The sequence below is a fragment of the Amblyomma americanum genome, chromosome 10 (assembly GCF_052857255.1).
Source record: "Amblyomma americanum isolate KBUSLIRL-KWMA chromosome 10, ASM5285725v1, whole genome shotgun sequence".
Lineage (NCBI taxonomy): Eukaryota > Metazoa > Arthropoda > Arachnida > Ixodida > Ixodidae > Amblyomma > Amblyomma americanum.
This window is the reverse complement of record NC_135506.1, coordinates 37,302,313-37,446,491: the sequence shown is the minus strand read 5'-3', so window position 1 is coordinate 37,446,491 and position 144,179 is coordinate 37,302,313. Positions and strand designations below refer to the sequence as shown.

Genomic DNA, 144,179 nt, shown 5'->3' with positions numbered 1-144,179 from the left:
CACCAGGCTCAAGCAAGTGTTGCAATAGTTAACTGCGCTTCAGGTCATTCAGCCAGCCCTGAATAAACAAAAACACTGAATGGTGCAAATATGTGAAAAGAGGGCAGCACTTCCGATGGAGCGTCACCTCCAAAGGCTACTGTCTTTAGTAAATTGCGCTCAGATCAGAAGGGGTGCGGCGGCGCCTACGTAGACGCATGCAGACAGACAGACAGAAAAACTTTAATGCTGCAAGTGAGTTTTATACCCTGCTGGGTCCCTGGACCACTGCGCGGTTCCGCACTGCATCATGTTGGTCATGTCAGGACATGACGTCGGCAGCCCGAGCACCGCAGCAAGTTGCGATGTCGGGTCTGCAGATGTGAGCAGGACCTCCCAGTCCTGCCAGCTCGAGATGGCGTGTTGTCCCTGCGGGGTAGGGTCAGCAGGGCAGCCGAAAAGGATGTGGGAAGGTGTGGCGTGAGGGTAACCACATAGAGAGCATGCAGGGCAAGTGCCACATTAGTGGGAGAACGGCTGAGGGGATGACAAAGAGCGGGTCTGGAGGCGTCTGAAGAGGATCTGTTGGGAGTGCGTAAGAGAGGGGTGGGGACAGGGGTAAGTCTGACGGTCTAAACGGGGTATTGGCGTGAGCTCCGCAAAGGTGTGCTCCCGCTCCCTCCAGAATCCTGGATCGAGACGGTCCTGAGCCCGGCAAATCAGACGTCGGACCAATTTATCGGCAGCCTCGTTTCCAGGGTTCCCAGGGTGAACCGGCCCCCTCTGGAGCTCTACCCTGCGTGGTAAATTTTGTGTGGGGGTGTTCAACAATTGCCAGGCAGGGGTATGAGTCCAGCCCCTGGCAAAATTGGACAGAGCCGTTTTGGAGTCGTTGAAGATGTATTGGCCGTCCGAATGTGCAAGGGCTAGGGCGATGGCGGTCTCCGCTGCCGCCTTGGGCGTAGTGCCCGAGAGAAGACGGTGAGTTAGGGGGTTGGGTAGGGTTTGATTGTAGGCAACTGCTACCGCTTCATGCGCTGTATAAGCGACGTCTACCTAAACGGCATCGTGGGCTTGCCCCTAATACTTATGGACCATGCAGACCCATGCAGACCCATGCAGACCCATGCAGATGTAAAATTTCCAGCTCCGTGGCAACGGGTTCTTTCACGCCGCAGCGCGCACCGGCTGCGTTCACAAATTTCGCGGGAGCGCATACACCTTCTAACAAGTAAGCAGTCTTAAGTGTCTCTGCTGACATCTTACGTACATGTGAATATTTGAATTTTTCGAAAAGCGAACCCAATATTCTCGTTTTCGATTTTCTGAGCGAATCAAACAGTGCAAGATAAATATTATTTGAAGTGGATCGAATCCGTTCAAATGTTTTCTGGTAGTTTTTCAAGTACCGGCATGTTTTTTTTTTTTAATAAGAGGAACCTTGTAAGCTTACGTTTGATATAACGTTAAGAAATTGGAGGGATGTATTAACTTTACGGCATATCGACGGAAGATAGCCTCAGAAAGATTGTCTCCCATTGATATTACATCAGACTGCCATTTAAAATTATTGCCGAAACACGGTCAAGAATAAATAAACCATTTGCTGACAGGAGATTCACAACGTGAGGCTCAAACTTATCACACTCTGTAAACACTGTATGTCAGGAATGAAAACACAGTAATTAGGAGGAAAAAACTTTTATTGCTCTATTAAGCAGAGGTGTTAGCGGCTTCCGGATGTCTTCATCCCTTGGGCTGAAGTCCCGGTTGATCCGGTGGTTGGTTACCTTGTTCCATCTCGCATGCGTGCTGCACTAATCCTCTTTGGACAGACAGCTCGCTGCTGGTGAGCAGGCCCTCCCACTGTTCCGCATTGGGCTCCTTTAACTTATGGAAGGAGAAATTGTTCTTGCATTCCCATGTGATGTAGTGTAACGTAGGGGTTGCCCCGCACCACGTGCATGTGTCCGCGTATTGGTTCGGATACATTTTGTGGAGTGTGTGTAAGTTGTGGAAGGTTCCTGTCTGCAGTCTTCGCCAGGCGACTGCTTCGTGTTGTGTTAAGAGCGGGTGTAACAAATTCGCCACCTGTTTGCATATAGCCTCAAGACAACGAAGGACGTCTTCTCTTCAGATTTGTTAGCGTCAGAACAGTTTCATCAGTGCTTGAAAATAAACATTCGCTGGCGTTAGATTTGTACTCTTGGCAGAAATTTATTCTACTTTTAATCAGACTCCGAATGTAAATATTGAATTATTCTGCAGTGCAATTTATATCCTGCAAGGTAAATAAGTATTCCAAAGTAGCTTCTTTTCTTTTGAATTTACGCAAAAAAAACAACTAATTGTGTGAAAAAACACAATTATTTTATTTTATTCAGTGTTCTATACATGTTACTAAAAATTAAAAACAGTTAAGAATGTACAGAAAGAAGACAACGCATCTTTTTTTGTGTGTGGCTCCAGCGGCCAAGGTTAGCTAGGTTATCTAATGTCCTAAAGAAAAGGAAGTCTGATATCACACCGGGCGGCCAGTGACTTTATTTTCTGAGGAAAATGCCTGCAGCTAGAAGCAGGCACGTAGCTAGAAGCCAGAAATTCTTGCTCCGATTCTCAATTTCTCTTCCATAAAACAAACGTTGAAGGCGCAAGTCCGAGATGTTCTCTGAAGCACCGAGATCCGTGATCTGCCCTTCGATGCAAGAAACAAAAAAAAAAAAGGAATAACAATGCCTCGCTGCCTTAACAGCAGTTTCAAGCGGGGGTTTCTAACACTTAGGGGTCGTTTGGTCTTAACGCTTCCATTGAAATTAAACGCGTGCTAGCGATGAGACGCTCGAAATTTTTATCATACGGCTGGCTAAAACTACATTTGTTCTGAGTTATCTGCGTTGCAAGTAGAGGTAGACAGGTACTTCTCAAGCCAGCACTTCTGGCGTCCCCGCCATGCTTCCAGCAACTTCTACTGGTGCCGAATAAAGGCTTTAATGAGTGATTTGGTTCGGACAGAACCGCAGTGTCAGGGGCGTAACTAAGGCGGTACAAAAAGGGTTATGAGAACTCCCGGGGATCTATCAACGCAAAATATAGAATGACCGTCTGCATATATGAAAATTACCTCACTACGATATCGCGTCAAACCTTTAAGCGGAGCTGCAGTGTCCTCTCCAATTTTTCGGTTGTTCATTGTGTATGCGCGAAATGAAAACATTGAACAGCACACACCCGCCGCGGTGGCTCAGTGGTTAGGGTGCTCGACTACTGATCCGGAGTTCCCGGGTTCGAACCCGACCGCGGCGGCTGCGTTTTTATGGAGGAAAAACGCTAAGGCGCCCGTGTGCTGTGCGATTTCAGTGCACGTTAAAGATCCCCAGGTGGTCGAAATTATTCCGGAGCCCTCCACTACGGCACCTCATTCTTCCTCTCTTCTTTCTCTCCCTCCTTTATCCCTTCCCTTACGGCGCGGTTCAGGTGTCCAACGATATATGAGACAGATACTGCGCCATTTCCTTTCCCCAAAAACCAATTATTATTATTATTATTGAACAGCACACATGCATTTCAGATGTGGGGTAACCTAGGCGCAGCAGGTTGTGGTTTTGTTTAGTTTGCTTTATGACAGTTTAACGTCCGAAAGCGACACAGGCTGTGAGGGAGGCCGTAGTGAAGGGTTCTGGAAATTTCGACCACCAGGTGTTCTTTAACGTGCACTGACATCGCACTGTGCATGGGCCTCTAGCATTTCGCCTCCGTCGAAATTAGACCGCCGCCGTTGATAGCACGCCGAATACTATGGTTCTCGTCCGATCACCCGCAGTTTTTAACAGAACCCATTTATCGTGAGGATTCAAAGGCCGCTTAATAGCAAAAACTGAGAACTTTTTTTCCAGCTAAAGAACTTGTTGCTTAGCAGCGGTTTGAGAGAAAACACTCCCGAGCTAACTAAGAGGCAACCTTATGTATATGATGAACAGCGCATGTCGGGATAACAGTGCTTCTGCTTCTGAAGTGCGCTCTTGGCAGTTCTGAAATAAATACATTGCCGGAACATTCACTCTTTTGAAAAATCAAAGTTCTTTTTCCCCTCGGAGGCCCATTTCATCCTGTAGCTTTGCATAGCGTTGTCCGCGGTCTGCACTAATAATTATCCTACGTCTGCATGTTAGCACCTTAATAAAGAAGTTTCAGTTACAATTAGAAAAACAGAGTACCAGATAAGGACCTTTCGGCGCAATATGCACGAACCACTGGCACTGCCGGCAATCACAATAATCTTTTAGGTTCCGCTAGAACAGCAGATATGGTATGGACTGTATAGACAGCTAAAATGATGTATTCAAAAATAGCCTGCCGGCATTTTGTTGACAAATGTTCTGCCGGAAGCGTAAGGGAGAGCTGCAGCTCATTCCTTCCTCCCGCTTTAAGGCTTACTGTTTTAAAGACTGGCAATAATAACGCCATGGCTCAGGAAATGACGCGAATCAAAACACCACGGATTCTCACTGGCCACCTCACACAGTGAAGTGTTGATCTATCTTTATGCAGACAAGGTAATCTCTTAAGCATGGTGCGTCGAACCCAGTTCTCAGAAGATATAATTTTCCCTTGCGAGAAAACCTGTGGTATAAAGCTGCCACTCATGTCTTTTTCTTTTTGCGGGATGAGAGATATAGGAGGGGATGCGGTTCTTTCAGTTCTGCAATAGTTTCACCGAGGTTTTCACAATATAGTAAGCTTAATTGCCTCATTCATAAGCATTCGCAATAAGCTGTGGTTCATTATCAGAACTTTCTCAGCAAATGCTAATCCTGCTTTAATTTCTGCAGAAATAATATGATTTCCTTTCTAAGAAAGGTTTGCATGCATGCATCTTGCACTTTATGACTCCACACACGACGAGCTTAACGATAGGAATACTTATGGTAACAACGAATCAGGCATGTTCATTTATCGACAGGGCCATGCGAATATAGTAGTGAGAATATAGTAATAAACATATCGGTAGAGTATTATTAGCGCCACGATGAAGCGGAGAGCATCAACACTTCTCTGAATGAAATATTGAGGAAGGCAAACAATGTAAGTGATACATATTATTCTTTGGGCGTTTCTCCAGGATTGATATTCATCTTGCTACATGATTTGAAATTCACCGTGCTTCCTTCAAAAATAAAACCGAAATTACGTGTACTTACCTCCGGGATTCCATACCTGTATCATAGAGGGGGAGTGGGGGAAGGTGCATTGTGGGTGTCGTTGTATTTCCGCCCAATGAAAAGCGGAACGAAATAAGAAAAACTTCAATATCTTCCGTGTCTGCTTTGTTCTCTTTTATTCGTCTAGAACTCATTTCTTCCTTACTTTGACAGGGGATGTACTGTTAGTGCTGCAGCTGTTCTTCATTTATTCACCACCTGTTACCCCCCCCCCCCCCCCCCTTACCCCTCAGCAGAACCCTGGATGACTTCGCCCGAGCAGGCCTCTGCAAAACCTCTTTTATCAGACGCTTCTCGGATGGAGTTAGTGCAGCGTGATCGCGTCAGTTATTGATAAATCCGGGGCAGCATCAGCGATTCTCCTAGCTAAGAATAAATCTGCTTTTTTTGCTCAGGGCGCAGATCCCGCCATCGAATCGCGTTAGTCCTAAGACTGCCTTCCGAGTTACATGCCCCAGCGAACGCAATCTCTTTGCTTGCGCTAACTGGTTCTTAATATGAAGAAAAGCGCACAGGTGCGAAAACACAAGTACACTAAGCAACAACGGCTCTTGACGGCTGCTGCTGACGGCGAGCAGAAGTAGAGTGGTATGAGTTTTGCACATCTTTTGAGAGAATTGTGCTCTTCTTTCAGGTGCACTTGAAACTGCGAATATGAACCATAAACAAAAAAAGCAAGGACCAAGAACATCTTGAATGAAATTATAAGGGAATTTCTGGACTGACTTGTACGTATCACCTCCTTTTCTAAGGAATAAACTCAGCGAAATGTTTCGCTGCCTGAAGCGGCAGAATAAGCAATAAATCACCAACTTTGCATTCTACTACTTATGATATTATTTTCCCGATACCGCATTTTGGTGTCATTGCTGGACAGGTCGTCACATAGTGCATGACTGGTGGTGTACGACAACCAGATTAGTTATGTGTCCAAAAACGTGATCTTCCTACTTGAAGACCGTACGCTCTCGATTAATGGCAGCTCTGCAGACGGACTAGAATGAGCCGGATTTTATACAGTTCTACATTTGTCCGCTTGAAAAAGATAACCTGTAGGTATATGTTCACTTCGGCGCTTTTATGCTGATTATGCTTTTTTTTAACGTTTGCATACACGTTAATTTGCTTGTCTTATCAGCGGAAGATTCTTTTGGTACGTATGTTGGGGAACTGTGACATTAAGCTGGCAACTCGAAGACATTCTACATGAAATCGGTATTTTTTTGGTTGCTTGTTGAAGCGCTTTTTTGTTCGCAACAATTACGTCCGCGAAACCTGCTCATACGGGGCAACCACCAAAAAGTTGGATAGTTACAGCAGGTGCGTCATAAAGGACGGCTGTATGGACAGGTTATTCTTGTACTGGCGGTGGCAAGTAGGTGAGAACCCAGAAGAGCCGATTTCATTGGCAGTTCAAAACATTGTATTCTTTTATCTGTGATCTTTAATACAGCGACCACTGAATGCTGTCATTTCTGTGCATGTTGTTGGTAAGCTTTGAATCCATGATGTGTAATATTGTTTCCCATGCAAGAAATTGTGTTGCAATAAAACTTATGGTTCGCTTGTAAAAACTTTTCTTTTTCTGGCACATAAGAGTGGAGGTGAAAATTCGGCAGCATGGCTCAAAATAAAGGCTAGCGACCAGTAAACCACAACTGTGATCGCCGAACAGAAAATATATATTACCGCATACGGCACACATGCATATAATGCGATAGCCAAAATATGGAATCATGCGAAATGAGATTGTACAATAGCAATCCATTGCACTTTATTAATCTAGGAACACATGGGTTAGCTGTATTCAGCTATGCATGCCTTTTCTACATAAAATTGCAGCACTCCTCTTTCCTAATTTTCTTTCTTGTCCGCCACGTTTTATACCAATTTTCAGCCTGATTTCAACAGCTAATCGCAATGATGTACCGAGCTGGAACCACTATTCTGATTAATCCTGCATTAAATTGGAACTGCCATTGCATTTTTTCCTGCAGAATTTGATGACAACCAACCTACCCAGCCGAGCAGTTTTGGCCATCTCCACATTTTTTATACCTCCTGAGCTAGGCGCATGCACTTTGTAGAGGGAGCTGCGGCATTAAGCGCACAGAATAAAATTCGCATGCCACCCTTTCACTCGACCACTATATCTGCTTGCAACATGCGCGTAGTATAGAGAATTGGCCTAAAGCCCCACATGTAACGAAAAGGCGGACACATTGATCTAATGTGTCTTTAAAGATGTGAAGTTTTCTAAAACTTGCCGGTCCACAAACGAAGAATTTGATGCTACACCTTAAATTTAAGGCCTCTACGCTCGATCCGTGACGTCACACCAGTTTGCCCTCCTCCGCTCGCTCGCTGCTGGGCAGACATATGCTGGGAGTATTCAGCGCGTTATATTGCTATACAAGCAGCAGTTGCCGCTTTAATGAGCTTAAAACCTTATTCCGACTATTACCTACGATGCTTTAAGCTGAACGTATGCTTTCTTTATACAGGTTCTTTTAGCTTATTCACTTACTTCTTGTTTGCTTTCTGCTCTAGGGGCAAAGAGAGTGCTGTATTAGATTGCTGCTTTTTGTAATTTCTGAATTTCTGAACAAGAAAAGCGAGTCCTCAATCTTCGATTTGTTTTATAAGTGAAAAAGATTACAGCCACCTTAAAAATCATGTTTAAAATATGTGTAAACAACACAACATATTCATATGGGGCAGGCGGTCATGAGATGAAACGATGTAATGGGACCTCCTTTATGAATGAAAGAACATTAGCGGTAATAGGCAAAAGCGCATAAGTTGAAAGAAGTTAGATGAAACCGAAATAACATCACAATCTAAAGCCAGGAATATTATATATTACAGGACTTTTTTCGCTATTATTATTACTTACAAAAGTAATGTTAGAGGTTGAAATGCAATTATGAACTCTTTCAAATTCGTTAGTGTTTAATTATTTTGACGGTACTACATTCCCAATTATCTTCCTCAGTGCCTGGCAATCAGTGCACATCAGCACCATAATATTCTCTCTTGGATGACAACAAGCAGGAGGTTGTTTCTTAAGAAGTATATTACAACACCTATGACACTAAATAAAATATAGAAGATCAGTATTTGTCACATCTCGGCGGACACCTGAACCACTCCGTAAGGGAAGGATGAAAGAGGGACTGAGAAAATAAAAGAAAGAGGTGCCGTAGTGGAGGGCTCCGGAATAATTTCGACCACCTGGGGATCTTTAAAGAGCATTGACATCACACAGCACACGGGCGCCTTTGCGTTTCCCCTACTTATTTGCCATTAAATTATGTGATACAAAAAACATTTACCTAAAGATTGATGCGGAACATGAGATAAACAGAGGTTTCAAGTAATAAATGCGCTAACGCTCACAAGCTTGGGAAAAAATTTCTACGAATCACTAAAACCTTGGTACGCGTTCCAGCGTTGTGTAAAGTGGGACGGCTACTTTATGTCCAGTGAATTCGGTTCTGTTGTCTATACGAAAAGAACACACGCACGAACGCAGTGCTACGTCTGTCTGTTCACTGGTCTTAACTGGGATTTTCAACCTCAGGCTGCTTCGACATCGTCAATGAGTGCATCAACATTGATAGCCGTTAAGAGCATTAACCTTCTTATTTCCCAATCGGACAACAAATAGTGAATCGAAAAGCGTCACTGATCAAGGTAAAGCAGTCTTCAGGTAGCAGCACAATGACCTAGAAAGACCGTCAGCCCAACCAAGCATCCCATAAGGCGCGGTTCAGGTGTCCACCGAGATGTGAGACAAATACTGCGGCAATTCTTTTCCTCAAAAACCAACGTTCAATTTCCTCTTTCTTCTTTTCTTCTTTCCTTTCCTCCTTTATCTCTTTCTTTAGGGCGGGGTTCGGGTGCTTACCAAGATGTGACATTTACTGCGCAATTTTCAGAACATACACATGGTTCACCAAAAATTATTGTGAATTAGTCCAGCTAATCGAGACTATACTAAGCGAAAGCAAGATTGAGATCTCCACTGACCCATGGAGCCGGTTGTGCGCCCATGGAGCCAGTTGTGCGCCTTTCCTATTGTGAAAATGAACGGGTCTTTGCAAAGTTGTCAATGCCAATGAACTCTATGAACCCCGTCGGCACTTTGTTTTGTTTCGTTTTTGAGGAAAGGAAATGGAACAGTAACCGTCTCACATATCGCGGAGGAGATCCGAACCGTGCCGTAAAGGAAGGAATAAAGGAGGGAGGGAAAGAGGAATAATAATAAATGTTTTTTTTTGGGGGGGGGAGAAAGTAAATGGTGCAGGATCTGTCTAATATACCGACGGACACCTGGACCGCGCCCTAATGGAAGGGATAAAGGAGGGAGCGAAAGAAGAAAGGCAGAAAGAGGTGCCGTAGTGGAGGGCTCCGGAATAATTTCGACCGCCTTGGAATCTTTAACGTGCACTGACATCGCAGAGCACTGCACTGACGTGCACTGACATCGCTGTGATGTTGTGACAACGTATCAATTTGCTGTCACGAAGTGACAATGCAAAACGCTCCCTAAGGGTTGAGCAATAAAGTCAGCCCACGGGCGTGACCTGACGTCTTTTAGGAGACCTACGGACAACTCAGGTTGTTCTACGCTTTCCACATGGGAATAAAATGGAGACATAGGAGAGCAATTTCACTGGGTCTACGGACCTTCGCTTCCCTTGCTTGAGCAATCTCTCCTGAGACATACCTTCCTATACCCTTGTCATACAGGGGGCACGATGAGACTAAACCCTTGAGGCAGGCATGTTTCTCGGTCAATGAGGAAATAAAAATCAAGAAAGAAAAAAAGAACACCAAAATCTTGTTACTTCACCCTGGGTAAGGTATGTAATAAAATCTCTGACATTACCGCTCATAAATATATTTTGCCCCTCTTGAAAATAAAAAGGAAACACAACGGAGAAAAAAAAGGAAGAGATATTTTGTTAGCAGTATGGTCAGCTATACGCTTACATAACTATTTACAGTCATATGTAGGAAGGCCATCCCCTACTCATGAGGAATCGTTTATCTACCTGCAGGGAGAAAAAAAAATGGAGACAGTGAGACACAGGTACACGCGCTGGACTCCAAAAGTAATCGAACCAAACAGGGCACTTAGTAAGAAAAAAAAATCAGTATTACAGTTCATATTATTGCTTCTTTCTCTTTAGATTTTATAAGCACCGCAGGAGACGGATCACTCAAGACAAACATCCCGAAGCCCAGGCTGATGACCGATTCAAGAAAGCATCTCGACATCATACAGAGGGAATTGTTGGAAAAAATATGTAAATCAAGAAATTTGTTAAACATATACGTCAAGATTAAAGCAGTTAAGATGTTTGTATCTCACATGAAAATCCTAGAATAATTAGCATTCATTGTCAATAAAAGCCGCTGAGCCGCGCCCCCTCTAGGCTGTGGCTTCGCCGGTAATAGTAGACTCCCCCCCCTTTTTGTATTTTTTTCTGCAATGCAAAATATTTCTTTTATCTTTTTTTATTTTACTAATACTTTGACCCCGTTGTAGCATATTGCTGGTGCGGGCTGGGCACTAATGCTTTCATTTTTCTTTTTTAATCCCACGCTAACTTCTGTCAGCACGTGGCACGATTGTGGCTCAGCTTTAGCCATGCGGCAGGCCTGTGCAATTTCCTTTTCATTCTTCCTTCAACCGCAACAACGCATGCAGTCTCGCCTTCAATGAGAGTGCGGCTGACAGTGTGACCTACCACGGTGGCTCAGGGGATAGGACGCTCGGCTACTGAACCGGAGTACTCGGGTTCGAACCCGACCGCGGCGTTCGCGTATTGGATGGAGGCGAAACGCCATAGGCGCTCGCGTAATGTGCGCGTTAAAACCTCAGGTGGTCGAAATTTCCGGAGCCCTTCACTGCGGTGTCCCTCATAGCCTGAGTCGCTTTGGGACGTTAAACCATCCTACACCCTTCTTCTCTGTGCCTTTAACACTCGACTCGTTAGCTGCATAGGTGTATTAGCTACCATTCCTCATGCATCCATATTGAAACCCTGAAATGATTTCCATGGCCATATTTTTGTAGCCTTTGTCAGTATTCGAGTGATAACTGAAAACTCTGCGTGGACCCTATAATTTAGAAAAAAAAAACTTCTTAACGGTTTTACTAATGCTGAATGTGGCAAAAATGAAAATTGGATTTTGAGGGAAGAAAATGGCGCAGTATCTGTCTCACCTATCGACGGACACCTGAACCGCGCCGTAAGGGACGGTATATACTTCTTAAAGGTTTTACTAATGCTGAATCTGGTAAAAAATGAAAATTGGATTTTGAGGAAAGGAAATGGCGCAGTATCTGTCTCACCCATCGACGGACACCTGAACCGCGCCGTAAGGGACGGTATAAAGTAGGGAGTGAAAGAAAGGAAGAAAGAGGTACCATAGTGGAGGGCTCCGGAATAATTTTGACCACCTGCGGATCTCTAACGTGCACTGTCATCTCACAGCACACGGGCGCTCTAGCTATTGGTCACCATCCAAACGCCGCGGTCGGGTTCGATCCCGGGAACTCCGGGTCAGTAGCCGAGTGGCCTAACCACTGAGCTACCGCGGCGGTAAGAAAGCGAAATCTGTCGTGCATCGGGCATGTAGCCACGGCTTGGCGTCTGCAACGTTGAGCGCTTTCCGCACACTGCATAAGAAGAGTACCCACCCTGCCGCCCTGGCAGGGCGAACCGAAAATCCAAACCGCCGAACCGAAAGGTCAAATGTCAAGTGGTGCGAAACCATAGTGGACCACATGTGGTAAGTCCTATAGACACACTTGACCTCTGGCTGACTTGGCCAACCGGCAAAGCACGAAGAAATCTGATTTACCTAGCGCCGTGAATCTTCCGCTTCTATTAAGTTGGTTTCTAAGGCATGGAAATGGTGTAGTATCTGTCTCACTTACCGGCTAACACCTTAAATGCGCCGTAAGGAAAGAGATAAAGGAGGGACTGAGAAAAGAAAGCAAGAAAGATGCTCCCTAGTGGAGGGGTCCGGAATATTTTCGACCATCTGGAGAAGTTTAACATGCACTGACATCGCACAGCACACGGGCTCCTCGGCCTCTCACCTCTATCAAAACGCGGCCGCCGCGGTCGGGTTCCAACCCGGGAACTGTGGATCAGTATCCGAGCGTCTAACCACTGAGCCGAGCGCCCTAACCACCTCTTCCTTTCTTCGTTCAGTCCCTTCTTTAACCCTTCTCTTACAGCATGGTTCAGGTGTCCGCCGATATGTGAGACAGATAATGGGTCATTTCCTTTCTCCATAAACCAAAAACCAATCGCACAATTTTAATGGCATATTTGTGGTGAATTTGTGCCCAAATTTCCACAAAATTTTGTAGCGTTTGTATCTTTACATTTTTCTATTACTCTCGCATGATTTTAAAAAAATTCTCATCCGGGCGTGCGCGACAGAGAGAGAGAGAAAAAAGTTTTATTTAGAATAGGGTAATTCTCAGGAGCCGGGTATTCGGAGCCCCTAGTCCGGGCCTCAGCTGGCGGCAGGTGACTTGCGGACTAACTGCGGATGCGGACTAACTGTTGCGCCTAGGCCTCCTATTGCTGTCCCCATTATTGCCTCTCTCTCACCGCTGTCTCCGCTGTTTCGAAATAAATGGTTGTTTTTCTATTTTTCTCTTGAAGACCGCGAAAAACAAAAGATCTAACGAACAGTGCTCGAACCGTTCATTTCCGCCAATATTTTCGAGTGCCCCTACTAGCAGTAAAGTAACATTCCCTAGACAAGACGCAAAAAGAACGATGTAAGTCCTCTCGCAATCTTTTTCATTACACGAGCTATAGACATACTTCATTCGAAGGTTCAGGTGGAAAAAACCCCGAGAAGAAATTTGTTCCGAGAATACTTTCAGCGCCTGAGGCCCACATATCTCAGTGCTAAAATTGCTACACCACGTCTTCAAGATCGACATATTAGTCTGCCTGGCAGTCGTTTTCATACTAAAATAGAGCACTTGCCATCCGTTAGCAGAATTAAGGATTTAAATACATAATGATGTTTCACATTTTACCTAATTGTTTGTCGCGGATTCGATAAATCTTGAAAGAAAACTCAAGCACAAGTAGCGATTTGCCATTAAGAAATGGCAGCCTTTTTTATTTGAGCTCAGTCATTGTTTGTCAGTTCTCTGTACAGCGCGCACATTATTTATCTTTTTGCTTACTCTATTTCCTTTTGTACTGCTCCTTCTTTGCTATTTTAATTTAGGTGCCATTGAATCACATAAATTGAATCTTGTTTACGGTAGGGATTGCGAAAACTCTTATTGCAGTTTAAGCTGTACGCGCACACTCGGTGCACCTTTCAGCACAAAAAGCAACAATTATAAAAAAGACAGCCCTTTTCGTCGATCTAAATGGTAAATAAGGCCGAGCGTGAAGGGTTAAACTAGGCTGTATATAAGTACAAATACCCATTTTATGTTGGCCTTTAGATTTTGTGCCCTCAACGCGTCCGGAGTGCATTGCGGTGTTCTTTTGTTCACTCATACAAAGTGAGTATATTGCGCACCATGAATGCTGCTGATGTTTGGTGCAGCCATCCGCGGCACAAAGCTTTTCTCCCAGCTTTCACGAATTCCCCTTTCATTATTGCGTTTTGGTATGCAGGTGTGTGTTTTGGCGGTGTTGATGAAGAGCTTGGGGAAAATCTCTTTCTTGTGTTAATGACTTTCAAACGCACCAATGTCTGGCTGATGTAAAGTTCCAGGGACTTTCCCCCAGAGGCTGTGCCAGAAAAACAGGCCCTAAATCTTTCAAATCATGAAACTGTGAAAAGAAGCGAAGAAAGAACCTCTGCTTATTGCCGAGTAAACGATTGTTCAGTTTTTAAAGAAGTCATTTCTTAAATCAAGTCAGCATCTGTTCTGCACATACCCCTGTGGTAAAATTTTGCGTGCATATTTTTAGCAGCTTTATCTATTGTAGTGAAACAGCTGCTCTCTGTTAAAACCACGCGGAGAGGAACGTGCCGATAAGCTCTTACCAATTAATACAACACGAGCAACAGTCTTGGATTGTGCAAGGATTAACAAAGTTATCGACCATGTGTCTTTTATCGATTACCTCACCGTACATGTCCTTAGAGATTACAAGCATGTCAGGGTAGGAGATGTGTAAAGAACAAATGTGTCCGCGACTGCTGTGTACTCAACGTCTTAATAAACTTCAACTTCAATTTGGCGCACAAGGTGGCCCTGGAAGAACTAAGATGATTATGATATCTCGAAACATGAAATTTTACAATGAAGCAAGTGAGCAGACACGCTACCGCAATGCACTGAATGTCAACCTTCCCTGGGGATACTGGCCCCGTTAGAGTTAGTGTGACCTCGGGCTACGCGACAAATTGGTAGTACCATCCGCTTCCTTTTTTTTTGTCCCCACTGCCCCCAAGGCAAACGTGCGGGGTTTCCAGTTCCGCGAGCTGTTTTTAGTTGAACCGAAAAAAAACGACTGCGCTCTTGTTCCGTCCAGCCAGTGCACCCTCTAACCAATTGCAAACCGGTTGGAATAGATTATAACACTGCGATATAGCGTAAACATTATCTGCTTACTCTGCGATAGGAAAGCAAGAGCATTAGTAGCGGTAGAAAATCTATTTTAATTTCTTAAAATATTTTTTTTTTCAGTGGCTCAAGGAGAGGAAAAAACAATGAATAGTTATTCTAAACATTACTGGCAGCAGAACAAAATTTCACGCCGGAGCTGTTACGACGAGACTTTCTCCGGTCAGTTTCAGTTTTCAGTTTATTTGTTTTATTCTGATTTACAGTAACCGGAGCAAAGGCAAAAGGAAATAAGCCTGTCAAAGACCTCTGCTCCGTAAATGGCTGCAAAACAATAAAAACGTGGAGAATGCTTACGTTCTTTCCGGCTACGGTGGCCCACCCGAAGAATTGCTCATATCTTCTTGAAAAGATTGACAAAATTCTTTAAAGCAACAATATTTCCTTGCCAGAGCCAAAACATTCACTTGGTCATAGGCGTGCTCAGGTCTTACCATAGGAGATTGTCAGTGTTCATGGTTGCACCTGAGAAAGCGTTATGGGCAGCAGTACACAAGGAAGAACTCATTTTACCCCTCTCTCTTCCATGCCTATGAGAGAGGCAGCTTCCTCCTTGCCATCTCCTCTGTGCGCAAGCCTAAACGCGTGACCTAGTTTTTGTGACTTAGCTAATTTCTGCTATATGCCTTAAATTAACATGTGATTTTATAAATTACCCAAGCGCACTTTGAAGTGAGAGGTATCAGTTTATCAAAAACATTCTGTTGACTACAATCTTCCTTGCTTGGTCACTACTTTGAAGACAAAGTTTAGCGAGTTAGTTCAAATGCATGGTAGGTATAAGCGCAAGAAAGGATAAAGGGCAAATGACGAGCGCTATAAGGATAAGAATAATGATGAAGGATGAGCGCTATGCCTAATAAGTACCATGCTTGGTCACTACTGCATAGTACTTTTAAGAAAGCATAGGTTTACGTAAACACTTTAGCCGCAGGCGTACGCCATTACTCTGCTTGCATCGCAGTGACGTGAACTTTGCAGCGCCAAGTTGTTTACTTTCTAAGGCAGATACTTTACTTTAGGTGGATACTCAGTGCTGGGCACAGCAGCACACTAGTCCATTACCTCACGATCGCCAAGTGCTCGTCTTGTCTAAGCACTACCTCCGGGTCGAAGTCTTTTTTCCAGTAGACCACTTTATTGTTTTCTTTGCCGAGCTTCCACTTCATTGCCTGACGTCACACAGTGACGGAGGCGAAGTCCACGGCTTCTAGTGCTGAAATATCGTTGCACAAACTTGAGCATTAGGCAATGAATTCAGGCCTTTCATTACTGGTGCGTCATATAGCGTACATTTTGAAACGTTATTGCTAGTAACATATAACATAGTAACATAGTAATGCTAGTAACAAAGCGTCCAGATGGTTCGGAAGCCGCGACATTTTCTCCAAACGATGAGTACGGCGGCTCATTAAGACCACATCGACGGCGTTTTGATGAATCTTAATGCCAAAAAAGCTCATGCACTGATGTTTAGGCATATCGTGAACTTGTCTCCCTGACAAAATCTCTCGCACTCCATTACAGCGTTCGGCATAGCTCAAAGCAGCGATCTTGTAAGTTATAACCTACTACCTTCAAACCCAAATGAACATTGAGACCCTAACGCTGGCGGAAAAAACAAAAGCGGAGCCAATACACTCACGAACCTATCTTCTCCTGTTCTAACCTTTTGTTCTTCATACATCAGCGCGGGCATCATAAAAATTATAGCGTTCGTAGTTCAACCAATAGGAATCCTCGAGTTGTAAGGTGATGTTCTACACCACCAAAAGCGGCGCTAAACGGACATGAACCATTAACAGCTGCGCTGTAAACAAAAACATATTACCTTGCGTGGAATACAGGCAATCCATAAACGTTTGTAAGTCACCCTAACTTGTGTTACAACACTCATAAGCCATGGCCTTTTGCGTATACATGAATGAATTTTAAGTATTGGTATGGTATGGGTATTTATATGACATTAGTGTGGGTATCTATAAGTACGAATTTACACCACATGCGGGAGCGTTAACCGCGAAGAACGAGCCCAACACGTTTCCCGCACTGTTTCTCGTAGTACCAGACTATTTTCTTGTTTTTACTTGATTTCTCGTAAGCAGTGCAAGAAAGGAATGCAAAGAACACCATGCCGGCATGATACAGTCATTTCTGTCGAGTTTTATTGTAATCTTAGTATCCTCCAAGTAGCTGATCTTGCTCGAAGGGAGCGCATGGGACGGCGAAAAATAGAGAAAAAATTAAGAATCAAATAACGTTGCAGTGAAAGTGCTGTGAAACTCGCCATGAATAAGAAAGCTATACATCGCCATACACGTATACCATAACAAGGAATGTCATTATTGGGAAACTCGGGCCCTGAACGGTTCACGCGTTTGAAATGAACCTGTTAATAATTTGTGCTCAGCGATATTTTTGATCAAACACCCTTTCGAATGTATACGGTCCTTCATTCTCAGAAGAGATATTTGCTTTATAAATAGGTTTTGGTCCTGAGAGGAACACCTCTGTTATGGTGAATGCTGATGAAAAATCAAATTTTATTTGCCAAGGGTACAAACAAGTTATCAGGTCGACAAAATCAGATTAATCTTGAAAACTGGCGCTTATTTTTTTCTTAATCGAGCAGAATATCTGTTCGCTTTAAGTTTTATTCCTACCGTACATCAAGTAGCGACCTCCGTGGTCGAAATCTAACTACTGACCTCATATACACTGTGAGAATGCGCTCAATCCTGAGCAACTGTTGTACCTAAGACCACATGTAAACAAAAACACTCGCGATTGCTACCAGTTACGGGCCACGCAAATTAATTTTTCCCAGTAGCTCAAATAAATTAATGTGAACTACGCCTTATTCGTTCACCAGCGACTCAAAGACCTGCAGATGTCAAAATGGAAGGGCATCATTTGGAGCAGCTTGTTGGTTGCGACGAGTAGTAGCCTATTTTCTAGTAATTTTTAACGGCGCTCTAAGGTCTAAGTAGTGTACACGCTCGCCCTTAATACTGGTTCAGGCTGCCTTGTTAGCTGAGAAAACGTTGCGAAAAGAGAACACAGCGCTGGTTGTGACGAGCCAATAACGAAGCAGGTTATTCGGCTGAGTCAAACTAGCAAAGTATTCCACGGTGAGGAAATCTCTCGCATGTAAGCTGGAGTGAAGTGGGTCCAGTGTTCTACTAAGGAATGAAAACTTCCTGTTTGATGTGCCGTGTATGGAACAAAAAAAAACGTCAACCAAGGGCACTTAGACGTTCTTCTATTACATAATAATAATAATAATTGGTTTTGGGGGAAAGGAAATGGCGCAGTATCTGTCTCATATATCGTTGGACACCTGAACCGCGCCGTCAAGGAAGGGATAAAGGAGGGAGTGAAAGAAGAAAGGAAGAAGAGGTGCTGTAGTGGAGGGCTCCGAAATAATTTCGACCACCTGGGGATCTTTAACGTGCACTGACATCGCACAGCACACGGGCGCCTTAGCGTTTTTCCTCCATAAAAACGCAGCCGCCGCGGTCGGGTTCGAACCCGGGAACTCCGGATCAGTAGTCGAGCGCCCTAACCACTGAGCCACCGCGGCGGGTACTATTACATTGCAAGCGAACATTCTCGCTAGAGGGCTGTTATGAATTTACTTTTTTTACCATTGTGACAGCAACACCCGAATGCACTTGCGGACCATACTAACAAAGGAGAAAACGGCACGGTTTCACCTACACTGATCGTTTTGCACTATTTCGCGGCGCTTGTGCGAACGGCCGTAGCATTCCATGAACCGGCTCTGTGGAGCCTGTATATAATGCGACCGCCTGATAAAAGCTTGAAAACAGACAGACTTGATCTATTTTCTGTGCCTCTGCACAGGTTCAGAAGCTTTTTCTTCCTCTCCGAGTGTTCAATTCGCTACTACGGCACATCGCACACATTCACAACACAAGGACCAATCCAGTATCGTTCGACTGAGCGAATACAGAAACTCTAGCAGGATGCATGGTGAGACCGGGGCCTCCAGAAGCCTGTTGCTTCCTTTTTATTTTTTTTCCTCGCAAAGCAAGGACCCCTTTGGCAAGCCATCATTCATAGAAAAGTCGGTCACATTTGCACCATTTCTTGGGCGCCTGCCCAGGCTTCTGTCAAGGTATCGGGGTGCAGGTGCAGTCTGGCGCGTGCACATTTGAAGAAGCGTACCTTGACAATGACTCTCTTGTCTTCGGAGTTTGAACAGGATATCGCGACTTTTCCCACTATTGTTTGCTATTGATCTGTTCGTTCCCTCCCAGGGCGTTTTTTGTTTTTCCTGCGAGGCGCAGAATTTAAGGAACGAAAGTGCAGTGGTGCGCAAGTTGCACAGGCAGCTCAATCCTTAGAGGTACCCTACTTTCACATTCAGGATCAAGAGCTGACTGGACTGAAGCAAGCATGTAGGGACAAAATATTTATCCTAAAGGGGCATTTGTCACTTTCTTAAAACAAAGGATCCAGGTCGAAATATTCTCACAACTGCAGAAAGAAAGCCAGCAAAGTCTTTGTACTCTGTCTAGCCATAAACTACAACAACCGCCCAATATAGTACAGAACAGAGAGCAGAATGTATTTTATCGCCGTCTTTCATACTTTCGAACGAAATTGAAGGGATGTGGTTAACTTATAGTGACGTTCACTGAGACCGAATGCCAATACAATTGTAAGGTGAATCGACGACAATCACTTTTTTACAACTATAAACAGCAGTCAACCAGAACAAAGAAAAATGATCACTGCATAAAAATAAAATGTAATATAAATAAAAAGAGATTAAAAACTAAAGTCTAAACTGCTTTAGGTTTGCCACACACGCAACCCAGGTATTAAAACTTCTTCAGCGTAGGGAAAACAAGGGAAAACACACCAGATTTTGAACAGCTGGACTGCTGCTAGAACGAAACAGAAATTACCAGCGGCAGGCCACTCGGCGTATGAAAGTGGAAGGCAGCTGGGTTCACACAACGGGTGATTGTGCGGTCAACAGCCACGGCTTGACGGCGAATTTCAGGTTCTGAAACTACTAGCTATTTTTCGCCCAGTGACTAGAGCTGTCCTATCTTTGGCATACCTTCGGTCATGCCCTTCCTGTGACGCCTCGATTGCGGCCTCTTTTTGTGGCCCATGAGAAATTACGCAAGTGGGCTTTGCCGCATGTCGTAGTTCATCAAAACGAGACTACAGGGCTGCTGCTAGAATAGCTGTGAAGGCGACTGGCTGAATGCTAAGGGTGTAGGCGCAGCGGTCTTTTAGTGCAAATAGCACTAATAGTGGGCACTCGCCGCATTTAGCCGTTGTGAGTGGAAGAATTTGGGTGAGAACTTCGCCGTCACTCGGATTCGAACCCAGGCCATCTGCGTGCCAGGCAGCCATGCAAGTGAAAACGGACGAACACGGGTAAAAATTTAGTCGTGGTGCAGACGAACTCATTTGCCGCAAGAATTAGTCCATTTCCAGACTATTAGAATGGCTCAACCGTTAGACCAGCACCAAATCATCCCCTACGGTATAATTATTCGTCAGAGGCGAGGAACATTCAGGTTGCAACCATTCGTATAAAAAGAGCAACTTCTGTTCCCGCAGTGGGAATCGAACCTCTGCCTCGTCGGATGGGTAACCGTCGAGCTGTCTACTATACACGGTTGAAACCAGTGAACATTGCGATTACTCTGTCTATATATTATATGAAGCACGCAGGAGGCAAATGTAGCCTTGTCACGGTTTATCCAGTTTATTGCTGGATAGATATCTTGGTGTTTTATTGTAATGCGCCTCAGGAGCAGGCACTGATTGGCCTGATAGAAAAAGACAACGCGCTTATAACTGCCTTCCCTGCGCTATGTGACCAAGCCGTTTGTTAATTGACGCACTCTAATTCCCAGCCGGTGCTCTCTTCTTTTTTCCACTGTTCCTACGATAATGAGGACTCGAAATGGTGTCGTGCGCCTCTCTGTTAATCTCCTTGGTACCGACGATTCATTAACTATTCCTCGCAATAAGCGCAGGCTGCCTCATCCCAGAGTGGAATTAGCCTCATCCCGCAGTTACTGTTTCTGCTCACCAAGCGTCGCCTCAGCGGACTAGCTTTCATTGTTAGTTTTTCGCTGGGCTTTATCTGCGCTGGCAATAACGTAAGAACTAACTCATAATGTTGGGCGTATTGGTCGATATCCTCATCCATAATCTCAAAAAAAAAAAAACCACGGCGAGGACACTGTAGGCCATATAAGTGGTACTGAAATAACAACTGTGCACTGTACTCCGCGAAAAAGATGATAAAGGCGGGATTGAGTGCTAAGTGTATAGCCACAGAGCTTTGTGAGAAATTTGTTTTATTAGCGGCAACCAGTATGCTGGTAACCATAAAAAAAAGAAATCTTTGAAGCTCCGCGACCTTCATGATGTCAGCGTGAGGCGTTCTAAGTTTGATATGGTTTCCTGACATGAGGGATGCAGATATCCGCCTAGACCTGTTGAGTAGTTGACAAACATGGCACGTTTCTGCGCTTTATCCACCCTAATCGTCAGCTTACCTGTACGCCAACAGCAGAACAAATTCCTTCTCCATTTCTCTCCAGATAAAGTTGCCCTGTGGCAGCTATGCCCTTTTTATCCCTGAAAACTTTATCTCTTTCCACCACTGAAAATTCTACCGCCCCCTTCTACGCTTGCCTTCTCTTTTAATATAGTCCGGTACCGTTAACAACCATCGGTTATCTTGTCTACGCTATACACGACCTGCCACGCCAATGCCTTCCACTCAATTTAGACCAGAGTGTGATTACCGCTATTATCTGACGCACTGTTCTCTCTTCATCTGTTTTAATATACACGTCTCTTTGCTTTCAATAGCTTGCTGCACTGTCCGCAATTAAAATTAAACCCTCTTCTTTCACATCCACGTGTCTTTCTCAGGGGGCTGTCGGAAACATACAGCTTTAATAGATCTTCCCCTTGAGTCATACTGTGAACTCCCATTCACGATAAATGTGTATCTGCAGAATCTGTTCCACCCCGTTCTTATTCTGCTAATAACTTCCCTCTGGTGGGTCGTAACAGCGATCACTAGCCACCAGCCATATATGTACATGCTCTCGCTTATCCACCGATCAAGAACTGTGGTTCCCTTCAGAGGTGGTTGATAATTACTTTAGTTTTCAGAATAACATTTTTTAGAGCCATCATATGTTTTCTTGTTCAGGTCTTCGATCATGCTTCGCAGTTCGTCTCCGGAACGCGTGAGCTTGAACTACAATAAGTTCTACTGTTAGATCCTATAAGCATGAAAGCATATATTCTTTGCCACAAACACAGAGCTGAAGGAGTTCACTCCTAAGCAGCGTTGTGGAGCTCTCTTGCGTATTTTGCATTCCTAAACTTTGGAGAGCCCAGAACACAAGTTTCCCCCGCCTTTCAGCCATTAGGGGCACTAAAAATTGAAAACGAGCCACGCTGCAAGTCTGAGATACAGACACTTTGGGGTGTGTACCTGTCAGAAAGGTTCTACATGCAAACGACCTTTTTTGCCTGGTAACTGGAAAGTGTGGAATCAGATTATTTAGCAGTTATATGTGGAGAAACGCTTGCAACAAAGTTTTATTTCGGTTGCTTCATATTCGCTATATTCGTGGGTAGAACTCCGGTAGGGGACGGTGTGCTGAAAACTATACGGGGCTGAATGATAGGCCTGTGTCGAAAGAGTGTGCGCCACTTCCCACATGACTAAGATGATGGATGCCACCACGACGCTTCGTGGTATTGGTGGTGAAAATTTTACTGAAGAAAAAATGTTCAGCATTTTAGGGCTGTGGCCTCCCACAAGGCTTTACCCGTGATCAAAATGGTGGCGATCTTTTCCCGACCAGGTTCCTCGGATCGCAGTGTGGCCTCGCAGTTCTGCCAGGTGTCGCGTGTTGCGGGTCTAATGGGTGGGGGATCTGCCGGGCAGACCTGAAGGATGTGGGTAAGGGTGACGCTAGCGAGTGCACTGAGAGCGCTGGCTGTAGATCTGAGACGATAATGAGAGAGAAGAGAGGGGGAATGGAGTGTGTGAGTCTGGAGTCTCCTCAAGATGGCCTCCTCCCTGTGGCTTAGGTATGCTTAGTGCAAGCATTGTATCCGAGGGCCTTCGTATCGCAAGGAGCATTACAACGCATAACACCAACGCAAGTGTGGGTTGTGATCCAAGTGACATATTTAAAGCTACAGCGCATCTGATCTCAGAACTTTGCTCTTTATTATGCCTGGTTACTGTGCTGCTGGTCACGTGCGCGCTGAAGAAAATAAGGCTTCTACTACCATGTATAAGGGGACTATGGTAGGGCCAACCCTTGAGCAATCAAGGATGGAAACAGATTTTATGAAGGATAAAGGTTTCCTCTCAGTATTGTGCAATTGTTACTAGTTTGGTCCTCAGCCTCTATATTGCCCGATTCCTCAACGTAGATATCGCTGTCTTGCTCATCTTTGATGATTTGAGGTTCCGTACAAGCGCGTGGTGAACAAATCTATGTCACGCAACTATTTCACTCCAGTGCACTGAGAACCGGATAGCGTATCAGTCATTAATCGATCCTTTTCTCGGTGCTTATACCGGATCACGTTATAAGTGCGCAGTAAGAATATGACCGAACTTGTCGAAACCTCCATGGCCTTCAACGGGCACTTCACCGTGGGCGTTGCACACATGTCTGCGTTGACCTTGGCCTCTTGCCATTCCCGGCAGAGATTGCCATCAGCATCGATTCGCTTTCACTCTGCCACCTCGTGCGAGACCGGCAAGAGTCTGTAGCTGTTAGAGGCTGCGGCGGTAATGGATTTTCCTCGTGTGTAAACAAAGCACTGCTGTGAATAAACCCAGACCTATATTTGCGTCTAGCCACAGTTCTGCGAAAAAAGGGATTACCGTGGCCTCCTCTTGAAACACTCCCAGTGCAGCCTAGTTGGAACAGGCTGAAAGGAAGTACTCGCCGCTAAAAAAAAAAGACGCAAAGTGCGTGTGGGTAAAATCAGGTTCTCGGCCGACTGACATATTGTTTTTGTGCTGCAGGAATAGTTAAAAATTCAGCATAATGGCAGAAGGCCTACTGAAATTTGGAATGTCAGAAAAGAAGACGCATTTGCTTCCTGTGCGCACGTTGCACATGTGTCATGCTTTTTCCACAATATACGACTAATAAAGGTTCATTTTGCCCATTTTTACGGTGACAGCTACTAAGCACCCGTGCCTGAGTTCGATATCTTAGTAGTATGTCATAACCACTTAAATGAACAAGAAAAGAAAACCTCAGGATGCTTGCAAACTTTTCCAGAAGAGGACTTGTCTTCGTCTGGGACCAGACGAAGACAAGTCCACTTGTCGAAATGTTGGCAAGCACCCTGGAGTTTTCGCCTTACTTGTTCACTTAGTGGCTATCAAGAGCCACCTGGCCAATTTCTCTTTACCATGTAGTAGTATGTAATAGTCTGTCACAGACAGTCGTAGTCGTGAACATTTTCTTGCCCCCGATTTGTATAACTCCTTTGGCCCTTAAAGGGTCACTGAAGACCAATAGAAGCCAGCTCGCATTTGTGGGCTAACGCGTTGTAAACGCAGCGACCATTCTCTCCGAGAACAGAGCTTTTTTTTAAGCTAGAAAAGAGCACGAAGTTAAATACAGACGTCGCTAATACCAACCAGTTTCTCTACCTATATACGTGCGTTGATATTAATTTTCAAGTGTTGTTCGCAGTGGCTGCGATTCACCGCTATTCAACTGCCGCGGTGGCTGAGTGGTTATGGCGCTCGGCTGCTGGCCCCAAAGACGCGGGTTCGATCCCTGCCCCGACGGTCGAATTTCAATGGAGGCGAAGTTCTAGAGGCCCGTGTGCTGTGCGATGTCAGTGCACGTTAAAGAATTCCAGGTGGTCGAAATTTCTGGAGCCCTTCACTACGGCGTCTCTCATAGCCTGAGTCGCTTTGGGACGTTAAACCACCATAAACCAAACCAAAACAAATCGCCGCTATTCACTCCAAAACGGTTGCAACTCGTTCCTTTCGGTATAGGCGTCACGAGTTAAACAGACCGGTCAGTATATTTTAAAGTCCAATTTGCTCGGTATTAAATGAATCTTTTCCAGCCGGAAATACGTTTGACCAACAAAAAAGTGCCACACGATTAATTTCCACTGATAATAAATGGATGGCCGGTGACCAATAAAAGAAGGAAAATACGAAAAATTCAAAAAGAACTTCAGTGCACGTTGGTAAGCGGAACTTTGTATGCGCACGGATTCACACTGCTTTGACCAAATTTGTTTCGTGTTAAACTGTTTCCAAGTTCGGTTCTTAACACTCCTCCGAAACAATAGAGCCTGCAAGGCGTTAAAGTTTATCGTCTGTGCAGAGCTAATGTGTTTTATAGAGGCCTTGATGCGCCGTTCTTCGAGAGTACAATTTCTGCAGCGCTTGCGTTTTCTTTCCACTTAGGAGCCGGTGTGGGCCCTCGGGGGCTGCCAAGGCTCCTTAATTACTTTAAATGAATATTTGCCTCGAACGCAAACAGTACTTGTTCCACGATACGTGATCGATCGCCACTTATCTGGATTAGTATCTGGCTATAAAAAAAGCCGGTGTGGCGTGCGGCCGGAGTGGCCATGAACGGTTCTTTTCTGAGATGCGTTCAGAATTGTGGCTCTCATTGGCTGGCGGAAGGTATAACTTCTCCGTAAGGGCCAGTAGAATGTACAACGAAGTGTAAGAGTTGAATGATTGACCAAAAAGAAGGAAAGGGTGCCAGAATAAATAAGGTTTTCTGCAATCGAATTGCCAAATAATTGAAGTCATGATATTAGTAAATCGCATCGACCAAAAATAAGTCTGGAATGACGTCTCGGCGCCCACACGGGAGCCTTGTGAACAAGCCTTGATCACTGCAGTGATCAAGGCTTCCGTATGGAAGCCGAAACGTCTTCGTTTTGAACAACAACCTTTTGGTCGGCGTTCCTTTTTCTTCATACATGAATCTTCTACCCGACCAGACGAGTTTTCCTCAGACTTTAGATTTCAGGGTACCTCAATCTGGTGATTCTATAAAACTGTGTAATCTCTCGTAACACACAAGACAATCTGTCTGTGAAGCCCTCGGTACGACTTCCAGCACATTATCTTCTTTTTCACAGCATAGAAGTGATGATCGGCATTTCTTTCACCAATGCACTGGAACAATACTTTTGAAAAACAGTGTAGTCGCTTAGTATCAGGGATATCGTTAAAGCACCCCAACGATTATGCATACTTGCTTTTTAAGTGGTTACGCAAAAAAGAAATATTTATTTCAGCGATGGGAAGCAGAAAAAATGGAACTTGCAAATATTAAGCTCGCAGCCTATGCACTCGCCTTTCAGAGCTTTGTTCAATTCTTTTTTCTAAAAATATCTAATTCATTGGCATCCATGGCGCACTGCTTAATATTTAGGTGGTGTCTGAATAACCGTTTGAGAATAAAACTGCTAAAGCTGCATTAAAGCTGCAGGCAAAGTACATGCTAACACCGAGATTCTAGTCTAAAGTCAGGTTAGGCAACCTTTTTAACTGCAGGACTTAGAACCACCTCCGCCAAGTGTAGAAAAATAAGAAATGTGGTGCGTTAAACGGAGGATTAGAGCTGACGCCCTGCTGATTGGCCAGGTGCGCAGCGCTGCAGAGCTAGCAATCAAGCAGATGGCTGATGACTATCCGTAAGTCCCTGCAATATAACTGCCTGGATTAGTGTGAACTGCTTTTTGTAGGTATTGCATCAACCTGAAATCCGAACAGGGAAAACTTATCGGAGATATTGAACTACGACATTTCGCGTGGGGCAAACAGTGATAAAAGGTGTCCTACCGTAAAAATCTGTTCTCGGTTACTCTTAGAACCAGTTCTATACTATGAACTGCGGAGAAAGTACTCCGCACAAAGTGTGATGGAAAGTACTACCTGAAAGTCTCAATGCTTCACAACCCTTTAGAAGTTTTAAAACATGGTAGACTCAACAAGCGCATGTTTTACGATGGCGAACCACAAACTGAGCGGATTCATGGGCATTTCAACATGTGCTGGCGTATATTCAACTAAATTTTAGGCATCGTAGCTGTTGAACGAACGTACATAACCACCGATTTCAAAAACAAGTTTTTCGATTTTTCCTTGTGTCCGGGTAAATGTTGAAACATCTTAATCATTGGACATTTTCCAGCACGTGAGCCAAACTTCTGAATGAAGCAAAAATAGTTCGCAAACCTTTTGTACAGAAAATTATCGTGGCCTGTAAGTCTCAGAAAAGTGGAACAACAATTGCTCCTTTACTGTCTGGAAGATATATAAATAAAACTTCAAAGCAAGCATCGTTATAAGGTGTCATCCTAACGTCGGAGAAGGTCACCGTCAGACACCAGCTGTCAGCCACCACCCACGACCAGGAGCCAGCCCACCTCTGAAATTTTGAACTATGAGGCCACACCCAATAATAAAGTTTTGCACCACCACATTTACGTCGAGAAATCGTGTGCAGAAGCAACGCAAAGGTGCCAGTGATGGAGAGCACCGCACTTTCCCTCTCCTTTCAAAGCATGCCTCGTTAGAACGTTGTATTAAAGAAGGTGTGCTGTGCTCAGCGTTTTTAAACCATGAAAGAAGAAACAGTGATAGCATGCGTCTTCAAAGCAATGGGAACAAAAACAGGCTTAGCACGGCGCCATAAATTCGCCCACGCCGAAAGTGCTCCGCTTGAGTAAACGCTTTCGGAAGCTCATGCTGACGTGTAATTTTCTTCGAGAATTTTTTTTGTCTTCAACTCACTTGTGGCGCAAGATCTTCGTGAGCGCACTGCTCTTGAAGGAAGATTTTAGACCAGTAATATTGTACTTCAACTGCAGTATTCAGCAATTCTATTCCTAGTTCTTAAAGAAAAGTTACTAACGGAATGGTGCTCCGGCTCGCGTAATGTCAGACAATGCCCTCGGATTAGAGATTGAGAATCAGCAGAGGAAATGAGCACGTGAATTGTGGGTCAGTAACGAGCATTATTGAGCAGTAAAGCGCAGGTAAATTGTGGTATTTCCTGAATTCCCGAAGATACTCCCGAGTGACGCATCTGCGTGGCGCTTGTTGCGAACTTTGCTGCTTGCGTATTTTTTCTTTTCATCCTTTATGTAAAGGTAGCAACAAGAACAACAATAAAAAGACCGTGGTAATTTACTTCAAACAGTCGAAATTCTTCAGCACACCGCAATGTCTTAAGGCTTCAAAAGTGGTGGCTGCATTCTGGTAGTATATCGTGTCAGAGAAGAGTTAAGAAAACGGGTTCGTGTTCTTGGGCACGAGCTACCTGTAACCATACTATAGTGCTCGTTCAGCACCGAATGCATGCATTGTTTTCTGTCAAGAGCTGCAGTCAAAATTGTGTACAGCTACATGGTACCAAGCTTCACGGTTGAACCGAAGCAGTTTCTTCACGGCGTGGTTCTTAACTTGCTTTTGTCAAGAGAAGCCATTTGTCCCACCCAGTCAAAGAACGGGTTACAGAGAAAACTAACAGGCGAACTCGTCACTGCGCGAACATTTCAAACGCAAGTGTCTTTAAATAAGACGCGACCATATGTACGCAGTCGAAGAGCGTGCAGCAGGGACATCGTACGGTAGAATATCGTAGAGCCTTGGGCGCTTCTGGAATGAATGTCTTGTTGCAGCATTTCATTTTCATCATCATCATTATCATTTATTGGCCCTTAAAGACCCCTGGGAGGGGCATTACATAAAGGGGGGGAGGAACATCGAACACAACAACGTAGGTCACTGTCAAACATTGTCACAACCAGTGATTAGCAGGATATATACAATACCTTTAAATAAGCATTAAAAATGTGTGATAACAGCAAGAGTAAAGTAAACAGAGGCAAACAGTAGCAGGCAAGAATTTATAAACAACATGTTTTCAAATAGGATGTCAGCAGCTGCCGGAATTTATATGGATCACGTTCTATTACAATATGGTCTGGTAATGAATTCAATTTTTCAAATGCAAGAGGCAGGAATGACTTGGTAAATGCGTTTGAAGGGCCGTGCAGACGTAGAATGCTCATGGAGTTGAGGAGACGGCGTAATGTTCGGAAAAGTGAAAGCAGTAAGTAAGGGGCACTTTTTTGCTCTCGGTGTCCGATCTCATCTTGCGCTTTGCGTAGCGTCATCCTTGGCCTCCACGAACTTATTTAATCTATAGCCGATTACTGCCACATTATTAGGTAATTTAATTAAAAAATACCAAAAGCTTCTGGCGCAAAATGTACGTACCAGCGCCGCAGGCAGTAATCAGGATGTTCATTTTGGCTTCCCTAGTATAGCAGCTCATTCGCGGAACACTGAGACAGAGTGATGTAGCCAGAAATAACCTGCCGACATTGTGTGCACAAGTCGTCTACCTGAAGTGATAGGGAGAGTTGCATCCCTTTCCTTAGTCCGTATTAATTAATTAATTAATTAAATATTACTTTTCCTGGCCAGCAGAGCTGTAGGACCAAATTTTTGCAGAGCTCTCTTTTAGAGAACAGCGACGAAAGAAACACAGCAGCTCTGGAAATGGTCGCTTTCAGTTCTGCAGTCGTTTCAATTAAGCTTCACAATATAGCGAGCTTAATTCCCATATCCTGAATGCTTCCGTAGCGCGCTACCACTCGTCCTGAAAATGTGGCAAAGGTGACTCCTCGTTTACTGTCTACAGAAGCACTGTGAGAACATTCCTGGGAAATGTCTACTCCCATCCCAATAACGCTTGAATAAAATAAAACGATTAACTGAGTGATGGCAATGCCTATGGTAACGAGGAATCAGGTATGTTCAATTATCTATATTGGTGCTGGTGCTTGCTGAAGAAATGAGAGTTTAATACATATGCAACATTCTTGCACATAAATTTTGAATATTAGAGAACTGCAACGAGCGTATATGGCAGTATTGAAGATAATGGTCCATTCTTCCGACATCTAGCAAAATCTTCATTTCGAGTGTTTCCATCAGTCACATCGACTGCCATAAAAAAATAACGGGGAACGCTTAGATAATATAAAAAAATGCAAGCCTGCTGACGGGAGATCTGCGGATATATTTATTGTTGTATTGAAATTTTACAATATAAGAAAGAAAATGCATTCATAAACTCTTGCCCATCAAAAATGCATTCCACCAAAATTGTTGAGTATGAATAATAAAAGGGGCCAAGGGGTCATTAGCACAACATAAAATTGGGAAGTGTAAAAACTCTTCTCAGTGTTAGTTTATGAGGAGGATTTATAAACATTAATCGCTCTGTATTAGTCGAGCGAACAACTGCATCTGGCAACATGATTTGAGGTTTGCACTGCTGCTACCAGAAATAAAGTCATCATGTAATTAGCTCCCACATGCAACACCGGTAGTTTACCTGTGGGAGTGAGAAAGGCCGTGCATTGTGGCTATAGTTGTTATTTTGGCGACCAATGGGCAGGGCTAAAAACAGTATTATTGTAGATCCACTTTTTCTGCTCCTTCTTTTTCGGCGTATCTGTACATACGTTATTGCCCCCTTAGATTAGTTTGACATCATTGTACCGCTAAGTAAACAGCTGTTAAGCCTTCATTCGCGAGTTATTCTTTCCGCTTTTTTCCTCTCACCACGTTGAGCTTACACTGAAAAACCACTTTCGTAAGAGGCTTTGCTCTCAGCTAGCTTAACGTGATTGCAACAAATGTTGCGTAAACGGTAGAATTAAGGAGTCTTGTAAGTAGGTGTCAAAACAAATTAGGTTGAAGAACCTACCATGGAATCCTGCGTAAGATCCCGTTGGACCATTTATACGGCGCTTTGGATTATCTGTGCCTGTAAACTCAATCCATTGGCCTGCGCGAACTAGTTGCGCAATATCGAAAGCAGCATCGAGTGAAGCAAGTACAGGCGGATTGTGCAAAAGCAGCTTCATGCTTTATTAATCTGTGGCCCAACTACTGCCTGCCACTGACGGCATGCGGAGCTAGAGTCGTAAGAGTTTTGTGCTTTTTTATTTGAGCCCTCCTCTCTTCTTTCTGAAATATTTGAAGGTATGAACACTAACATTGATAAAAGAAAACAGATACTCAGAAGGGTGACTTCGCGAGAAAATGGTCGGAGAATCCTTTGGACCAACTGCCGGAGATATTTCTTTGCTGAAAAAACTTTCAGATTAGTTTCTTTTTTTGCCAGAAGCGCTCCGATAAACATCATATCACCAAACTCCCACATTACAGCGTGGGATATTTTTCTCGCTATAGAATGTCTGTAGGTATCTCTTCACAACAGAATGTCACTAAAGACTTCTATTACAGATGTATGAAAAGACGTCATGTTCAAACGCGAGGAACGGAGGTTCTCGCTTACAATCAGTTCTACTGCATGATTTCAATAGGCCAATTTTTTTTTCGTGCAGTTGTCCGGTTGCAACAGATCCCTGGAGCTTACAACATTTATTCTGTGTTTCATGCGAATTGAGCGCTGTTTAATCTTCTCGTGCAGGTTAATATGCTTGTCTCGTTAGCGACAGTTCCTAAGAAGACTTGTTTTCTAGTGGTTTCATATAAATTGCCACTGCAATGACGTTGTTGCAATACTTTCTCGCTCTCAACCGACACGACTACGTTCCTGGTTCGTAAAGTATAGAACTAACGGTCGGGTTGTCACCAAACGGATGGAGCGTCAACAAAGGCGGTTGAATTAGCAAATCCTTAGTGCAGTGTATGGAGCCATGTCATAATGAGCTGGAAGAGTATATCCATCGACATTTTTCATTATCGTTATAATCTACATCTAATGTCGAACAATGCGACCTATCAGCCATGTCATTTTTATGCTATTTATTCATTTGCTATGAATAAAAGTGATAATATTCAACACCCATAATTCTGTTTCTCTTTAAAACAATGTTCCGTCAAACCCAGGTTTCGCCCGCAAAATCTTATTTGTGGACAGAGGATGCTTAATGCGCCCTGAATAGCCAACAGTTCCGCTTGTGTCGACTATCAGGCACATGAGCAAGCGTATGCGAATGTTGCAATTTGTGGCAATAATTCAGGAAAAACGAGAGCCGTGGTCCCGTGTTTTCCACTCACACTAGCGTCGACATACGCCACGTGCCGCTGTAGTGAGGTTTCAGTCGTAGACGAGATGGCATCCGCCTCCACACCAGACTCACTCAGGTACCCAGCGGATCGTGAGTGTATGCGGGTCATTGGCTGATTGTCTGTAACTTGCTGGCAAAGCCCCAGTAATGGTGACGGGCAGGAAACGATAAGCAACACAGAGCCATCTTCTATATACTTCGCAGAGCAGCGCCTTCAGGGATATTGCGGCATTTTATGCACCTTCCTTGGCGCCGCTGGTGAATCAGTTCGACAAGCGTATTTGTTTGCGCCTCGGCCTGGAGGCCGTGGAGTGACGCAAATTGTTTGACGCCAGTAATAACACGCATTGTTGATCGATTGATATACTCCAAGAGATCCCACTCTGCGCGTGTCATGGGCTGGAATTGGGTTTTAATAAATCAATTTTTGCTGCAGCACAGACCGTATGAGATATTGGACGACATGACGGATTGTGATGCAATATTTGTTGTTGGCCGCGGGTACAGTGGCACATAATTTAATGGCTGCAGGCACAGCGCGACCTCTTCTGCGTCATGCCACGGCCCGTTTATTCTTCTTCTCTCCTGTGACATTCTTATTTTAGTCAGTGTCGTGTTCCAAAGCAACAAAGGGTGCGATTTGGCACCATCCAGCAAGCGGTGCAGTACAAGCACTTAGGATGGCAGGACGTCATTTAAAGGCGCTTGTCAATAGCGTGGGAACGTAGTATTTTCAGTCTAGTCAACTAATGAGCATATATATAGCCTTTTTATATCAAATATCGATTATTTGAACTATTTAAAACCCGCTAGGTGGCGCTGCCCTGTTTAGCTGGCTGCCTATCGTGCTCCGCTTTCACCTGCCCCTGGCCTAGTCCAGGGCTTCGCCCGCCCCTGGATTTCCTCTCCGTCGTTTCCGGAAGGCTTCCGACGCACGTGGATACCATCGGCATCACGGCCCGCTGCCGGGCTGGCCCTCCAAGCGCCTCCAAAAGTCTGAAGCGGCGCGGCGCCTCGCTAACTCTAACGCGCCGCGCCTGCACCTCTGCAATGCAGCGTCTGACGAAGCCCCTGGGGCCCAGACCCACTGATGCCGCCACCGCGGGGTCTACTCCAACCGCCCACGCCACCGCGCAAACTCTTCTCGCAACAAACACTGTGAGCGACGCTGGGAGCTCCGGATCGACGGCCGCGGCGCAGCCGGCAGCGTTCGTCGTCGCCGCAGCGTCCACTGCTAGCCAACTCCACGCTCTAAGGGACGCCAACACCTTTGGGCCCATAGACGCGTCGCAGCCGCCTGCGTTCGTCGACGCCGGCGGTGCCGCCGCGCCTACACCAGCCACATTACCCGCTGACACCAAGACCTGCAGCCCGGCACCAGCGTCGCAGACTGCGCCTCAGGCTGACGATTCGTCGGCAGGCATGGACTTCATGGCGTCCCCGGTAGACGACACTCCATCCCCGGAAATCGGCTGGGGCACCATCGGTGCCAGCCGTAAGCCTGCTTCCGCCACCCGACCCCGCTCCGAGCTCATCACTGTTGGCATACAACTCCCTCCTGGTACCCTCAATCCCAAGCTGCCTCTCTACGACGTGCTCGCCGCAGTCACCTCCGCTGCACAACTTTCCTCCAAGACCAGTGCAGACATCACCCTTCAGGCCAGGCCAGCCCAAAGCCTTGTGTTTTTAAAAACTCCTTCTCCTCTCCCCGCCCACCTCCTACTTTCTATCACGCACCTTCACCTTCACAGTAAGCCTGTCAGCATCAAAACTTATTCCCCCCATCCTCCCATCTCATGCCTCGGCGCCATCCATAACGCCGGTGGCCACTTCACTCCTGATGAGCTCATGCATGATCTAGAATCTTTCAAAACAGATATTCTCGCTGCTCGCATGATGGGATCCACTCAATCAGTGCTCATAACGTTCGCTGGTACCGTCATCCCCCACTTGGTATATTTCAAACGCGTTGCCTTCCGGTGCCGTCCTCATAAACCTAAGCCTCCCACCTGCACCCGTTGTCTCACTCTAGGCCACCGCGCCCGCCAATGCCCCCCAGCACAGCGTTTCGGCAAAGTGCCGTCGCTGTGCTGCTCCTCTACCCGCTGACCCTTCCGCTCATGTGTGTGCCCAGCCCTGGTGCGTTCATTGCCAGGTGAACACCCACCCCTCCCTCGACCCCACTTGCCCCTTCCTCCTTGCTAAACAACGCGAGTGTGCTAAAGCTGCATACCTCCGGCGCCTAGCTTTGCGCCGGGCCACTCAAACCACCACCCCTCCTCCTCCTCCTGATGTATTCCTTGATCTGCATCAGCGATAGTCTCCTGCTTCATCACCGATGAATCATCCACGTTTTGAAGGGTACCAACCTTTGCGAATAAAGGCAACGGAACATCAAAGAGTTTACTGTGGGGGACCACCCTGGGCGCTAGGAGATATGTAGGCGTTGGTGCAGATTCGCCTCCATATTAAGCCCTCATCAGGCTGAGTTACTTATGAGGCGGGGCATATTCTGTCTTCGCCTTTCTATGATATTTATTGTTATTGCTGCATCCCGTACCCCTCCAACCTTTCCCACCTGTGCCTTGTGCGCGGTGCGCGATCAATGTGTTCTCGTGCGTTCACGTTCTTGTACTTGTTCCCGGCGATACCCTCTTGCTCCTGTCGCCGCACCCCAGAGAGTTAAACAGGAGGTGGGAGTTGCTGGGACGGGGTATACTGTCTCCACCAGTGCTATTTTGGCAACCTCTATTGAGGACTAAATCTATGACAGCTCATTCCGCCTTGCCGAGATAAAAGGCGCAATCACCCTTGTTATGACTCGTTCGAATCTCACGGCCACTACTGCTATGCACAGTTTGAATCTATGGCCGTACCGGCGTAAGTCATGTCTTTCCTGAGGTGAGGGAGAACTCAGAAATAACTAAGCTTGACCAGGTACATGGCATCTACATCATAAGTGCACACGTGTGAAGAGAGAAAAAACCTGATAACAAACTCATTAGCGGAAATACTTTTGTGTATTCTGATGTTTTAATGTCACTACTTGTAAGGCCTTCCGCAAGATATGAGGTATTTAGTGTTTATGAAAAGGCAAAAGAGAAAAAAAGGACTTCCATGCAGCATGCGCCGTATCTATAAAGGGTCTTTTGTATAATTAACGAAATTTGTGTCAAACAAAAGGCTGCTTTTGCAATCGCTGTTCCCTGAAAACATGCTAACAATCGCATGATTAACGAATATTCCACCCGTCATGAACGGTGCGATGAGATCAAGGAGTCCAAAAGCTGTGGATTTCACGCATCTGATATGCTTTTGCAATAACTGGAATTTATCCATTCGTGCAGAATACCCCCACAATAAAAAGCGGACTTCAGTGCTGCCAAATTACTGAAATCAGCTGGTTTCGGTCACTGAATTTGCTGGTTTATTCACTAAATTGAGTAATAAGTGCCAGAATAAGGTGAAGTGAACCAGCTTACTGTCTGGTATTCAACCCCTTTTGACCATGCGCTTCTCACATCAAAAACTCGTGTCGACCCTGCAGTTCCTATTTAGTAGTTCTTGTGATGGCTCTTATAGCCGCCAACTTAAGCAGGAGGCAAGTCTGGTGGTTCACATAAGAATTTGTCCACATTGAATACATCATCGATTATTTCCAGGTGCTCGACGTCATAAAGGCTTTAATAATTGGGCAACGCAGATAATTAGATCTGCTAATTCAGTCGCCTAGAATTTTTACAAGAGAAAAATAAAATTTGCGTCATAACACTGCCCAAACGTTTTCGGATAGTTCTTATAGACAGATAAATGGGGCGTCTTCGACACCTCGAATCTATCGGAGGCTCTGACTGCATGTAACAAGTTTCCCTCAGAAATGTAATTTATAGAAGCTGCTCAGCGAAATAGAGACTTACTTGTAAACTATACCAATACATGAAGTGTGCCAATACCTTTCTCGCGCAGTGTGACTTTCGAATAACGAGAGACACAACTAAACATACAGTGTTGGGAGAAGCATTTCCCTCGCCATTTAGAAAGATTTTGAAAGCAAGCGACCAGAAAAGATCTACTCTGTAAGGCTCACGAGCTCAACTGTCTGCGCAGCAAACATTGTATAAAAAAATGGCCGCGGAACCGAAGGAAGACCGTTTCAGTTCAACGCATGTGCTCGACACAGGAACGTAAACACCCTTGACAATCTCTTTCGGAAGACGGAGTAGGAAGTAAGCAAAAACTTTTTCCAATAAAGTCACAAAGAGATAGCGGACGTTTCGAGAACAAGTTGGCTCCTTCAATGATTTCGGGAGATGGCACCAGAGATCTCTTTTTATATTTGAGTACTGCGAGTACCTCTTCTTTCGGGCTTTGGCCACCGGCTTTGCTCACAAGATGAATGTGACGAAAGTGACGTTTCGTTTGTCAAACGCTTCATCTTACTTTTAAGTAAAGTAAAAAGAAGCACCTTGGGAAGGTATCTTCGTTATTTTATGAGGACCCAGAAAAGCCGCACTGTTAGAATGATATTTTTTTCATGCTGAAGGCGTAGAAGCGAAAAAAAAGAACACGCTTAGAGATAAATACGGCTTCACTTGTTTTGCAAGACTAGAGAAGCAGTCGCCTCTTCCACCGAATGTATTCGTTTGAATTTTAGGTAGGACAGAACTGGCGTTGCTTTTATAATCAGGACAAAATTTCCAAGATCTGGATTTATTGTTTTTGTTGAATGAAGCTGTCATTTTACATGCCATTTTTTCCTTTAAGATAGACAGTTCTACACAGCCTGCTTTGTGTTCCGCAGAGGGAACTTTTCCTCTCAGTGCCAGTGCCGGTCAGCTGCCAAATTCTTCGAGAGAATAATAGAAAGAACGATAAATTCTGAAGCACAAGTTTTTAAGGGATGTGTACCCGCTGAAGTTTTTTATCTCAAATCGTTCTTGTCTATAAAACGAGCCTCGAGCGGCGAAATAGATGGATTGTTTCTGCGGGCATATAGATTATGAAGCATATTATGTAGTGAGTGTAAATATTTTTGCAGCTGCCAGCAGGGTTTAAAATTTTTGCCATCCCCTTTGCAGCACGTAACCATACTTTGAGCACACCCAAAATTTTGCTCTTTGAGCAAATATTTTCTCCTACAGTCCATCTTTAAGAAAAACATTTGCGTCTTACTGAAGCGAAATTCAATGTAAAATTCCTAAGGAGAAATTTGCCCAGAGATAAATTAAGAATTAGATAAACAGAAGAAGGTGGCTTCCTCGCAAAATTAAAATCTTAAACTACAAACCCGTTTCACCTCTATGTGAGCGGTTCGCTTTATCCTTTTATTTTGCTTTTAGGAATATTGAACTCGGGGTTATGCAGTGTTTTTACTTTATGTTCGAAGCCTTATATCTTTCTAGACGAAATTTACTGGAGTGGCAGAGGAAAGATAAATTTTTTCGTCTACACGGCGTTCTGGTTATCGCCACACATTAATATTCAGGAAAGCTTAGAAGATATTTAAAAATGCCTTTTACCATGCTCTGTTTCTGCATTTTTCAATTATAATAAGATAAATTACCAACGTACCGAGATAATTCATTCTGCGTCAGAGCAAAGAGGAAACATAATGGCAAATAACATATGGGTTGGTTTGCCGGCGCTTCTTGAAGGTTGAAGTTTGTGTAGTGGAATTTGTCGTAAAATAGCATAAAAGAACCCACTGCACCATTAAGGAAAAGTTTTGCGACTCAGTAAGATATAGCAGTGAAAAACATTACTCAATAACTTAGATGTTCTACAGTTTGTTAGAAAAAGGATCACAGCAGTTTCTACATAGTAGGTCTAGATACGTTAGGAAAATTCTCTTTTCAAGCCATAAACCTGGTCCAAAGCGCATCAAGAACGGAACATGATATGAAAAACCTAGTCAGCAAACAGGAGAAAATGCAAATCCTGGTATAGAGCTTTTGGTGCTCGAAGTTTAACCTGTGTGAGGAGACAGCTGTTCCAATCGTCTGTGTACTAGATTACACCGTATATTTACCTCCCAACGTTCTGTTCAACTAAATAAAATAGCATATCACTAAAGAAAGGTTCTTTCTATTCAATTTCTCGACTTCGAGGTGCTCGTTGATTTGACGTCCGACGTAACGCAGACAGCCAGACGTCGGAAAGACGATGGACTTGATTTTTACTTACTCCTGAAGAAACCAATTGTGCGCGATGCCTCACAGCAGAGGTCTGGATACGTGTGACTCTTGATAATAATGACGTAATGTGCACTGCTAGATTATTGTCACGTTGAGTCGACCTGACGGCAACTGATCTAAAATGGTAAGTGCTTCCGATTACTGTGTGTTTGCGAGAGAATGACATAGATTGGCATTTGTGCAGATTAAGCGGCATGTGCCATTTATCGCACCACGATGGGATACAGTATTTGCCTGTTGGAAGGTAGTAATGTCGGTAGCTTAACAACTATCACTTAATCACGCATTAACTAGTGGTGACCATCCTCTAAACTTGTCTGTCGTTTTTCCGGCTACCACGCCGGAAACTCCCAGTGTTAGCCATTGCGGTCTTACAAGCCCCGTCATAAGAACACTGCTCTTTGCCCAGTTGATATAGATACACAGAAAAGGCCACCACTTGGTCCCTACACGCCGAAAGTTGGCGTGAACAGTTCTCGCGCATTGTCCTTTCACAGCAGGCATCACATTCGCGGCAACTCGCAGTTCTTGCAGTTGTGCGGACACCACAGTTCCTGAAGTTATTTTCAGGACAGTGTCCTTGGTTCCTATCGCCTCCCATGTGTCGCTCACCAGCGCACACACAGACGTACAGCCAGCTAAAAATCTTTGACTAGCGTGCTCGACAACTGCCTTTTTGTGCTCCTTCACCTTAGAACCAAACAAATTTGCTGAAAGCTCAAGATTAAGCACGGGCCTGACGAGCGCGTACCGAGATTTGATCTTTTCTCAAGTTTTTTTCATCACAAGCCGCAGGAGCGGAGAAAAGGCGGCCGTCGAGGAAGCTAGCTAAGCGAAATAATCAGCTGGCTACACAGGGGCGAGCGGAGTCATACGTGTCCGACATCGCTGCATGATTCAGACTCAGGGCTACTCTACACAAACCTTTCGTGGTAGTCGGGCAGGTGCGTCGAGTAGAGAGAGTTGCAGTGCCTAGCATGCTTCTACGGCGCGCTCGTCTTGGCATGGAGCTTTATACGCTACACAGAGCGTCTCGGGTGCCACATCTCATGTTGCCGTTAGTAGCGCGGCTGTCGCGTCTTTGCAGTGTGTTTCAGTTGTTTCGTGATAAATGGAAAGGAAAGATTTCGCTCCTCATTTTTGAATTTTTGAATGAAGGAATACTAGACACATTTGCGGTTAGCCTCTGAATTCGCACTTTTTTGTGTTTAACCGCGTTGGAGCAAAATGCCGAAGTAATATTGACAATCATGCGTCCTCTAACAAATCGGCTTAGGAAATGACCAAATTAGCATTAAGACTCCTTGTACGCTCTAATATGGTGCACAAAAAATGTTTTGAAACGTTTGTCATTAAAATAGGGTGTTCTATTTCTGAAATCTCAACAGAATTGTATAATGAAGCTGGCATATAACCTGCGTTGCTCTTCTAAATCTGGATGGAAATAGAGAATCAGACTGACGTAGAGCTCTTGACGTCTTCAACGTTTCACGTGATTAATTCAATGGAGAGTGAATACGAAACTAATTCGATGTTTAATCGAGAGCAGGAAGGTAGAAAGAACAGGGCCCCAGTTTTGAAACAAATCATTAAAACTGCCTATGCAGTTTGAAAATGTTCACTGCAGCCTAAGACTCTTAATAATGCCAAATAAAACATTACTGACTAAAAAAAAATACCTTTGTTCGGTGTTTCCATGAAGGTCGAATTTTCGTTCTACGGCGATAATGCTTAGAAAATACCAGGTTTTTATTTGTCACTGCATGTCTTCGGTTGAGTGGATGGGAACATAGAGTCACTCAATTAATTTAATGCTACAAAACCTCTGAGAGTTTTTTTATATATATACACGTTACTAACTGGTTTGAGCCGACTTTATGCCATAAGAACTAGAACTTGTGGCTAAGTCCTTTGTTAACTTAGGTTTTTCACTGCCGTTTCACTTATGATACAACAACGCCTCTTTATTGCATGGAAACGATTACTCCTTACGCGGATTTTTATGCGAGCGGAAAAAATTACTCCTTCCAGGGTTTTGTAGCAGCCAAAAAAAACTAACAAAAACAGGCGCGTACGAAGCAAAGAGCCCAAGTTCGTTTCTGTACACCCGTTGGCAAGAAGGTGAATGAAATGAAGCAAAAATGCCTCGAAGAAAGCAGCATTGGAGATCATGGATGGATATTTTTTGTTTGGCGCAGGGGCACCTATGGGCAAAGAGCGCCATGGCACAAGGTATTTTCAAATTTTCAAGGTGGGGTCGAAGACCCATTTCCCAAGCATTTCACCCTAAATAGGCCGAGCACCAGACCAGGGGAAAGCTTGTACGCATTGTATCACCGGTGCGTACCCGGCGGCACTGGGGATCGAACCCCGCACCTCCCGCATGCGAGGCGGATGCTCAACCACTTGGCCACCGCTGCGGTACATTGGAGATCAGCTTCATTGAAGAAGTCTGATGAAAGTTATGTTATTAATAACATAACTCAACATAACATAATAACATAACGGCCGTAAGAATAATAATATTCTGATGGCCGAGTAGGATATAACGCTGCTTCATGCTTGCTTCTTTGATCAGAATGAAGTTGAACATCGTGAAACAACGCCTTATGGCCCTGAAATGTCCAGTTAGCCGATAAAACAAACACTGAAAACGTTTTTACGAGGGCAAAGCTTGCAAACGAAATTGCCGACTAAAGGCAACTGCAAAATTTACGCCCGTCCATACTGCCAGACACCACTGCTATTATCGAAGGAACAGCGAAATCACGCCTCATTAGAACATTTTGACTTAAAATTGCCTTGCAAGGGCAGTTGCCGACTGGGGAGCAAGCTGTTAACGTGGCTTCTTTCTTCCGCTTCTCTTTAGGAAGAGTGTCCATTATTGAGAGAATATTCAGTAGGGAGGAATCTTCGTTCCTGCCCGTCGGCTACAGCGATGGGATGGGGTATAATGCCTTGCAGTTAGCAATACTAACCTCATTTTCAAATCTGAAGAACAAAATACGAGAAAGAACCTTCCCATCCCAATTTTCTAAAAACTTGGACTTTTCAGTTGATTTTTTCGTCCTGTGCATTAGGCGTCCTGAAATTCCTTGAAAAGGCAGAGTGCTCTTTAAGTACAAGTCAGGTTTGCGTCTTCTAAATGATATAAGCATGGACTCCGATACTGCTCATGCCTTCCAAGGTTTTGTGTTTTTTCTTTCTACGTGGCACGTATACCAGTTTACGTCTGCAGTTTCTTCAGTCAGAGAAATGAGATAAAGCAGAGATAAACGAAACGGGAAGCCTAGCGAGCGCTGAAAGAAAGGAGACCACCTTTCCTAAGGTGTAATGTGGTTGAAGAAGGATGATCACCAATGTTTTTTTTTTTCGAAGTGCACGTCTGACCAAGTGGTCATGGTGTAGTTTTTGATCAGGGTGACTCAATCCACAGCGTGTTAAAAATGCCCAAGACTTTCTTGTCTATTGAGAGCAAGCAATTTTTCGTGCCATGACAAGTTTGCTATGGCCATATTTTTTACTTCCTTAAGGAACGTATCTTCGACTAGGTCTCTAGTTTCTTCGCTCTGACGAAACAGGTTCTCTGGACCCAAGTTGAATTTAGCCGATGGGAGTACTGGTTTCTGTCTTATTCATTTTACGAATCTTTTCTAACATCCATTCGGAAATATACTTCAATATTTCCATTACGCTGAGGGCAGGCAGGCAATTTGGACCCAAGGTATAGATGTTGAAAGGAGCATCTCAAAGGTACTGTTTGTTTAGAGTAACAAGTATAAATATTTCATTTGAAACTTTTAAATGTGAATAATTTTTTTTACTCTCTGTGACTTTATACGACTGAAACGTTATTTTTTTTTAAATGAATGACTTCTGTCTACAATACGAAAGCCGGTGCTCGTGTAATCTCCATGCCACTTTATGTGTCTAAAGTGCTGGTTCCATTGGCGTTATATGCGCGGCAAAAAGTGACCGAGAAATCATGCGAAGTGCTTGGCCTTGTACCATACATAACGGCCACAACACGATCAAGCGAAAGAAAAGCTATTATTGCATCGCGAGAGCATGGGCATCATCGTTCATTTATTGCAGAACATGGGCGGGTTCATTTTTTTATCCAACAAGTGTAGCCTAGATAGACAGCATATATAGCGAAGAGAACAAAGTGCTTAAAAACGTTGCGTGACCGACGAAACTAAGCTCAAGTTTAACAATAAAACTTTTTTTCGCAATGCGATTGATTCGTGGGCAACTAAAGCAATGATGAACTTGGGGCTTAGGTTGGGCATATGATAGTCCTATACTCATCGCCCTCCCACGTCATGAAGTAACAAAAATAACAGTATAGCACGTTTCTACCTTTCCCATGTACTCTCAGCACCCCCTACCCTCCGCCCCGTTGATTACAAAATGAAACATTCTGAGCTCTGTCGTCCCAAGCATCATCGGTGCGCCCCTGTTTCATTTTCACTCATAGGCTTATGAACGCGAAGTTGTCCAGAACTTCCGAAATGGTATTTACGGCCTCCCAGAGTACAGCGCACGTTGCAAGATGAAAACCCCTCTTGGAAATGCTTACCTTCTTTAGACACAAGACGTTCCCGATTCGGTACTCAAGATAATGTCACATGGCGAGCTCATGAATATGGGCTTTTACAACATGTGCTAGCTGCAAAGGTGATCGAGCGGCCGTGCTGCAGCAGAAAGCACTCATCTCTGAAGGGAGCATGAAGCAGATGGGAGGTGGGGGGTGGAAGCAGGGGTCATTTATATCAACGTAAGGATCATAACAGAATCTGTAGAAAATACGACCGATTGGTATTTAGCTAAGCATGCCGTCGACGACCAGCATGTTAACGCAGCGGCTTCCGCTTGGATTTGTAGCCAAACCTTGCAACAATGCTTTGCAACAAAGCGCCGCGTGGCGAATAAAAACATATTAACTCTCTTGCCCCACACCCGCGGTATGTCACTGTTGATGCAGTATTCTATTCTTCTTTATGTACTATCGCGCTGAATATGCCTTGTAAAGCGTCTGGATTTACCTCCCTGATGATTCCGCTTCATAGTAATACATTCGTCCCTTATACAGAGCTCCAACGTTGCACAAACCTTTAGTCTACATATTTCTTTGCATCAACGAGTAAGTGAACAAATTTACTGGATCGTTGGGCTGGGTACTCTTCAAAAATTTACCTGCGGCCACAACTCGTGTGTTGCAGCTCATATTGAAATTGGTTGATTGATTGATTGATTCAATTTTATTTCTCAACATTAAAACCCTTTCACTAAGGCTAGCCAACGGGAAATCACTAGATACAGCAAATGGGGAGAAATTAATTTACCGAAGCCGACTGGTGTGACTGGCACTGAATTCAAAGAAACGCTGCAGTCAAGATGACACAAGAGTTGCAAAAAAATTAGGAATATTTTTCGTTCTCTAGCTGCTAGTTAAATTGCGCATATATGTCCTATCGTATAGTTGTTCTTCCGTGTTCGTCGCTATCATGCAGCTCATAGTTTGTGCGTCACGTTCATCAGTTTTTGTTAACCAGTGAATAATAACTTGTGATTCATTGAAACGAAACCACTGAATATCAGAAGACTCCTGCAGCGATTGAAATCTACTCTGACCTGTGCCAGCTGCACTTCTTGTTTGGAAAGAGAGCAGAGCCAGCAAGTTATCGAGGCGAGCGGTTTCAGAGCACGCACAAATTGACAGCGCTGGCTCCTTTATAGAAGAGATGTCTTAACTCTCAGACGAGTAAGTGACGCATTGAAACTATGAAGTCCAGACATGCTCTGTAATTCTGATAGAAGGAAAAGTATCACAAATTAAGAAATTTAAAAATTATGGCTGACCAAGGAGAAAGACACAAAAAATGCTGAGCGCTATCAGTCAGGTGTCCTATTTTGAAACCGCTTTTACGATATATATCTTGAAGTGATATAAACGGTATCATTAGAACCCGGAGAGTAGAAAAAAGAAAGAAGATCACTTAGTACGAATATTACTCTGTGGCCACAGAAAAGAGTGATCATAATTACATTTGTAATTTTCTCTTTAATACATCGTTGTTCAGCGCATGTCGCGTACACCCTTCACGACTGTGCCGAAGTACATATAAAAAAATACATTTTCACTGACAGCCGCTGGAAATCACGGCTGTAAGCGTGTTATTTTACCCACTTTACTGAATGCTTACGCTGCCTAATTAAAGGTGAAAGCGGAGCAAGTCTTTTTTTGTCGACGTCAGTATTCACTGAAACATATAAAGCAACGGCTCTTCTTGCTCTATTCTGGAACTTTGCCTGCGCTCCTGAAACGGACAGTCGATTAAACCTGATTAAAAAAATGGCGCAGCTTTCAATTTTTTCGTGGTACGTGCGCCGAATTGAATATAGAGGTAGTATAGCAGGAATAGCGCATCCCCTGTACCATATCAAACGCGCTGGTCGTCACAAGCGTTCCCAGGATATTGCTTCGTTCCAGAGGACACCAGATAAATGAGGTTTTCAATTCAGCACAGCGCAGTACGCAGGTACAACACGTTTGTTTCTTGTTTAACTTTCAATTTTGTTTTAATGCCGAGCCTAAATAGACGGATGGCGTTAACAAAAGGCGGGTTTGTTGTGCTTTATTCTTCGGTCGCGCAAAAGCAAAACCCAGTTAGGAACATTTATGCGAATACTATTATGCCTGTTTGTGTGCACTTCCTTCGCATACAGCGAAGCGGTTTTGAACACCCGCGCAAAAAACAGGGTTATGTCCGAGTATAGAATGTATTATGCAGGCAGTCTCGATGCTCAAGTGCGACGGCACAAGCTGCCCTCGAACGCCGGGCTCGTGAGGCGGCGGGATCTTGCGCCATCCAGGACCAGGGACGCGGACCAAGATGTCGACATTCACAAACAGCGCCGGCTCATCCTCCCGATTTCATTAATAAAGGTCTGCTCTCTTCCTCTCTCTCTCTCTCTCTCTCGATGTCTAAGACGAGACAGAGAAGAAGGTGATTATGATGAAGATGAAGAATGTGATGAAGATGATGAAGAGGGAGAAAAAAATGAAGAACATGAAGATGAAGATGAAGAAGAAGCAGAAGAAGAAACATACTCGCAAGAAGCAGAAGACAGACGGAGGTTGAAATATCCTGCGCAGATGACATTTTATTTGTGCATCACAACCAGCAAAAATGTGTTGCAGCGTCGCCCCAAACACCGCTCATATTACATATCTGTACAGAATTTATAAACACGTACTAGACCCGTGCTCTATTGTTCAACCAACAATGCCAGTTAATATAATTACTTTGGTTAATAAAGAGGAACGAGCTAAATCTTGTGTGATTTGAAAGCCATCGATTTAACAGATAACTGAAGCGGCTCTAGCTAAACTGGCAAGTGGCGGCATGTGCAATCTAAGAGTAGTCTGGAGTAAGATGTACGATTAGTAATAAAATACCTGGGCTATTTTGTGTATAAAAGAATGAGAGCAAATAATATTATTGTGCGAGTTACGTCCGTCACTGACATTGCACGTGGATGGGTTGTGCGCTAAGCTGGTAATTGCAAACCACCCTGATGATATAAACACTCAAGCCCCACAGCTCACTTCGGCTTTTCAGCCGCCATCGTTCTGTTTCTGTTTCCACAGGAAGGCTTTTTTTCTTTGAGTAACAGTTGCAAGTCTTTAATACTTTTATCGAGTTTAATGGAGCGGCGAAATGAAACCAGCAAGGCTTAATCTTCAGGGGGAGCGCAATAAATTTCCTCCACATTCCTGAATCTATTTAAATGAGCTGCTATCGGTAGGCAATATGCGGTGTTTGAAAAAAAAGCAGTTTTTTCTTCTGAGTGTTTTGTCTCACTAGAAATTGGTTGGATAAGTTCTACTGACAAATGTGAGGGCAGAACGCGTCGAAGTTTCTTGAAACCTGATGGAATCCAAAGCGCCGAGCCGAACTACAAATGCGTGCAAGCAAGGCGCCTACAAAGCGTCACTCGTTTTTGTGCAGAAGCACTACTGGCCGCACTTTGCCGATCTGTAGCATACGTATATACGTCACTGAAGTCTCTTGCACCTTCGCGCGCGCCCGCGGAGGAGAGGAGGAAAACGCAGCTGCGAGAAGGACGAGCCAATTGGAGGCGCGCGACATACGTGACATCACAGGCGGCGCAGCCAGTCAGAGAGCGCTCGTTTCAGGTGTGCTTCGAAGCAACTTCCTTTCTTCGTTGGACGCGCCATCACATCTCCTCGTTGAATCCTTTGTCTCGGTGCCTTATGGCAGGAACTGGACAGGAACATCAGCTATGCCGCATGCCTACTGCCGTAGACTGTTATTGCGTCAACATCCGTGGACTCGAGGCAACCACAGGTGTCCAATGACACACCGCAAGTCAGCGTATTTAATCTACATGGCTTCGATGCTTGCCCAAACTGCAGTGAGGGCACGCGGGAGTCCAGCTTCCGTCGACTATTATTCGCCCTGTCGCTATCATTCTTCACTGCAACTGAGACGCGATCGTAACGTAAAAGCGCTAGACCTTACCCTGGAAATATATTCGTTTTCACCCGGTTCTTACTTAATCCACTAGTTCTACATGCTCAAATCAACGCTGATAATATCACAATGTGCCTATACTATTGTTCGACAACGTAAGTTGTTGGGCGAGTTGGTGACGGTAATGTATGGCTAAAGCGCGACGAACGGGACATGGAAGAATGAAACTCTTAGGGACACAACACAGCACTGTGTTGTGTGCCTGGGTCTTTCCTTTTTCTATGTCCCTTTCTTAGCGCTGTGCTCAGGGGGCCTTATTATCGCTTGTCCGAAATGGCCAAGTTTGTGGAAGAAACGTTTTCCACTTGGCGAGCAGAAGTGAAGTAGTACCTTTATGCTTGATATGTTCTCAGTGCTGTGCTGGACATTATTTTTTTAGGGGGGGGGGGGGGGGCACTCAGTTTGTACCGATATTTAATATCCCGGGAAAGTCTGTACTGTCCTAGGGAAAGAAAAGTGCCTGCTAGTTTAGAGTATTGATAAAAACTGATCAAACATTTGCTACTCCCGCTTGCCCTGAACTATAGAGAAACCTACGCTCAACGGCTTACCAAGCCGGTAACGGAACAAAGCTCCGCCTTTGTTTCTCTTTCACCATTGTCTCTAAATCACCTAGACAGGCCATCCTATCTATGTCAACAATATCACAATATTATTAGAAAAAATGGCTTGCAAATATACGCCTATCAATAAAAAGCTCGTAATCTGTATATGTACAGCCCGGGAAAAGTTAAATAAAATTTCTGAAGAGCTAGATTTCCCAGGAGATGGGCGTTCATCTCAACTTTCCCGTCCATCAAGCTGTCGAAATGCTCCTCATTTTTTAGTAAGATTCGTATCTCACAGCTTACCAAGAGTGCAAACCCTTGTTGTTCGCAATTAGGACACACAGGATCGCGCAGAACATTTCCCGCCGCAGAATGAGAGAGAAGCTTGATCTCGTAACAGTGTAAAAATGCAGCGGTGATTTGGACAATTTGCGTTTCACATGAATGAATTATCTGCGTAGTTTCCTATAAAGTATTAGGTATGCAATTTGTCGAGACCAGTAAATGCAGCTTCTATCGCGGTTGCTCGTATTCCGAAAACTTCTTCGGTTCGTAGTTTTCAGCATTAAAGCACGCGAAAACATTTAGAAATAGGTGAAGTTTACGCCTCCCGACATTATAAAAAGCTTCCGTCCTGGTACATTTTAGGTAGTGGAAATTTTCATATTCGCCCACTGGGTATTAATTTATTTAACACAAACCTACCAGCCACTCTTCCTTTTGTCGATGCGGAGGTCGCTCTATAATATGTGACGCTAATGACAGTCTATCAACACAGTATAAGTGCAATTTCACTCCATGCACAGCGTCAGAGAAGGGCACTGAAGTCTGTTTCTTCGTGTGAAAGCCCTATGTTCAGCGGCCGCACAACGCATTAGCACTGACGGCTATTGAATATCTAAATAATGAGTGCATCCACTGTAAACACACTTTCCTGGCTTGTTGCTGGAGCTTTCTTGAAAGTATACTTCCTTAAAGAGAACTTGAGTACTGGAGAAAATCCTCTCCTTCGTTTATAAAGTCCCATTTGGCTCGGAAGATAATTCAAAATTAGGCCTAAAAAATAGTGGTAATGATGCGAGCAAACTCACTTAAAGGCGCTACAAGTATTCCTCTGACAAAAAACTCACTATGTACACATGATCATCTTGCAAGGTAAGAATAGTTTAACGACGTTTTCATTGGTGTGCACAGTCGGGGACTAAAAGTCTGTGGACCATGTGTTCCTTAAACGAAGCCGATAGCTCTGTTATTAGCCTCCGGCTGGAGACCACACTTGTGTTGGTGAAAGTCAAAGATTTGTTCTTTCATAACCACTAATGTTTAAAAGTTGTACTGAACAACCGAAGCAATCGATAGTGCCTTGTACTCCGACCAGCAATAGAAACCAGGTTTACGAACGACGACAAAACAAACAAACAAGAAAGTGATTTTTTTATAGAATTAAAGTGTGGTCTAGATACGAGACGAAAATACGATATTTTTGCGATTACCGCACACGGAACCGTCCCCTCGGGGTACCGGTATAGCACTTCGGGCTCCTTATTATCGATTGCTTGAAGCATGTCACGTTTATTTACGAAGCCAAATAGCACCTAGTAATGCCCTCTTATATGGCAACCTACATTCACATGTGCTGGACTGCTCAGTCCGGCAATTCATTTGCGTGCTTGTTTAACTAACGCCAAGCGATCGCTAACGCTGACTTTTGACACCAGACTCTATGAATATGTTATGAGGGGTCAGTGTTAGTGATTGCGTTTAGTAGACGTTAAAGGCTCTTTCCGTTTTCGTAGAGAGTAATCGCTTAGTCTGGTTCTAGAAGGCAACCAGCCCGGTAAATAACGGTAAGTTGAACAACGAAGCACCGCTTACTCTTTTCTTTGCGCTGGGACAGGAACATAATCTTGCCTTTCTTTCAGTTGAACTGAAGAAACTATTCCTGGCTTAATCCTATGGAAAAATGCGCAATATGTTGGTGGCATTACGCTCATCATTCGTTAATAAGGACGCTGATTTTATCGCGTGCTCTTCCGCATCTATTGAAGGAATGCCATATTGCTCCGCTGAGCTCGTTATCTTTCACACAGACATTGGGAGGCAGTACTGCTGTTGTCTGCCTCTGCTTCCTATTTCTTTTAAATATGCTTTGTTTTAGCTGTCTCATTGCTTTTGTTTGTTTTTCTTTCCTACTTTTTATTTTGTCGCTTTATTTATGCTTCATAATGAGATTCCCACTAGCCAAACCATGTCAGTCATTTTTGCGTTTCACTCTTCGAATACTCCATTGTGCTTGAGCAGCGTAAATTTTGAGCGTAATTACTCTCCTTACCAAGCTACTGTTCGCTTTTCCTGACCACTCAAACTTACGTGGCATTCTTTTTCACTGCAGATGCTTAAGCCATATATATAGCCTGGCGGATCGCTATCCCAGTCTGTCCTAGCTACGCATCCGACTCCTCATGGAAAATTTAATTACTTTCGTGGGCCTTAGCGAGCTAAGGTTACAACTTGAGAATATGAATGACTGTGAAACTATAAACCCGTGGTTCCAGTGACAATGTATTTCCAAGGAAAAAAAATGAAAGAAAGAGGTAAGAAACACATTGTCTAACCTTGCGTGCGGAGAACGCCATTTTGCTCTCGACGAGACTACAAACCGTTTTATTGCAAGACTAAAATAAAGTTCTCACTTTTACGCAACATAGCTCTGAAAGACGGAATATGTTCGTTTCAGCATGCTTGTTTGGGTAAGCCTCGTTGCCCAGAAATATTGAAGCAGAGCACAAATTCTGGTCCAGACATCATGCAGAGTCCAGGTCGCATTTCCACTCATCGCGTGCCCCAGATGGAGTTCTGGTAAATTGAGTTCCGTGAGTTCCTTCCGCGTGCAAGAGGCAGCGGCGTGCGATGTTGCGTCCGTGCCACACCATTCCGTCTCCTTGTCGGTCACGCGCAGAGGACGTAGAAGATCCAGTAGAAGGCGTTCAGTAGCACAAAGCTTGTGGGAAATACGACACGGGACACCTTGTCGATTAGAAGCGCCCGCAGTCGCCCATGGTCTCTCGCGTTAGGCTGGGACGGACTTTCGGGTTCCTGGGCAACAGTGACAAATTGTGAGTGCTTTCTTCTCATGATCACAAAAATGATTATAAGATTAATAACAGCGCAAGAAGGCAACAAGGTTACCATACCGTATTCGAACGTCTTGTACCCGCCACCTAAATTACTGGACTCAGTTTGCAAAAATCCACCAGTATTACCGGTCGCTAGATCTTGTTTCCGCATTTTTTAAAAATCCACTTGTTATAATTTTACCAATAACAAGTTTATCTTCCGAGGTCAATAAGCAGAAGAAAATAATACCCTACGAAAACCTCATTGCGGAAAAATTAAGAGCTCGTAACAGTGAAGCACTTGTGTGCTTATGATGGCGAATCATCTGAAAACAAGAGAACTGCAAGCCGCAAGAAAAACAGAAATTTTGGACACGAGAAATATTCCATTCCTTTCTTCGGCCTCCAAACTACGAAACGCACCCAGGAGGTGTTGCCCAAAATATGTCTAAAATTGTGTATTTCGCAAGCGGGAAATAGACTTAACAAAATACTTTCAGTAAATGAACTATTAGGTATAATGCACTATCTCTCAATATCATATTTCATAACAGAGCATTTTGGGTGCTTATGCCAGGTGTTCCTGCAAACACATTCACAATTCTTTGAAAACGGACTTTTTGAGTTAGAGCGCTTTTTCTGCAAAACTTTGTCTAGGGCATCAATGAACTGGCTAGATTGCTACATGACTTGACCACTTTTTGTCAGCCATAATTTTCTTGACTATATTACTACAAACTGTCGTAGACAATTTTATACACAACAGAACAACATGTGAGGATCTGCCCACACATTTACAGTAATTGAGGGTAGCACTGCTGCACTTTCAGCTCCATCAGTGTTTATTGTACCACGGGTGCGTAGGCATTCTCGTAAGCTGAAAAATAATTTTTGAAAGTGCACAAGGAGTAAACGCGGTCTTTTATTGAGTACGATTGGAACATTGAGGAATTGAGGCATTTACCCATGATTGTGGCATTTACCTATTGGTGGCTTCTTCAATAATTAATTTATCGCTACATTCTTGCTTTGATCGAGGAAGGCTTAGCGTTCGATCTCGACGGCTCCTGCGGGGTGGCACTATGCTATTCCGCAATTTTCCCGAATCAGGGCAGTAGATTATCAAAGACGAGTTTTGTAAGAAGCTTCGCAGCGGCATAATCAAAGAGCTATGTGTCTTACTACGTTCTCTCTTTCGGCTTTTCGGCTACCCGCAAGCGATGGCAAAATTTCGGTTCCAATGCACAGACCTACGCTAATCTCCGCACACGCTGCGGAGGTGACAGCAGGATTTCTGCGCACGCTTCGAGGGGGCATTCTACATTCTACACGAGACACTCATACTCACCAGCTGTGCTCGCACTACGTCGAGCTGCTTGTAGCCGTCTTCGATGATGATGTTCACCACAGCGTACTCCATCAGCGAGGCGAACACGAACACGGTGCAGGAGGACATGAAGATGTCGATGGCCTTGATGTAGGACACGGGAGGCAGGTCTGCCTGGCTCTTCGCGTGTTGCGTGCACAGAGTGAGAAGACTGGTCACGCCCAAGGTCACCCTGGCCGGTACAGCTTCCGGCTTGATCCAGAAGGAGATCCAGGACATGATAACAATCAGGCAGGTGGGGATGTACGTATGGAACATGTAGTAGCCCAGTCGCCGCTTCAGCTTGAACGTGAGCTGGAGGCAGGTGAAGTTACCTGCGTTGGAAGTAGTGGAATGTAATTAAAAAATGTATGGTGTACACTTTGTGTCGTAAGCATGGCCGATAAATGGACGCTTGCGCGAGAAAGGAGCCTCTGAAAGGATCATAGTGTTTTTAGCACAATACTTTAAACTTATATAATGGAATATCGTTGGTTTGTTTGTGGAGATATACACTTTCAGAATTTGGGCTATCTAAGGATCAACGGGTATTCTTTGATCTCTCTTTGAAATAATAATAACAATTGGTTTTGGGGGAAAGGAAATGGTGCAGTATCTGTCTCATATATCGGCGGACACCCGAACCGCGCCGTAAGGGAAGGGATAAAGGATGGAGTGAAAGAAGATTTAAAACGTAGAACAGAGATAATTGGGTTTAACTCATTTCACCAAATAAAAGGCGCTACGAGCGGCCTTCACTGATGAACGCCTAGAAAAGTAACGCTTGTGTCAAAATCTTTAGTTGGTAAGGTGATAATTCGCACCACTTCGCGGAGATAACATTACAACAATAGCGCTCGTGCGCGTGCAGCTGTGGGCATCCAATCACCGGTGGTTCCGTGGCCCCACCGTTCGACAGCGACTGTGCCTAGGTTGCGAATAGAAAAAACGTTGTAAGCCAATTACAAAATATCATGCTGCCTAAACGCGAGGATACAGAAGTTATTCACTGTTGTCATCTCTTAGTTTTGATTTTGGGTGGGACGCAAAGTAAACACGTAACAAGAACAGTAAGAAAAATTTTGCAGGAAAAGTCTCTTGGGCGCACATACGTCCTTTTTAATTACACAATCATGGAGAGCCCAGTCCTGACCCTCTTTTTACAAAAAATAAAGCGAGATGGCCAGCGGTAGCAAAACACAAAATCATAAACCCTTCATTCCCGACGAGGCATGAACTGCAATTCTCAAATTAATATAGTCACCTAAATTGAAAACGTGGCATGCAGCAGACGTTTCCAAGGTGTAAAAAAAAATGTTCAAGCAGGACAACAATAAAATTTCGAGAACCGTGCATGCGTTTGGTCGAACTTGCTAGCGCATAAGGTAGATAATACGGGTAGATCTAAAAATAAAAGTGTTTCACAAATGAAATGCGAGTGAAATTCACCTCGCGAATAGGTTCGTTATTGGTGTACACAAAATAAAAGCACAGGAAAAATCAGCACGCGTCCACAAAGCACGTCAGACAAAACAACACTGGGACAGTACAGCACGCGGAAAATACAGCATGACAAAAAAAGAGGTCAGGGGAAAAGACAACACGGCGACAAAACATCGCATCGCTAAAGGAGAGGTGCACTTTAGTAGTCACAACCGCGCACTGCAGAGCGCAGCACTTTCAGCAGCGGCGATGTTAGGTTAGGCAATCTCAAATTAGGTTAAGTTAGGTTAGGTTGTTAGGGACAGTACTTACGAAGAGACCTTTCTGTGTGTCATCTAGAATCTTTTCTTTAAATTGCCTTGAGTTTAGGCACGAAAAAGCTTGCCCATCTCAGAGAAAACACGTACAAGCCCTCGCAGAATTTATTATTGTTTTTTAGTGCAAGTTTCACCTGTTGAGTACGATTCGGTGCAGTCCTGCGGATCGGTTTGCTCCAGGTCTAGTTGAGGCAGCTCGAAGTCCGTGTGCACTACGGGAGGATCCCGGTCATTCCACTCGAAGACCAGGTCGTCGGTTGTGTGGGACACTGAAATATGAGCGCCTGATGTCTTACATGACTTCTTTTTTGGACAAACGACCTGACAAGTGATAGGCACCCCGGGATGCGTTCTTAAACAGAAAAACAAGGCGTTCAAATGAAAGACTAAGTGGAAATTGTAACACTGCGTGTCATGTACAGTATTACGTGCGAAAATGTGTCGCTGCAGTAAACTAGCTAAAAGGTTGCTTTGCAGAATTGCATTGTTAGCATCATAACAGTCCTGTAGAGCAAAACAGATTTTCTTTTTTTTTGGGGGGGGGGGGGGAGGGGGGGACAGACTATGACCAAATTTGTCCTTTCATTACTTCTTGATGAAATGCCCGGCAGCCCTGCAAATAGGTACATAAAATTTTCGGCCGTATCTATGGGCCCTGTGCAGGCCATAACGACAATTGTTATCACAACTACAGCGCCTCTTGTAGAATTGCACAGTCACCTTTCATGGCGCCTAAAAGTGTCGGTCGTGACAACAAATCAATGTCTCGTATTTTTGGACCAATCTTATTGTCAGTTTTATATTGCAATATCGCTTTGATATATTTCTACTGCCCTCGCCCGCCACCTATATCTAAACCACTTAATTTTTTAGCTGTATATGTGAGCAGTCGAAACTTTATTGTACTTTAAAGGAAAGTCGAGCTATCCACTAACTTTCGTTTGATTATTTGGCAGTGTTGCTCGAAAGTATTTTGGAGGTGGATACCTGTTTTACGATATCTCGTCGGAAAATTGAAACTGAAGCTGGAACGCGGGAGAGCTGTCGAGGTTTTCACAGCTCCATTTCTTTCCCCAGTTTCCTGACTTGGTGAGACAGCAGTTATGCTTGGTTAGGCTTTGGATTCAGCATAATATTTGTGCTGATGCTTAGCCACAGCCAGTTTCAAACACTCAAGGAAAGGTACAAAACCTTCTGGCGAATGACTACAACGCAAAGAAGGAATGTGTGAAAATGGGAGTTTCTTGTTTGCTTGCGATCGGTTTGTTCTGCTCCTTTGTGATTAGCTTACAGGTTTTACATCGCAATGTATTTGTTGCTGAGTTCGTTGTTGTTGTAGTTCCTGGTGGAGCATTGAAATAGAAACTGACACATTCCAGGCTGCAATAACACAAAGCACGCTTGGATGATTAAACTCCTCTCACGCCTTGTCTAATGAACATTGGCAATTTATTTGTACATGTGATGGCACACGTCACTGGTTCAGGCACGTGTAAACACAATAAACCACTATATCTTCGTTTATAGAATCGGGGAACAAATTTCAAACGTCAAAGCGGGCTCGGCAATATTTTGGCCGCACCTATATATATCTCTGAGGACTAGAGAGAGGTTCTTTCCGGAATGCCTAAGTAGCATTTCGCTATAAAGAAGTTGAATTGAAGAGGCGTAATTAATAACCTATATTGTGAATTCTATTCTTTTCGATATATCAGTAACCAAATATGAGAAATGAATATTATGTATTTCTTCAAGGAGAAAACATTTTCACGCTTCCTTTCATTTTCACCGCCGCTCGCGATGCTCCCTGCCGCCAATCGCGTTAAGGCACTGCGCAAATCGATTTCCTGCCCCTGCCTTTTGTCGTGCCACTTTCTGTCAAGCCATCTTGGTGTTGTGTTCATTGCTGTCCCGCCTCCGCAAGGATGGCAAACATAAAAATGATCACCGTTGTGAATATACGTTGCAAAACGCAACCTTGCGGTACTCTTGTTCCTCAAAGGCCGGGTTGTTGAAAGCAAAACAGTTCTCTCAGTTCCATGTTAATCATCCTTTCTCTATTGCGGAGTCTATTCTTGCACTTCTATCGCTTCCGCGGCAATGAATGCTACCTGCCGTGATTTCGCGGTTTCATCTGCCATGAAGTGCATGCAGAGTTCCGGTAGCCTATCCTTAGTTTTCGGCCGAAACGCTTCGATCGCGCGGGGTATCGTGGTAGCCACGGACATCATTTATTCGTACAAAGAAGCGATTCTCATAAGGAAAATAAAAATCAACTTTAATAACAATAATAATGGGTTTTTGGAGAAAGGAAATGGCGCAGTATCTGTCTCATATATCGTTGGACAATTGAACCATGCCGTAAGGGAAGGGATAAAGGAGAGAGTGAAAGAAGAAAGGAAGAAAGATGCGCCGTAGTGGAGGGCTCCGGAATAATTTCGACCACCTGGGGATCTTTAACGTGCACTGACATCGCACAGCACACGGGCGCCTTAGCGTTTTTCCTCCATAAAAACGCAGCCGCCGCTGCGTTTCACTTTCACTCCCTCTTTCTCTCCCTTTTCTTTCACTCCCTCCTTTATCCCTTCCCTTTCGGCGCGGCGCAGGTGTCCAACGATATATGAGATAGATACTGCGCCATTTCCTTTCCCCAAAAATCAATTATTATTATTATCACTGTTACGATTCGAAATCTTCTTATCTCTTAAAATAAGTCAGTAAACACGGACTTTTATCATCCACATCGCCTGCGTGAGCACATATTTCAAAACAACATAGGACCGCGAGGGATGTGATGTGCGAGATGACAAGGTGCATCCGCTTCTCGCAATATGTGGACGCTCTACGACAGAGAAACTTAAAATATTTCGCTTCATCCCATTTCTTTGCCTCCAAATGTAATTCCTTTGTCCTAAATATAGATTGAAGGTGACCCTGCAAAAGACTGAAGATCAGGACAGACACATATACACACATGCGCACACACAAGCACGCAGGAACGCCTCCCACACAGCCACGCACGCGCACACGCACACGCGCACACACACACACCCACACATCCACACACATATACCAATTCATGCTATACTGTGTCGAAGCTAATCTTGGATTTTCTCAAGGCTCAACATAATTGATGGAACATTAAAAACTAATTGCTCCTGCCTCTGGAAGATAGTCGAGGAGAGCCTTGTTGGTTCTAGTATAATCATAACTAAGGCGAAAAAGACTGAAATACCAGCTATATATCAAAAGGCTTTTAGGTTAAAACAATCTGTTTTTTTTATTTCATTTTCTATAATTCCGTCGAAGTGCAAAGGCGACAACAGTGCTAACCTGCCTCCTGCTTTTATGCATCGATATGTGCCGGGCGTTTTTCGCACATTTCGCTACGCAGTGATTGAGAAAATGCATACACAGCTTCTTATATCCGGAGGCAAAAAGAGTGCTCCAGAAACATCACTATCAAAACGGAAAGACGTAGTTTTTTCCACCATTCAGTCATTACAGTTAAAAAAATGTAAGGCGAGTTATAAACAAGGCAGCACACTTAACTTCAAATAACTTGCAAAGGGTCGTTGTATTATTGAATGGTCTTCTATGGCTAACTGCCAGAACACTTAAAAGGTACGAAACAAAAGATGAACACATCAACCATTGGGGTCAAAGATGCAAGAAAATATGTTTTGCTAATACGTTTTCAGTATATTTGGATGATTAGAGAATATAGCAATTCTTACATGGTGCATATTCGATGATTACCTCAGCAAATCTTGCAACTTCAACTTCAATTCATCGAAACATCCTGAATGCGAGGAAACTAAACAGCTTCTAAGAGGGCTTTGTAATTTTTACAAGCATTAGATAGAGAAAGAAATTAACATAATAAATTCAATTAGTGGCAAACCATTACTTACAGCTCTCCATCTGCATAGAACAAATCTGGGTGTCATGAGGATAAGATGCGAAGTTCATTGCACACGACAGTGTCAAGGTGAGCCTGCGGTAAAAATAGGGCCCAATTACGCTCAGCGAATGCAAAAAGTGCCTTCCAAGAAAGTTCTAATTTGGCTAGTTTCTAATGGGTTCCTCGTGGCGCGTTATTTATAACTGAACAATTTGCTCCGATATCGTGAGGTGTGATATTAGGCACCTCACGATGTTGGCAAGTCTTTACATTTCTCAAGTTCGCTTTTCTCCTCTGCTAGTTCTTGCAAAGAAAAAAGTGGCACTTAAAATCCTTTTTCTGATACAATATGGAATGGTTATAACTTCGAAGCGCTGCGGCTTTGGTCCTGAACAGTTTCAGCTCCAGTTTCTAAGCCGCCCGAAACTGCCTGCTGCTGAGCCTGATTGAACCGCCTATTGCAAGGTGACCACACAGGTGTTAGGCGCTGTCATGTGCCCTGATATACACTTGAAGCGCAGACATGCGAGAAGTAAATGATGGTGGGCTTAAGTGCACTGATTTTTTTCGTTAAAGCAATAATTTAAATTTTCAATCATGACGTTTAAATTTATTTTAGGTGTCTGTTTCCTTTTCCAATTTGCAAATATTGTTCAACTTAACGCCATGAAAATTGCGTCTTAAAACTTAATAACTACAACGTTAATCTTTATAGCGCCGGTAATCATTCCTGTTAACACCTCCATGCGGCAGGAAAAAGACTTTTTGTCTAGAAAGGTTTGCATTTTCTGCTTACAAAACAAAAAAATAGCAAAACTTGCACTCATACATAAAAGTTGTCGATCATATTTGGAACAGCGCCAGGACGCAACACAGTAAGGAGACACCACTGTGTCCCGTCCAGCGCTCGCGGTGATATTCAGATATTTTGAACTTTAATTTTTTTTTCTCACAAGGACAAATTGCGAAAAAAGGTTCGAAAAGTATTAAATTACATCAATTTTCGCAACAGACGGAAATGCGCTTTCACACTTTTTGCAGCAGCTGGTCGTCTATCTAGTCTCGGACGAAGAATAGCAATTGCTCACTTCACCATGTAGAGGATGGTCTTGTCTCTGTACAGCCATATGTAGTGGTTGGGCACTGTCATTGTCTGAAAGGTGACCTGCTTGGCATTCTTAAACACGCAGTCCGGCCTCCACACACGCTCCAGCCAGTCTGTCTGTAGAACTCGGTAGTCTGCCGTCATGTTCTCCGGCAGGCGAAGTCGGTGGTCTTTCCATGACTGCGAGAAAAAGATGTCCGCAGCGTATGTCTGCGGCACGGAGGAAGAATAAATCATGAGTGAGCGGCAGGTGCCAGTCTTGAAGCCTAGTCATGAAAATGAAAGACAAACAGAAATATTGACATGACAGCCTGTGGCGCTCTTTATTCGTCAGCGCCGCGTCGCAGCCCACACATGGGGCTTAAAAGTTGGCTTGTTCAATGAGAGAATGGTGAAGATGAAGGACTTCAAAATTGCTTTGATAACAGAGGTAGGCACATGAACTAAGGCTCCCCACTTTTATTGTCCTTCATAGTATACGGCACACAAGGAGGAGCCCTGCTGCTTAGAAAGTATGCGAATTTTTAACGGAGCTTTTAATCATGCAAGTAATCTCATGAAAGAAAAGCCTAGCATTCTTTACGTCGATCTCATATGGTCAAAGAAAAGGATTTCGGCAACAGATAAAAAGCAAGATAGTAAGAAAATAAAAAAAGCCACCGGCAATTCGGAGCGCTTATTATAAAAACATCTTTTCTCTCCCTTCACTCTGCAGGTAACTGTTGAATTTGGTAGCTTGCTAGAAGCTTTCATAGTGAGGTAATCCTGCATTTCGGGGAAAAATTATATCCCTCACGACACCTGCTTTGCCACGCAACGGCTTGGCATTTATTTTCAGGCCTGCTTTTTCGTTGCCGTAAACCACTTCGACTAGCCCGGGTTTTTTTTCAGCTTCAAAAGTGCTGAAATAAACGAAACTAAATGATTTCGGCAGTCACGTTTCACTTCTCGCAGACTCATCTTTGAGTGAATAACCACATTTTTTTTATTCTTTTAACATTCATGGTAGGAAGAGCAGGACTGAAAAGCAAGAAGGATACTACGCTTCGCTCTGCAAAAGGAACCCGTGCGCTCAGATAGGCGAATTAAAAACCTTGAAAAATCTAAAAAAAGCCGCCAGGCTCACGTCGTATTTTACTGGCAGGCAAAAAAAACTCCTTTAGAGGAAAGTGTTGCGACACTTCGTCTTTGCAGTATGTGCGACTCTGGCATGGGCATATGGGTCTGTCATTACAGGGATGCAAAAGACAAGCTTTGAGGTACCGACATTCGCGCTTTTCCATATATTTAGTGCGCAATAATATAAGCGACTTGCAATTTGTACCATTTCTCTTCACGCGGAAAACGAGACGCATTGACGACAGTAAAACATGAAATTTCTGTATTAATAAAGAATAAACCACCCCTAAAGAAGCACACAAGAAAACTGAGAATAAGATAGGAAAAGGCTGGTCCTAACTTCCTGTGTGCGTTTTTTGGCTGGTTTAATATATTTTTTATACAATGCACTAACTAGCCCAGCAAAGTATGTTATAGAATTTTTACTTACTTTCTCATATTCGAATCTCTTTCCATTCAATCCAAGGCGCTTACTCCAACCTAAACGTTTACCGGCTTATACTCCACTCTTGAAACTACACCATCCTCTATGCTGTCTCTGCTCTAGCACAGAAAAATCTAAAAATCATTCCTAGGCTACGAAGACTATCACGCCCATGAGGAAAATTTGTTACCATAAGGCCGCCTTTATTTACTGTCGGTCATCGCGTTTTCTCTGCACACCGTTTAGGTCACTGCTTGTTGCCTGCGTGTGGACATGTCCTGTATTTCATGGCGATATATAAACCGGCATTAGTTTTGCCGCATCAGCCTATCTGTGGACTGCAAGATATGTCCGTACTAAGACCTGTTCACCCGAGTGTATGAAGGCATGTTGGGGCGTGAAGCAGCTACAAGAAGCTACTTAAACCTAAGTAAAGAAGTCATCGCGTAGACCGGATAATAACATTGAACGACCTTCAGCGCAACCACGTTAGCAGTGTAGGACCATATGTAGGACAGCTATGATGTAGAACCCTTCACCTCTGACCTTGACCCGTGACCTTTAGTTGACCTTTGACCTTAAGAACATTCGATGGGGTGGTGTGAAGAAACGGGATGACATCCGATGGGGGTGTCGTAAGACCATGTGATGCAATGTCATAGCCATGTGGTCGTGTGGGTATACAGAGTGTCCAGGCTAACTTTAGCCAAGGGTTAAAAGATATTTGAAGTAGACCAGGGAAAATCACTTACATACACCTACCAACCGGCTTGCGCATCATAGACATTTTTTGTTTTGTAATTATTATTTCGCAATTAAGATAATCTTTCTCAATGCGTATATATTGACTTTAGAGAGCAAATGTGAATAGCAGAGTTGGAGAGCTCCTTAAGAAAATCCCATTCTACTTATTTGCGATAAAGAAGGACTGACGTGTATCTTTTTTCCGAGCTCCAAAGAGGGCCCGCCAAATGCAAAAAAAAAAAATCACGTGCCGCCACGATTGTGCTGCTCTCAATCCTGACTTGAGTTAACGAAATCAGCTTCTGGCAAGGCGCGACGATCCCATTTCTCCGGCAGGCCGATATGTCGACGGTGGTTGCGACGCCAGCGCGAGCCAGTCTCCAAGCGGGTCGCTGCAACTTGCACATATATATATATATATATATATATATATATATATATATATATATATATATATATATATATATATATATATATATATATATATATATATATAATCACTGTACACAACCAATGATAAAAATAACTTAGAATTTATTACCTAACGCACAACAAACGCACTGTTCGTACTTTTTCTAAAAGTGCGTCGTATCTTTTATAACCTATCTATTTACGCCCTCTGTTTTACCATTTTTTCTACCACTAACTCGTCCAAGTTCCCTCGATGTCCTCTTTTTATGTGAACTCCTTTTGTTGACCACAGAAAAGGTACAATACCTCTTAAACTCTTACAAGCGCAACAAAGGCAAATGTTTGATGAGTCGGCGTTAGTAGGTTCATGACTGACGTAAAAAATACAAGTAAACATATAATTACTCCCCTTATGTCCTGCCTGTTTTGGTTACTTTCCCTCTTCCCGCTTAGTGCAGTATATAAGCCTGCCAACTAGGGTCATATTGCGTGAAATTTTACAACTCCGTCACGAACTGAAAGAAATCAACAGTGAATCAGACACTCCGACCCAGTACAGGCTACAGCACAACTACAAAGCAGAAACTTACACAAAAACATATCTCTGGCCTGAATATTCTTGTTTTTTTGGTGAAAACAGCGTAGTTCACTTAGGAAGCTCCTGTACCTTATTAGTGAGCTTCGCTTTTATCGCGCCAGTATTATCGCTGCTATTTCATGAATATTTTAGTACCGTCTATATCGCCATCTTTGCAGCTCGCTCTTCTTCGAAGACCTCGGCGTACTCATTAAGGTCAAGCATATTTTTTTCTTTCTTTCGCCTCTTCTGGCCCTGTAGCCTCTCCGAGCAGCATGGACCCGCCTAATTAGGCGTGTTGGCTCTACCAGGCAAGAAATGCTCCCACTGTGCCCAAAGAGACCGGTGAGAGATACGGAAACGCGGAATATATTCCGCTTTCCCTATTTTTGCGCTTGCCGTGATTCTTGCGTTTTCTTGACACCGCTGTGTCTGTAGCGCTATGACGCAGTGATTCAAGGATAATCAGATGTCGAGTTACAGTAGCAAACAAAGAAAAATTAAAAGTAAGTTTGTCGCTGCAGCAGGACCGTAGCAAAGTTGGAGAGAGATCCCACAATGAAGAGATTATGTCTATAGTCGCATACAGCAGATCAACAATGCTGCAACTGCTTTTCAAGAAGCCCATCAGGAAGGTAATATTGCCAACCGACTGTCATTTTACTGGGGTTAACCGCATTGCATCCACTAGAGATGCCACTTTACTATATGCAGTGGCATCAACATCAACATGATTAAAATTATTAGACTCCTTTGGCTAGAGAGCCTTCATTGAGAGGGATTTGTCTACGCGTTCTCGAAACTTATCCGGCTATAGCAATGCATATAGATTGCGTCCCTTCAGGAAACAATCTTCATATATAAATGAAAACCTATCCCACAACATATCTCATCATAACGCGCACCCCACTCTAATAGACTCTGTTATCCATCTCCATATAGAGCTGTAATTTTGTGCCCTGATGGCTTAGTTTTTTTTAACTTAATTGTTGCTTTACTGATCCTTTAGTGCTAGCTACTTATGAAACTACGCACCGCAAACAGAGCTCTTGCATTTATGCGCCAAAAAATGCTTAGTTGGATTGGCGGACAAATTAACAGCGAGTGACTGACGTCCCATTCATCCCGAGAATATGCACCGAATAGTCAGCAATGAAGAGGTAAATGAGTCTGCGACAAAACCCAAGTGAGGAGGAAAGACACCATTCTGGGGCATGAAGTTGACAAGCAGAAATATTATAGTTTTTTTTTCCTTCCGTACAGGAAAATCGCTTACATTTCACTCGATTCCAGAAGCAATGCACATCAGAGACAGTGAATAGCCTTACATAGACCCACACTTTTTTGATGTGCGCCTCGGCAACTGTTATTCGCTTGGGCTTCGTATAGCTAGTAGGCCAAATAAGATCAAGAAAGATGGCAGAGAGGCAGTGATCGATGTATCTGGGAGGCGAAGAAGGAGACTCCAGTTAAGTGCGGAGAGAGCGTGTTTTTCGCCCCCTTCCGTGTCCTTCGCCCCATCTTTGTGCTAGAGAAATCGATTCAGGTACTGTCCTCTGAACACGGGACTGCACTAACGCCATATCCTCCCCGATAGGAAAAAGCGGAATGGACTATAGGGCGACGCACGTTCCGTGGAGGCGGGAGAAATTCCAAGCGTGCGCATGAATCTCGTCGGCAACGATTAATTCCCATGAAGCTGATGATGACACTACAGACTCTCTATTTCTATGTTTTCTCTATTGAAGATTCTATACGTGCTTTTAGAGTCCACGCTCCTAAGCAAAGTAGCTGGAATGTGTTAATTTGAAATAATTCGCAATGTGCACTCTGAAAATACCCATCTCAAGTCCAATGACAAACAAGTAAAAAAAGTTTCGACTCAGTGACTCTACAACGGTATCTAGTGCTGTCTAGAAAACGCATGGGGTTGCCTACAGCGAAGGATATGACTTGGACAGTCAGTGACTTAAAGGAGAAAGATACAGTGGTTACCATTCAGAAAACACATCGTAAAACTGTACCGCCCTTAGTCAGCAATCTAAGGCAAACCGAGATTTTACTGCAGACATTAAAGGCTTTCATTTCGGGCTGGCACTGTGCTGCCAACCAGGACATAAAATTTTTAGCGCCCTTGTATTTACAGGCTAACCAATTTTGTGAACTTGCTATGTTTTCGGGTTTTTCGCATGGCAGGTTCGAACTCAATCCTGCCGTGCAATACAAGCATGCCCAGACTGCCATGTTAGGCTTTTTCCTGTTGTGCGTGTGAAAATAAGAGCAGGGTATGTGTACAAAAAAATTGAACCGCATGCCAGCCCCTAGTTTGTGACGAACACGCAAGCTCACCATTGATTCTTCGTCAATGGAATCCAAGCTCATGACGGTCACATGAAAAAGCACCACCGTAGGACGACCTGCAGAATAAAATGAAAAATAAAGGTTAAGCGTTTGACTCCTGCCGCATTGCAGCGTGTAGCGTTTCAGCGCACGTTTTCCGGCGTCCAAAGTTGTGAACACTCTTTTTAGAAATGTAGAGCGCATAAATTGTCTGGTTTTCTTGATTGTTATTAAACGGTTTGGCTGAAAAATTATCTTCGCCTGTCCTGTTTCAATCATTAAGCAGACAAGGGCAAGGAAACGAGGGCCTGTTATGACCTACTTATCAAGGACGCCAACAGACACCCAAGCCATGGCAAGCAGAGTACAACGCTGGTTTTTTAGTTTTTAGTTTCTGGTCTTGATCAACGCCGAATTAGTAGACTAATTGTTTTATAGCTGAACGATAATTCATTAGACAGCAGAACGAAAAATAACTACATCCCGCCAGCGCAATCTGAACCCACGACCTCTGTGTGTCGCCTATGGTGCTCTGTCTAATAAGCGGCCGCTGTCCAATCATCTTTTCTGGGCAGTATTAATATTCCGAAAAACCTAACCTTGGAAGTGTTCACCAGCGCCACTCTCGTCCACAGCGGCAGCCATAGATCGTCCTGTACTACCGTGAGAGTCACGTGGAGCCTCATCGAACGACGATGGCGGAAACTTTGCGAGAACCGCCTTACACTGCCTATGGCATCAACACTGCCAGAACAGAACCCTTGCTAAGGCCCTGCATACCCTTGTATGCTCAGAAGCATAACGAAGTTCCCGGCTTTCTGGTGAACTTTCGCCCACGTTTAGAACCATCACACAATACTTCACCACAAAACGTCTGCTGCTAAAACTTTCCTTAACGCCTGCACATTGGCCTACGAAACTGGCCTACATTGGTCTACACATAGCGACCTAAAAAAATGGCCCAGCACTTTGGTTGGCAATTTGGTTGGCCAGCGAGGAACTAAAGAAAGCTGCACATGTCTCTTCTTCTGTTTCCTTAACGCCTGCTCAAATGGATGAGAATGGGTAATTGCCTGCTGGAATAAATGCTTTTATATTTCAATACGCAAGAACAAGAGCACCCAATAGAAACGCTATTAACTTCTGTAAGATTTTCAAAAAGCGCACCTGTGGCGCTTTAGCTATTTTGGATTAGCAGAAATAGTAGCATCACTAGTACTGCAATGCCTCAATTATATCCTGGGCATGGCTTTAGCATGCAATCAGTGTTCCTGGCGCGCTAACACGTACCTTCCTTTTTGGGCGGAGAAGACTTATCGTACTGGGCGGGGTCGTCAGGCAGGATGTCCTGAAGTGTCAGGTTACACCAGCAGCTCCTGTCGCATTTTTGGAGATCAAGTTAGTTAATGCTAAGACACGTGTACAAACTCAAACAAGCATATAACTGCCATCAGATGCCGCCATTTCTAGAAATATCATAGATATAAAGTACGTAAAAAGGCTTCAGTATAAATATTAGTGCACACTCTAGTTGAATACACTTAACAATTTCAAGAAATAAGCAAGGAGAGGTCAATCGATTTTTTTTATTCTCGCTCTTGGCGAGAGGCTCGCCGTCAGTTTGGGCCATGCACTAAATTTAGACTAAAACACTAGAGCGAGACGACGGGCTAGTTGTAACTGCATTTTGAAAACAAAGCGCTAGGCACGGGACAAAGTGTGGCACAAAAAGTACGAGACACACAAGAGAGGCTAATACAGCCTGTTGAACAAGGAAGAAAATATAATTTCCTTCTCATTGGGCTCTCTTCAGAACTAGTGTTTGTCTCGCATATTTTCTGTAACTCTTTCGCCTCTGTCTAGAGTTGTATTTTTGCAATTAGGTATACAGTCTGAAAAAATGATTGATATCTTCTAAAGAAAACTAGAATGTAGATCAGAAATGCAATAAACGGAAGCAAGTATTTTTGCGTAGGCGCACAAAAGCAACCTGAATTTTAAACGTATAGCATGACCAGCACCGGAGACGCACGTGTTCATTGAGCTGTATTGAGGCAGCCATTGCGAGAAGAGTAGCCAATGTGACATTATAATCCTAAGGATTCATAAGAATGTTACTGCATAAGCTGCTTTGAAATTCTGCGGCTTCGATAGTACGCTTTTTTTCTTGCTTCCTACCTTCACCTTTGAGCGTAGAGTACACCATGTTTTCCGAGAAGCAACTAGCAAAAGCGTATATTGAAAAACTACAGCATTTATTAGAAGCTCAGCCCTGAAGCTTCAAAGTAACTGGCGAAGTGGGAACATGAAATGAAGCCCATAGCATCTGCGCTCCATCTTTAACTCATCGATGTTTTTATTAAATTTTTGGCTCAAGCTTTGCATGGACGATACGGCCATAACTCACCGTATACAGACCGCCAATCCCAGGAGGAGGACTCCCACTGCATTTCGCCACAAAGATGGGTCCAGGGTTGCTTGGCAGTCGCTGCTGAAATTTGCTGCGCCGACTGCACTACGTGGTTGCCTCAAGGATCTCCGCAGCCTCCAGCACAAGGCGTTTCCATCTGCGCCAGAAACACAAGCCACAACATTTTGCTTTGTGCGGGTCACCTGAAAGAATACAAGGTAGTCCTGGAAGGCGGAATTATTCATACTCGAAAAAAAGAAGATAAGTGGGAATTTTGGGAACCTTTCGCGCAGGGGCCAGAAGTTTTTCTACTTTTGCAATGAATCAAAAGTTATGGGCATGCGCTTGCTCTCACCTTTTTACTTTTGTGCGGATTCGAGGTTCGCTGTCTTGCAGGTCACGTTTTATTAATATACTGTGTGAGGCGATCAATGGGGTTTTGCCTACGCCGTCAAATAGGATGGCAAACGAGCCTTTCGGTAACTACTTGTTCGTTTATTACATATATGGCCTCCTTTGTTTTTCCTGTATGGTGTTTCGCAAGAGAATATTAATATGAATTATTAACAAGAAAAAAACTTACACCTGACAATGACTACCCCTGAAGCAAACATCACAGCTGTACTTATCAAAACTGATGTTCTGAATTCTCCAGCCATGTATTCTGTTAACTGCTTCTTTCTTTCTGAAAATTTAATGGCCTTACTAATGACAATGAAACGCAATCTGTGACAAAAAATATTGCTTGCCTGCCAGACGAGAAGTTCATCTAAAAAAACTACATTCTGGCATCACTGCGCCACCATTTCTCTGCTGAGGTTGTTTTGGGTCGTAAAATTGAATTTTCTGCTAAAGCGTTGTGCATATTGCTCCCCTGGGCCAAAAAGTTGGGACCCAACTTCAGGTGCTCACTGCTCCTACAGAGCAAAGCCAACACACACATGCACACCAGAGATGAATGAATGTAACACACAACGAACACACAGGCGTTACACACACCGGAGAAGATGGAGCGTTGTCAAGTTTCAGCAATGTGACACTCAACGAGCCGCGTTCGCCTTCAATTTTTTTTTTGTTTTTTTTACGTGGGCGTTTATTTACGTTCGTGGTTTAATCACATGTGTGTGCATACGCTTGGCGCCCCGCAAAAGCGCGCCTTCTAGAACGCCTTCTAGAGCATGCTATTCATATTGACATGCGCCAGCACTCGTGTGTGTCTGTTCTCTTCTGTTCAGTTGCTTTTTGCGTTGTGCTGCTACGCAAAGTCACCAACTCCCCCATCAAGGTACCTTAATTCAATAGATACTGTAAGCTCCTCTTTGCGTATATTCAATGTACCATAGACATTCTGTATCCTGAGTACCTCTGTATTGACCTCGCAAGTTTAACTCCTAGTTCTGAGTTGCGGTCGTCGTAGCGGATAAAGGCCGGAAGAATAAAATTAGGTGCAAGCCTCAGCTCAAGAGGTAAAATGATGGCTGCCAAGCATATTTTCTCGTCGTCTTTTTACATTGGCGCCGGAGAAATCCCTTGGCCCATGCCTCGTAAAACATTTAGTAATCATGGTGTTCTTGTGCTCAGATTTTTATAGCTGCGGTGCAGCCGAATATGTCTTCCTATGCGTGCGACATTCTACGTTCGCATGACAGGTGACCGGAGCAGAACGGCCTAAAGCCTGACTGCCAGTGAAATGAACGCATAGCGAACACAGCAACGAAAAAAAAATGTATTTCCAGTTGGCTGTTTATCTTCTGCGCCACAGTCCGCAAACACGCAAGTCTGGGATGTTTTCCTCTAGCAGCGTTCCCCAAGGGATCCCCCTGTCACATCTAGCAGGCATCCACTTTTTCAGAGGGTACGCTAGGGGGTGAAGTGTCTGCCTAGAAGCCATGACGCTAACGCATGCCGGAAGTCTGAGCAAGAGAGACACGGCAGGCGTCACGCAAATGCCGAGAGAAACAATTCTCCAGCCCCGGTAGAGCGCACCAAGGGGCAGTTCTTCCACTACTGGTCTTGACACTCAAGACTAGATATATGCGCGATGAGGCATCATGGGGGATGGAAAGCAGATGCGACGGAGAGTGAGTGCGTCTGAGTTAGTTCGACTAAGTGCGCCGTTCTATTACCCATTCACGCCTACAAACAAACACATTCTGCAGTCCGGCTATGTGGAGCTTCATATACCCTCAGCAATTCTCAGAAAAATATAAAGGACGCAAAGCTAGGGCCACGCTCGACCATATAATATGGAAGTGCCCTCGGACTCTCCCTGGAGCACAATCAATAAAGTCTAAGGACCAATGGGAGACGTACCTACTCATCTCTGACCCGGAGACTCAAGCAAAGATAATCCAACTGGCCGAAGACGCTGCCAGAGCCTACGGTTTCCTGGCTGCCGTCTAAAGCAAGGGTGTTAGCCCCAAAGTCTGGGAATAAATTTACTGATAATGATGTTGATCAGGCATACAGAAGTCGCAGGTGTAGCAAAAATAAAGATATATATTGGGGACTGGCAGGACCCTCTTTTCGGGAACACGGTCAGAGTTGAAAGATGAGAGGAAAGGCGACGAATGCAGAGAAACCCACTTAAAACTGGGAACAGCTAGAACAGAGACATGTAGGAGGCTGATACTAAGCTAATGTCTATGTGCGCGTTTCCGCATTGTAATGAAAGTTTGATATACTCGATGCACATGAAATCCGCTATCAAATGAGGATTCCTTTCATTAGATTACATTCCGTTCCTGCCATTCGCTGCTACAAGTGACCAGTGTCGGCGATAGCTGCGCTTTCACCAAAGACGATGACGAAGATTCTTTTAATATTAAGGAGAGCCACTGACACCAATTTATTTCTGGTCCAAATAGGGTGACATTGTATTCCTTAAAGATCTGTCAACAATCGTCCTTGATTCTGTTCGAAGCTCTTGCACTCGACGCTGCCTTGTTATGAACGTTCCCCTAGGTAATGGATAAAGTTAAACCAAAAACTACTTACATGTTTTTCACTCCTTGATTACGCAAATACTTCTGCCGCTAAAATATTAGTCCACTAACAGCGAATTGTGAGAGTTCTTCAGAAGTTCAGATTTGTCTCACATCTACTTCAGTAATAGAGCGTTAAAGGTGCACCCGGCAATGTAAGTGCTCACTCAACCATGGCGTAGCCTGGGAAAACTCTTTGTCAGATGTGGTGAGCCTGTAAAATTGAGGAGTGGCGTTGAATATTTAAAAATTATTACAATATACGTGTATTTGTCGCCGCGCGCTTTTAACTTTTGAAGCAATCATTAAATTTAGTGTCCTGTAATCTACAACTCGGGTATATTAAAGACAACCATATTTTATCCCCTGAACTCAAGCCTTAATTTCATGAAAGCAAATAGTCCTTTAGTCCAAAAAGGCAACTGAACCAATTAAAACACACAACAATATAGTCCTAGAAAAAGTTTCAATACAAACTAAAAGTCATTGCTGCACACGTAGACTTTATGCGCAACTGCTTTCAAACATATCCAGTGCACGTCTCGATGGATCAGCAGCAACGGCATTCGCCGGCTGAACTCGTAGTCACAGCTTCTAGGCATAGAGTTTCCCATGCACTAATCTGAAAGAAAACCCTGCGACGGGACACTACATTCGCTCAAGCAAGATTGGGAAGTGCACACTTCGTGTATGGCTTGCTTAGTATTGGGGCCAACATGGATTAAATCATAAAAAAATGGTTTCACTAGGCACGAAGCTCTGACTAGTGAGCTTAGAATTTCCTCATGAGCAGAACATTAAACATTCATTGTTCTCTAATTAATAAATAATTTAGAGCATCATAGCTAAAATAATTTTGGCCGAACACAGTAGAGGTCTTCGCCGCGCAGGTTTGGTTCCGCGACAAAATACGCTTTTTTGACGCAAACCGAGACAAGTAAAATACGAAATCCCGTCTTTCCGGCGTTGACGTGATGGATCAAGTGGCGCTAAAAAAGTCGCATAGGCGGCGGTGCCTGTTTCCCATTAAAGAAATGTCTAGAACCTCTAAGGTTAAGGTCGTGAGTGGCACCAGCATTTGAATACAGTCAAAGTACAATAACGGTAGGTATTTTAGAGATTGGTAGTCATTAAAAAATCCCCTCGGTCGAATAAATCCACAATCGTTAACTACAAGTTTCTACATAACCAAAAGCTCTGTTAAGGCAATAAGGTGATTGCACGGGCTAGTTGGTGCTCAATAAAGAATTGGAGCGCAACAAAGTAAAGAAAAAGATTATTTTGGTGTGTTGTGCTGCAATTCTTCATCATCTGTTAAGGCATCTTAAAATGCACTTATCTATTATATATACGAGGAAGCTAGCAGGCATAGTTCCGGGACTGCAGCAGTCGGAGAGAAACAATGCTAGACATACTCGCAAAAGGCTCAGTGACCCCGCTGCATAAATATAATTCCCATTCACTGTCCTCAAAAGCTCCTGAATTCGACGGCGACAAACTACCGTGCAGAAATAGGAAGGATAAAAGAGCCCACAGTTGCATAATGGAGGAAACGCTGTCCAGCAGATACACGAATGTTCAACAGCCGGTGACCGGAAGGGCTAGAGATGCTGAAAGATCCTGTGGATTGGCGGCACTGGAGTCGAGACAATCAATTTTTCTACCAATCAAAATGTTTTCATTTCACCTGCCTTTTTCCTCTTCTATTGCTTTTTCATCTTGTTCACCTTCCTAGTCTTTTAACAAATTTATTAACGTAGACTACTTCCCCATCTTCACTACTGTGTTTGCAGTCTGTGCTTTCCGTTCCCTTATGGTGAAAACATTCCATGAGATGGCAAGCCTTCATCGTTATCCAGAGGAGCACAGACATCAATTGTTACCCAAGATAGGTGCGCAATGTTGGAGCAAAAGTGTTTGCGAGGAGTTTGGACAAAAATGTGGAAATCATTTGTGGCTCAAGCCCCAGAATTAAGTACTCTAGAAAATCTCTTCCTTCTGAAGTCAACAACCATCTTGAAGCAAGTCCGGAAAACACCCGCTTATTTGTCTCAAACGTCTAGTACCAGTGCTGCAGCGCCATCTGAGTTTTGGGCGGAAATTGCGTGATATCTTTCTTGACAGACGAAGATTCGATGTATTTGAGCAGCATCCAGGACGCTAATTACTGGCGCGGCGCTCACCACGTACCGAGAGCAGGTGCCCTCAATCAATTGTGCTCACGCATTGTATAGTGAACGAGAGAGGCAGTGCGCGTTGTAATTATGCACTCCTTCCAGTTGGAGCCGTGCTAATTATCCTAGGCAGCGCGCAAGAAAACTACGGCTTGAAGATGCTGAACTTGCATTACAATTCCATTGCGATTAGCCGTAAAAGTATGACGGCTACATCAGTACGAATATGACAATATAATATGCTCTTATCAAATCTTATGTAAGAATTTGACAATACGCCGAACATATACGTACACTGTTATACGTGCGAACATATTAGCTGAGTCTCGCGTAGATCGGTGGTGGTATAGCTCTAGCTTAGCGAACGCTGACGGGTTTCTTGAAGTTAGGCATGGGACTACTTACACCAGAGGTGCACTTCACTGAAGATTTATGGTTAACAAACAGTGATCATCGCATTTCTTCCGCAAGATGTTACACAGACATGCGTGTCCGCGTTTTTTCGCGCATTCAGAATGCCTTATTGAGCAGGTGGAGCCGAATGTTTGTAATGCATTCCCACCTATTCCTCGATTGCCTAAGTAATAAAGGTCCCTAGATTCCTATTCCGGATATTTATACACCAATGAAAAGTATTTTGTAAGGATAAATCCCTGGATCTACTTCGACGAACGCAGTGGAAACCGTATTATTCGTCTTTTATCACTGTTTTTCACAGCACCGTGAAGAAAACGAGGTGTCAAACAGCTTTACAAGCATTTTTACATCCGGTATGTATTTTTTTTTACACTCACTTTACAAATCCCAGATTGATAGCGCGGGATTTCAGAGTTTGGAATACATGGGAGAGGCACGGCTCGATATTTCAAATTGCCGCTTTGTGTAGGCAGGGCACCAGTGGTACACCGCACGCAAGGTCATGCTTAATATGCAAAGGTTTATTCTGAAATCGCATGTTTAAAATGATTTGATTCCTCAATATTACACTTATTACAGCAAATTCACGGTTTTGCGAACACGTGAAGGAAATCCAACGTGAAGCAGTTAAGCAAAACTTACTTAGAAGTAATTTTCTCTAAGACATTGATGCGCTTCATTAAAAGAATATGCTAGGTGTGAAGCACATCTTTATAATGTGGCGCTGGGAGGTAATTATAAATCTTGAGTCTACGACAACTTCCCATTAAATTCAATGCCCTGAATTTTCCTCTCGTTTTTTTTGCCTTTTTCTATAATTTGTTGTCATTGAGTATTTGCAGCTGCTAATGCAAGCGCACAGGCTCCAATATATAATCGTAAACCAGTCGAAATCGAAGCGCCTTTGTGTGGTGGCTAAGAGCAAAAGATGCACGGATAAAATCTGTTATCTTCATATCATTAAGATATTACCACCATAAAGTGCAGTGTACACGCTCAGTGTTGGAATAGTACAGTCGGCATCACTTTAATGACACTTACTGAACAAATTTTGAGGGGGCGCTGCGTTCGCCGTGGTGAGCAGACGTGCTCATATCGGCTCCGTCGTTAATGCCCGCTTTGGCAGTGCTGATTAGTTTGGATTACGAAGATTTTATTACCACTGTGTTCGTGAAGGTATCCGCTATCATCCGATACCCGACTTTCCATCCAAGGTGCATTTTTCATCGATTCATCGGACTTTTCCTGGTTCACCGCCAAGAGGAGACGCTAGGCCGAATCGAACCCAGGGTTCGCTAGGCCTAGCCAGCTGTTCTTCTGCCACAACATGGAGGGTTCCGCCGCCGCTTTGACGCACGGTTCCCAGGTTTCCCAAATGTGCGTGCAAGTAGAAGGCGAAGAAATTACGCCCGAGGAATTCCGACGCTCGCCCGGATGGCTGCACATCGGCGGGCACACGAGCCGAACACGCCTGCAAGGAACGCAGGGTGAGTCGACTTCTCGTGCCGATACTCCGAGCTCTCGACAGAAGCCTAAATTCAACAAGAACGTTAGGAGCGCAGTTATTCGGGCGGCTCGCATGCCCGCCATGCCTGTAGAAGAAATTAAGATCGTCGTGCGGCCCCGCGATGGGCTCGATATTTTCAAGGCAGGAGCTGCATGCGTGGCTAATGCCATCATGGCGGCAGCGGGAATTGAGACGGCAGACCGAGCTGAGGATATGGCGTGTCTAAATACCCAGCAGAACATTATGGCGCTCAGCACTCCGAGCGAGGAACGAGCGGAGAAGTATGCTCGAATTCAAGCTATCAACGTCCGAGGCAAAATATACGAAGTGCGCGCGTACGGAACGACCGCCCACGACACAGTCAAGGGCGTGATCAGGGGCATAGCACTCGAGGACAGCGAAGCCGAAATAATGCAGCAGATTGTTACCAAGTACAACCCCCTCGCCGCGGGGGCGAAGCGTATCGGAAACACGACGACAGTAATCGTAGGGTTCAACGGTATCAAGGTTCCCAAGTATGTGCGTTACGGATCCACGCTCTACCCGTGCAGCCTCTACAGGAAGCAAATAGAAGTTTGCAAGGTATGCGGCAAGGTCGGCCACAGGCGCGACGTGTGCCCCACACCGGACGTTCGCGTTTGCCTTGCCTGCGGTGTTTCTAATCCAAGAGAAGGCCACAAGTGTGTCCCCAAGTGCAAGCTCTGCGGCGAAGAACACCCCACCGGGGATCGCCTCTGCAGAGCCAAATACAAGGTTCCATACGTCGTACGGCGACGGCGATGGGAACGCCGTAACGCCGAAGGAGAGCAAAAGCAAGCACTCGAATCAAGCTCGTTTCCACGCCTCGGACGCTCCCGCTCGCGCAGTGCGTCCCGTAGTGGATCCCGCAGCGCGTCGCGCAGCGCGTCGCGCCATGCCTCACGCCGCGCTTCCCGCCATGCCTCGCGCAGCGCATCCCGCGGCCGTGACTCATCTGACGGGAACAGCTTCGGCGTTCAGCGATCGCGCTCCCGTGACAGAGTCAGCTGGGCCGACGCCGCAAAGGGCGGAGTTAAAAGCAGCAGCGCTAGCTTCAGCAGCGCCACAAGTGGCCGAACCACGCCGAGCAGCTGGCAGGCGTGGATTACCAGCCCCTACTACAAGGAACTCGAACAACTCCGCGCAACCAACGCGACGCTGGTAGAAACCACGCGCCGGCTCGCCCAAGAACTAGCCGAGGCCAAGAAAGAACTCCAAGCACAGTGAGCCCAGCCAGCCACTGTCCCAGCTCAGTCATCCGAGACACGTACACCCGCCATTATCACCGAGCAGAAAACCGACACGCCATCACACCAAGGCACACAATCAATGGATACAACCCAAGACGAGCTCCAGCCAGAGCAGACCACTGACCCAACCCCCAAGAAACGAGCACGCACCTCATCACGACAGTAAAAGGACCTGACCCAATTGGAAACTCAGCTCGAAGTAAAAATCGAAGCGTTCGCCAACACCTATGCCAGCACGGCTGCCGTCACGGACCAACGCCTGGCGCGGCTGGAGGAGCTGATCACCACGTCCTTCTGCACCATACAAGAGCGTTTCGCCTTCATTGAACAGACCCTTAAGCCCATAGTACGCAGCCCCACCTTTGTGGCGCAATTCTCCAACCACCCATACCTTCAAGAAACCCATACCTTCAAGAAGAGACGCAAGCCCCAACTCTGACACAATCATGTCCCAGCCCCAAGCCACAATAGGATCGCTACCGGGCCTGACGGTCTGGCAGTGGAACTGCAACAGTTACAACAGCAAGAGAGCAGTGCTGCAACAACACATCACCACAGTAACCAAGAAACCCGACATCATCCTGCTGCAAGAAACGGGGACGGTGACCCCCACCCTCCCTGGGTATCGCGCTCATGTTAGCCCGGCGGAGGGACGGGGCGTCTGCACGTTCGTCCGCAAAGGGCTCACGTTCATCGAGCACCAACTCAAACACGGCCGCAGCAGGGTGGAATATACCTTCACCGAAATCATCCCAAACAAACAACGGAAAGGCAGCCTGTTCATCGCCAACATCTACAGTAACCCCAAGCACCAAACACAGAAATTCAAGACCCTACTACACACAGCCAGCACCCAAGCCAAAGACAACACGTTGCTGATCGGAGGGGACTTCAACGCCGCCCATCGAGCGTGGGGTTACGTGAAGGATACGGCCAAGGGACGGGACCTATTACAAGATATCCTGGACCACAACTGTGCCCTGATCACGGACCCCGCTCATCCCACCCGCATCGGCAACTCCGTAGCACGAGACACCACACCAGCCCTTACGTTCATCAAGAACGACCACACGGGCAAAGTAACGTGGCACAACACCGGCGTCGACCTGGGCAGCGACCACTACATCCTCGAAATTACGATACCGAACCAATTCCGGGGCAACACCATTATGCACAAGCGGACAGACTGGGACGGCTTCCGTAAGGGACGTCCCACCACAGCACAAGACATCACAGACATCGAAACCTGGACGGAAGAGCTTTGCGATGCTGTGCACTCGGCCACCAAAACCATCGAAACGGACGAGGACGTCATCGCCATGGATAGCCGCCTGGCCCATCTGTTCGAGGCCAAACGTTCGATACAGGCGCGCTGGAAGCGGCAACGGTGAAATCGCAAATTGAGAAAGAAGGTAGCCGACTTAAACAGGGCCATTGAACACCACTGCAAGGTCCTGTGCCGTCAGCAATGGAACGAAATCTGCAACCGAGCTGACAGGCAACTGCATCGCGGTTGCACCTGGAATCTATTTCGGCACCTCCTAAACGAAACCAAGACCAAGTCACACCAGCGCGACCGCCTCGCCCGCCTCCTGCACACCACCACACAACAACAAGGAAAAGACGCCGTTATCAAGAGCCTGGAAGCCAAGTATCTGCCGGACACGCCAACGGAAATCCACCCGCCGTACGGGGGGCTGCCCAACGCGTGGCTCGACCGAGACATTACCGTGTCAGAGGCACGAGTAGTACTGCACGAGCTCAACACCCGCTCAGCAGCCGGCCCCGATCTCGTTACCAACAAGATGCTACGAAACCTCGACAATGCATCGATCGAGGCACTAACCCGTTACTTCAACGAATGCTGGCGTTCGGGCAAGCTCCCCGGACAGTGGAAAACGGCAAGAACAATCCTGATCCCGAAACCGGGCAAACCACCGGACATCGGCAACCTGCGTCCCATCTCGCTTACATCCTGCGTGGGCAAGGTGCTGGAGCACGTGGTGGCCAACCGGTGGCAGGAATACCTGGAGAAGGAAGGCCTCTATCCGGACACGATGATCGGCTTCCGACACAGACTCAGCACACAAGACGCCATGCTACAACTAAAACAAGAAATCATCGACAACAAGACACAAGACAGCAAAGTAATTCTGGGGCTCGATCTACAAAGCGCATTCGACAAAGTCAAACACTCAGCCATATTAGCACAAGTATCACGACTCAACATGGGGGTAACGAGCTACAATTACATCCAAGACTTCTTGACCAACCGCACGGTGGAACTGCACGCCGGATTCCTCAGACTCCCCGAACGCAAGCTCGGTAGCACGGGTACCCCGCAGGGTTCGGTCATCTCGCCGTTGCTCTTCAACCTCGTTATGATCGGGGTAGCGAGGGCAGTAGCGGGGACCGGCGTCCGGCATACGATCTACGCCGACGACATTACCCTGTGGGCGGCCGGCGGCACCGACGCCAGCATCGAGCAACAGCTACAAGCCGCGGTTACCGCCATCGAGCAGCACCTTGACGGCACCGGCCTAGTGTGCTCGCCCGCCAAATCCGAGCTGTTCGTCCTCACACCATTACGACCGGGACGGAAACGCGCTCCCCCTCGGGAGTGCGATCACATCAAGATCATGACCGCATCGGGGCAACGCATCCCCGAAGTTCCCAAGATCAGAGTCCTGGGCCTGCTGCTAAACAAGAGCGGCCGCAACGACGAGACCATCAACAAACTTACCACCAAGGCAATGGACGCCATCCGGCTCATACACCGAGTCTCGACACGACGGGCGGGCATGCGTGAAGACAGTCTCGTGCGCCTCGTCCAGTCGTTCGTGATCAGTCACATCGCCTACGTTGCGGCCTACCTCAACTGGCAGGTCACTGACAGGAACAAGATCAACACGCTGATCAGACGGGCTTACAAGACGGCGCTGGGCTTAACGGAGACCACGAGTACGGCTCGGCTCCTGCAGCTCGGCGTCCATAACACCCTAGAAGAAATAGCCGAGGCGCAGCTCACCGCGCAAATGGAGCGCCTCTCTACCACCAAGACGGGGCGCAGTATACTGACATCCCTGGGTTACAACCCCCGAACCCCCAGCCGGCAACCATGCGAGATCAGCGAGGAGGCGCGGGCTCACATCCATGTGGACCCCATCCCGAAGAACGTGCACCCCGAATACAACCAAGAACGGCGGCAGGCACGGGCCCAGGCCCTCATCGAGAAACACGCCCAAGACCCGCACGCCCGGTACGTGGACGCAGCGGAATACAAACGAGAAGGCTTCGCGGCAGTGGTCGTTGCGGCGGCTACCGGCACCACGACAACGGCAGCGAGCGTGCGGTGCACGGACGCCACAGACGCCGAGGAGGTTGCCATCGCTCTGGCGATCTCCGAGGCCGAGTGTCACACCGTGCTCAGTGACTCGAGGAACGCCGTGCGCAACTTTGCCAAGGGGCGAGTGAGCGCGCCGGCGGCCGCCATCATCGGCAAGCTCCAGCCCCAAGACCGCCGCAGCACCATCCGTATCAAGTGGTTCCCGGCGCACGCGGGCGAGTGTGCATCCTCGCCGAACCACAACGAGACGGCCCATTCGGCGGCGCGAGCGCTTACCCTCCGCGCCCCCGAGAGTGACCGTTCCGTGTGGTGGTTCGAAACCAAGGACCGCGTAACCAGTTATAGCGCAGTTACCATGTGTTACCGCCTAGCTCGACGGACAATGCCGCCTTCCCACCCGGCACTCAGTCGGGAGGAGGCCGTCATCCTAAGACAGATACAGACCGGGTCACTCCTCGCCCCGGCAGTGCTACACGTACTTCACCCAGAACTCTATCCGAGCGATGTGTGCAATGTTTGTGCAGCTGGTCCGGCGGACCAATGGCACATCATGTGGGACTGTGCCAGGTTCTCGACCGAGGCTACCTCCAGGATATACCCGCCCGAACATCAAAGTGCAGTGCAGTCTGCAGACAAGGACATTCAACTATGGGCCGTCCAGCAGGCCCGGGGTGCGCTCGAAAAGCACAAGCCTCACGACCCACCACAAACGGGCCGAACGGGGGTAGTGCAGAGGAGGGCATAACCCCGGGTCGACGCTTGGCCAACGTCACGACGCGTCAAACCGTCGGTTGCCGGCATTTTCAATAAAGTTTTTCCTACCTACCTACTGAACAATTTTTTTTATTATACAGTAGCGAGGCGCATGAAGAGAGGCACAAAAAAGTGTAAAGTTATCAAACTTGTTACAGCGTTATGAAGATTACGTCGTCATTCTTGAAAACTTGAAGGACATGGCCGTCGCAGACAATAGAACACTCCTCCTCGTCCCATTTGAGGATTATCAGTCCATGAGTCCTGCGAAGGCCTGGAAAAGTTTGAGCATTAAAAGTGGTACCAACGAGAAAGAAGAGGGAAGGTTATAAAGGCCACACATTAAGATCTCAATAAAGCCTGCCTCCACGAACCAAATATGTCAACGTGTATGAGAGGAGCAGCTCCTATTCTAGTCCAAGTCCTGTCGATGCTGTCGTCTTCGCCGCCTTCTTCTCAAACGTTTTGTTATTTTTCATCTCTTCCTTTCAAGCACACTGAATAACTTTTTATACAGTCACCATCTTCTTGTAATCGCAGGCCGTCCTTTATAACCATGCATTTTATTGAGGCCAAATACCAGACGTCAGAAGAGCAGAAAAATTAGACACTACAGGTTGTAATGATACAGTAAAGCCATCTATCTGCCTCTACGTACTTCGACGATATCCAGCTGCATTTTTCTGGTCATCGCAGTCATGTAGTTTTTCGAATACGCCTATATAACGTAGAAATTAGAAATCAAGGCTAAAAATCGTTCCAAATGAAGGTTTCATGTATGCATAAATTTTAAGAAACTATGCTACATCATTCACTTTCTTGTCTCGTTCCTAGCACAAGCAGCGAGATCATAGTGTTTCTGATTCTCAGAAAAAAACGCTTCTCCAGTCGTCAATGTGTATGTAAGCTTCATTCTACTGCTTCCTTTCACAATTACTAAATAATCATGCCTTTTATTTTTCATGATCTTAATAACAATATAATTATTATCCCCGCCACCGCCACCATTTATGGCGCTGGTTTAAATTTCGCTGCGCCCTTCACGACAGAGAGCAGAAGGACGATTTCAAAAGCAAGAGCTGAGTGGACTTCTTGAAGAAAAGCCATCACGCGCTCGCCAAAAAAAATATTAATGAAACAGCTCGTTCAGATGAGCAGAATTTTGAAGTGGCATTTTAAGCGACGATGCGCAAGGCCTTTTGGATTATATTTTTTCAACAGCACGTTTAAAGAAATGGTTTCCTGAGTTTCTCTTGCTCGCAAGAACTGAAAGTGTCCAGTATATTGCGGCTACAGCTACTCCTGCTGCGACAGGTCACTGCCTGCACGCTGAGCAGTGATGCAACGCCTTTTCCTCTATCTGAAATGGAGGGCGACGGCCTATATTTACTTTATAGACGTAAACTCAGCCAGCATATCGTCGCGCGTAATGCCTGCCTTCTGTAGATTTTGCAAGAGCAGCGCTTGGAAGTTCAGCGTTTAGTAGTCCATCAGCGCTCCCCTGTCTCGTGGCCTAACGAGGCTCAAGCAAGGGATCTACTATTGTGCGGCTAAGCTAATCTCCATTTGATTTATTTTGACCCTTCCTGCGGCGACTTTGCAGCATTTTGTTTAATGACGGTGGCGCGCAAAGATATGCAAATAGCAGTCAAAACAAGTCGCGTTCTATTTCTTTTCAAGGCTGCCAAATGCGTGTCCTTGTAGTCACCACGAGCAATACAAGGAGAGGAGACGTTTTTATCCCTAGAACCATGGTACAGCCAAGTTTACCGCTTTCTTTCTTTTTTTTTTACCTTCTATTTTCGTTTCCTCTGCGTTTTTCTATCTGTCCTTTTCTTTTTTCTCTCCTTCTTTCGTGCTTTCTTCCTTTCTTTCTTTCTTTTATTCCCATTCGTCTTGTATACATTTTTGCTATTTTCTTTTTTATTTTTTAAATCCTTTTGTGGTGTCTGCATGTAATCTTTTTTTCTTTCCTTATCATTTTTTCTGTTAGATACTCTTCAGAAAAACAACAGCTATAACTCACTGACGCCCTGTTTCTTGCCAAAAAATTTGTACCCTAACATATGTGAAATTAGGTAACAATGGTGGCAGCCAGAAGATTGCATCGTATGATAGGTGTGTGATGTTCGCTTTGATACATCGATAATGAATATTATCGCCTATGCAGGAACACTCTAAATTTCAATAGGAGAGTTAGAGAAAAGGTGTGCAGGGTTAAAGACAGAGTGGAAAGCGAGCACGGAAAGAAGATCAGAGATATCGTAGTTTAGCAGGGTCCACTCAGCGGATGCTGAGGAGACAAGCGTCCCTGCATCATTGTTTAATTTGCAGTGGTACTCAGCTAGGCGTTAAATGCATCCGCCTGGAGAAAGCCACCTGGCTTAGCGGTGAACGCGAGTTGTTAAACGCTAGCAATAGAGGGATAAGGTGTGCTTTCCGCCAGTCGAAACTTTTACAAAAATAACATGATATGCTATTGGGAAACTGTTCCCAAAAGGGCTACCAGCGTTACTGTTAGCTTGGTTGCGCAGCCTGCGCTAGGAATTTTCTGCCTTCACTGGCTGCCACTGTGATGCGATTTCATAGTCCGAAGAGTAAGTCCGCCGTTTAGGGTTAAACCGTATGAACAGTGGATCTGGGAAGTCAGCTTGTTTTGCACCAATCCGTACGCCACATTCTAACCAACAACAGCTTACTGATTTTGTGCTATAATTATGACGGGGCAAATGTTAACGCTGCACACAGTACACGGACGGCATATAGAATGCCTATTTCGTGAAATTACAGCTGTAAGAAGCTGGGGTATCATTTGACATCGGATTCTAGATTGCTTCACTTCAACCAAGTATAGATAGCACCTTTGTAGAGACGTTAAAGTTTTGTTCAGCTTATGTACACTCGCATTACTAGGCAGTCGTGTCCACAGTATACCATATGCTTTTTTTCTAAACCGGCTGCTGGCTAAAGGAAAGAAATCAACCACTATGAAAACCGCAAATTTTCCAAGAAAGCACCATCTGAGGTTCAGCACTTTCTTCAAGTAAGCACCGCAACCAGCATAACCACGAGATTTGTAAACAGGTCTAGAGTAGGACAGGCACAGCAACGTTAGACGGATAGACTATCGTACATAAGCACAACGCTAGACGATCATGTGACCCCGAAGAGCGGAGCAACATCGTACAAGAAAAGCCCATACGAGTGAACATGCACCCGGTACACCATGCAGGAGGAATTGAAGGCCGGATCTCAAGCCATAGAAAAACAAAGGAGGAATAGCTGAGCTACGCTGTACACAAATGAGGTAAGGCCGGTAGGAGACACCATCACGATAACAGTCACAGACATGGATGGCAACATTAGAAAGAGCTCATCAATCAGAAGCAGAGACCAACACAAAGCGGATGAGACAGCTGTTGTGCTCGCATAACCACTCAGGAAAAAAAAAAATAAAATCACGGATTCGTAAGAAACACACAGGAACTAAATCAGGGCATGATAGGGTAGGCAGCCATCAGGATCCTGAAATACATCAAGGAAGCCGAGAATCACACAAAGCTCATGTCGACACTAGCGGATCGATCCGTAGAGAGGAACGAACGCGCACACCTCGTAGTCTGCGCATTCCTAGCTCGGGCACTCCACCAAACAGACGAGCACAACTAATCAGACACGCTGACCTCATACCCAGAAATCCTACATCAATATAGGTGAGGGCGAAAAGAACACGTGCCAATGAAAGAACTAGACAGGCAGCAAGAAATAACTGAGAAGAATGCTAACAAACACGTACTCAAGGCCAAAGTACTTCACACATTCCACCCAGCAGGCCATGACCCACAATGCCCACATTGTGGGATAGGAAATAACTGAGCAGAATGCTAACAAACACGTACTCAAGGCCAAAGAATTTCACGCAGCCCACCCAGCAGGCCATGACCCACAATGCCCACATTGTGGGATAGGAAATAACTGAGAAGAATGCTAACAAACACGTACTCAAGGCCAAAGAACTTCACGCAGTCCACCCAGCAGGCCATGACCCACAATGCCTACATTGTGGGATAGGAAATAACTGAGAAGAATGCTAACAAACACGTACTCAAGGCCAAAGAACTTCACGCAGTCCACCCAGCAGGCCATGGCCCACAATGCCCACATTGTGGGATAGAGGCGGACCTGTACAACGAAGTATGGGTGTGCAAAAAAAACAGATATAGAAAGGAATAAAGAACCGACGATTGAGCGGTGGGTTGAAATGCTGTCCAGCTCAGACATGAAAGTTCTTCAGGAGAATTGTCTGAATGTGTGCATAGATGGCGACTTCCGGAGTGGACTGTGATGTGGACCGTGTGGAGTGAATGTGTGCATAGATGGTGACTGCGGGAGGGGAATATGTGCTATTAGAAGTGATTGTGCGCATGGTGGGGTAGATCCGACAGGATTTGGGACATTATTAACTTAAACGTGACGCTACAGTGGAGCAATTTCCGGCAGAATAAGCAGGGCGAATCCCACCTGTAGAATTGAACACATCAACTCAACTCAACTCAACTTCAGGAGCAGACGAAAAGCGCTTGAGTGGCTGAAAGATCCTGTGGACTTCCATAGCAGAGGGACTCACAAGAAGTTTTGGTTACAATTAAAATGTTTTCATATCAATCATCATCATAGACAAGTTTATAGATGCTTGTGTTAGATGTAGTAAACACATCCCGCTCAGTCTAAGTGGCGTAAGCATTTTTTTTCTTTTTCTTTCAGTAAGTCTGAAGATAAATCTCTGCGTACTCCTAGCCCATGCGCCTAAATCTTGCAGCATTTTCCTTATTTTTATCCTAATCATAATAAATCATCTAAGTGCGCGCAAAACCCAACGCAAATGCGTGCTGTGCTTTGAGAGAAGCAATTAGGACACATTAGCGTGCCTTATTGATATTTTCTGGTGCTTTCTTCATTTTTTTATGCAAACGAATGCGCTACGTTGCAATTAATAAATCTGCAGGTGATGAATCGCAACTTCAACAAGCGGTGTTTTTGTAAATTTCCCGTTCATTCCCGTTCTCCCCGTTCATTAAAGCAGCTGTCATTAATCAGAAGGAATTTCGGCCGAATTGCTGGGACATGCTGAGCAGAAAACAACAAAAGCGCCACTCCCAGTCCTATAGAAAGAGTTGTGACAAAGGCACTGCTGCGAGTAGGCGTAATTGTTCCGTGTTGCGTGCTATTTTTCGCACAGTTTCGCTAGAAAAGGCTGTCATTGGTAATATTTTCCCGGAAAAAACAATATTTCCGAGCGCATTTTTCTCTTAAGTGCTCGCAGCAGTAAATGCAACAAAATTCAAGAAAATATGACATATTTACGAATACGGCATCATCATTGGTCAAACAAACCTTCTCGAGATAAATGCCTTTTTTTCCATTTAGTTCCTCAGTTCACAATTTTTTTTGTTTATTTTAGTTTTAGTTATCAGTTTCGATTGAGTTATGAATTATTGCTGCTTAGTATTTTATTCCACTATCCTATAATGTGTTTTTGCTTGTTTTTCACGTCTATTTTTGGATGACTTTCTATTTTTCGTCGCTACAGTTGGCTGTTTAGACTGTACTTTTTTCATTTAAGTGGCTGTGATGTTTCCATTATGTCATAGTTATTGGTTGCTACATCATTGCACTGTTTTTGTGAAATATGCCACCTAGCAGGTCTGCCTCTAAGAGATATAGTGCGCTTCGCCCGTTACCAGCACTCTAGAGCGCACAGTGTTGAAGGATATAAATGCAATAATTGTCCTCTCCAATCCTTAGTTTAGGAATGCCTGTGCTCCAACAAGAGCCACACATCACGAAACTGTTGCAAGCACGTTAGGCTCTATATTTTTTCAAATCTTCACTTTTTTCTTTCGGCGCTAGAGTTACACGGAAGCAGGACGTGAGTAACGTTCAATATTTTTTTTTTGCATTTCCTTGAAAATGCTACCTTGTAATCGGCGTACTATGAAGATCAGAGGGCTCCAACGAGGTTTTTGGACCATCTTTCTTGCATAGTTTAAGAAGAAATTAAGTTAACTGCAAAAAAGACAGTTCTATACTTTACTAAAGCTGACATTAAATAAATAAAAAGAAAAAAAGGCATTAAAATTTCTTCACTTTAGTCGAAAACAGGTTTCGACCTTCAGTAACTATTGACAGTTGGCGACTGTATAGTGACGACCGTAAAAGAGAGCCTAAAATTTATGGACTGTCCTTTCATTAGTGTTTGTCGGTTTTGTTTCTACGAGTGCAGCTTGAACCGGACAAACGCTAGCAGTTCGGAACGCGAAGACTGCTCGCGGCAGACTGTGGCCAGATTGGAACTCAGATCATTCGGCATTCTTTCACGTTACCCGGACCGACGTGTAAATGGATCGCGCCATACCAAATGGTTCCTGCGTTCTTCTTGCGATAGGCTTCAGGTCGATGGAACGAAAGTCAATTTCTCCCTTGGAGGAGAGAGAAAGGCTGTTTGAAAGGCACGCTGGGTTTGTTTGAACGAAAGTACGGCGGTGATTTCTGTTGCGCACCGGTTTGAAGCGAAAAACGACAACGCCTTTTGCACAGGACGCAACCTAAGACCACAGAATTCCGTGAATTCTTGGAGAACCATCCGCATTTCTTAATCTCGTGGCAGTATATTGCCTCCACTTGCACTCGCGTTACCTTCATGAGGATATTCTTGACGCACGCAACGGTAACTGAGGTGAAGAAGTTCTCCCCACAAAGAGGAGCTGAAAAAAATTGGGGGCGTTTTAAAGCATCCCAACAGGCACGCTCACTTTCCATCTCGGTTTCGCTGAAACCGCGTCTTATGAGTCGTATATTGGGCTGCTTTGCATTTCTGTACCACCTTACTATAGTCGGACACAACTTAAGCCTGCAGTGAAGCTCCGCCCACATTGAGGGCCACCGCAAACAATTCCTCCACGACACAAAACTAGTCCGTTGTTAAAAGTTTTCTTGTCACCTAAACAAGAAGCTACTTGCAAGAAAAAAAATTAAAAGCTGTAGAATTTTTTTACCTAGCTTGTTTAATGTAGTGACACAATAAAAAGTTGATTTCGTTTACTATTTTGATTGGCCAGCAGAGTAATACACTAAGACGCGGACCATGACCCAGTGTTAGCAAATTCTGTTTTTTAAGTTGTATCCTATTATAGCAGGTAGAGTGACGAAATGCAGCGAACCACCCGACATCTCTGAATAAATAATTAAGACAATATATTGAAGCTTCGTGGCAACCTCAAGGTTATGAATACTCAAAAAATACAATATTCTTTAGCCTCTGTATCTGAAAAATTAGACAGAAAAACAAGTGAACAGCTGTTACGAAGTTAGAATGGATGAACTGAATACATCAACTGGCCAGGAGGAGATAATCCTGCGCCTTCCATTAAAATAAAAGGTAGCGTTTGGCTTGCACTGTTTAGCTTCTGGATTTTACCAGTCAACGCAAAATAGGAAACAGGTTCTATAGATATTTTTAGCTTACTGGATATTTTTTGTCACCCTGGCCGTGTTAACATAATATTCGCTCTTGACAGCTCTATACTCAATCGAAGAAACTATCGTGATTCAAACTCTTTTGTGTTTTGCATGAGCTCTTGCATGTTACATGCTCCAATTTTGAGAAGTTTTTTGAAAAGAAGGCTTAAACTGCCGTGGTTACGTGAAGGTCATTTCGTTTAGGTATAGTGAAAAAATAAGCGGAAGGTGCCCCTGTAAGTGCATGCGGGAACAATTACGGAGGGCGCATGAGACTACTTAAGGGTTCTGAAGGCAAAAGCATTATTTCAAATTTTTATTTTTTGTCCTTTCTTGCTAATGTCACATCTACTCATTACCATACAGTTTTATGGACACGCATACACTGCCTTCACCTTTATTCGCTGAAACTCAGCGTGGTTTTCTTGCCATTGGGACGTCGGCTCGCCTCACAATCTGTAGGTGCGTGGTTGAATTCCACACACCATGGGAAGGAATTTATGTTGGGCACATCGGACGAGACCCGCCCAATTTCCTGCATAGATGTTTGTTTCAGTACCGTACTTATTTTTTTTTTACGCAGGCCTGAAACTTCAAAATATCTCGTCGTTGGTACAGTGACTTTGCGCTATAAACCTAACGATTGATAAAGAATGATTGCTCTACTGATTTGTTCAGTCATTAGGACTTGACTCAGTTATTTATTTCGGTAACAGAATGCAGTTGCCCCTTTCGGTGTTAGTTTTTCTGGGCGGTGCGGAGCACAGTCCTTGCGTCAAATAAATATTGAGGCACTTTATATTAAATCCACAAGCGCAACAGCTTCACGCACAAAAATACCACAAACGATACTGCGCAACACCAGCAAAAAAAAAAAAAGAACCGGTTTCCCTGACGGCTCGGATTCCGCGCCCGTTACTCGCCATTTTATAGTGGCTGTAACTGCTCGCCATAAAATGGCGAGCATGGAAGCTTCGTTTTACAGCCGTTGTACGATGGTGCAGACCAATAGCCCGTAAATATCAACAATTTGGTGGTCGCTTCGAAATCGGGCAATACATGCTCTGCGGTCCGTGCTAAAGTATTGCTTCAGGAAAACTGTAAAAGGTTGTTCCAGGTGTGGAGCTGGCGTTTAATCCACACCAAAAATTACCACATAGTACAGTAGGGAAAAATAATTTTGAAGGTTCGGAATGTTTGTAAATGCCTCGCGAAACGGTGGGCCGCAAGGCCGCGAACTATGAGAACGGAGGGCACAGACCAAAATCTTAGACCTGATTGAATGGTGTCGCAGAGAATTTCTGTGATGATCTATCCCGTGTATACGCCTCCTTTGAAGAACTCTAACGTGGCACCGATTTTGCGCTCATTAACGGCCAAAATTTCTTTACCGAAAAGCCAAAAATTAAAAACAATTTGGCTGGTGTTCAGCCCGGATGAACCTAGTTTACAGATCGAAGCTGGATTAAGCATGGTTAGACAAGATTTGCTATGGTTTAACGTTTCCTCGCACTCTCCTTCGCCAACACGCCCTGTCCACGTTTTTGATCATAGGGATTATCAGATTCAACCAGCCGTCTACGATACAAAGCCCAAGCACTGGTTCCAGCGCACTTCTCCTCCATTGATATCTGCGAACATTAAGTAACAGTTCCCGCTTATGAGATGAACGGATAGTCACGTGGGTCAACGTCGTCGTGATTCAACGCCGCAGCTGCGCCGACGCGTGCCGGGTCTCATGGTATGACGTCACAGCCACACTCCCTCCCCCCGCCCCAGCTACACAGCTTGAATGTCATTCTACGGAGCGACATGACCTCCAGATTTTTTGCATGACCGGAGTAGAGCTCCCGCTCTAAAAATTACAGGTCAGTCTTGAAACGTGATGCGTATAGCTGGAAGAGTTCTTGGATTTGCGATCAAATATTTGTTTAAATCTCTTAATCTGATGACTGTTTTTACGACGACATGGCTTCTCACATGCCACTAAATTTTGCTCAAGAGTGGATGGAGGTGGAGTGGGAAGGTGGCTGTTAGGTGGTGCTTCCAGGTGGCAGCGTACTTTTACACTGTGCCTTACAGTCATAAGGTGGACGCAGGTGGATGGGGAGGCGGCTCGTATTGAGGGTCTTAATGGGTAGGCGGCACATCTCTAGCTAGGGAGATGTGGTGGGAAGGTGGATAGTGGATAATGTTTCTGGTGTGTAGAGAAACTGCTCACCGGGGCATCCCAAAAACAACGCCGGCATTTTTGCCAAGTGCCACTGCTACTGCAAATGCGTCTTGTGGTATGTGACATGAACCTCGAGCCAATTATTCGCCGGATAATGTGCCGCTCCCGAAGAACCGTCTCTTTTCATAGAAGTTATTTGAACAGGATGGAGAGTTGGAGAGGCTGGTACTGATCTTTTTTTTTTCTACTGGAAAGCAGCGCAAAACCTATGAAATACAGGGGAGAGTACACAGACAGCGCCTACCAATGACTAAAGCGTTAATTTAAAAAGAGAACAAACGTAAATAATAAAATAAAAAACTAACATCTACACAGGAGGTCGTGGAAATGAAAACTTTCTTCAGAAACAAAGCTAACAGCAGGAGAATTTATGAAGAAAAGAAATTTCTTTGTCCATAAGCGCCAAAGGCACATGTGTGATGCATTCAACAATGCATCACACATATCTCTACAAAGATTCGACAAGCACTAAGTTGTAAAAACAAACTTTCAAGAAAAAACGAAACTTTAAATGAGACTGCGAATTTGAAGCCATTCATCGGAAAACAAGCAGCGTTACCTGAATTTGAACCGAAACACAAATCTGCCCAATCTGTTTGTTATCAGTGAAATTCCACTCTTTGTTCGGCTTTCTTTGGCTGTGCCGGCGTTCGTTCGATAGAAAAACCCGTATTTACGGATATCGAATTGCAAATTCAAAATGGAAAATTTTTTCTTCATACTAATTGCGGCAGAGTCGGTCACAGAGCGCCGCGCAAACTCCGCTCTCTAGACTGCAAGAGAGATGCAGAACCGATCAAACATAACATCATCTGGGTGCCGGTGCACACGGGGGTGGCAGGAATCCAAGAGGCGGACAGGATAGCTCGAGGACATACTAGCCACCGAGCATCCAACTTAAACGACCTTGTGGAGTCCCTGCCAGTACCTCAGGAGTACCCGGCCATACTAAAGCAATAACAAAGGCAGCAGGATGCGGTACCCTTCACCGCACAAATCATTAAACAAAGAAGAGGCTGTCACATGAAGAAAACTACGAACGGGGTCATATCCAAACCTAAACACGCTAAGTAAAATTCACCCCACACGTTACGAAAACAAGTGTCCTTGGTGCCATGAAAAACCTACACTATATAAGGTAAGATAGGCATGTCAAAAAGTGTACGTTGTTCCAATTATACCAAACCGAAGTGCGGAGCAATGGTAGCGTATACGCTCTCCAGCGACTGCCACGATGACCAGATCTGCCTGATACGGCGAGCTCAGCTGACGGCATCATCCAGCGGAGCCCTGGAATAGGGGCAACCGACCGTTGTGGCGATGGACTCATCTGAACAGCATAAAAGCACTTGCGCTTGAGCTCAATAAAGTTATCCTTTCCTATATCCTCATTCCAAACTCATGAATTTGAACGTCACAAAAATACCAGTGTGATCAGCGAGACAACTGGCATCGGTGGACGTTGGCACAGCCTATGTTCAGAGACAGTAGTTAAAAACTACGGATGTTATTCCAATTTTCTTGCAAAAATACCGGTTGCGAAGACGTCCGGAGGACATTTTTTGTATTTTCCGTCCAAATAAAACTTTGTTTTTGTTAAATTTGGTTCTGTGTCCTTATGGTTTATGGTTTATGGGGGTTTAACGTCCCAAAGCGACTCTGGCTATGAGAGACGCCGTAGTGCAGGGCTCCGGAAATTTCGACCACCTGGGATTCTTTAACGTGCACTAACATCACACAGTACACGGGCCTCTAGAATTTCGGCTCCGTCGAAATTCGACCGCCGTGGGTGGGGTCGAACCCGTGTCTTTCGGGTCAGCAGCCGAGCGCTATAACCACTCAGCCGCCGCGGCGGGTTCTGTGTCGTTACAGCCCCGGTTACTATAGCAATAGGTAAGTTTAAACATGCTCTCTTTGTTCTTTCAGCCCGGGTTATAAAACCAACGCAAGTAGATATTAATATGGATTGGTACGATGCTACGATGTACGATTAGGTAATATGCTGTGTGGGACAAGCAGTGCGACCAAAAGCATTGTCCGATAGTTCATTATAACAGTTATGTGGTTCGAAAGCGCTCGTTAATTTCGCGTAGAAAATTAGATGAAGGGCAGTATTATTAAATACCATGGGATAAATTCGCGACGACCTGTGCAGCTCCAAGATATAGTTAGAGGTAACTAGGCTGACTTTTCTCACCAAGTGACATATATTCGGCTTGTGTCGACGACTTTCACAATTTTGGCAGCCCGTCAACGTCTCGTTCCACTCATTAAATATATATCCTAAGAGGGAACGCATTGTTAGGCGGTGAAAAGTTCTATTTCTTGGTGTAGAGCGACAAAATTTAACACTTATATTAAGAAGTTCATCGAATGCTTAAATAAAAATTATGTTGAAATATTGAAAATATTTCCAATGTGAATTCCTATCTGCTTATTTTGTACGCTAATGATGAAAAATGCTGACTTGACAACTAAGCATGGAAGGAGCCTGCAGCCGCTGTTCAGCTTAATTTAAAGGAATGGGTAGCACAGTCACATTCTTCATATATTTTCGCAGCAAAATTTTTTTTTTACACAGAATGTTATGCTTGCATAAGTCACTCAATATTTTCAAGTCAAATTAGTGCCAGAGCAAAAAATTAAAGTCATGAATATAGAGAAAAGTCATTCAACGAACAATTTATCAAGCAACACAATGCAACCAACTGCGCTTGAATCTATAAAGCCATTGTCACGTTATGCTCTCTGACAGCAGGGCCGTCAGGTAAAGAAAAACTGTGTTAAGGCGGATACTTAGTTAAGCTGGTACATCGTAAAAGGAGAGGTGGAATGTTTTTTTGAGAACTCTAGGTTATATACGAGTTCGAATTTATGAACCTTCTAGGTAAAACATGCCAAGTTGTTTTGCTCTATGATTTAAAATGGTGACGTAATCGCTGGTTAAAACCACGACGATGTTCAGGTGTCTCCTCCATGCACTGGAGAAATGCTTAGAAACCTGTGATGACGTCATTGTTGCCGAATATGACTGCTGGCTTCTCCCACATGCTGCCGTGTGTCGTCCGATGCAGCCAAACAATCCTTCGCAGGCATCGCTTTTGGTGGGGTTGGTTTTCTTCTTTGAAAGTCCCGTTTCTACGTTGGAAACGTACCACCACCGCACCTGACGCCATGATTGCTGCATGTGCCCTTTGCTGGGCATTGGAGGGAAGACAAAACGCCATCGTTGATTTATTCGGCTATTACGCCTCCATTTCAAATGCTAACAAAAAAATATTTCGCAAGCATTACTTGCGCGTTTGATACATTTTACCGCCTGAAACTCGTCGAGTTCAAAAACCTCTTCACTTGCCATTTAAAGAAAGAAGAAGCGCCCAGAAACACAGGCTGAACAAAAGAACACGACGGCACAACGCGCAGAATATCAACTCGTTTTTATTCTGCCAGAAACGAAATACTTGGCTAAAAAAAACATATAAACATAATAAACACAATTTTTTCGTTTTTGTTTTTTAGATGTCTTTTCCACATATATACTTTGCTTTCGGCGGAATAAAAGCGTTGTGCTCTCGAGTTATTTCTTCGTCCTGCGTTTGTGCTCTCTTGTTCTCTCTTTAAAGAGAAACGCTTTTAAGATAAGTGCTATTTCCACGGAAATCTCAGCCACTTAATTGCTACTTACGTTGGCAAAAACATTTTTGTGGACACTTGTGACCGGTTTTCAGGGAAAATTGCTCGGGACATACTTACAAATACCTTATAGATGCCATGACTTTTCTTTTCTAAAATCAAATTACTTTTTAATTTTCGTTATTTGATCCCCTGGACGCCCAGTAATCATACTCCATCCGTTTTTAGATTCCGGTTCAAATTGGAAGAGCCGTTTCACTACTGGACAGTGACGACGAAGCAATGATCCGGACAAACTGTAGGGCCTCGTTTCCGTGGATAAGAAAGTTCATGTAACTGGTCCCCGTTTCTTGCGATATCGTTCTTTCTTGAATTTTTCTTGCAACATCCGGGACTCTTCGTTCATTTTATATGTCCACTGGATATCTCTTTAGATTCTTCTTTTTCAATGCCCTTGGAAGAACTCCGTTCATAGAGTCGGCCTGGAAAAAAATGGACAGTTCACTAACAAGAGCGAGAGCGGTCCTGCCGCAGTCTATGAAAGCAAGCTGTCTTAAAGAGAGGCCAGGAAGACGTGTTTTTTGGCAACACAAACTGAAAAAAAAAGAGAATATTTAGGGTATTTCGCCAAAGTTTCGGTAAACGAACTTGCCTTCGTCTTCCAGGTTACCGCGCTTCAACCAACTCTAATCGCTGCAACTATAGTGTGAAGCATGTGCTAAGTGATGTTTTGTGCACGAGTAAGGCGCAGTTATTCACATTAGTACACGCTATAGGCTCGTGCAGAATTCTTGCCTCCTTCGCTCGCTGTGACTAAGCCGACAGTCGGGCCATGAGCTCAGCGCGACGTCTTTGGCTCCGCTGGCTGATAATTATTAATTGCTTCACGGTTAATCACAGATATTTGTACTAGGCATCAACACGAGCAACCGTGCTGTTGCACTGACCATGCATAAATTCAAAGCACCGATATTGTGCAGCTTAGCAAGCTCGAATTATTATTCCGGTGTCTATACACCATAATTATCTGACTTGGGTGGGCTCAAAAAACTTTTTGACTCGTAAATCGCGACTTTAACGCAACGTTCAGTACCCTTAAAAAGCCAGTAAAAAACGTCATTCTACTTGCACTCAAGAGAAATTAGGAATAGTAAGTTAGCCGCTTCTCTAGGCAGGATGGGAAGACTTGGTAGGAGATCCAGCCTTTGGATTAGTGCGGATCATTTCTGGACGCGACAGCTCTCAAAGAGTGCACGTTGTGGGGACGTTCGCTATGATGCATCCGGTGGATTGCAGGAGGCTTCCTGCATGTTGGTGTGTACACAGTATGTGTTGAGAGTTTGTGTCTTAACCACTTCCGACACCAAGTTCTTTTACCAGGTGAGTGTTACCAGGGCTGGGTATCGGCACTGTGTATGGAAGGAGAATCTCGTCAAATACCTCTCTTCTCTCCAAGAAGGGTGCCTTACTTACCTGGAGAGCACGCCGAAGGCGTTTTTATTTTGTTTTATCACGAAATCGCGAATACATTGGGGTGCCGGACGCGCGTCAATATAGGTGTAGCGCTAATCGCAAGTGCTGCGGTGCAAACCGCGTATGATATGAACTGTGGCACAAATTTTCGGCAAACATTTTTCCTATTATAAGAATCAACTTGACCCGATAGCTCTCGCAAAAATAATTGTAGGTAACAGGTAAAAGAAAGATCTCGAAGACATGCATACACACCTATGAATACGTTTCTAATGTGGTCTCTATTTCCGAAACTAAGGCCAATAAGAAACCCAAAGCACGGACGCACCTTAATCCGCAAAAACATTTTTTTTTTCTCAGCGGTAACCTATATTTCAACTGACGCTGATGGTTCTACCTATTGCAAATTATCAGTTCTCTCTTGTCACTGCCTGCCTTACAAGCAATAAAGGTTTCGTCAAGTGTTCTGATAATTGTTTCGGATCCACTCTACAACTCTGTAGTGATCTAACATATTGGTAATGTTACGGACAGAAATAATATTGTAATGAAGATAGAAACGTTATTTTTGCCGACAGCGTTCAAGGGAAGGGTACTGGTTCCTTTTATGCATCAGGTTCGCGTGAAGGTTGAAAGGAAGGCAGTACGTTTCTTAGGCGCTTAGCAGTAGTAGGTTCGTTCCTGAAATTCCTTAAGTGCCTCCGGTAAATTTGCAGTTCATTTCCGGCGTGAGCTTGAACTCCACCACTCGCGCCCTTCGTTTGCGTACAGTTTGTTTTTGAATGAATGAATACGGGCACAGCCAGATATATGCTTTATTCAGCCCATATTCTAAAACGCCTTATGTGTTCTTTTCTATTTCCTTTCCAACATACTTGGACAGAAAACTTGAAATGAGTGGCGCGAGAATTGAAATTTCCAATCGGGATGAATGGCGCTAGTAAGTACACCATCTGTGTTGAAGTAAAGCAGATGTTTTAATGATCATCAATATAGCTTTCTTTGCTTTTTAAAACCCCCTTCAAATCAGGTTGGTCCTGTGTCTGTACTAACTCAACTGACTTCAGCAGGAATGAAGTGCCGTGAAGTAGAGGGAAATTTTTAAAAAGGGCTTCTTTCCACGAATCTATGAAACTAAAATTAAAACTCAAAAAGTACGAATAGAGCACAAGGAAATAAAGCAAAACGGAACACCCTTGGATGTCTGCCCTCTCTGCAGAGAGTATTTGGGGGATGATGTCAACAGCACCGCCGAGTCGGTTCAGAGAGAAATACTTGCCCTCAAAGAGGCCATTTGGCGGAAAGAGCAGCCGAGCAGTTATCGACCCGCCGGCGCAGAGACTGACTGCTGCACTCGGCAGGCAAACAGCCCTGGCGTGATCGCCATTTCGATATAGAGGGCTATCGAATATTCATGCTTCTCATCATCGCAGCCTGGGCACGATGTTCTTTTTCGATATATTTCTTTTTAGTGCCGCTATGAACGCGAAATTTAATAGAAGCACGAGTCCACGAGAGCTCATCGGCATGCAAGTTCAGAAAGTTTTTCCGCGAGTGATATGTGTCGTCGGCTGCCTGAGAAACCGTTTGCAAGGCGCAGTTGCACGAGCTAAATCTTACAAAAGATATCTGCAAAAATGTGGCTCTAAATTAGGTCGTGTGGCCCCTTGTCATCAGATTCTTTCACGGCGAGCCACGACACAGATATATGCGATAAATTAATAATTGTCTTTGCTCCTGCGATAGTTTCCTTACAGGATTGTGAACCGAGATATCCAAGTGTAAAGTGTAACTACGTAATCTATGAAGCCACGTTTCGAAGTAGCACTCCTCCTGTCAATGTCATGATTCGAGTAATCATCGCATGTAAGTAACATATAGAGGAGTGTGGGGCAAAACGCTACTAAAGTTTACTAAACACTCCGTTCTCTTGATGCGTAAGGTTTAGAACCCTTCTGCGGGAGAAATTTCACTCTGTCATTCCCTCTGAAGCCTCGCTTGACAGATATCAAATGGGAGAGCGGGAAATCCTCTTGTCTACATTGTGGGGTATGAAGAAAGGGAGAGACCCAAGACGAGTCTAAGGTGAGAGCGACAGGTGGCGGGTTGGAAGTATGGAGAGAGGGTATGGCGTGACACAGTGTGACTGTTGGATTACATCGGGAGATTGGAGCGGGACTGCAATGTGTCACACGCAGATTTACGGACCGGTCCCTACACTCGGTGGCATGGTCTGAATCCGGCAGTGGCTGCGGCGTCCTCCGATAATCCTAGTACTAACGCAAATATCTTCCGTATCAATAGGACTGACCGTTCAAAATTTTGCATTCTCAAATTTCTGAAAATAAATAACGCACGGTTATTTGGCGTAACGCTCAGTGAACATGAAAAGGCGAGGTGAAGTGGAACGTGCAAATATTTAATGTTTTTCGCGTCTTCAAAATAAACGGATTATTCAGTCTTGAATTTAATGCGGACGATTTTAAGTCCATGTGCATCAATATGGTTTTCATGCAGTTTTTCGCATGAGAAACACAGCATTTAGATGAAACACAGCGCATTTTTGTTCAATTACGCTTGACATCTTGGCTGTTCTACAGCCAGGCTTCGCGTGCAGGGTTGGTAAGAGATCTGTTGGAATTTTCTGCTAGTTTGAGAACTTTCTGCGATTTAAAATCGCGGTTCTTACTTTCTGCTTTCTCTCTGTTGAACTAATATGCGGCATTTCGATTCGCACCACGTAAGCACGCAGTTTCTACATATATGTGCATCACTCTGAACATTGCCTGCTCCATCGTGATGTACACACCCACACCATGTTTACAAACAATGCGGGGATATGCGGCAGGCAGTTCTAACGGGTGGTGAAGAATAGGCGCAGCGCCAATAGGAATGCATGGAGGCAAATTATTTCAAAATAGCTTTTTTTTATTTCACAGTGCACCTTTGATGTCGTCCTTTCATTAAGAAGAGCCGAAGTCTTCTTAGAACAGATAGTGAAAGTATGAAACTTCATCTTCAAGCTGATGCGTTTTCAAAACATCTCGTCACGTGCGCATGGGGGTGATTCCCGGATGGGGGGGGGGGGGGGGGTACGGATTGGGAGCGCTGCCGATTGAAACACATGTAAGCAAAACCTTTTAGAAATATTTTTCTTGTCACATGTAAAGTACTCAAGGAGGCGGCTGCATGCCAAAAATTGGTGAGCGCTTTGAAGAAGAATGTCCCAAAGTATGCGAAGTCATTTCGAAGCAGTTTCTGCAAAACGCCACAATAAATGTGTATTGCGAAGCCGGGCAATCCCCGAGATGCGCTGTATCCACTCGGTTTTTGGCAGAATTACGCAAGCCTACGTTTGCCTGAAACTCCATATTGCCTGCCAATGAAGTGCATCCCAGCGATCTGTCGAGAGCAGGCAACAGGACCTGACCACTGGCTGCCATTGGATGCGATATGCAACTAACCGTGAGCTCCAGTCGCCATATACCCAACGGCCAGGTCGCTTTCAGCAGACTCTTAAAAACAATTGACGCAGGACCAAATGAACGTGAAATGGGCAGTGAGAAATAGGACAGCGTACGCATAACGGCTCTAGATGTCGGCATCACCGGTTGATTTCGTAATATGCGTCCCTTAAAAAATAAAATCGAATCCTGGTCCCAGAGTCACCGCTGCATTGGCATTCACTTCAAAAAAGTGGCAACCCTTCCTTTTCCATAAAATTATGACTAGTTTGAATCGACTGGTGGAGAGATTCTTAAATCTAATTTTTCTCGCAGGTAAATGCGTCTTTTTCCTCCGGACAAACGTCACCATAGCCGCAAAGAGGACCACGGCAAATTTCTTCTGAGAATAAAATTTCATGGAGTTCAGTTCAGTCTTTCTTTAAACATAACGGCTAAAGCGACAACAGGCTAGCAAGGAATCGCTCAATGCCAATTCAAAGAAAATAAAAACCTGACATGCTTCGCGGATTCTTTCGTGTAAGAAAAGCAGCTGATGGTAGAGAAGCTGCAAATGTTTTTCGCCGTTAATAAAAAGTGGAAGGAACGCAAGCGTTGCTTCCTGTACGGATGGAAAATAACCCACTAGCCCAACAGCAAGTGTTGCTTGAAGAGAACTAGAACGAATCCTGGCTAGGTTTTATGGAATGTTTGAACCTTCACGTCATTTAAATAGTCGGCTTTTCCTGACGGTGCCATGAAATGGAAGCATCGGCAAAAATAAAAAAAAAGGAATGCGTTTGACAGATGCAGCGTTGTTCACGCGATGCGGTGCTGATTCAAAGAGTTTTACATCATTTGAGAAAAAGGTATTAGCAGCGGAAATCTCCCTTCATTTCATACTTTTCAGTCTAGGGGAGTCTTAGTTTCCTTATTTCTTTACAAAGTAAACGAAACCTTTCCAGAACGCTGGAGGCATTTCCGGATTCACAGTTAGTCAGGCGAAACAAACTCCGTAAGGAATTGCTCAACCATGCATGTCCTGGTTTCTTCCAGTTGAAAAGAAACAGCGTCTGCATCCACGGGAAAATACTGCATTTTTTCATGGCTGTTTCGAGATTAGATTTTTTTAATTTTTCGCATTCTAGAGTTTACTACCCGTTTCTTTTAAAGATAAAGATGCAGTGTTACAGAAGCTAGGATTTTCCTAATCTGAGAGTGAGTTCGGACAAGTAAAAAAGTGCCCTCCAAAAGCAGTGCTGCTTGTACCCCCTATGGGCACAAGCACTGACAGCTTAGGTGATATTTGATTAACTGTTGTAGAAAAGAAACCGCTCTTAACAGAAAACAGCTTTTCAAATGCTTTTTCTTTTGGAGGCCCACACGTAATCCATGCCTGCTGCCTCTTTTCGAGACAGTGCTCAGTGGGCGCTTGGAATGGTTATAGATATACCTAAGCCGATGTGGCATTGTAATAAAGCTTGTTGTTGGGGCGAGTTGGTTTATGACTTAGCTAAAAAACAGAGAGAAAAAGAAACAAGGAGGGTAAGACGGTGACAAGGACTTGTGCAGCATAGAGTTTAACCAGCACGGCTCCGTATCACCTTCTTGCTGTCAGTATTTTTTGTGCGGTGTTTCCCAGATTAGTCGGTGTGATACAGTCGCACAATAGGCTGTGTATCATGCCGAGTGAGAATCTGGCTTCTCGAAAAATAAAGAAGATTGGAGCGTACAATTAATTAATTGTGGTATGGTTCCCGTGTCAGCTTAGTTTCGTACCTTAGCACACTTTTCTTTCTTGGCGGTTTATTTTGCATACACTTCAACACGATATAGTGCCCTCTACTTGCGTCAGTGTTTCTTTTCTTCGTATTCCATACAATAGCAGAATTCCTGACCAGAATTTAGCTCATATATCATTGGTTACACTTCGCACGCTTTTTTGGTGATGCCTCATTTTGGTCAGATTTTAGCGAGAAATATTCTTCAGTGAGAGCTATATGTCATACTGCTCAAGAGCGGTCTACTAGCACAAAGCTAATTGTCGTCACAATCGATTAGTCTGACTTCACCAGTCAGCCGAGATTGTTATAATTTTATTTTGTCACAGGTTCACAATTTAAACAGCAATTTAACGCTCCTGGCTTGTTTCTGACGCTTAACAAGTGAATGTATTCACCTTTCAGTAGCATGTTTTCTGGACATAAATTTAAAAACTGATTCTCCTTTGGCTCCACATTACGACGAAGGCTTCGGAAAAGTTGAAATCAAGGTTGTATCTCAATGTTGTTCGCTAAAACCCAGTGAATGATCGTTTCGCATTCTTCATACCTATAACGCAAAACGCTCTTTCAATCTTCTCGCGCATCGCAATCTTCTCGCAATTTCTCGCGGATTCACCAGTCACGAGAAAATGGAAACGTAATGATCACGTGTTATTTCGATGAGTTCAAAAAGAGGACACGCAAATGCTCAGCCATAATTCAGCGCTTAATTTCTTACAGGTGGCAAATTTAGTACAGTTACGTTACATGCGCCTTGAACCTGGGAACGAATCGAACGACGAATCGTTGCCTTGCGTCAGTTTCAGCGCGCTGCTTTTCGTTCGCGATAAAATGTAAGTGGAGCAACGGGTGCCATATGACGCCATTGCACTCCTGTGTCTTCAACTAATGTGCCGTGTTCCGACAAGCTGCGTCAGGTATTCTACCTAAACTCGATGGGGAAAGCATGAAGAGCCAAACCGCCACTAGCCAGGGCTCCACTGGTGAGGAACCGCTGAAAACAAATTGAGAACAAAAATTTTAGGGGACACGACTACCGAGCATATAACTCTCATTAGAGAGGCTGCGTACAAATTTACGGAGTTTCATAGGAAGTAATAAAAAAGCAACTAATACATTCAAATGCGAATTTTCTCGTCTGGATTTATGAGTCTATCTTTTCATACGATGCGTTTTTAAACTGGAAGCGAACTATAACACTTGGAAATGTAAATATTGTTACGGGTTCAAGCTTTTACGGAGGGCGGAGTCAAGTCAGAGACCCTGCCAGCTGCAAAAGCATTGGGAGTCCAGCGCGAGAAACGATCAAAGGGAGCAACAAGACGGGAGAGTGATGATCAGTTATAATGGTGAATGGACATCCGTTCAAGTATGAGCGAAGCTGCTCGGCGGCAAAGATCACGGCAAGACGCTACTGTTTGGTGACGGTTGAATACCGCTCAGGCTTCTTTAGGGACAACTCGCGTGTGCGATGACTTGCTCTTGCTCGTCGTAGCCCTGCACCAAAACACCAACAGTGCCAACACAACTTGCATCAGTGTGAACTCAAATATGCGCGGGGGAATAAAAAATCTCAAGCATAGGACGTGACGTCTATATGCTATCGGAAGCTATCGGTCAGGATGGAATACCTACATGCTTCTTGAAAAGGTAGGCTGAATAGATTTCCTTCCACTTGGTAATTATATTCCGAAAATCACTCGCAACTCATTCTCTGCCGCAAGACTGGCGCTCTGCTAATGTTACGCCCATATTTAAAAGTGGCAATCGCACACTCATGAACAATGAACAGCCATCAGCCTGTGTCCCTTACTTCAATCAGCTGTAATGTTATGGAACATGTTGCGAAACATATTATTATTTTTAAAAAAAACGGAGTACTTTCTGAATGTCAGCATGGGTTTCATCGAGGGTTTTCAACAGTCACACAGTTATTTGAGACAATACATGACCTTCCGAAAGTTATAGATGACCGAGGCCAGATTGCTGTTATTTGCGTAGATTTTGAAAAAAAAACTTTGATAAGGTTCCCCATGGAAAAGTACTCCTGAAACTGCAAAGGACTGGAATTAAGGGGCATGTGTTGAAATAGATTGAAGAGTACTTGGCTAATCGCAAACAGGCGGCACGTGTTGACAATTGCGAGTCTGGCTTTTTGGATGCATAATTTGGTGTGCCATAGCGTTCTGTGCTGCGGGCATTGTTGTTTTCAGTTTACATCATTGACGCAATAGCTTCGGGTGAAAATTATATTAAATTAAAACTGCTTGCGGATGACTGCCTTATTTATGCACCTATCGCATGTGAAGGAGATCAGATTAACATTAACCAAAACCGGCAGGCTTTCGCACTTTGGTGTGATAAATGGGAAATAAAAAATAGCATCAATAAGAGCACATTTACCAATATAACTAACAAATGAAATATAAATTTCCTGTCAGTATAATAGTGCAGGTCGCAGTTTGGTTAATGTTAGCACTTTCAAGTATCTAGGGGTGTTAATTTCTCACAATCTAAGTTGGCGCAATCATCTCGAAAATGTATGTGCGGTGGCGCAAAGAAAACTGTGTTTTCTGAAAGGAAAGTTGGGGAGATCAACGAAAGATGTCAAACTTTTAGCGCACAAATCTTTAATACGGCCCTCCCTAGGAGGAGGAGGAAGAAGAGGAAAGGCAGGGAGGTTAACCGGAAGAATAATCGGTTTACAACCCCACACTGGGAGAAAGGGGGAGGAGATAAAAAAAAGAAAGAGAAAAGAGACCCATTAGGAAAAGTCTGCGTTCGTTAAAGTCACAGCCTATCGTGCAGTCCAGAAGTTCGCAAGAAGCAGAGCAGTGCCTTGGAGGCCTTCACCGCCGACGATCGCCGCAGCCAGTGGTCGAGAATCTTCATTTCTGTCTAGAGTATGCGTCTGTAGTATGGGCTGTTTAGCAGAAAGTTCTCTCAACCGAAATAAGTAAGGTTCAAAGACGAGCGGCGACATTTATTTGTTCAAAATATAGAAAAACAGATTCTGTAAAGGAGTTGTTAAACTCATACAGTCTAGATACATTAGAAAGAAGACGCAAAAAGCAAAGATTAAAAAAACTGTACAAAATCAACTGCGGTGAAACTAACATTAACAAGGAAAGATATCAGCAGCCTCCAGGTAGATTGAGCTCCCGCCTTAATCATCGCGAAGCGATTCGGCCATATGCTTGACCCGAGCTAACGTCTTTAGCTGCTCATTCTCTCCGGATGCTATTGAGCTCTGGAATAAACTGCCAACTCATGTTGCTGAGTCAGTACGTATAGCGGAATTCTTGAATGCACTTGGTGACTCTTTCTGGGCATGGGATTTCTGTAGATGTGCGCGTAACTGGCTTTCCAATATTTATTTTTTATGGCAGGTGGCTGTACCGTGGTGTGAATTGTGTTGCGTTTTTATGCTCTCTTGAATGCTCGAAGAGGCTTGTTCAATTTTGTGTATATATCCATTCTTCTTTTTTTCATTTTTTTCTCCCTCTAATGGCCCTCAAATGAGGGTTCAAAGCATTCATAAATAAATAAATAAAATAAAAAGAGAAACTTCAACGCACGAAACGAGGCACCGCACTAAGGGTTTCAGTAGAAAGGGGCGGTTTTCTGTAGAAGGCACGTATATGGGTCAGCAACATCAGCGAAGCGGTGTAAAAACGGCGTAAAAAGAAACATAGCCTCAGGAAGCTGTGCAGCTCTTTGACGCACTGTAATGGTTTAAATGACTCAACAGCAGCACTTTGGCAGGGATCAAACCTCAGGCCGTGTTCGTCCACGACATGTACGAGCACCAATGCTTGATGCCCGCAAAGCCGCCAGTTCTCCGAAATGAGGACTAAACAATGGGGATGCAAACACTCCGATACAACAGCTGAGCGTTCAATATGCTCATCAAAGGTCTCTTCAAAAGTGGCAACATATCATCAAGACCGCACGTACAACAGTCCAGTTTTAAGCAGCGCAAGATCGCATCCATAAATCGCTATAAGGCGACAGGGGTATTGCAAAAGACCCAGGAGAATAGCAGTGTTAAGGAATGGGCTGATCTGTTACAGCGTTGTTCTGGTAACAGGAAATACTACAGGCAGGGTGTCGCTTCGCTTTTTTTCCTCGAATTGTTTCCCTTCTGTGAGGAAAAATGTAGTCGAAATAGCAACTTCATTCAACTCTTTTAATACAGCATATTATTTTGATTCGTCTAATTTTCAATAAATATATAAAATATCGTTTCCAACATTCTTTGAAGTAGCTGCGTCGCATCGCGCAAAACAAAAATCAACGCTGTCAACAGTTCCGCACTGTTGCATATCGCCGTGTCTTCTGGCCGACAAGAGCTGGCTCTTTCACACAACCAAAATGACACGGCCCCTAAACATTTCACAGATTTGCCTCACTGTCCAGAAAGGAAGCACATTTTTGCTCTTTTTACAGTCTTTCTTTGATCTCCTTCACCAAGTGATAATATACAAAGCGGCAAATTTTTTAAATGTTCAGCGGTTGGTTAGGATAATACCTACAATGCAGAGTAAAAATACTAACCCGCTGTAGTACTAAATAAAAGTTCTACGAGGTCCATGTATCTCCACATCCTGAGCCACAACTGCTTTCGAAATCGTCATTCTGCTTCTTTTATAGATTTGCGCCATTCGAAGCTGTAACGTAATAACCGAACAGAATTTTTGGCCATTTAAAGCATTCACGCTTAGAAAACATGTACACAAAACGACACACTCGCTGCAGGCACAACAGTGCTTACGCAAACCACTAGCATGACCACTGATAAAACAATTTACGGCGTTAATTTCGCATTCCTGACTTTAAGTATTCCTATGCATTACTTTGCTGATGCCGTCAAATTTTATAACGTCCACACTAGTGTGCATCCCAAATCCTAAAAAAAAAACTAGAGAGCGTTAAAGTCACGCGCACAAATGCGGTTCCTGTGCCTTAAGGCATTAAATTCATAAAATTTGGTAGTGCTTTACAAGCTGGTAGTGTTATAAGTAGTAAATTTAAATCCTCCACTGCATGCTCATATTACACTTCCACTTAAAACCCATACTAGGCCTGAAACAAAAATGGGCGTGTCTAAGCATAGACTAGTGGGCGCCACAAAGAACAAGGTGACTAGTCATTCGTATCGTATCTACAAAGTGATTTTCTTTAATTGATATTTGTCCGTTTTCCACTATCGTTATGCTCGCCGCCAGACATCGGTCTAGACGTCTTCATCGAAAAATGGCTTCCAGGACAAAGCGCTCATGTCAAGTTTGCGCTGACATTTCAAGGGACAAAGAAAACGCCCCTAGATTCTTTGTGCGAGAAAGTTGTGCTCCGAACAAAGTCTTTCCACTGTCTCTCTTCTAACAGCTCACATGAGAACAAAGGCTTCTCACCAACACTCTGCTTATAGGAGCAACTGCTGTGTCCTTCACTGAGATGGCCCAGCAGCTCGGATATTTCGCAAGCCAGAGTCTCATATTTTCTCATCCGCGAATATTCGATCCACACAAAGAAAAGAGACGCGTCGGAAAGAAGGCGCCACTTTCGTTTTCTTTTACAGACTGCAGAGGTGACAGTTTCTTTGTCTTGTGCGCTCAACTTGTTAGATCGATATCTGTCGCCAGTGCCACAGCGCAGAACCATTGCTTGTGTTAGTAAGCATCAAAATTCTCCATATTCTCGCTTCCGGTGGATAAACTAAGAAGCGTCCAGCCATCTCACTTTTATTTTCTTTGACACCCTCTATAATAGACGAAATCGATCGAACCCTTACTTTGCTCGAAGGAAGTTATTCCCGCCCAACCGGTGCATTCAAGTAGAAAAACAAAATGCCGCCACCGTCTCGAAGACGTTGAAATAACGAGCGTTAGCGGTTTAGTGTACTTGCACTATGACTTCATAGTTACGTGGCGGCCTACATAGACCGCAATCTTGGAATAATTGTTGGCATCATCAAATAACTACCATTATTGGCCGATATATTAGATTCATTGGTGACGTCAACAATCATCCGCCCATTGGATATACCAGTGTTGTGACCAATCACTCACCAGTTTGATTACTATTGACGTCACCAATCAATCACCAATTGGGCTGCTATATCAATTTAATATGGGGGCCGCCATTTTGAATTCGTCGGACTTGGAAAATTTCACGTCGATGGGAGGTGGTAGCAGACGCAAAGAAATCGAGAAACGTGATGAGTTAGTGTTAACGCTCTTTATAAAAACGGAAAGTGATAGGATACGCTGCAAGGTGTTCACAAGGACGAGAGCAATAGGAAGACAAAAGGTGGAGTATTACAAAGTGAATTCTTTGGCACAGATGTTTCCGAGAAATTCACAGATTGCCTGCCACTTTATGCAATGCTTTCTGCAAGAAAACATGCTTCCCTTTCAGCATCACCATTAACAGGAAGGCATGGTTAAAGATTACATCCAGGCTGCCTCGCATTTCTGTTCCCTAAAAAGAAGTCACTGGTTCACTTCTCAGTTTGGTCACATTTTTCCTTGCGCATTCGCTAGTTTCACGGGAAAAGTTCTTTAATTAAAACGTAAAAACGTTCTGTATAAGTAGTTTTTCAGTGCATTCAGAAAAGAAATGCAGATATTGAGCCATAAAAGCGCCTTTGATGCGACAAAACGTTAGTATAGTTACGCTGTATGAGGCACAAGGCAGGAAGAATCTGAATGAAACGACGCATCACTACCTCGCATAACAATTAGTGACGTTCCCTGCCGTTAGCGAATAATTGTAAGCGGAGCTGTGGACGCTTTATGACAACTTCGCTCTCATGTGGGCTGAACTAATGTGCTGGGTTACAAGTTGCGTAAATAGGTTCAACAAAACTGGACGGGGAAACTCTGAACTGCTAGAGCGCAGCTAGCCTTGTAACAGTAACTCCGTAAGAGATTATCATCTATTAAAAGAAGGACTCGCAAAGGCACTGATCAATTCAAAACTTTTACGTCTATATTTCATAGTCTCTCTCTCTCTCTCTCTCTCTCTCTCTCTCTATATATATATATATATATATATATATATATATATATATATATATATATATATATATATATATATATATAGAGACTAAGAAATACAGACGTATATATGTATATATATATATATATATATATATATATATATATATATATATATATATATATATATATATATATATATATATATATATATATATATATATATATATATATATATATATATATATGGGTTACATTTCTCATCGTCCTATCGTGCTTTAAAATCCACCGCGTTAAAGGGTAGGATAAGAAATCTAGACGGAAAAATTCGTTTTGAAATGATATTTAGATTGTCTTTTTCTTCATATTATATATATGTATATATCAGAGAAACCAACAGACACGGACACCGACAAGCACAGGGGACCCATTTAGTTTCTCAATTTGTGGTGCCAATCAATAGAAACCATTGATGAATATCTTATCGCTTAAAGATAACTAATCACAAATACAGAAGAAAAAACAACCATTTGCAACCGGCGGGAATAGAACCCACTGTCTCCGAATCGCGCGCCTGATGCTTGAAGATCGTGTTAAAATTGAGTAAAAATTGGGTCAGCTTTGCAACCTGGTAGAGTGATAAACAGAGAGGCTGATTCCACCAAGGTATCCAGACATAACCATGCTTCCTGCAACAGCAGTAAGCCAGCGACAGAGGTGAGCGTATCTGAGAGTACAGTAACATGCTGCACTGACAAAACTCTGGCTTACATTAAATCAAAGCTGACCTGTGCTTTCTGTTGTATTCAATAATTTATTTTCATGCCTTATATATGCCTGCGTTGGACTGTGTTGATGCTCGCCGCCAGTCACAGGTCCTGACGTTCGTCACGAATAAACAGCATCCAGTCTAAAAAGTCAATGTCCACAGCATGGCGATATTTTAACAGACAAGGAAATTGCATCCAAAATGCTTGCTTCAAATTGCTGTGCTCCAAGCAGACTCTTTTCATTTTGTCAGCACTAACACCCGACAAGAGAACAAAGGCTCTGCTGACAGCAATATCTGCCGTATTCTTCACCCAGTTGGCCCACATTGGTAGTTCTTTCGCAAGACAGCAGCCCATATTTTCTGCTTGGCACGTTATCGATCCACCGGTTGAAAAAAAAAACACGTCTGAAAGAAGGCATCACTTTAGTTCTGTTTTGCGGACTGCAGCGGTGGCAGTTTATTACCTTTGTGCGCTAAACTTGTAAGATCGAAGTGTGTCGCCACATGCGACAGCGCAGCACCCTTGCTTGTTATAGTAAGCGTCAAAATACCCGATATTCTCGCTTCCGACAGAAAACCTGGCAATCATCCTGTCATGAGTTCTTTTATTGTATCTGACGTCCTGTTTAGTAAAGTCGCTCGATCGAAGGAATAGTGTTCTTAAAGGTAGGCAACACCAGGCTGCCTAGTGTATTGAAAACGTAATAAAACTGAAAGTTAGAAAGGACACGCTACGATATGTTAACGGTGACGGATGTGAAAGTGGCACAGGAGCTGGACAAAGCAGCCGCAATACATCGATACAGGAGCTGGAGCGGTGTGTGACTGCTTGGCTGCTACTTTTTGGTGTGCTCGTATAAAAGGCAGCCGACCATGCCCGTCTAAATCGCGTTCAAAACCTTGAGCGGAGAGCGTTTCAGTAGTGGGATTTTGAAGCCAAGGAGATACTTGAAAATTTGTTTTCCACAGAAAGAGTTATCCTCTTAAAACATGCATAGTTCTTTTGTTTTGCTTGTTCTTCTTGGCATATTGCTACAATAGAAAGCTACAAAATATGATAGCATCCTCTGAATTAAAGCGCCGAATATCGCAGTTCTTCAATGGCAAAAAAGCGAACGGCAATTTCTTGTTGGCCACCTCTCAGCAGTTATCTCAATTGGAGCAAACCTTTTGCTTAGCTTAACCGAACATAATCGTGAATTCGTGCAAAATACTGTAAAAGCCTGGGTACATACAGTGACGAGGCTTTGGAGCGGTACATAGCAAGTAATACAGGTTAATACCGAATGCAGGCCTTGTGGACAAATGTAGTATTTTTTTCCCAAAAGCTATTCACCTCTTCCAGTGCAAAAGCGAAAATGGCGTTTCGAAAAGGCCAATTTCAATTGTGCAGATCTATTAGGGAGGTATATACCAGTACGAAATCGAAAGACCATTACGAAAATATTACTTTTCGCTTGAATGACATGGTAAAAAAAAACGAAGCCAGCCAGTGCGCTCTGAAAAACCCAAGAATATTGGAAGAAAACGCGAAGCAACATTTTTTTATCTTTTTCACCCTACGAACACATGTTAAATCTACTGAAGGGTTCGTTACACTCATTACTTGAGCAAATGACACCTATAGAAACACATTTGTTCTTTATAGTGGGACTCAGGTTTTGGTGCTGCATAGCTGGGGTGGTTTTAGCTGTTGATAATAGAGAAACTTTTGTTCGCGTGGTTTTCAACAGCGTACGTCCTCAATAGCTCCTGGGTCCCTAAACTCTGCCTTACGAAAGCAGTCTGTTCCATCCAGGTGACCTTATCACTCCAGGCCGGCGCGCAGAGGAATTAGAAATGAAACGTGATGGCACACATCACACGCGTGCCGCCTGTACACATCTTATAGTGTAAATAGACTACCTGCATATAGTACCCTTCTCTCACCTATCTTTTCTGCCTTTCCTTTCACTTCTTTCATTGCAGTTCTTCAGTGTGAATGCTGCCCCTTTATTTCCACTGCTCCAGTTCAGGTCCTTCCCGTAGCGATGCCAGATGCCGCGGGTAGCAAAAATTTGTTCCTTCCTTTTATTATTATTTTTAAATAAGCCACTACTTCTACTACTACTACTACTGCTACTGCTCCTACTACTACTACTACTACTACTACTACTACTACTACTACTACTACTACTGCTACTACTGCTACTACTATTATTATTACTACTACTACTACTACTAATAATAATAATAATAATAATATTTTTTCGTTGTGCCGACTGCAACAAACGTGTACACGCGAAGTGTGTCACTTGGAGTGACGACGAGCTGCAGCTTTTGAAGTCCGGCTCGCGACCATTCATGTGCAATCTGTGTTTGTCGTCTTGCGGCGGTGCTAAGCCTAGCGACGGTGGCGAGTCAGCGGCTGCATTCCTTTCTTCCACGGCCCACCAGCCCCATCACCCGACCGACCCGACCGGTTCCCTCGCTTCCTCCCCGACGGGCGAACCTGACGGTGCGCTTGCCTCCCTTCGGGCTCTCCTCCTCGACGCACTCGAAGGAATCTCGTTTCTGAGCGACGAGATCGCCCAGCTGCGGGAGAAGAATGAGCGCCTTCGTGGTGACAACTCGCGGGCGCTCGCTCTCCAGGCTGAGGTCGTTGCCTCTCTGCGGGCTGATGTTCGCAGCTTACGCGAGGAGCTTGCGAGGCGCCCTGCTTCATCGCAGCGTGATCCGCCTTTCGTCGAGCCCCTGTCCGCGAGCAGTCCTTCCCGTATGTGCCAGCCATCCAAGAGCTACTCTGCTGCCCTTCACTGTGGGATGGCACCTGTTGATTTGGCCACCTGCCCGACATCTGTATCTGTCCCCCCACTTGTTGTTAATTCGCCTGAGGTGCAGAAGAAGCACCGAAGCCCAGCCATCACTGGCTCGTCGAGCTCATCCAGTCTGAACGTCGCCAGACCTCAGAAGCGCCCGAAGGCTATTTTCGTCTCCAAGCTGTGCCCTGAGACAACGTCGGCTGATCTGACGAACCATCTGAAGTGCGTGAACGTCACCCCCCTAACCTGCCGGCAGTTGAAAACGAAATATGACTCCTACTCGTCCTTCCACCTCACAGTCAGCGCGGAATTTTACGATCAGCTTGTTGACCCTTCGATGTGGCCTACGGGCTGCATCTTCAAGGCTTTTCGTGGAAAGCTCCTGGATGGTATGTTGCATCCTTCCGAGCTGACGGTTGATCGCAGTCAACCCTAACTTGGATATATATTATCAAAATGCCCGAGGTCTTCGGACTAAGGGACCTGTATTTTTTTCTAATGCATTAGCCTCTTGTTACTCGGCTGTTGTAATTACTGAGACCTGGCTGTCTAGCGAAGTTAACTCAGGTGACTTCTTTCCTAATAACTATTCTGTTTTTCGAAGTGACCGCCCTGAATCAGCTTCTAAACAAAAGGGAGGGGGAGTGCTCATTGCTATTGACAGTTCCGTGCAGTGCGTTCGGCGTTCCGACCTGGAAACCATCGAAGAATCTGTCTGGTTAGAGCTCACTTTAACTCGACATCAAAAACTCTTATTGGCAGCTTTCTATATTTCCCCTAATCTGCCTCCTCCTGCCTACGATGATGTACTACATTCTATTGAATATGTTATCACTTCTCATAGCAAGCACAAACTGCTCATTTTAGGGGATTTTAATACTCCAGGTATTGACTGGAATACCTTTACATATTCACACAACAATCATTATGTAGTTAGTAAGTGCAACCGGCTTTTAGATTTCATAGCTTTTAACACCTTGCAGCAACACAATTTAATTGAAAACTGTTGTGGTAATGTTCTTGACATTTGTTTATCTAATTTTGAAAATGTTCGAGTCTCGTCATCTGACATCTCACTTACTCGCTGTGACAAATTTCATCCTCCAATTCTAATAACGGCTTCGGTTTCTGTCCCACCTTCTGCTAATTCAAATCGTGCGGGGAATTCCCCCCGTTTCGCTTACGCACTTGGCGACTATGTTGGTCTCTTCGGTTTCTTCTCTTCTGTCGACTGGTCTGTTTTAAGCGAAATCAGCGATGTTGACGAACAAGTCAGTCGCTTCACTGAAATAGTTCTCAATGGTATGCGCCAGTACATACCTATGCACACTCCTACTCGCAGCAAGTTTCCGGTCTGGTTTTCCAAGGAACTTAGAACAGCGCTGAAACTTAAGGAGCGGGCCCACCATAAAGCGAAACGCCCTGGGCTGGATACATGGGCAGATGAATTTCGCCGCTTGCGTTCCCTTTGCAAACGCCTGTACAAGCGGGATCATGAGTCCTATCTTGATTATTTAGAGAATAGTGCCTCTAATCGTCCTACTGAATTCTGGCGATACGTTCGCAAGCGTTCGAATAAATCTGATAGTCATATTCACTTAGTTGACTCTCATGGGAATGAAATTCGGAATGTCGCTGACGGCTTTGCTCAACACTTTTCCTCCGTGTACAAATCTCCACTTTTCGACTCCGTGTGCCTTCCAGCTGGCGCACATAATTCCGTTCTTCTCGACGAGAAGTTAGTAAGTGAGAGTCTTAAGTGTTTGAAACCATCTTTATCCCCTGGACCTGATGGCATTCCAGCCGCCATAATAAAAGCCTTCAATAGTACCTTCGTCCCTGTTTTAACCACGATATTTAATAACTGTTTGAAAAATTCTGCCTTTCCCCGCGTGTGGAAAACGGCACGTGTTTTCCCTGTCTTCAAATCAGGAAACAAATCTGATGTTTCGAACTACCGCCCCATTTCTCTTCTTTGTGCAACCTCTAAGCTTTTTGAATTAGCTTTGCACAAAGTACTTTCCTTCCACCTCAAAAATGTAATCATTCATAATCAGCATGGTTTCATAAAAGGTCGTTCTACTACAACTAACCTTGTGACTTTTATGACGTATACATCAGCTGAAGTCCTTCAGAGGAGTCAGGTAGACGCTGTGTACTGTGATTTGAGCAAAGCTTTCGACGTTGTTACTCACTCATTACTTCTTCAAAAGCTTCTGCTGTTTGAGATCGACGTTTCAATTGTAGCCCTCCTACGCAACTATCTTCTTGATCGGTCCTGCTTTGTCAGTGTAAATGGACAGACCTCATTTGTTTACACTCCAACCAGCGGAGTTCCTCAGGGCTCGGTATTAGGCCCGCTTCTGTTCTCTGTTTTTATCAATGACGTTTCCTCCGTGGTCAAAAACTCCTCATTTCTCCTTTATGCGGACGATATAAAAATGTTCAAGGCAATACATACTCTTCACGATTGCTTGTCATTGCAATCTGACATATCCGCCTTCTCTGATTGGTGCTTGAAGAATGGGCTCACTCTCAATTCATCTAAAACCAAGGTTGTTTCATTTACGCGTAAAACGCACAGTCTTCTCTACTCTTATTCTGTGAATGGTAGGCCGCTGCCCAGGGTTGATGAAATTAATGACCTCGGCGTACTTTTCGACCGTAGCCTCAGCTTCTCCTCTCATACAAAACGCATTGCTCTACGGGCTATGCGTACACTCGGCTTCATCTGCAGGCTTTCGAGAGAGTTTCGATCCCCACTTCCTTTCTTAAAGCTCTACCTCTCCATATGCTTGCCGCTTTTGGAATATGCGTCTGTTGTTTGGAACGGCACTTGCCAGTCGAACTGTGAAAAAATCGACAGAGTTCAGCTAAAGTTTTTACGCATATTTCAACATCGGTTTTCTTGCAAAACTTCCAGCTCTCGTCACAGACGGAGTAACTCACTGCAGCTTCCTTCTCTTAGCTGCCGTCGCGTGAGGGCAGATATAATTTTCTTGTATAAACTTCTTCATGGTCACATTCTATGCCCTCAGCTCCTAGCGCGTATCCTTTTGCGTGTACCGCGAAAGAGCGTAAGGGAATTCAGACCATTCCAAGTTTCTGCGCTCCTGCACTCCCTCTCCCCTCTGGACAGAATGCAGAAGTTGTTTAATTATCTTTGTCCTCACCTAGATATATTCGAAAATTCTCTCCCTTCCTTTATATTGGATGTCCGTGACGTTCCACTTTGAGCACTCTTTTTCTCATACATAACTTCCCCTTTCATGCATTTTGTCTTTACTACACTTGTGCGTTTGCACCGGTATTATATTGTTTTTTCTCTCCTTAATTGTTCATCACGTGTACTTGTTTTCATTAATATTATTTCTTTAATACTGTATACTCACGCCTGATTGTCTGTAACGCGTTCACTAATTACGTTTCTTATTGTGTATGATTGTATTTCTAGCTTGTATTTCAGAGGTTTCATATTCGTTCATATTAGTATTGGCTTTATTCTTGTTTGTATTTTGCTATATGCTGTACTTGGCTGTTATCGGTCGTTCATTCTCTTTGTTTATTGTTTCATTAGTTATTTATATGTCTGTTGCCTGTTCTAGCTGTTTTCATTTACCGCTGTTCTCGCTGTTTTCTTGTTTTCGCTTTTTTGCTTCATGCTTGCTGTCACGCCTAGTTTATATGTCTTTTTTTTTCTATCGCCTTGACTGCTGCATTACCTCCCCTGAGTGTCTTCCTTTGTAGTGAAATAAATTTACATTTTGTGCGTGTGAATGGTGTACCAGCACCAAGACCTTCGGGTTGTTCCTGGGCACCGAAAAATAAAGATTGATTGATTGATTATTATTATTATTATTATTATTATTATTATTATTATTATTATTATTATTATTATTATTATTATTATTATTATTATTATTATTATTATTATTATTATTATTATTAATATTATTATTATTATTATTATTATTATTACTACTACTACTACTTACGGCACCCTGTCCACCAACTACTATCAGTATGCGCTTGTGACGCGCCGTCGGCAGGACACCGCGAGCAACATGAATTATGCACATGCCAAGTAGCTGGTCTTGCTTGAAGTGTTCGGTGGAAGAAGAGCACGGTAACAGCAGTCGGGAAAAGCCGCAGGGGTTTCTTCGCCGTATTGTAGAGCCAGAGAAAGACCTTCCTGTTTTATTTTTCTTCACTTCTTGGTCGAACACAACAAGCCACTCGGCGACCAAGTCGCCTGTTTTGCTTATGCCCCCTCTAAACTTATGCCTAGTGGCACACTCGACGAATAAAAAAAAACTCGCGCTTCATTCAGGCTGTTCGTGCATGTAGCTTCTAAAGCACTGCGCCTAGCGAATCTTCCCAATGACAAACGGCGACCAATAGTCACTGCCGTTTACGCTAGCGCACAGAAATAAGCGAAGTTTTTTCTGCGCATTGCACCAGCGCTACGCACCGTATTTCAAGGCATGCGTTTTTCACGGCCGCATCAGGTAAAAGGCTTTGACGTCATTCTGCACATGCCTTATTTATTAACTCTGATTTATTTTTACTGCTTCTGGATTTTTGTGTCGGTGCATTATTTCGGTACGAAGGAGAGAGCGGGTGACATGGAGGCTAGGAGACACTCTTCGATCTGCGCTCCTCCAAGAAGCCAAGGTTTACAAGTGCGGGGCCGATTCTACTCCGCCTCCTAGTTCGCTGTAACCGAGTTGTGTATCAAAGCTGTTCGTTATATCTGAGACGCATTTGCCCGAATACATGTTTCGATAGTAGCAGCACATTCGTTTATTCAAGCGAGCATTCGTTATAACTGCGGCCGTTATAAGGGGGCTCGACTGTATCACTTTTTGTAAAATGTTTATGGGAATCCCCCAACACAGAGTAGACTTGGAATAATGGACTAGTTACTCAATGGCCTCCACCCAAGCGCAGCCATACGGCTACAAAAGAAAGCTATACAGTTTTCGCAGAAACTTTGTAGTTAAAGACGATTTTGCCCTGGTTCAGGGTTTGGACCCGGGACCACCGCTTCACCGGCGCAGTTGCTCCGGTGAAGCGGTCAATTCTTTGATCAATTCGCTCTCGCCCTACAGTAAGCTTGCTGCCCTGGTTAGCCCAGTTTGCACAGTGACTGCTCCGTTGAAACGGTGGTGCCAGGTTCGAGCTCCGCATCAGGAGAAATTTTTCTTTACCTTGGCTGGTAGGTATGATGACGTTTGTTAGTTGGTTCATAGTATTAAATCAAGAAAGGCCGATGTCGTAGAAGCTGGAGACAATTATGGAGTTTCCACTTTTTGATTCAATAACTTGAGGAACTAAAAACAGAAGAAGCCTACCGCCGCGCTTGCAAAAGGCAAAGCATATTAACAGAACAGGCAAAACCAGTTTTATATATTTTTCACGTTACGAACACACATTAGATTGACTTAAGGGTTAGGTTACACATAATAGTTGAAAAAAAATGAAGAAAGTTTACAATTCAAACAACTGTTGCGCTTTTGCGGCCGGACTCACGTGGGTGCGCTACATAGCTAGAATTATGTTAACTGTTAATCAAAGCAAGAACATCTGTTGCTTTGATAGTAAAAATTGTGAAATTTCCTTAGACTTGAGGATTACGACATCCTAAAGGATGTAACGATCTGTTTCCAATCAAGCCACGCCGCCAACGTTACACTAAACCAATTTCTTCTGCTTTCTCCCTATGTTCGTCCTTCCACAGGTTCAGTTCAACCTGATCAGGTTAAACTGAAAACATTTCCCACATTTACATGACTTTTGCAACGTGTTTGTTGCATATGATTGCGCAGCAATTGCTTAGTAACGGCATATCTTACACCGGATGAAGGTTTTTTTTTTGTCAGCGAGGCGCCTTTAACAGTAGAGTGGTATGCCATGCAGCGGTGTCATTGTTCGTTTCGTTGAAATACAAAAGCAATGCCGATCCGCGCTCCATCATACTTCAGTAAAGTTTGACATTTTGTTCTATCCGTTGTGTTGGTATAGATTGCAAAGAAAGCTAGGTCATAATATTGTACACAAAGTTTTGATATTTTTCCTTAGGGCCTATTCTCAAAGTACAATTAATTATTCCGGCACGTATTTTTGCCGTCTTACAGGAGGACATTGTGCCCACATTCTTACTGTTAGTTGGCGAAAATAGATACATAAGGCTAGTAGCCAAACTCTTGGCCAGAACACGTTATTTGAGAGAGAAAGAGATTAAAATAAAAGGCAAACATGTTAGCTTCAGCGATCTCCCTCTGGATACTATGCGCGAGAGAAAAGGGAAAGAGGAAAATACTTAGGCATGAGAGGGAGTAGAAAGGAGCAGAGTTAGTGTACACACACTGCAGAATCCACATAATGTCGGTAAAGGGTGCCGAATGCTTGTGGCATACTATACGCAGAATAATGCATGAGCACGCGACGAAAATCTGATCTAATCAATAATGGGCACTCTGGGCCTCTGCTGCAACGTAATGCATTGTGGTGCTGATGCGCAAACACGCGAGACGGCTATGCTTTCGTATCCCCAAATACAAAGCTCTGACGCTGCGCCGATGCTCCTTGTGGTGTTTGTTTGTGCTCAGAGAGATTCAGGATGGGCGCTTTCATTCATACGCTCTGTTACTGCATGTTTAGGGACGTGGATGCCTTTCATGTAAGGAGTCTGATTACCAAGCTCGAATAAACGAGTCAATGCCAGCTCCGGAAGGCAGACGACACGATTAAGAAACTCCTTCAACGAGTTATTCACTTGAAGTTTTTTGTTTGAATCCTTATTGATGAATCCTTATTGAATCCTTATTCAGGTTTAGAAAAAATATTTAACAGGAACACGCAGTTATCAAATAGTGCTGGTATTTAACGGCGTGCCCTACAAACTTATGCAGAGCTGCGTAGAATTCAAATATTTGCAGACAAATTCGCGAGCCTGTCTGTATTAAAAAATGGTGAGAGGGTTTAAAACAGTGTGATTGTGCGTGGCCTCATGTCCAAAATGTTTCCCCATTTTTTATATTCTTACACTCAATTATAATTGCTGCAGAATTAATCTTGTATTGGTTATAAATTCTGACAGCTTAGAAACAAATGGGGGCGCGAATCCTAAAACCGTCTGCATCAACCATTTCTTAATACGTCTTCAGAAGTTCTACCACCAATAAATATCATTAAAATTTGGAATCTCTGATAAAAAAAAACTAATGAGCTTTCCACCACACCAGCGTAGACATTTCTGTGGATACTGCGTCATTCTAAAAATGTGTTTTTGTAAGGTTTGTTCGATGTGTTAAACTGAATCTCCTAAGGAGTCGATCACTTTTAGGATGAAAGTGTACTCACTACCATAGTCTCATGTGGGTTCATCGCCTACATCGGAAACCAATACAGGTTTGGCACGAACGCCACACTTGAAGTAAAATGACTAATGAGAACTTTCTCAGTCATTTTTATTTGCCTCTTCAGACATACAATCCAGGCCACACAAACCTTCAATATGCACATATAGCTTTCAAAGCTGCACGATATTAATGGCAAAACATTAGAAGCCCCGCTATGAAGCAGTGGTCGATGACGTCCGGCTTATCGTTGTGTACTAGACCTGCCATGGTTAACAGGTGGCTAAGTGGAGAGATAAATCCCCTCTCTACGTAAAGGAAGAGTAGGGAAAAGCCGCAATATGGTTGCCACGAGAAGGACCCAAACTGAGGATGACTAACAATGACCCAGCAAAACAAGACTGCAAAAAATTTGAGGGGCGATTTCAGCTCCCCCTTAGGGGCGTGATGCGGTACCGTATCAGGGTAATTCCCATATGTGCGGAAGGTCATTCCCAACTTTACATTAATAGATCCTTAGGAGTCCTTATATACCCCTCTTGGAGCACTGGTACGGCGGTTAATCGATGCCCTACTGGCCTGGAATGTCAAGTGCCTCCAGAGTTGAACCCTGAGCACCCCCGGTTGCTCTTCCCAATCTACCAATCATTTATTTAACTTCCACCTGCCATAGTGGAGAGTTTGCTCAATATCCGGTGGGAGGTAGTGATTGCACCTCAAGGTCATGTGACGTATATGACCCTCCTGCCTCCTAAGTTGCTCTGTGGGGAACACCTGACAGAGCTTTGCCCGTGATTTCTGGAAAACAGTGCCGACGCAGGATTTTCTCGACAACAAGGCCTTTAACGCTGTCGCGTTAAAGAAACTGCCACCTGCCAAAGTGGAGAGAGGAAAATTTGTCCCCTCTCTACTTTTAGCAGTACTAAGGGAGTAGACGGATGGTGCCAGTCACGGGAAGAGCCCAGACTCATTCCAAAAACAGCGCACCTAAGAGAAGGACAACGGAAGAGAACGACAACAAGAGCGCTGACAGCGAACTTAGGTTCCAATTCGACCACATGGCGCACATCACGCGGAAAGCAAGCCCCACCTGTACAGTAGATGGCGCTCGCAGTCGTGTCTGTCTAGCACGACTGCGAGCATAGTGTAGAACTATATCGATGCTTGAAAACGCAGATCAGGAAGGAAACATTAGATGATAACTCAAGAGGCAGTGCCCTCCTCTTTGAAGCTAGGTCAGGGTGTCTTATAACGCGCAGCTACAGAAAGAAATTTAACGAAGATGACACATGTGCTGTGTGTGGTAAATAGGTAGAAACAATTGAACACCTCATACTAAAATGTGATGGTATCCATCCTGATGTGGAGGCAGGCACAGTCACTCTTCCTGAGGCCTTAGGGTTTAGAGATAACAATAGTCATGTAAATTAATCTGCGGTGGAAGTTAGCAAAAAGCGATTGGAGGATTGGTGGTACAAAAGAAGAGAGGTGACATTAGTTTTAAAGTGTAGGAAGACGTTTTTTTAAGGAAATGGCCAATTGTATTAACAACTTACAGCAGAGTAAACAAAAATAAAGGAAAAAAACTGAGCATAGTGGCAACAACTACTGCCCCGTTTCAAAGGGGATGCTCCTACCTTCCATCCATCCATCCGTCTTCTTGGGTAGTAAACCTCGCAGGTGAGGCAAAACTTGTTTCTTTTCTACTTTTAAACTTTTCTTTTCTGCTTTTCTACTTTGGCAAAAACAGAGGGTGGCGCTGCCGTAGTCGGAGTAGGAATAGGAGTGGGAGGGAGGAAAGAGCAACCTGAAGGGTGATTGGCACGGAATCAACTCGTCGGGTGATTGCTGTGAAAGGTGGAGGGCCAGACCGGCAATGCCAATCAGCTTGCGCCGACTGATTCGCTAGGCCGGTTATCTTATCTCTTCAAACAAAGAGAAGACCTGATGTTAACACACTGTCATCGCAGAAAGATAATTAAACGCTCCCGTAATTTTAAGGCACCAGGTCTCACATGCACTATTTATAAAGGAAAAACTAACTGAACTCCTCTCCCAGCCATGTTCCGAATAATACCTTATTATAAACTGCACATCTGCAACCAAAAACTATTTTAACCCAACGTTTCGAAGCCAAGTCGGCTCCTTCAGCAGGGGTGACTGAGTCCAGTAGCTAACGTCTTTAGGTATGGAGGAGAGTAGCGGGTCAAAGGAACGGAAGCTGTTATGCGAAAGGCGTGGCGTACGGGGAGGAGAGGGGGGGGGGTGAGGGGTTAAGGCTGTGAGTCACGTTGTCGCACTGTGGGGAGGCTGTCGATTGCGACTTTTTTTCGTTTAGTTGAAGAGCGAAGTCCCTGGGTAGGTACTGGGGGCAGGCATATACCTTTCTGTACGTTGTCGCCCACAGTGCGACAACGTGAATCACAGCCTTACCCCCCTTCCTTTCCTTCCCCCACGCCTTTCGCATCCCATCTTTGATTCCGTTGACCCCTTCCTTCCCTCCATACTTAAAGACGCTAGCTAATGCCCTCAGTCACCCCTGATGAAGGAGCCGAGTCGGCTCGGAACCGTTGGGATAAAATTAATGTTTTTGGTTGGAGATGAGCACTTTATTATAAGTCTTCAAGCCCAACCAGACAGGAAAATCTGTCGAAATGTTTACTTTTCAACCGAACACTGCCGTAATGCCGTACAGCATGCTGGCGCCCCCTGACGACGATGGACTCCTGGTGTCGAGACTGACGCAGTGCGCCATTCCCTAAAAAATGGCTGTATTGTCAGGTGAATGGCGGATGCATCGCGTTACAGGTTTGTGAATTTGGTGGGGTGCCACTTACTTTTGTTCCCGATAGTACGTCTGTAGAAGCATATGGAACAGAAAACACGCTTCTTTGGTAGCACCCTCCTCCAGAGGCTAAACTACCTTGTGGGCTAATATAGAAATGTTTCCGCAAGTCACTCAGTCCGAAGGCCATGGTACCGGCCAATACACACTGGTGCCGCTTCATTCACGTGGAATAGACGGCCAGTTTTCCTAAAGCTGAGAGAAAGCTACTTAAGTTTCCTAGGAGAAAGAAACGACAAAATGGCGCTGACAAACGGTACGACAGAAAAGAGGAGACAGACACAAGGGGTGCTTGTAGATCGAGCACTTTCCTTTCCACCTTTTGCCTTCGCTCATCTCTTGTATGTGTCAACCTTCTGACTACTGTCACGTGACGGACACATCTTCTCAAGATATGGCTGCAATTTAGCGTTGGTGTCTATCTCTTCTTTTTTCTCGTCTCCTTTGTCAGCACTGTTTCGTCGTTTTGTTCAACATGATCCGACCCAGCCCGACTTAGCCCTATTTTTGGATGTGTTTCCTAGGAGGTAGTGTCTATTAAAAAGGTGTTGTGTGATAAGGAAGGGTGCAACTGACAAGAGAGATATCAGTAACAACGTTTCAAAACTTAGAGTACGGTTTGATTCTTAGTATGCAGGGCACACATGGCAGTGTAAAGAAAGCAAGGGTATTTTTGCTGTGTCATTGACGTCCTGAGTTCAGGCCTGTATTAACAATCCAGAGAATTCCAAAGGGGTGTCAGAGTTGGATGCGTCTAATAGCGCTGCCGAAAGAATTTTTTTCCTTTCTTTATTCAGTGCAGTCATGTTCTTGCGCAAAAATATAAATTTTGCTATAAGGCCAGCTACAAAAGGAAGTTATCGTAATGAGCACAATGCATTCGTTTGCTGGCCTTCTTTTTAATGTTCTATAGTCACAAGAGGCTAACAGAAATTAAAAAAAGCTTGTTAAGTTCATGATTGAATGCTAAAATTCAACCACTTGAGTGTGGAGCGAGCTGGCTTTATCTCAGACGACGGAATGCTTTTTTTCTTTCTTTCCGGCGAGATAACCGGTTAGATGGGGTTCCGAGCAATGAATCTTAAGTGCACGGTACCTTAAATCACCCAGCTCTTTTCCACAGTACGATTTGGTTAGTAGTATTTCTTCAATTTATGATATGACAGCTCAGCGCCCGATTTCTATTTCTCAGCCCTTTCGCAATGAAGTGATCTTTTTATGCATGCAATGCTATCTAGTTTCCCAACCGCTGTTGTCAAGAACTTTTCCACGCACAAGAGTAGCCGGTGGCGTCATTAGGAAACTTTCGCAAGCCGCTTCAGTATTTTCGGAGAAAGCTCACCACTTCACGAGAACTTGTCGGTAGTTTCGTTTTTTATGCTTGACAGTAATTCTGTCAAAAGCCTTAAAAAGTTAATCACACAGATGTGTTCTTAAAACAAACACGGCAGCATACACTCAGCGTTTGAACACGAAAATAATTCGGCATGGGAATGTTTCAACCTGTAAGGTAAAGTTTCCAATCCTTTTCAACAAAGAGTTAGTTATTCTCATATTGTTTTTGTTTTTCGGATCATAAAAAATTATATATTCACCTGTACTGCTTTTTCCGGTTACATAGGCTTTGGCCTTTGAGCGCACCAAAATCGTTTATTGCTTTAGAACATTCTGCTCATTAGTAAGGGGCGTTAGAGAAGAATTTTATCACTCGGAGTTTTATGTCATTTTTTTTATCCGCCCATGTACAAAGGCATATAGAAAGTAGATTGCTATAAAATAGAATTCTGGGTACTTTATAAGGAGCGGCCTAAAGCCTCAAAATGTAATCCAACTGCAGTTTTAAATGAATGATGACTATAACATTTTCTAGTTACAGTGCAAACTAAGTTTTTTCTTAAAATACAATGTCTGTAATTGCTAAAACTCAGAACCTCAAAAACCCTTCTCGTTTTCATCGATATTATAAATCAAATCTCTTTCTTTCACTTCCCGAATAACATTTTAAAAGCGGTATTTCACTACTAAACACTGCGGCTTGCTCATCATACTTTCAGGCGCAAAGATTACATAAGCAGTTTTTTCCTAGAGATTTATTATAGAAGAAAGGAAATCAGTGATCACGAAAAGTACACGCATTGCTTACACAGATATCACATTCAAGACAATGAGATAAACAGCAGGTCAACCCGTGACGTTTAAACAACCGTTTACGAATGCATCAAAATACTTAACAGGAATCAGTCCAGATAAAAGCTCATCTGCTTATTTTCTTCACCAACGCGTTTATTGAGTATATATTAAAGAAAAGGGCGTCTTACCGTTTTTCTCAAAGCACTACCAGAGGATCCTCCTTTGAGCGTCGGTACAGGACGTCACAGCGTACAGTAAATGGTCGGCAAAACACAGCCGCAAGGCTAACACCAAGATCTTTCGTCGCCTTTCAGACGTTGCTACCGACCACAGCACTATTATTCCAGGCTCCCTGTTGCAACAGCGTTACGGTCGAGACTATAAAGCTTCGTTTTAGGAACGCGCGTTACAGCAGCGGCTCGTAGAAAGCCGCAACCCGCCAAGTGTGTTACCCGCAGAAACAGAGGCGGCACCTCACTTTTCAGCTGACGGCTGCGGAGCACGTCGTTCGCGTGGCATCCAGAGCGAAAGGAGAGCGGTCTGTCAGCACTGCGCTTTCTCCTCGGAGGTTATCGGATACTGCGGCTGAGTGCAGCGTCCGTGGAGGAAGCGGGAGGATGGAGAAAAGAGAGGGAGTCGGCCCTCTCCACTGCCCCGCAGCGTGTGCCAGTGCATGGGCGTAGGACTGCACCGCCACCGTGCGGCACTCGAGGGAAGCAGTCGGGGACCGCGGGGCCGCTCTCCTGCCAATAACGCCGCTGCGTTTGGGAGCAGCGCCGCCTGTGGGAAGTTCTGGACGCACAATAGGTTCACTAGGAATGCGACGGGCATGTACGCGGCAGCGTAGATTTCGAGGCACTGAGTCAAAATAACGAGATAGCGATCTGTTTCGCTGTAGCTGAACTCGAGCAGTAAGTTATTACTCACCCAGAGTTTTCTATAAAAGCGGACTTTGCCCACCGTTCTTCTGTAGTTAGAAGGAGCCAACTTAAATTTGCGTTTCGCTGTCGCATGCTATCCAGTTAAAGTTGTGCTGAATTAAACTGGCGCGAAATGGCAGTTCTGTTTCGGTCAGTCTTCTTTCAAAAAGAAGCTCAGGGGGAGGACATTGTCCGATTTGGTGAAGTGAAGAGATCAGCTTCGACATAATTCCAACTGCACAAGTTCACATGATTCGCAGCAAGAGAAGACCAGCTAATCACATTTTAATCGTCCAATATGAAACAAAACAATGCACTCGTGACGGAAAAAATCATCGACAAAAATAACACAGGGGAGGAGGCACGCTACTTGTTGAGAATAGCACTGAAAAAAAAAGAAGAAAAGGAAAGCTATTCACCAAGAATTGTCTGTAAAGCGGGCTTCGCGCACTGCTGCATTGTAGCTGGGAAGAGCCAACTTCAGCACCAGAGAAGGTGCAGAGGAGTGTGTTAACTCTCCGGAAGCAGAGGTTTGCGTTTGAGTTTTACATGCGTGGAGCAGCTGTAGCGGTAACAAAAGAAAGCAGTTTAGCGAAGCATTTCCAGAAAGAGAGCGGGAAGAGAGGCAAGTTTCAGGCGAACAAAAAGATTAACCAGAAAGAGCAGACGGACGTCTTACTTAACAGGAGTCGGATGCACACGTGGCGCCGTCATGCGGCAAGTTAAGAAAAGCAAAATACAGCCTAATTAAGAGACGAAAATATGGCGCGAATACAGAGAGGAAATGATCTCGCTGTGATGTGTGACAGCACACAAAAACTATCGTGTCTCACGACTCTGTCACAATTTGCTCACAGTACAGTGTAGTGTTCTAGTGTAGTGTAGTCCACAATAGGCAGAACAAGGCCATGTCACAAACACTCCTCTGTGGTATTTTTATGATATTCTATCTGCTTTATCAGTGCGCCTTAGCACTTTTTACAATACTAACAAAGCTGTCTGTATTGCTGCTGAGAAATTTCATAAACCAGGATCAGCTTGCCGGCCGAGAAACGCAGCAGTGCAATCGATTATGCAAGCAAAATTTGAAATGGGTAGTTAAAGTAAAAAGTAAAATTAACATAGGATCCTTGTTTTTTATCATAGTCACGTAATCAAACGAAATTTTTTATACGCGCCGAACCGATTATTGCAAAATTACGTAAAAGCATAAGACCAGTATAATTGGCTTGCAGCGGCTTAATCGATAGCACTGTCTTAACGGTCCCAAACATAGTGCCGGAAACCTTTTCACACAAAGAACTATTTTTTTTCCTTTTCTTACACGGCAAAAAAAAAAATTCATTCTTTTTACTTTCACCGGTGCAGGAGCAGTTCTGGAAACTGAACGCGTAAAAGCATAAACATAAAGCACTTCTTCTTTCCATACGAAGCCAGATAGATACAGCCTCCTATTTCCTGAGTTTTCTGAAAGCAGCTCAAGAAGAGAGCCCACTTGTTAAAAGTGGTGTGCGCCTTCACCTGGAATAAAGCGAGAATGCTTACTTCGCTTAGAGCATGATATCATATTGCTCAATTATCCAATTTATGATTTAAGTGCGTCATTATCCCTGCTACTGAGTTTACCATTAACTATATTTTTTTCGCTTGATCCTTGCTCCATTCACAAATAAATTCAAGATCAAAAGAAAATCGCCATTATTACAGCAGTCAAAGACCCTGTGTAAATCCTCCTAGCACAAAAACACGCCCTTCTAATTTGGTGACCACGAAAGCAAAGCCCTATGGCCCTATTTTTTCACCTATCGCCATATTGAATTGGTTTGTTCATTGAGGAGGTTGTGAACAAGTTGTACAGAGGGTGCTAAATCTTGTTCTAGTGAGGAAGTGCGTTGAGAGCTGCGTCGTCCTATATATCTATTTTATTTCACCTACGAAGTCTGTACAAGCATGGGTCGCGGAAAGCCATTAGCAAGAGGCCACACTCACAAAAAAGAGGATAAGGCCAGTATGCTAGCTGTGCAAGCCCACGGTGCCCTGCGGGCATTGTGGCTTCCCACCTTGGACAGACGTGACAACCTCACTAATCGACCGACCTTTCAGCGCAGCTTCCTCCTTCAGACAGCAGCTAGACAGAGCAAAGTAGGGAAAGCGAAGGAAAATGGATATTGAGGTCAAAGCGGCTCTAGAAAAGTGGTACCTGCAGGGGAACTTCCATGAGCACTATAACGGTATTATAGTGCACTCTCAGCAGCGAGAATACCTGTGAAACAACAAGAGGGGAAAAATACGTACGCACTACGGATCCCGGCGTCGTATCTCCAAGAAACCAAGTAGGATATGACATCATGGCGTCACTTCCAAAGCCATCGCAGTGTTTAATCAATGTGACTAGAAAACCCGTTGGTGTCTTACAACTACAATAACAATAAAGGAGGAACCGTCACTGATTCTTTTTCACTTTGAGTACCCTTGTGCAGTCTATCTTAAGCCCCCCGTTCCATCATCTCAATGGAGTGCATTTCGGGTGACAAAAGGAACATGGTGGTGTTCAGCAGTTCTACGTCTGTTCGCTGATTGTCTTGACTTGTGATACGAATGCGCAATGAAAAAAAAGGTTAGTTTTCATGATCTTCGCAAATTGCACGAATCCAGCGTCAGGCATATAACGCAGTATTGTCCCATTTTACAAATATAATTTCATTGAGCGCTATATTCCACTGCCCGCCTTGGACCGAATGTGCCTTCAGGTTAGGTGGAGGCTCCGCCTGCAACAACGGTTCTCAGTATCGGCACAGGTACGATAACACAGCAATGACTCAATTAAAAGAAATGGTGGTAGATTTGTGTTGTTAGGCTAAATGCGAATAAGCTGCGCTAGCAATTCAGTTTTCAGTTCAGTATATATATTCTGATCCAGTGTTCAAAGTTGAAGGTTGTTCGGAGAGCTGTAACGAGTTCCTTTTGGTCATTCTCTCCTTTAAGCTCACGAATACCTAGGAGTGCTCGTGCCACTCCTGGCGGAATGCTGCAGCGATTAAGCGATGCGCCACTGCCCTTCTATGACAGGTGCTACCATCGGTGGGACTTGAGTTGCTTGGGTTCGGCGTCGACTCAGGTTGCTTCTCCCGACCAGCCTCTCACGAATAATTGAGCTGCCACCTGACACATTGGCCAGGTTGCTGGATATATATGCGCAACGGACGTTGGACACAGTTCTCATCCTCCGATGAACAGATGAGCAGCCTGTCGCAAAACCGGCTTCAGACAAACAAACATCCAAACAAACACACAACATCTAAATGCGGGAAATGGCCGCACTGAGTACTAGCGCACTCACAAACAACAACGGATAGTTCATTGCTCACGATCTGTCTCATAACTGCCCGGTAATGCGTTCTAATCTCTATGCCATCGTGGACCTAACAACTTTCTAAAGGGCGCAAATGACGCAAATCTTTCATACACGAATCGATATCAGAACGTCAGTGTCTCCGTCCAGATAGAGTCCATCTAATCAGGAAGACTGAGTTTTATCATAGGTGTGTCCGATTTTCTATGCAGGTCGGCTGAAAGACTGGGTGCTTTATTGAGACAAAGAGATGAAAAAAACAAAGAGAGTAACAAGACTCTTAGCAAGAGCAGTGCGTGCTCCTATGCAGTGTAGGACTAATTATATAACAAACAAATAACTGCCGTCTATTATAGCCAGGCATGACACTGGTCTTGAGAATACCTCATGTACCACACACTTGGCGCGACCATATAAACTTCATTAAGACAAACTCGACACGACAACAGGGAACTCTAAAATTCAGAGACGCGCTTGGCGATGTGTTCTAGTAAGAATCGAGCTCAGAAATTCAAAGCACGCGTGTTTTGCTAACCGCAAGTTGGTTATAAACGAAACGTTTCCGCATATTGTAAGACTGCATCATAAGCATCAATATATCCGCTTAACTTTCTCGCGGTAATTGTAGTTTTCTGCTGTATACTGTCAAATACGTGCGCCATTGCTTTTCTCTGTCAGTCTTAACTACTTAGTGTGGCCACAGGACTGCGATTAAAAATAGTAATTTTCTGCCCTTTCAATGGTAGGCCACTCTCATCAATATGCTCATAACTATGCTTTACAGTATTACACAGTTGCTTCATGGTTAAAATTGACGCCTCCGGAGTTGATGGAGCTAGATTTCGGCTAAATCGTCGTCGTTATTTTTCATCGCTTCATTCTTTGTTTCCTAGCACTCGGCCAATTAGGCGCTGCAACTTTAACCGCGGCGTGCCGCCAGATGTGTCAATAAAGGAAAAGGCACGCCTACGTCGCAGAAAGGCGGACAATATGTCTGAACGACCCACTAATACCAAAAAGGAGCTTGGATTCCTATTGCGCATACAGCCTGGACAGAGTCCAGATGGGTCGAGCGCACTTTCAAGCTAGACGAAAACTCGTTGATAGCGACAACTGCTGAACCCGCGAAAGCAGCAATGGCGCTGCCCTGCACGAAAAACCGAAACGAGCACGGACGGCAGCACGTCTAGTAGCTCAAAGACCAGACCAATACTTGGCCGGGACAGCCATAATCTATGAGGTGTCCTGGAGTGTTCTACGCCTCTTCTTCGATGCATTTCATTCGATGCATTTCTCGGCGATTATATAGACTGGAGATGTTCGCTATCGCACTCAATTTGCATTCCTTGCATGAGCCAGTAACGGAAAGCTGAGAACTCGAACCGCGCTGTAGGTGCTGTAGTTGCGTTCCAGATCGTGCGGTGCATACCGTACCGTAGCTGGCACTCCTGCAGTCAGCTTCTATGCGTTGCGGAAAAGAACCGAGCGTTTTAGTGTCATCCATTACCTTCCTTTTTGGTATCAAATTAGATTGTAGAGCACTTAGGAAATGAAAAACATTTCTGTTTGTTCGCACTCGAAGATATCTTTCTTCTAGTTTTCTGAACTAGGAAAAGAATGATGCTCTTCTTTTTCGTCCCTCAAAGAAACGATTAGATCACAGAACACTCCTAATTTAAAGTATTAAAACAAGAGTCTCAACAGAATAGCATATGAGAGTGGAAAATGTAAATGGCCCACGCTTTCATTTTAGATTAGTAGCTGTTTTTACTTCCCAACATTTTATTATAACCAAGCGTAGTACCACAAAACCTGTTGACGTTACCCATTGAGGAAAGTTTTTTTTTTCGCATTCGTTGCGTACTATTCATAAAGTGCAGCAAAGTTGGAAAACAGCCAGTTGCTACTAGAGCCTATATTATTTTATTCCAGCGCAAGGAACAAACGTTACTAGGTTAAGGCACAGAAAAAGCGTTATTTCATGTTTATGAATTCCGTCCACCGCTTATTTACTAAGCCTTGCAAATTTTGTATTTAACAAAAAACAGGCCGGCACGAAGGTCACGACATAAATGGCCCTGCAATCATTAACCCGCCCAACCACAATAAAAAAGAGTGACCGGGAATGGCTGCGTACAGCCAACAAGACACTTAAGGAACAAAAGAGCTGAACCTAGAGAAGAACACAGTTTGCAAAGATAAAAGGAGACACTTTGAGGCGTCGGATGGTAATCGCGCGCAAACAGTGAGAAAAATACAAAATAAAAAAAAAACAGAAGCTGGAGCATCTTCTTTTTTTGACGAGTGTTCGTTTCGCTTGAGCTCCTCTCTTCGCCCATTACTTTCTATGGCACCACTGAGAGGGGGATCCTACAAATCAGCAAAACTCTGTTATGACTCATTTTTTATTTGCGATGTGAGAGGGCTGCGCTGGCTCTTATCTCTGCCTCTTGTGAAGCTTCTGGCCGCTACGGTGATTTCGCACTGCGGCGTCCGTAGAACAAAGACATTACTGTAATAGGATTTTTCTGTAGACACGAACAGAATCTACATCTCTGGTTAATGTCGTTTGCGTTTTGTTCTAAATATTGAACTGCAGACAAGAGACAGCACACTGCCAGCGGAATTAAGAGTGAGGCTACTTATTTGCGGCCACTGTAATGCTAATTGTTCTCTTCTCTTTATTGCATTATAACTTTCATCGTAAACAGAAACCCTGGCGGAGATGAGCGGTGTTTTCCTTACTTTTCGATTGAAAGAGATGTGCGAGATCATGTGCACATAGGTGCCGTTAACGTTTCTTATTTGTTGAGCTCCTGCGTTGTTTGGTCTAGTATAGGCGCTCGCTGAGTGCTTATCTCATACCGCATTGTTCTCGTGTCCTCCCCTTCATGGAGACCGGCATTTCTGGCACTGTGCTGGCACGTAACTTTGTTGGAAACTTGTGTGGCTGTGGACAGATTGTTCGACCTGCTTAGCGCTGACATGTGCGCTCACTTAGCATATTTACATTTTGCAGTTTGAATACATGGTATGGCATGAAAACTGACGAGTGTGAATGCACCACGTACAACGTTTGTTGTGAAGACTGAATTAATGTTAGTGCGTAGTAAATATAATATAGGGTCCTAACGTTTCTCCAACATTCATTGCATCTAGAAGAGTGCGGTGAGGGGCTAGTTGGTACGACATTGTGGAAAATATGAATAACTGCACAAAAAGGACGGGACAAGAGAGAAGAAGCACAGAAACACACGAGACAAGCGCAGACTAACAACTGGTTTATTGCACCAACGCCTCCTTCCTTCGACAACAAAGCGCGAGATTAGGGCCTTACAAATGTGTTAGCGAGGCTTCCATACACCTGTACCGCAAGGAGTTGGAGTTTCTTGGTTTGGCGTGATGATTATGGCTTTTGTCTTTGCTGTTTGTGCGCATGTGCTTTGTTGTCGAAGGAAGGAGGCGTTGGTGCAATAAACCAGTTGTTAGTCTGCGCTTGTTTCGTGTGTTTCTGTGCTTCTTCTCTCTTGTCCCGTCCTTTTTGCGCAGTTAATCATATTTTCCATAATTCATTGCATTATAGTTCAGTCACTGCGTGGCTGCTTTTATGAACTGTCATTCGCACTTGGTGCTTAATTCATAGCAGCAGCTGCTTACCCAATGTTCTTAATATCAGACAATACTTTCGTAATAATTTCTTTCAGCTGTTGCCGCGTGCTGTTGTAAATGGCGGCACACGTTACTTAAAACCCTTTTGAAGATGTCTGATAAGGCTGAGTGCTTCGCGCAGAAAACATTATTGTCCATCCAAACCATAAGAGAACTGAAAATTCTTGCACTCGGAGGCTAGTAGCACGCAGGCCACAACAACTGTTAGAAAGTGCAGACCAATTCGTAGACAAAGAATCTCAAATACGACATTATGTGTTCTAAAGGCCAGCATACCATGCATGGCAAAGATATGATGTCAAGGTGGCTATTACACGAAAGCGCGCACAGATCCAACTGTAATCTTCCACCGTAATACTGGAGCGCAAGATGCATCAGCTGCATTCAACTGTGTAGCATGGTCGTCGCTGTCATATTCGTGCCGAACCTTGGCCGGCTGTTTTCGTCATCAGGCGGAGCGCACGAGCTCGCAACAAGGCGCCGCAAAGCACATCAAAGCGCCTCTCTTGAAAACATCCTGAAGGTCGGCAAGTTCGCCCTCGCATGTTGTCACCGAAATTTCGAAATATTTTTTAATCTTAACTTTAACGTCGATGTCATGAAGCGCAAGCAGTTTGTCCTCACCGTCGCAACAAGGGACCTCAGTCTCGAAATTAATGCAGCTCAGTAGAGACCACCATGAAAAACTAGCAGCAGTCTGGAAGTTTGCCCGGCCGCTTAGTGTAAAAGCGATTACGCCGATAGACGTGTATATCCGTCACAGTAAAGCCGGTATATAATCAGGCTGAAAGGAGAGGGAAATGCAAAATTGTAATAAACGCAAGAACCTTATGCAATGATACATACTCGCGCCATTTCAATGATAGCTATGAAACCAGTGCAACAGTAACCATGATCAAGCTGTTTGTGCATTGTGTCATAATTTTGTCGAATATTTTGTGAACCAAGTAAAGCTGATTACTCCTCCCACGATTAGAGTAAACGGCCTACATTTTCCGCCCCGTTTTCTCCAGCATCTCTTTATGTGATTATTTTTCCTTTCCTGCGCTACATTCTAGTACCACACCCATGTGTTGGTAAAAAGTGTCACCAAGGAAATGCTGAATTTTTTGTCAACTCTGTGTGCGGTGTCATGATTCTTCTTCTGCGTATTCCTTATTTTATGCTGCAAGCTTCGTGATGCTTCCGAACCAACTAGCCCGCCAGAACGCATAAACGCAATTCTTTCCATTATGAACAATTAGAATGATATAAGCTGTAGCAATTAGGTAATATGAAATGAACCTACAAGCAACAACGGCTTAGTCTCCAGCTCATGCACGAGGATTTCTATAATTCGAGGCAAGAGCGACTCATAACAGCACGAAAGATGTTTTTCGAAAGACAAAAAGAAGTGGGTGAATTTGGGACTGTAATGCTGGTGCAGTGGTCTTAGCATCTGCCTCGTGTACGGAAGGTCAGTCAATAGTCAATAAGTTTATTTTCCAGGTTCGACTGGAGGGTTTCTAGGCAAAAAGCTGCCTGGGTGCTCGACTGGTCCAGGAGACCCTTACAAGCAGTAGCACAGGAGCCGTACAGGGCATTTTCAAAACCAGTCAAACATACAGTAGCAGAATAAATGAAGAGAACACTCGATGCATATATACACTTACTCGAATAATGTTTAAAAAATGAGAAAACTGAAATGGTCATACATATGTTGAAAAAAAAATACATTAACACTCAAGCAAACGTTAAGCAATCAACAAGTGGAGGCATAGAATGGCATTTGAACAAAATATTTCCGCAGCTCAGCTTTTGTATATCACGTTGTATGTTCATATGTGTTCAAAAAGTGGGGCAGATTATAAGACATTTGTAATTTATAATCGGTGCGTAAACGGCGTATATTCCATGAGTCCAAAAATGCTAGGGTAGAGTAAAAATTGACAATTCATGCCATGGAAAAATATATTCTTTACAATAACTTAAAATTATACAAAGGATCAACGCGGACAATATTATATGCTAGTAAGGCGCACTTGATGGTAGTCATGTTATCAATAGTGGTGATTATTGGAACAATTTTCATTTGCAATACTAGAAGCCTGTGATGTTATCTTTAGTCATTGCGGCCCATACTAAGCTACAGTATTTAAGGTTAGAAAAAATAACGCGTCAAAAACTTGTAACATACATTTCAAAGGTAAAGTTTCACGGCATCGCGAAAGGGCTCCGCAGACCGAAAAACGTTTTTTGCCGAGGGAATAAACGTGGTCATTCCAGTTTAAAAGACACGAAAAATATACTCCAAGGGTCTATGGTTTTATTGAAGCGACGATCATCTCAGGCCTCAGAATCATCCCTGTGGTGCATTTATGTATTATGTTATCGAAATGGGCACGTTGGCTAAGAACCGCGAAGAAGCAGCAGTTGAGGTGCAATGAGAGATGAAAAGAAGATCGCGACAAATACCGAATCGACCAACTGGAACTTGACTGATGATACTGACTAACTATATTTCTGAGTTGATAAAGCTCACGCATCTGCATCGAGCAATGCAAAAAAAAAAAGCGAGACACCTTGGCATCCCCAAAAACTCATTTCATTTAGCAGTAGAATTTATCACTTTAACATGCACATGCATCGACCAAAACCTTCTTTATGTAGCCTTTCTTGTAGACACTTTTTCGATGCCTTTTTCTTGTGGGACAAGTGCTCATAAGCGCAAGAGTTTCTAGGCGGGTGCATAAGCCTTATGTTGCGTACAAATGTAAAGGTACTAGTCAGAATTTTCCCCGTCCCTTCTTGCTGTTTCCTTTGCCTCCTGGTGCGCCATCCCCACTACTCCACTGGCACGGTCAGAAGTAAGGGCAAGCAGTAACAACGTCATTCCCAGCAGCGGCCGCCTTCTTCGGCGCTGTTGCTACGAGGCTTCAAACCTCGTACCTTTACTTTTCTCTTCGATTTCTCACACCTTCGGTAAGCTCGTATGATGACATCTACGGAAACAAAAATTCTATCGACTTTATATCTGGCTCGGTGCCAAGCCGTGCAACACGGCGGAATGTTCCACAGGTCAATTCGATAGCGAGCGACTGGAGCGCTTCGATATTTACTGTATAGAAAACAAAAGGTATCCGGTGCAGCCGATGCAAACAGAGTTTCGCTGGAGAAGTGCAGTACATTTGAAAAGGAGACTCTTGTTTCAGTAGTTCTAGAAGCCTCCCCCCTCCCCTTGTGCATTCTTTACAGAGGCATTTATGCGTTCCGTTTTATAGCGATCAGCGACGCATGAGCCTCGAGCAAGGAACGGCGCATTTGAGCAGTCACTTCGTAGGCGCCGTACACACACAGCTGTCTCAGAACTTTCTTTATAGTTTTTTAGCGAGGCACCCATTGTTTGCAATGGTTTCATTGGAAAATAAAGAAGGGGTGGGGGGTGTATAGTTGCAAGATTCAACTTGTATGAAAAATTCTGGCATAGGCGCTTCAAACAGCATTACCGTCGCAAAGAAGTTGTTTCGGTGGCTGTCAGGCTGCCTTTGACACCTCCTCTAGAGGAATAAAGCACCTAGTTACCTCCCCTACGCTTTTGAGACCACCCATGTATTCATGAGAGACGTAAACTTTCTTTCCTACTGTCGCGATTCGGAACGGCATTTTATGTCTTCTTTTGTACGAAGTATCTTGTTACGAGTGCCTGCGTAACGCGGTACCTTCGTACCTGCTTCATTAGAGCATGCCTGTTCTATAGGCTTTATCTCACACGAGCTAGTCCAACTCAAAACATCTGTTACACGGGCCACTACCGGCCGATAAAAGTGCTAAATAGCGTTCCGAACTGTGCGTCCTAATTCGCACGCAAGCACAAAAGCCGCCGGGACTGCACATAGAGACGCGGGCCAGTTTAGCATTACTTGCACTGCTGTTTCCAGCAGCTCCCCCTGCACCCCGGCGGCTGCGTCATCCCAAAACTGGCCGCCAGCTTCGATGCTCTCGCGGCATGGTCGGCACACTTGAGCGCAAGTTATATCCCTTGTGTCACTTGAAAATGTGACCCAGAGTTGCCTGTAGAGAGTGCTTGATTGTTCAGTTACCTGGCCATATAAGATGAGGCTTGTTCACTCTTTTGTCCATGTCTGTTTATAAGCGCTAGTAGCATGTGCGATTACAACCAACCAGCCCAAATGAGAGCAACAGCTGTTGATGAGGCCCTGTCAAAACATCGCTGCCTGTCGCATTCATTGCATCCTTGTCTTAGTCCCTACCAAGCATGAAGCATTTCGAATTAACTGCATAAATCACAACTGGCACCAGCTTTCGACCCAGGAGTGATTGATACTACAATCATTTTAAACCTCCTGACACAGTTCAATGCACAACCACTTAAGTTAGTTCTTACGACTGCCAGATTGGCACGCAGGTCACGAGTAAATAGCTCCTGCCATCATTCATCTGCGCAAATGAATAACAGGCGCTCTACCGCAACGATAGAATAGAGCCATGAAGCTATTCCGGCAGGGGAAAGCAGGAACGAAGTTTCTAAAGATGAAAGCAGACAAACTGTGTCTAATGGTTGTCGCGCGTGAGAAGAGCTGAGCGAACAAAAGCCGGAAAAACATTGAAAAGAGAAAGATGAAAGGCAGCACGCCCTTATTTTTTTCTAGGCGCCGAGCCTTCATTTATGTGGAGGTCATCTTAACGAGCACGGTTTACAAAGCACATTTATATGCAGGCTTCTTCAATGTAAATCTCATTTGAAAGTTCTTACCATTGACCGGCTAAGTTCGGCTGGCTCCGATGAGTTTTTAGTTTTTTGTTTTACTTTTCAATATCTGCCATTGGGCGATCTCACATTACCGATATGGTCCTTTTTCCAGTGAAAAGAAAAATATTCAATCCAAGGAACCACATGTCGCACAATTAAAGCACGTTCTAATGCAAAAATAGTCCAGTGCTCATTTCTCAATGGCCAATTGCACATTTCGCCTAGCTATAGTCTAACTGCTTGTTCACTCACGCATGACATTTGTAGTGAAAAGTGCTTAATGTTGCGCGTTGCAACGAGAGTACATGCTCACAACGCTTGGCATGTATGTAAATATTCAATGAATAGCAGTTAAGTTGTTGCCTGTAGCCTCTTATCGGCTTCGAGTGGCTGCGTTGAGCAGAAATCCATGCACAAGTGTTTAATGCACTAGAATATAAGATATAAGAGGCTCGTTATTTCGGCATCAGTCTCCTTCAGCTCGGAGGCACTTCTTTTGGAGCGGGCAGTGCGCTTCACTGAAACACCATTGTCCGATGTCCAATGAGGCTTTGCGCATGCACTAAAAACGCTCTCTTACACACACACACCAGATATCAATTCATATTCTTGTAGTTTCGCATTCTTAGTACAAACTTTACTAGAATTAGTGGCAGCGACATGAATATATTTAGAAACAGAAGCCCCGACACCTCGTTCTCTTTATCTGAAGCCTAGAAGAGCATGCTGACCTCTAACGCCCCCTCACGACAGCTGTACAAAACCATGTGCATAGCTTCCAATTTGACGTTGCACTAGACTCGAATAAGTAAAGGAGCACAGGGAATGCCTTTCGATGGGAGTCTATGCTAGCCCCATAATTCGATCCTCATTCCAGAATCACCAACGTTCTTCTAAAGCAGAGTGCTGCGCACGGTTCTCCACAGGAGTGGATATTCTCCGCTTATCGCAAAACGTTCAAGAAAAAAAAAAAGCTCCAGATGTGCGGGGAATTGAACAGCAAAAAATTCCATCGTGACACGTGCGCGCTACCTCTGACTACCGCTTGAATGGTCGTCCTTTCTGTTGAACACATAGATATTCTTCATTTTGATGATGGCGCCCTATTGCTCAGCAAACGATTGTCTTCTAAAGAACATCACACGTACGCGATCTGTATATATATATATATATATATATATATATATATATATATATATATATATATATATATATATATATATATATATATATATATATATATATATATATATATATATATATATATATATATATATAGTACCCCTCCCCCTATCCTTTCTGCCTGTCCCCTCGCCTCTTTCATTTCATATCTCCAGTCAGCCTGCTAAACTTTTATTTCCGCTGCCCCACTTTAGGTGCTTCCATAGTGATGGCAGATGCCGGGGTCAGCAAAAATCTTTGCCTTCCTTTTTATTATTATTTTTATAAAAATAATGCACTACTATACTATTACAGCTGTGCACAACGGACATTCTTCGCTCGGAAGCGATATCATGCCACTTGTTATTTTCAATGCTCGCCCTTCGTGAACTAGAACAACTGGCGTTCTGTTGCAAATTTATTTGTGTTAAATGTGTTCGCAGCTTCACTTGCACTCACGTCGAACATACGCACTTTTAGAGCGCTGCAAAATGGAATCTGTGAAAGCAAGTTGCGCTGCGCACCGCGAAGGTTTACGGGGATTTGGTGGAAGTGTTTTGCCTTCAAATAAAGCGTCGCTCGTTTGTGCGAAATGTTTCTCCTCCGAAGTTCACTGTATTGAAACAAATGTTTCAACATACAACCCCCCCCCCCCTCTTTACGAGAGCGTCTGTTCTTATACTCGAGAACGTAGTTGCACACAAAGCTTCGCTGAATGGCACGTTTTGCGAATATTTGCTCAGGTATATCGCTCGCTTGGTGCCCTTCAAAAGCCGATCACTTTACTTATGCCCAGCGTACTCAGCGACACACCTTTCTTGCGAGCGATACGGATCACAGGTGCTATGAAGCTCCACTCTAGAGATTAGTCAAGTAAATAAAATCGATTTCCTACTATCCGGACCGAGTTCGAGGCTCAAAGCCGGATCCCAGTCCAGGCCCCCGGTTTCAATTCCGTTCCTGTCTGACCCTCGATACCTCATAAGTGCAGTGGGCCCGGGCCCATTCCAGCAACAGCTCTAGAGGCTAATTGCTCATTTTGCGCAAGTAGACTCCGACTCTACAAAAAACAGGAGGCCGAAAAAGACGCTGAAATCGAAATAACATTTGAAAAAGTTGGTTCGGTAAACATAAAAAGATGACTTAGGGCGTCTTCGCTGGTTTTTTGAGCAGTAATCTCGTCTGCGAGCATCTCTGATGGTCCGAGAGCCGAATGAAAACGTTTAAATACACGTAACGTAATGAATTTTTCAGGCGGGTAATAATTGTCTTTTCTATGTTTTTGCCATAAATATATAGCAAGAGCTGCAGCATACAGTGTGCATCGCCATTGCGTAGAACGCTTGAGTGGCCCCAATACTCTGCAATGCAAGCTACGCTCCTGAAAGAAAGCTAGCGGGTCAACTGAACCATAAATAGCTGCAGATGTCGGGTTATAGCGACCTATTACACGAGTTTTTTTCACAGGTGCAGACTTCTCGAGCTCTTTACCCAAAACTTCTTCACGCCGAGTTTACATGCGTCGTCTGCCATTTAGGTAGATGCATTATCACTTGTATTTTTGGCGCCGCGTAGTAAATGTACAACTGGCGGCAAAGTAAGTCGGGGTATCCGAAACGCTAAGGCGCCCGTGCGCTGTGCGATGTCAGTGCACGTTAAAGATTTCCAGGTGGTCGAAATTATTCCGGAGCCCTCCACTACGGCACTTCATTCTTCCTTTCTTCTTTCACTTCCTCCTTTATCCCTTCCGTTAGAGCGCGGTTCAGGTGTCCGCCGATATACGAAACAGATACTGCGCCATTTCCTTTCCCAAAAAACCAATTATTATTATTATTATTATTATTATTATTATTATTATTATTATTATTATTATTATTATTATTATTATTATCGTCGCGCAGTGTGCCGCTGCACTTCTGGTGTCGAGAAATAGTAGTGCGCGTGCGCATACTTTCATGCCCGCTGCCCTGTCTTTTTGATCGCCTGCAGTGAACTAGCTGATTGCATGCAGCGTTCGGCGGTAGGGGCCGCTCTCTTTATTCACTACCTCACGCTCACACTTTGACGTGCACCCGCCAAACTGTGAGCGTTACGCTGTGAATAAAGAAAGCGGCCCCTACCGCCGAACGCTGCACACTATCAGCTAGTCCACTGCAGGAGGCCAAAAAAGACAACGCTGCGAGCATGAAAGGACGCGCACGCGCACTGCGTTGTCTCGACACCAGAAGTGCTGCGTCACACTGCGCGACGATGATGTTTTATCTGATTCTGGCCGGCTGTGGCATGCCACGACTTATTTTGCCTCCGGTTGTACATTTGCTTTCTTCGCCGTAAAGTTTTTGTCTATAAACGAAAATGTCCGGAAAAGATGCACATAAATCAAAAACAATTAAGAGGTTTTGTGTTCATTGCAAAAAAGATTTTAGCCGCCCTTCCTGATGCTCTGTCACCACACGCAGGGCCAAGAAAAAATGCCCTGTTGAAACCAGCGCAAGAACACACAACCAGCGAAGGAACACACGCACCACTCAAGTTCTGCTGAGGAGAACCCACAGTACTGGAAATTGGTTTAACTAAGGCTGCGATCTAGGAGAGGTTCGTGTTTATTCATGGTTCATGAGCCTTGAATCAATACCAGCACGCTCAGATTGCGCCTTCATTAGAGCGGAGAAAATTTCCTCCTCGGTAGGTACAAAGCGCGCATATCATGAAATTTCTTCTGAGCTCCCTCAGCAAAGACATAGCAGGGCACAGCTTTCAGGCCCAATCCTAGGCAAGACATGACTGCGGAAGTACTTGATTACGACCAACCACGAATCTGATTCCAAACGCAAATAATATATATATATATATATATATATATATATATATATATATATATATATATATATATATATATATATATATATATATATATATATATATATATATTAACCGAAATCGGTGCCTTTTTCGGTTACATTGCAAAATTGAGTCACGCGCGCGCGTCTGCTAAGAACATGTTCTCAATTATTTTCTCTGCGGAGTGTAAAGGGCATCCTGAATTGTCGGGAACCCTTTTCAGAATGCCAGCGAAAGAAAACAGAAACTAGGCCATATTCCGCCTTGTGTCTTTTCAGTCGTAGCGTAGACCACTCAAGAAACAATGTTTTATGCTATGCTTCACTCTACTACATCGGATGAAGAAAGCGTCTGGAATACAAGCAATGTGCAGACCCGCGTTAGGGTCGGACAACATTCGACGCTTAGCGCTCTCTGCTATTGCTTCATGGTAATTCGGGAACTTATTTTACATGCTTCCTTGGTGCGTAAAATGCGTCTACCGATTAAGCGACTCATCGAATCTTCGCCATGTTATCAGACCAAGACCTGGTGACCACTCACTCCGGGCCGACATAAAAAGAAGGTGGTGAGCATAACAAGTGTTCGTAATCTGAGGAGTTATGGTTGTCATAATATTTCTTTTCATATCCTATCTGATCTTCATTGCGGTTTTATTAAAAAATAAATGAATTGTTCGTGCAAAGAGATTCGTGAATGAGGCCCCTGAATAATATACGGCAGCGTCCGCATTACGGCAGGCATTTAAAGTGACCGAGTATATATAATTACCTCTGCCGCTTCATAGCTCGTATGCGCTGGAGAGCTTCGGAGCAATTAATTTAACACGGGTGCTATCAGTCTACAAGAAGCGCCGCGTCGGTAATTAGTTTGTTCAAAGCATCCCTAATTAATTCGGAGTTGGTCGGTTGCGATCGATATCGGGATCCTTTCTGCTCAGTGACTTAGAAAATCAGACGCCTGGCACGATGAAATCTGGTGTGAGTTTGAGGAAAACGAGAGATTTTTTATCAGAGTTCGTAATCATAGGCGTAAGCTTTTTTCGACGAAAATTTGCATCTGCCATAAACTGAAATATGTGTTCGTTAAACATACTCCAGTATGTACGCCTGTTTAATAAGTTAACAGATGAGATGAATTTTGAGGCACGCTGAAGTCCCAGCTTGAGTAACCCTTATGACCACCTCGGGTTCATACACAGCCACAAAAAAATGACTCTACACTGTCGCTTGCGCAATCTGTCACGATAAAAATGCTACTGTGACAGAAGTACCAATCTTCAGCATGCTAGACAAGAGGAATGAAAATGGTACACATTAAAACAGAAAACAAAATCAGTTAGGGTCGAAGGGGAGCCTCAGTTTGCTGGTAACATCAACCTAGCTTAGGCGCACCGCAAATAAGTTACATGGCTCAGCGCAGTTTGCGAGTTTTGATTTTTTTATTTGATCTTGATTCAACATCAGGTGATGTTGGGTGCACAGGCAAAAAGCCAGGAAGGCTTGACTAGGCCAATGCACCCATTTTTTTACAGCAGGGGTGGAAAATATTACGTTACACAATATGAATATATCATCGATAAAAATACGCAATACAAGTAATAGACTGTTCGCAATACTGCTGCAAGACACTCGTTGTAACGGATGGCATCTATCCATCCGACCCTTTTATTCCAGTAGAATTCCCCATAAAACCGCATCTTGACACAGGCAGAAAAATTTTAGGTTGTCCTTGAAATGCGAGTGCCGTATCAAAATTTCTATATCTAACAAAAGTAGTTCAAGAAAAACAACGCGCAAATATTAGAGCCGCTGCTTATATGCTCTGAGATACTACTCTCAACCAAATTAACTTTATTCTCCAGTATGTGTAGTCATCATAGCAGCGACTGCTTTAAAGAGGAGTTTAAAGGCAAGACACTTGCGTAGAGTGCTATCTCTGCGCACAGTAAAGAATTCTAGGTGCACGCAGCTTAATTCAGGGTCATCACTGCGGCGTCCCCTATAGCTCAAAAGTGGGTTTGGGACGACAAACCTCATATTACCATCGAATGCCACGTTTTACTTCGTGGCCATACGTAGTGATGGCTATGAACAAATCCACATAACGGCGTCAGAAATATGACCGGAAAAAGTTGAACTGTCGTGGACATGTATCCAAAAATGTGCGCACGAAACGCGGCATTATAAAACGCACCCTGCTAAAGACGCACCAAAGAAGAACAGTACTTCATCGAAGAAGCCTTTGAAACCTAAAAATTACTTTCAGCGGCGTCGCCAGAACTTCGGAGCGAGCAAAAAACAAAGATCTCACTAATACGACACCCATCTTCCGCAACACCAGGTATTCAGCACCATGTCGGCGGTAGTGCTCTGTTTCCATGGTGATAGCAACACGGAAAAGAGGCAGGCACGTGTCAAAAGCGCCGTCGACGTGTATAAAGTCAGGCCACCTTTTTGCGCGCTTTCACCAAGTTAGCGCTGCTGTCATCTAAATAGAGCGCGGAGTAATCCGACTAGCTTTTAGAAAAATTCTTGCCTCAGCTGGCAAGCAAGTCCAGTATGTCACTTTGCAAACTGAATCTTCGTTGGAATATTTAGCCTTTACAAGTTTCAAATGAAATGAAATAAAATAAAGGCCACGCGGTAGAAAGTGTGATATGCTCTCTTCATGAAGCTACACTGAGTAGACAGCAACGGTTACTGGAGACAACACTAAACCTCGCTATTTCCCCCTCTTGAAGGCTTCAGTCTCAAAAGTTTCGTGGAAGTTTCGTAGAAGAGAACTTTAGGAATGCCTTCTCTTGAACACATTTATGCTCTGTTGGTCAAATGTTTAAGGGAATCGCCCATGGTGGAGTATATTTGTAATAAAGGAGTAATTAGTCATTCCCGTTTACCGAAGCGCTGTCATACGGCTACAAAGAGAAGCAATACAGCTTTCTCAGGAACTTAGCAGTTAAAGAAAAAATTCGCCCTTTGTAGCCACTTGGATGCGCTTTGGTGGATGCCAATGAGTAGTTACTCCCTTATTATTTATACTCTGTTTCTGAACCGTTAGGGCCGGCAGTTGAAAGCATGACGCTCAGAGTTTCGCACAATCACAGTGGTTGAGCTGTCACAGTTCCAAAGCGAGAGTTGCATTCTGCGGGTTCGTACATGCGCAGCTTCCGTTTACCAATGGCATGCCAAAAGCAAACAGCCGCACTTTGTGCGCGGAGTGGTAGCGCTTGCATTGCAGTGTTTCACCTCCGTCAAATAGCTGTCAACACAGAAAAGACCGCACCTGTTACACTGGGTGGAGCAGCCGAACGGATTCGGAAACGAATGGCGGACTCGGACTTCGCCATTCGTTTCGTTCCCCTTTTATTAACTAGAATTTGTCCGCAGAACTTTGTCCTCGCGAAAGGAAGTGAAAGAAATTTAAGGCGAAAACCTTTAATGGCTCATACTCGCGGCGTCCGTCCGTCCGTCCCTGCCTTGGAACGGTGCCAGCTGTGTCCTCTTCCTCACGCATCGGCGCACATCCTCCTCTACCTAAGCAAAATAGGTTGCGGCGCAGCTGCGCACAGCAACAGTGACGTCACTCGTCCACCAGATGGAGCCAGTGCACGCGTCAGCGGCAGGCGCGGCGACGCTCCTTCATTAGACGTCTCGTTGCAGTAGAGTGAGTCGGATAGCTCCCAAGCGGTTCGGTGGTTCCATGGCAAGCGGTTCAGAGAAGCGCCACAGGAAGACGGATTCCCACAATACCAAACGCCAGAAAAATTGAGACACTTTGGAAATTCTGAAGTGTGTTCGGCAAAAGCCTGTGACCTTTCAACTGGAGGTGCCATGTGCAAAAAATAGAGTCATGGGCATAATCAGTCGAATGGACACAGGCTTTCGCTGAACACAGTTTAGAATGTCTAAAGTGTCTTTCAGTTTTTGAAAGCAGTTCTCTAATAATCATTTACGCATACACAGAAACTGATATAGATTGACTTTGACCATTTTTAAGGCTTACTCAGGTTCTCCCCGGCACCCAATGCTTTTTTTTTCTGTCACGTCATGCCTTTGATCAACTTAATGCTTCTGACGGTAGGCCACAATTCCTCCGTACAAGTGAACACCTGTCTTCGTGTTCAACCGGAACATAAAAACTGTACATGCGGATCGAGTATGAGCTAGATAGATTAGATCTGTAGTTATTCAAAGCGTCAATATCATGAACACTCGGCTCGTTTGGTTTTGTTTTAGAGGCCAATTACTAGACTATACTCATGTAACGCCGCTTTAACTGATCGGCTCATCAATACACATGCACGAGCATAAAGGGGGTGTTAAGTAACATAAAAGTAACATAAAAGAGTTTTCTGGTGTATTAATCCACAGTTTTATTTTCCGTGGCTTAGTTTTCATTTGCACACTACTTGGTGTCGCGAGCACTTTAAGGAAAGACAAAAATTAGCACGCATTGCATAAGCGGTCGGACGCTACTCTGCAGTGAAAGGGGGTGGGGGTGAAAAGGTTGTATCATAAGCATATTCCCAGCACAACTCCCGGTCTTAGTAAAGGGTAACTCTCGTCTAGAAATAATCTTCTGCCAGCTGCTTCCTATGCGTCTTTTTCCTCTTCGTCTGCGTGCCCGTCACCGAGATTTAATTCTCTTCTAGCTAAACCGTTTATCTTTTCAGAGACATCGTTTTGCACTTAATAGTTATCTCTCCGAAAATTGATCGCAAAACTAATAAATCTCCAACATAGTCCCAAAAGACCGCGATGCAGTCGGCAAAGCAAAATAGCTGCTGGACATGTTTCGAATTTTTGCTCCAATAGGAAATTTAAGTGCCAAGTGAAAGCACAAACGTACAGAGAGGAACAATACAAAAAAATTTAATGTAGTCAGTTAACCATAATGTCATCTCTGTTGGAGCGCTCTAGGTTGTACTAATACATAAATCGCTTAGGAGCAGCGCTATTCGTTCCAGCCTTCCATATTCAGAGGGAACGTGGTTCTTAAAGCATGAAACGCTCAACACATCAATAATTTTAGCGCAGTTAAAGGATTCGGTTTAGCGTGGACAACTAGATGTTTGTTAACGCCCAGCGAAACATGAACGAGGGAGAAGTTTTAGATTTCAGGAGATTTCGTGTACTAATCTAGATTTTAGCAGCCTCGAAACAAATTTGCGAACTCTCTTTTTTTTCAGAAGCAGAACGTCGCAGCTAAATAATGAACTGCGACAAAACCTGGCCTTCGTATTTCATATTTACAGGCTAGAGAGCATTAAAACACAAGTGACCGTGAACGGAATTGACACTTACGCCGTTCAAGAAATGCTTCAAGAAAACCGCCCACACCTGAGATGTCCAGTTAGTAATTTTGTTGTGGCAAGTTGGTTCATAAATTCAAAAATATGTTCTTGTACAATAAGAGAAAGGGCAAAAAACATACAAGCACATGCGCTCTGTA

At 44.3% G+C, this 144,179-nt stretch overlaps 1 protein-coding gene across 1 annotated transcript; it reads right to left on the bottom strand.

Annotated features, from left to right (window-relative positions):
• Nucleotides 1–45,341: 45,341 nt before the first annotated feature.
• LOC144106701 (glycine receptor subunit alpha-2-like) lies at nucleotides 45,342–122,613 on the bottom strand. Its single transcript, XM_077639542.1, has 9 exons — nucleotides 122,221–122,613; nucleotides 66,587–66,746; nucleotides 65,470–65,555; nucleotides 64,189–64,256; nucleotides 58,548–58,774; nucleotides 57,470–57,552; nucleotides 53,690–53,824; nucleotides 51,778–52,130; nucleotides 45,342–50,409 (listed from the first exon to the last, which is right to left on the bottom strand). The coding sequence occupies exons 4-9, from the start codon at nucleotides 64,219–64,221 to the stop codon at nucleotides 50,263–50,265; spliced, it is 978 nt and encodes a 325-aa protein (XP_077495668.1). The 5' UTR covers nucleotides 64,222–64,256; nucleotides 65,470–65,555; nucleotides 66,587–66,746; nucleotides 122,221–122,613; the 3' UTR covers nucleotides 45,342–50,262.
• Nucleotides 122,614–144,179: the final 21,566 nt, after the last annotated feature.

What these genes read in the sequence shown, in the direction of transcription:
- LOC144106701 (XM_077639542.1), bottom strand. Translation starts at nt 64,221, where the DNA reads ATGAGCTTGGATTCCATTGACGAAGAATCAATG. An exon ending in CCATTGACGAAGAATCAATG is followed by an intron (nt 58,775 to 64,188) that starts GTGAGCTTGCGT and finishes TCCGTGCCGCAG; the next exon opens with ACATACGCTGCGGACATCTT. An exon ending in ACGTAGTGCGAGCACAGCTG is followed by an intron (nt 50,410 to 51,777) that starts GTGAGTATGAGT and finishes ACTGTTGCCCAG; the next exon opens with GAACCCGAAAGTCCGTCCCA.